The 137747-nt window shown below is 54.2% G+C and overlaps 7 protein-coding genes across 10 annotated transcripts; 5 read left to right on the top strand and 2 right to left on the bottom strand.

Annotated features, from left to right (window-relative positions):
- The first annotated feature begins 18177 nt into the window (after positions 1-18177).
- Positions 18178-25733, top strand: HOMER3 (homer scaffold protein 3). 2 transcript variants are annotated; one of them, XM_032867736.1, is made up of 10 exons: positions 18178-18345; positions 20085-20166; positions 20247-20403; positions 20652-20783; positions 21923-22030; positions 22845-22966; positions 23442-23598; positions 23928-24035; positions 24129-24215; positions 25248-25733. In XM_032867736.1, exons 2-10 carry the CDS (start codon positions 20153-20155, stop codon positions 25437-25439), a joined length of 1077 nt encoding a protein of 358 aa, XP_032723627.1. In that variant the 5' UTR covers positions 18178-18345; positions 20085-20152; the 3' UTR covers positions 25440-25733. The 2 variants fall into 2 exon arrangements, with proteins under 2 accessions (XP_032723627.1, XP_032723629.1); XM_032867738.1 differs by lacking the exon at positions 18178-18345 and adding an exon at positions 18479-19023.
- A 624-nt stretch (positions 25734-26357) lies between these two features.
- Positions 26358-33923, bottom strand: DDX49 (DEAD-box helicase 49). Of its 2 annotated transcripts, none has more exons than XM_032867734.1 (13): positions 33784-33923; positions 32386-32509; positions 31334-31419; positions 31124-31245; positions 30616-30803; positions 30314-30454; positions 29307-29382; positions 28961-29037; positions 28684-28781; positions 27919-27993; positions 27111-27217; positions 26958-27029; positions 26358-26869 (listed from the first exon to the last, which is right to left on the bottom strand). In XM_032867734.1, exons 1-13 carry the CDS (start codon positions 33896-33898, stop codon positions 26681-26683), a joined length of 1470 nt encoding a protein of 489 aa, XP_032723625.1. In that variant the 5' UTR covers positions 33899-33923; the 3' UTR covers positions 26358-26680. The 2 variants fall into 2 exon arrangements, with proteins under 2 accessions (XP_032723625.1, XP_032723626.1); XM_032867735.1 differs by having other exon boundaries at positions 27111-27199.
- Positions 33924-34217: 294 nt separating this feature from the next.
- Positions 34218-48568, top strand: COPE (COPI coat complex subunit epsilon). The gene is made up of 10 exons (XM_032867733.1): positions 34218-34395; positions 38128-38190; positions 39410-39510; positions 42089-42241; positions 43482-43535; positions 43998-44079; positions 45030-45185; positions 47031-47099; positions 48165-48239; positions 48364-48568. Exons 1-10 carry the CDS (start codon positions 34270-34272, stop codon positions 48409-48411), a joined length of 927 nt encoding a protein of 308 aa, XP_032723624.1. The 5' UTR covers positions 34218-34269; the 3' UTR covers positions 48412-48568.
- A 3263-nt stretch (positions 48569-51831) lies between these two features.
- CERS1 (ceramide synthase 1) lies at positions 51832-68805 on the top strand. The gene is made up of 7 exons (XM_032867732.1): positions 51832-52106; positions 54474-54633; positions 58198-58378; positions 60423-60584; positions 61000-61147; positions 61367-61476; positions 68692-68805. The coding sequence occupies exons 1-7, from the start codon at positions 51858-51860 to the stop codon at positions 68732-68734; spliced, it is 1053 nt and encodes a 350-aa protein (XP_032723623.1). The 5' UTR covers positions 51832-51857; the 3' UTR covers positions 68735-68805.
- A 261-nt stretch (positions 68806-69066) lies between these two features.
- GDF1 (growth differentiation factor 1) lies at positions 69067-70881 on the top strand. Its single transcript, XM_032867731.1, has 2 exons — positions 69067-69412; positions 70048-70881. Exons 1-2 carry the CDS (start codon positions 69088-69090, stop codon positions 70830-70832), a joined length of 1110 nt encoding a protein of 369 aa, XP_032723622.1. The 5' UTR covers positions 69067-69087; the 3' UTR covers positions 70833-70881.
- A 340-nt stretch (positions 70882-71221) lies between these two features.
- Positions 71222-108132, bottom strand: UPF1 (UPF1 RNA helicase and ATPase). Of its 2 annotated transcripts, XM_032867729.1 has the most exons (24): positions 107902-108132; positions 94181-94323; positions 92465-92554; positions 90090-90257; positions 89588-89768; positions 87755-87916; positions 86986-87103; positions 86736-86834; positions 86180-86288; positions 85874-86033; positions 85636-85754; positions 84999-85163; positions 84771-84885; positions 84147-84290; positions 83286-83499; positions 79119-79236; positions 78562-78718; positions 77779-77921; positions 76440-76614; positions 75924-76005; positions 74396-74557; positions 74046-74263; positions 73647-73769; positions 71222-73089 (listed from the first exon to the last, which is right to left on the bottom strand). In XM_032867729.1, exons 1-23 carry the CDS (start codon positions 108130-108132, stop codon positions 73650-73652), a joined length of 3393 nt encoding a protein of 1130 aa, XP_032723620.1. In that variant the 3' UTR covers positions 71222-73089; positions 73647-73649. The 2 variants fall into 2 exon arrangements, with proteins under 2 accessions (XP_032723620.1, XP_032723621.1); XM_032867730.1 differs by lacking the exon at positions 71222-73089 and having other exon boundaries at positions 73650-73769; positions 87019-87103.
- A 2351-nt stretch (positions 108133-110483) lies between these two features.
- On the top strand, positions 110484-110846 carry LOC116874093 (60S ribosomal protein L37a-like). The gene has a single exon (XM_032868515.1). The coding sequence runs from the start codon at positions 110510-110512 to the stop codon at positions 110786-110788; it is 279 nt and encodes a 92-aa protein (XP_032724406.1). The 5' UTR covers positions 110484-110509; the 3' UTR covers positions 110789-110846.
- Positions 110847-137747: the final 26901 nt, after the last annotated feature.

Here is a 137747-nt window from a genome sequence, read left to right as displayed (position 1 = left end):
AGGACTCGATCCCAGGACCCTGAGTTCATGACCTGAGCCGAAGGCAGAGGTTTAACCCACTGAGCCACTCAGGAGCCCCCCTTCATCCTGTTTCTTAATCTTAAAATGTGAGGATTATTTTTCCATTTCAAATATAAGCAATAAATGATAGCATACTCTGTGTACTTTTCCCTGCTTTGCTCTTTGTACTTTGTAACATACGGAAAGATTACTCTGGTTGCTTCTTACGGTCGTGTGCTCCACTGGGTGGAGGTATGGGTCGTTCACCTCCACCATCCCCTCTAGGCTGCTTACAGTCTCTGTTATTATCAAGCAGTTCACTCACATCTCTTTGGGAAAGATCCCTAGAAGTAAAGTGGCTAGTTCAAAGGGTAAATGAACATGTAGATTTGTTACATATGTTCTCCTTTCCCCTCTTTCATGCCATTATACTATTTTACATTCCTACGAGCAATGAATACCTGTTTCTCTGCAGCCTCACCAAGGAAGTAGGATCACACTTCTATCTCCATGTATTTTTTTTCCCCAAACAAAATGGAAATTTAATTTCTTTCTTGTAAGAGTTCAAAGGTAGATGGTCCAGGGCAGGCCTGGTGACTCCTCCACAAAGTCCTCTGAGATTCAGGATCCTTCCATCTTGAACTCCATGCCCATTGCCTCTTGGCTCAAGGTGGCTGCTTCAGCTCCAGCCATCATTTGCATCCCAGGTAGTAGGAAGGAGGAATGGGATAGAGATGATCCAAAGAGATGCCCTCCGTGGAATTTTAATTTGTATTTCTCATTAGAACACGTTTTCAAGGGGCGCCTGGGTGGCTCAGTGGTTAAAGCCTCTGCCTTCGGCTCAGGTCATGATCTCAGGGTCCTGGAATCGAGTCCCGCACCAGGCTCTCTGCTCAGCAGGGAGCCTGCCTCCTCCTCCTGTCTCTCTCTGCCTGCCTCTCTGCCTACTTGTGATCTGTCTGTCAAAAAACAAAACAAAACAAAACAAAAAACTTAAAAAAAAAAAAAGAACATGTTTTCAAGGCAATCGCATTTATTTACTGTCATTTCTTGCCCCCCCTCACCTTTTTTGGACATAGGATAGTTGATTTTTTTTTTTAAGGTTTTATTTATTTATTTGACAGAGATCACAAGTAGGCAGAGAGGCAGGCAGAGAGAGAGAGGGAGAGGGAAGCAGGCTCCCTGCTGAGCTGAGAGCCTGATGTGGGACTTGATCCCTGGACCCTGAGATCATGACCTGAGCCGAAGGCAGCGGCTTAACCCACTGAGCCACCCAGGCGCCCCAGGATAGTTGATTTTCTTATTTGTTTTTGGAAACTATGTATTAGGTATATTAACTCTTCTCAATATAACTTGCAATATAACTTTTTCCTACTTCATCATCTACCATATTACGTTGATAATGATGTGTGGTGACATACAAAACTTTGTTCTGTTTTACATATTTACAGACTTACATCCTTTCCCTTCTTCTGGGCTCTGAATTACCATTAGGAAAGCTCTCTTCCTTCCCAAACAGTAAAGGAGTGTGCACACATTGTCTTTTAGGGTTTGTAGGTGTCTGTTTACAAACACATCTCTGATCCATTAGGGATTATCCTACTATACCTGGTGAGGTATAGACCCAATTTTATATATGTGTTTGTATTACTCTCCAGTTGTCCCAACAACATTTTTCCTCTCATAAATTTGAAACCGAGGAGAGGGAGCTACTTTGGCCAGATGGCAGCACTTGAGCTGAGTGACCTGAAGGAACAGCCAATCAGGAGGAAGAGCTGAGGGAAGGAGCTGCAGGCCGAGGGACCAGCATGTGCAAAGGTCCTGAGGTGGGAATGTTGTTGCCCTGAGTGAGGACCAAGAGGAATGCTTGTGGCTGGAGTGAGCAAATGAGGGAGAGTGGAGGGAAGAGAAGGTGGAGAGGAGAGCAGTCTGACTTTATTCTGAAGCCTCCGGCGTGCAGAGAATTTTCCAGCCCTGGTGTACAAAAGGTCCTGTCTGGCTCACGTAAGGCCTGGCCTGCCATTTGTCAGATGTGGAAACAGACATAGGGCGGCCCGGTGGAACCGAGCGCAGACAGTGGGTGAGGATCGCGACTTCATTTCCCTGAAGAGGACCTTAGGCCAGCGGCCTCCTCTTCTCGCCTAGTGCGTGGACCAGATGGACCGGCAGCCTCATTTACACCCGCTCCCTGGAGTTGCCAGAGGGGACACCTCAATCTCCAAAAACCCTGCTTGCCTCATCTGGCGGACAGTTACTTCTCAACCCAGTAAACTTTCTCAGCCCCGCCCAGGCCCCGCCCACCAGGTACTACTCCACCTAGTCCGCCCCAAGGGGGTAACCCCGCCCCCAGCCCTGTGGCTCCGCCCACTATAGCCAAGTAGCCCTGCACCCACAGGTGCAACCTTGCCACTCGTCCCCTGGAAATCCAGACTCCAAGCTGCACACGGCCTCAGCATAGAGGTGCCGCGTCCATCCCCACCAGAACCCGCCAGGCGCGTCTGGGTTCAAGTCCACTCCTCGCTGCCCACAGCTGTGCGGCCTCCGGCACCCTGCTGATCCCTGTGCCTCCCCTCTCCTCTATGCAGTGAACACGGGACTAACCTTGCCCCCAATATCTGCCTCTGCACGTTCTTGCTTGTGACCTCAGGGGTGTCACTTCACCTCTCCGAACCTCAGCTTACCATTCTGTACAATGGGTGTGCGTGGCCCTCCCTCTTGAAAACCCTGCCCCTTGTTCCCCAGCCGTGTTCGCTTTGGCAAGCACTTAACTGCGTTTTGCCTCAGTTTACTCACATTCAGTGGGGCCGCCGGGGAGGGCGAACTTTGGGCCTGCAGGTTGGTCGCTCCGTGTAAAACACATAATAAATATTTAAGGTTGTTAGCTCAGTTGGTCCAGGAGAGGAGATGCGGAAACAGACTTGGTTGGAGGGGGCTGGCTGAGGGAGAAGCCTGCAGACCAAGGTCCCAGGGCAGCAATGAACCTCAGTTTCTTTATCTGCAAAATGGGCCTGTGAGGTTGTGGTGAGGTCAAAGGGAATTCCCCCGTGGGAGCTTGGTGACAGCACAGAACAGGTGCTTTAGACATGAGGGGTTGCCCTCTGGTCGTGTCAGGAACAGCCATCCCCAGGTGGTCCACCCTTATTCTAGAAATATTTCTCGTCGACCCCTGCCTCAAGCAGACTTCAGGTGCTCCAAGGGCCTGGAGGCTGGCATGTGCTTGGCACTTTTAAGGACAAGATTTCTGAGTCTGGCTGGAGTGGGGAGGAGCAGAGAGGGGCAGGCACTGGGCATCTGAGACCAAGGAGGGTCCCTCCCCTGGGGCTCGAGCTGAGTGGGAGGGGAGAGTGTGACTGGCCTGTGGTTCTGTGGGGCCTGTGGCAGAAGGAGGGGCCGAGAAGCCAACTCCAGTACTGAGTCCTGGCCTGGAGTCGGCCTGGGTCTGGTCACGTCTGCCCCTGCAAAGACACCTCACCCCCCAACTCACATTCCAAGCCCCACATAACCTGGGGCTTTGGGAGGAGTTGGGAGGACACAGAGAGTCCAGAGTCAGGCCTGTGTCCACCCCCGGTGCTGCCCCTGCTCCTCCTGCCCCATAGGCCCCAGGGCCTGTGGCCATGGCTGTGGCCATCACAGTCCTTGGGCTCAGTTTCTGCATCTGTGACATGGGGATGAACATGTGAGCCTGGGAGGTTGAAATGCCCTGGAGATGTGGGCGGGGAAGGGTCTGGCCAGGAGCATGTGTATATGTGTGTGTGTGGGGTGGGGGGACTGGGGAGGGGTCCTCTTTAAAGGGTTGCAGAGAAAACGAGCAAACCCAGAGCATATGACATTCAATTTGGTCACTGTTGCCTTAGTTGGGACCTGCAGAAGCTGACCCTCAGAAGCTGTGGTCCAGGGTGGGGACATAAGATGGGGAGGGAGGGAGGGAGCCTTGCAGGTGACACTGGGCAACAGGGGCACAGTCCCACTGAGGACCTGGGGGACGTGGCAGAAGGGTCCCACTCCAGGGACGACTTGGCACTTCTGGCCAGCCCCACAGGTGGGCAAAGTGGGCTGACACCAGAGCAACGGCATTAAGAACCGGGCAGGTCCTAGGGGGACAGAAGAAACCGCTCCAGCGCTCGCTCTTCGCTCCTCATCCCAGTGAATCCTCCCCCGCCCCTCGAGCCTGGCGTCAGTGCCCTCTTGAGTAGCTAAAGTAACTGAGGCCCAGAGAGGGTGCGCACACGCCCCAGTCACACAGCCAAGACAGGGCAGACCCAAGATGCCCCCAGGGTCTGTGTGGGACAGGCAAAGCCTGGAGCTCTAGTCCTACCCCCAGACAACGGGTACCTGCCCAAGACCCATGGTGACTGCTGTGATGGTCAGCAGGGAAGAGGCCCCAGGATTCCCAGGCCGTGGGTTTCATGGAGCCAGCTTTCCAGAAGGGATGACCACCACCTCCTTGGTCATCAGCCTGACCCATGAAGAGTCTGTCCCTCCATACAGCTTATCCCTTCAGCCTCGAAGACATCCTGAGTCTAACTACTTTCACCTGGTGCTGGCCCAGTCTCCTCCCAGAAGCCCTCAGCCCTGCTTCCAACTCTCTCATGCCTCCCTAATTCTGCCAAAGAGGGCTTCTCCAAATCCTTCTATGATCTTCCAGCCTGGTGGGAATAGAACTCAAACCCCCACCAAGGCCTTGCCCCATCTGGACCCTCCCACTACCTCCACCTGCAAGTGAGCACAAGCTACTTTTTTTTTTTTTAAAGATTTTATTTATTTATTTGACAGAGAGATCACAAGCAGGCAGAGAGGCAGGCAGAGAGAGAGGAGGAAGCAGGCTCCCTGCTGAGCAGAGATCCCGATGCGGGGCTCGATCCCAGGACTCCGAGATCATGACCTGAGCCGAAGGCAGCAGCTTAACCCACTGAGCCACCCAGGCGCCCCCTCAAGCTACTTTTTGTCTCCCCCTGTCACGTACATCATTCCCACTGCTGGGCGTTTGCACATGCAATGCTCTCTACAGGAACTCCTTCTCCTGTATCTGCCCCTTTCACTGAGTTCCTCTGTCCCTTAGGTCTAGCTACCCCTGTCCCTGGAGAGCCTTATCCCACTCCCCCAGTCCAGGTTTGGCTCCTTGATATAATCTCTCATTGAACAAATTCTTTTCTTTCCAAATAGCTCTGTACATACTTAGACATTCATTTCTCTGACTATATCTTCTGCACTGGGTCATTGCTCAATGGGGACAGGCCCAGGTCTCTGCTTGTTCCCAGTAACATCCCAGGCTCAGCCCAGGACCTGCACACAGTAGGACTCAATGAGTGCCCAATAAACCTCTTCCATCACCTCATCCTCCCCACCCAGGCTAGGACCTCCCTTTGCCATTCTTTCCTCCAGCAAACAGTTATTGACTGTGTGCCCCCATGTGATCCCTCAAGATTGCAGGTGGGGAAAGGACCCAGCCTCTCAGCCCTGAAGTTCCCTCTATGTCCCTCTTTCAGTGCCACATGTCCCCAAATTATCCCTGGTCTCCTTCATCCTCCTCACTTACTCCGGGCCCCTGAGCCTAAAACCATGGGAGCCCCTGAAGCCTCTCATGCCCAAACCTACATGCACTAGGGTCCCTGGTCCTCAGCTGTTCGGCTGACCGTTTGCTATCCCCATGGCTCTTAGGTTCCCACCCAGACCCCACCTGGACTCCTCCCTAGACCCCATGTATGGCTCACCCCAGAGAGTCATGCCTGGCCCACCTCCCTTGTTCATACACCTTCATGGCTCCCCAGCACTCTCAGGTGCTAGAGGGAGGGCCCCGTTGCTGCCCTGGTGGCCTGGAGGCCCTGCCCTTGTGTGCAGGGCCCACTGGAGGCCAGGAAGCCTGGGAGGAAGCCAGAGAAGAGGCTTCAGATCCTGGTACTTAGCCCTTGCCCACTCCATCCAAAGGCTGCTGGGCCATAGGGAGAGCCTGTTTTTGAAGGTCAGAGGCAGCCTGCCACTCACTAGCGCCTCACCCCAGCAGGGCCCACAACACCTCTTACTTGTAGCCTCCCAGAAAAGTGCAGCTTCTGCTAATGGGCTGAGGCCACCACCAGCTCTGCTTTGACCAAACCCCGCCCTACTGTTCCTGAGTCCCACCCCTCACCTGCTGCCTCCCCCAGGCCCAGCCCCCTGGCCTGGCCCCTGGGGGACACACAGCCCCACTGAAGCAGTTGTCAGCCCACAGAGGCCCAGACTGAGGCCATCTCTCACTGCCATTTCACAGGAGGGAACCACTCTCTTAGAAATCCACGATGGTAATGATAATTGATGTGTCGAGTAGCCTCAAAGCAGGGAACCTCCTGTCTGTTTCAGGAGCAGGTACCGAGTCACCTCAAAGACTGAGTAGTTTTGGGGCACCTGGGTGGCTCAATGGGTTAAAGCCTCTGCCTTCAGCTCAGGTCGTAATCCCAGGGTCCTGGGATCAAGCCCCACATTGGGCTCTCTGCTCCACAGGGAGCCTGCTTCCTCCTCTTTCTCTCTCTCTGGCTGCCTCTCTGCCTGCTTGTGATCTCTGTCTGTGAAATAAACAAATAAAATCTTAAAAAAAAAAAAAAGACTGAGTAGTTTTGCAAGAGGGGAAGGAGAAAGGGCATTCCAAGTGGTGGCACTGCTCGGACAAAGGTGTGGTGGCCGAAGGGGTGGGAGGGGAATTGGAGGTCTGCGCTTGACCTGGTGTCACTGCACTGTGGGGAACAGTGGGAGAGAAGGCTGAGCTGGATCACAGGGGGCTTGGACACCTATAAGAACCATAACCGGTCCCAGCATTTATTTATTTTTTTTTTAAAGATTTTATTTATTTATTTGACAGACAGAGATCACAAGTAGGCAGAGAGGCAGGCAGAGAGAGAGAGGTGGAAGCAGGTTCCCTGCTGAGCAGGGAGCCTGATGCGGGGCTCGATCCCAGGTCCCTGGGATCATGACCCGAGCTGAAGGCAGAGGCTTCAACCCACTGAGCCACCCAGGCGCCCCGGTCCCAGCATTTATTGAGCACCTACTGTATGCAAGCTGTCCGGCACTAAGTCCTGTTTATTTACGATGACTCCTCACACTGCTATTGGAAGACCAAGCTCTTGAGGGTAGGATGGTGACAGAACTAGGCCCTCAGGGGGTTTCCTCCTTGTCTGGGGGCAATTAACTCAGAGCGTCCAACAGAGAAGCATGTTGACTGTTCCCCAGCTGTTTAGTAGACACAGAACTGGGAGGCCCCTCTGTTACCGCCATACAGGTTCCCCCAGGCACTTAGGTTGGGCTGTTTTGTTTTTTTTTTCAAAGATTTTATTTATTCATTTGACAGATAGAGATCACTAGTAGGCAGAGAGGCCGAGAGAGAGGAGGAAACAGGCTCCCCGCTGAGCAGAGAGCCCGATGCGGGGCTCCATCCCAGCACCCTGGGATCATGAAGGGAGCCGAAGGCAGAGGCTTTAACCCACCGAGCCACCCAGGCACCCCAGGTTGGGCTGTTTTGTTTTCTATTTTTTTACTCTGTCCAGAGAGTGCTCATGCTGACCAGGAGCCAGGAACTGCAACCAATGGGGCCCCAGGGCTCGTGTTTTATGTTTGGAGACAATTATAGGTGTCAGCTCAACCCGGGAGAGGGCAACCCTTCTCTCCTCCACCCCCCACCCCCTAGGTCCAACTCCGCAGCCACTCAAGGCCCGGAGGCCCCTCCCTAGGGCCAGAGCCCCCAGCCTGTCACCTCCTGGGACACCTTCTTACCGTTACCTTGGGGAGTCACTCTTTGGAAAAGTTTCTGTTCACCTCCCACGCTCTGTGTGGTTAAAGGCACACTATTCATTTGCCCTCTGGCTGTTTATAAAACTAGACATCGAGGGAAATGCTCTTAAGCCAAGAGAGGCCAGGAACTGTGTGACCCGCCTCTGCCCCCCACCTCACCTTGTCAGAACGCCTTTTTCCGGGGGGTGGATTTTGTTTTTTCTTGCTGGGCCCTGATCCCACTCTCTGTGATATATCGTGCCTAGCCTTTTTGCGAGACATGACAGCGATCCCTGGATTCTGATCGTTGTTTCAGGAACATTCATGTTCAACAAATTTTTACTGAGGACCTACTGTGTGCCCGGCAAGGTTAGTGGATGAGTGAACCAATACATGAATGAAACAATGTCAGGGAGAGATGGGAGTTATGAAGACAGTTAGAGGACCCATGGAAAGTGCTAGAAGATGTATGGGGGAGGTGGTTGGGTGTGGCAAGGGGAAGCTTCTGGAAGAGGTGGCATTTGAGCAGAGTTTTCGGGACTTTCTGGAAACCAGAGATGTCAGGTTGCAGGTCTCTGATTTTAATCCACATCACATCTTGCAAATCAATCGTCTCTAATATTTATTTGCAAATGTCAGATGTCCAAGGAAATGGACACACTCAGCCACTGCTGCTGGCAACAAATTGAGACATGGGGTACCAATATGGAAGGCAGGGTGGCCCTAGGTACCCATCAAAAGCCTTGAAAATATAATTCCACTTTAAAAAAATTTTTTTAAAGATTTTATTCATTTATTCAACAGAGAGAGAAATCACAAGTAGGCAGAGAGGCAGGCAGAGAGAAAGGGAGAAGCAGGTTCCCTGCTGAGCAGAGAGCCCGATGCAGGACTTGATCCCAGGACCCTGAGACCATGACCTGAGCTGAACGCAGAGGTTCAACCAACTGAGCCACCCAAGTACCCCTCCACTTTTTTTTTTTTAAGATTTTATTTATTTATTTGACAGAGAGAGATCACAAGTAGGCAGAGAAGCAAGCAGAGAGAGGGGGGAAGCAGGCTCCCCGCTGAGCAGAGAGGCCAATGCAAGGCTCTATCCCAGGACCCCGGGACCATGACCCAAGCGGAAGGCAGAGGCTTAACCCACTGAGTCACCCAGGCGCACCCCCCTTTTTTAAAGGATTTTATTTATTTATTTGAGGGGGAGTGTGTGTGTGCACACACCAGTGAGCAGGAAAAGAGGAAGAGGGGAAGGAAGAGGGAGAAATTCCAAAGCAGATGTCCCTCTGAGAGCGGAGCCCTACGCGGGGGCTCGATCTCACGACCCCAAGATCCATCATAACCTGAGCTGAAACCCAGAGTTGGGTGCTTCACCGGCGGTGCCACCTAGATGCCCCTGATTCCACTTTTAAGGCTGTCCTTAAAAGGCATCCCTGCAGGAAATGACCTAGATGCTCAACAATAGGGGATCCATTTAAGAAATCACAAAGAGCCCCAGATGGACCACAGTAAAGTCCGTCAACACAAGAGGGTAGGTGGGTGTCCCTCCATGCAGAACGTGGTCCTCGACTGGTAAATCATGTGTACACGGGACGCCTGGGTGGCTCAATCCATTAAGCGTCTACCTTAGGCTCAGGTCATGATCCCAGGGTTCTGGGATTGAGTCCCGCATGGAGCTGCCTGCTCGATGGGGAGTCTGCTTCTTCCTCTCCCTCCACCCTGCCCTCTGCTTGTGCTCTTTCTCTCTCTCTGACAAATAAATCAATCAAATCTTTAAAAATCAATCAATCAATCAATCATGTATATCAGGAGACAGTTGTGGCTGGAAAATGTAAAAAAGAAAAAAATCTAGAATGAAATTAGCCATCATGTTCATAACAAGGATTTCTGGGTGTTGATTTTATTGTAAAAATTTCACGTACTCAACGGATATTTTGGGAGCATGTGGCGCGTGCCAGCCCATGCCCAGGGCAGAGACCACATCTGGGTTGAGTTTCTTTTGCCAGTGGTTTGCAAACTTACCAGTGAGCACCAAGTACGTCATCAAGTGCATAATAAAGATTCATTGAGGAAATTAAATGCTATGACAAGGGAGCTATTTCGGTTATTTACATTACATTTCGTTTTCTGAAGCTGTTTTTACACTAAGTCCATATTACTTTGGCAATCAGAAAAGAAAACATGTAAAGATGCTTCTGTTAGAAGACGTACATGTGTTAGAAGAGGGACGTGTTAGAAGATGTACGAGTCCCATGCCCTCCCTGCCCCCCCCCGACAGCCCTCTGCCTTCACAGCCACCCCTCCTTTCCTCTAGCCTGGCTCCTCCTGGCTTCTCATCAAGAGTGGGGGCCTGGGGCAGGTCTGGGCTCCTGGAACATGGGCAGTTAAGATGAGACGGAGAGATTTCCAGATGGAGGAACTGAGGCTCAGAGAGGTAAAGTAAGCTCTCCAATGTCACACAGTGCAGAATTGTCAGGGGAAGCTGTCTCCTCCCAGAGCTCCTTACTGTTCCTTAAATTGGACACAGGTCAGGCCCAGATTCCTTTCTTCCCTGTGGCCTTTTTACTGGGCTTCTATGACAGTGGCTTTATTGCTGAGGGGTGAGATGGCATTCCCCCCTCCATGGAGGCCTGGCTATTTCTTCCATGAACTTTGGGCAGAGATCACTGGTCTTCTCCTCAGTACCCACCTCCCACTGGGGTTGCTGGGCCCCGAGGAGCCTCAGCCTCAGGACCTCAAAGAGCCCCCAGTCTGGGGAGGCCAAGTCAGACACATTCATTCTCAGCTCCCTTGGGTCAGGCTTGAACCAGGTGCTCTGTCTGAAGAGCCTGGAGGGCTGCATGGAGGAGGGGACACAGAACTGGGACTTGAAGAAGGAGAGTGTTAGACTGAGAAGAGCTGCACAGATGCATGGATAGGGAATCATGGATGACGCCTGCATCTGTGGGAAGGTGGGCAGATGGGGGGGTGGCAGGGTGAATGGGTGGGTGGGTGGGTGGGCAGGTGGACAAAGAGGTATGGGAGTGGAGAAGAGGCACTTGGCCTTGGGCCTCTACACCCTGTAAGCACCGCCCCCACCCACCTCCCAGCAACCCCAATGTAGAATGTCACAGTGGTGGCGCCCCACAGCGCAGCCTGCCTTGTGGCCCCTCCTCCCACCTGCCCCCGACAGGGGGTTCTTGAAGGGCCAGCTCCTTCACTCATCTGACTCCTGAACACCTGACCTTGAACCTGCCTGATGTTGTCCAACACCACGGAGACCCAGGCTGGGCGCTATGACTGCCAGCTGGTGGAGAGCGCTGGCTGGTGTCCCCTGCAGGTCCCTTGGCCAGATGCACCCTGTCTTGGACGCAGGCCCCACTATGCAGTTTCTAGCTGGGCTCAGAAGTGCCCCCAGGAGACCCGTCAGCCTGCTGGGGAAATCCCTGGGGGTGGCCATTCTCCCAGGTCTGTAGTGCACGTTTGCCTTCATGTCCCTCACCCTCCTCACCTGGACCCTCATGGCAGTGGTGGTGGTAGTGGTGGGGTGTCATGTGCACCCAGGCACCCCAGGCCCTTGTGGGAGGGGTGCCTGGGAAGGTCCCCGATTGCAGCCTGGACATAGGGTCTCCCCCGTGTATGTAGTTGGTTCCCAGTGTGTGATCTTTTCTCTTCCCCACAGTGGCCTCCCTCCCCCAGCCCAGGGGACAGCAGGCTCCTCTGGGACCTCCTTTGGGGCTGCTTCCGTCCAGTCGGAGGCCTGGAACCTCCGCGATAAGTCCAGGGCCAAGATCAGGGCTAATGTGTGGGAGAGAAAGGAAGGCTGGACAAGGCAGAAAGAGGGTTGCTGAGATGGACTTCCTCCCTGAGGCCCTGGGAGGGATATAAACTCAGAGCCTGTGGACATCCCCAAAGAAATAATGATAGTGCTCACAACAATGTCATTTGTTTGTCAAGCACAGCCCCAGGATACCTTCTGCATCGTGACAATGGAGGAGGAAAGTATTAAAATCAGCCCATCTGTCAAAAGCCTCCCATGGCTCTCCAGTGCTCAGAGTATAAAGCCCATACTCTTTGCTGGGGACTATGGGGCCCCTTGTGACCCAACCTATGGGTCTGCCCGCCCCTAGTCCTTCCCCACAACTGACCCTGTTCTGGCCAAACCCACCTCCTTGATGCTGCTGCTCCAAGGAGCTGAGCACATTCCCACCCCAGGACCTTTGCACATACTGTTCCACTGAATCACAACCTCATCAGAGCAGCCTTCACTGACCGCCCATCTTTGCTTATTGCTTTGCCTGGTTTTCTTTCCTTGGTAAATTGCTGTTAGAATCATCCTACCTCGTGGTCCATTTGTCTTGCTCCACCAGGTAGCTGAAGTGCCCTGAGGTCAGAGCCTTCTGCAGTGCTGACACATAGTAGGTGTTCAATAAACATGCATTAACGGATTAACCCCCACCTTACAGAGAAGGAAGCCCCCTGAAAGGCCCCCACTGCATCCATGGAGATAGGCTGTCAGACCCCTGGAAGCTGAGCCTGGATTGTACCTAATCCACCCACAGGAACGTGAATACTCCCTTCTCCCTCCTATGGGTAAATAAGACTCCAAAAGCTGCAGAGAACAGGGTCTGGTCTCTCAGACCTGGGTTTAAGGCCAAGCTTTTCCACTTAGCCAGCTTTTAATTTGGGAAATTGGCTTGAGCCTCCTGAGCCTCAGTTTTCTTTTCTATAAAAATGGAGTTGGGGGTGCCTGGGTGGCTCAGTTGGTTAAGTGTCTGTCTCTTATTTTGGCTCAGGTCGATCTCAGGGTCCTAAGATTGAGTCCCGCCTCAGGCGCTGCGCTGGGCGTGGAGCCCTATTAAGATTCTCCGTCTTGCTCGCCCTCTGCCCCTCCCCCATTCTCTCTCTCTTTAAAAAAGAAAGGAATTAAAGATAGGGCCAAGGTTGGGCGCCTGGGTGGCTCAGTGGGTTAAAGCCACTGCCTTCAGCTCAGGTCATGATCCCAGGGTCCTGGGATAGAGTCCCGCATCGGGCTCTCCCCGATGAAGCGGGGAGCCTGCTTCCTTCTCTTTCTCTCTGCCTGCTGCTCTGCCTGCTTGTGATCGCTATCTGTCAAATAAATAAATAAAATAAAATCTTAAAAAAAAAAAAAAGATAGGGCCAAGGAGATTCCTCCTCCTCTAGGGTCCCTTTGCTCCTACCCATGCTGGGCAACGGCAATAATAGGACCCCTGAGAGGCCTTTCCCTGAGCTGAGACTCCAAGGAGCGCCCTCCTACCCCCTTATACCCCATCTGCAGGGGTTGCGGTGGTGGAGGGAGTCTGAGAAGGCTTCCTGGAGGAGACCGGTGGTGTCAGAGCTGGCATTTCAGGCCATTGGTGGGGCTGAGTACAAAGGCTCAGTGGTGGGGCTAAGGGGAAGCATTCAGAGCTGGGCTTCAGCTGCTAGGACAATAGCAACAAGGAGCCAGATTCTCCCTCTGAAGTCTCCAGCAGAGCCATGGAAGCTACCAGAGCAGGAAAGTGAGCAATGCATCCAGTTATGGGGATCCACGGAGCTGGTTTGGGGGCCACGCAGAGGGGCACATGCTGATTCTCGCCTGTGCCTCGGGACCGGGATTGGCCTCCCCTGGCAGACCGAGGGAGGAGGCTGCAGCATCTGAGTCACCCGGTTCCTGTAAGAACATTCGGCACCCAGCGGCCCCATGTGGGCTGTCACCAAGCGGGAACACGGCCCCCGGAGCCCCTCCGTGTTGCTTTCCCCACGGCTTCCCGCTCTCTGTTCCCACAGCTGTTCCTCAAGGCCACAGAAGGAGAGTAGGAGGAGAGGGCAGGCAGAGAGGAGGCCATGTAGGAATTTGGGAGCGTGGGGGGAAGGGAGCTTCCCTGGCTCAGGGTCCAGTGTGTCCTGGGGCTGGCTGCCTGGGCCTCAGGATCTGTCTCAGATGGGAAAATGGAGGCTCAAAGAGAGGGAGGGTCTGCCCAAATTCTGCACATGTACAGATAACCTGATTCTCTCTCAAGAGCTGCCCTGGAACTTGCGATGTAAATCTGATGATGTCCCTCCCTCTCTGTCTACAAACTCTCTCATGGCTCCCCAGTACCCTTGGGACAAAACTCATACATTACACCACCACTTATCTCACAGAGATCTCACCTGTGACCTTCTTAGCCCTCAGTGATCCCTACTCTCTTCCCATTCACTCCTTTCCGGCTATCCTAGGCCCCCACTGTTCCTCCAACACACTCAGTCCATCCCACCTCAGGGCCTTTGCATATGCAGTGCCCTCTGCCCAGAGTACTCTTTGTGAATTGTTATCCCCATCTGATCCCTCAGGAAAGGTGCAAAGAGAGGAGCTCACATGTTCAGTAACATTCATCAAACCGGTGGGAGTCAGGATTTGCACCCAGGCCCATCCAACTAGCCTCCCCAGCCTTCTCCCCACAGTGGTGCCACATTTAAAACAGGCCTCCAGAGCCACACACCTTAGAGCTGGATGATTCTCATTCCCTCCAGATCTTGCAACCTCCAGCTGGGTACCAAAGACCCTGAGGCCTGGGGCCCAAACCACCCCCCCTGCTCAGGGAACTTCTGGGCCAACCTGACCCCTAAATTTCCCACTGTCCCTCCTGATGTGGCCGCAATTATCCCGCCCCACTTTCTGCCCTTCATGCAGAAGGATGGCGGAGCCTTCAAGGACGATACAGCCAAAAATAATCGGGCCCCGACCTACCTCCCAAAAGTGGGGCAGCCCCGCCCAGCCACCTGGCACCGCAGAGGTAATTAGTGCATGTGGCAAATGAGGGTAATTAGGTCTGTGGGAATCAAGCCACAGATCCAGGTTCGGAGTTCGGAGGGGGCTCAAGTGCTACTTACCCCCACCCCTCACCCAACACTGCTCTTGGGAGCTTAAGTCCATAACCCAGTGTCAGATGTCGTCCCCCACCCCAACCCCTTCATGCCTTCCTGGGGGCTAGTTGTTTAATGAATTAACCTTGGCCTTGTGCAGAAGTTGAGTTGGATTTGAATTTAAGGTGGGGTCTCTTTCTAGTGATGAAGAATCATCAATATCAAGTCATCAAATTCACCTGTGCTAGGACCCCCATTCATCCACTCCATGCTGGGAGATATCAAGCCCAAGAGTGGCCTCAGCTCAGCCCTGAGAGGCCTTCGGGCTCAGGGAGTGACAGCAAGACACAGATGCCCCTAGTACCTAGGATCAGGGTTGGGTTGGAAGGAGGGAGGATGTTGGGGAAGGTCTAGAGGGAGACAGGAGGGCTTCTCAGAGAAGAGGTCATTGGAGGTGGGACTTTGAGGGATGAATAGGAGCTTCTCAGGATGCTAAGGTCTGGTGACTGGCCCTATTGCCCATGTTCAGGGGAACGTGGAGAAAGAGGAGGAGTGTGGCTAGAGGAGCACATAAGGGCTCCCTAGCTAAAGATTTAGAGGTTATCATGCCAAGTTGGACCCATTTCTGCCCTTGAAAACTCATGCCTCGTTGGGATCCTTCAACCCGTAAAAGAAAATCTGAAGAATTTGGCTCAGGATCAAAACTATATGTCCAGACAGCCAAGAATAAGTGTAATGTTACGACAACCAGCATTTATTAAGCTCTCAGGGTCATGCCCTTTTCACACAAGGACTTGTTGGATCCTTAAAAGAAACTTCAGAAATGGGCACCATTTTTATGTCCATTTTATAGATGGGGTAACTAAGGCACAGAAAGGGAAAATGACTTCTTTAAGGTCACACTGCTAGTAAGAGGCAGGGCTGGAAGTCAGTCCCTGGGCATGTGATTCTGGAGACCACCAAGGACCAAGACCAGGGATTAGAGATCCTCTTCTTCTTGAAGCATTTAAAGAGTTCCTGCTGCAAGTCAGGCTTGTTCTAGGTGCAGACCCATGGAAGAGGTGGACAGTAACCAAATCATGTCATAAACAGATCTAAGTGGCCACTGTCATCCACACCTGGGCATGTGGCTTTGAGAAAAGGTGACAAACTCCCTTTGATCTGGTGTGATAGGAACCTTCTAGGGAAGAGAGACAATTTAGCTCAGTCCACTGGTGGGTCAGCTTTAACTAGGCGGAGGCCGGAGTCTAACCCACAAGAGACACTCTGCAATGCAGCCTCCCTAGAGCCAGATAAACTGTTCAAGTCTCTGCTTGCTCCCTTCTGTGACAGGAAGTTCATTTTCTTATATCTTCTCTCAGGCCCAAAGGAAAGCTATCACTTCTTATCAGCCACCCTGGGGTGGTGGCCTCTGCCCAGTCTGTAAGGACAACCCCAGGCAGAAGAGGACTCAGGCTGGGGTGGAGGTGGTAGCTTAGGGCAGCCCCCTCCCTACCAGTCTACCCAGAGGCAGCTGAGGAGCTGCTTGTGTTACCTGGATTCTCCTGCCTTCTCCCTGTACCCCCAGCCCTGTAAGCATCAGCCCATTCTCCAGGTGAAAAAAGTGAGGTCCACACTGACAAACCACTCCCTCAATTTGTACTTGAGTAACACAACTTCAGGTCAGGACTGCTCAAGGCGAGCCCCATCCTAACTCCTCCCAGAGGCCTTTGAGTGGGGCCCAGGGAAAGATTTCAACTCCCCACTCTCCCTCATGTTGTTGCCTTCTGCCCACACAAGGAGTAAAGTCTGCCGGGGCCCCTCTCTTGGCTGCCCCCACGGAATGGCCACCTGGCCCTGAGTCTGCTGCCGGCCAGCACTCAGCACACCCTGAGTGGCTTCCAGAAGCCTAAGCCCTGTCGGCACCTTTCCCAGTTACTTTTTTTTTTTTAATCATTTTTTTGGTAATAAGGAAAAGTCACTCTTTGCACAGAACAGACGGTATTTTCTTTGTTCCCCACAATGTTCAAAGCGTTTTGTGGCTTCAGGCCTGAAAGCCAAGCCAAAACCTTTCCTTGTGCAGATGCCTGGTGCAGTTGAAAGCAGTTGGGGAAACAGCCTGAGCCTCAGTTTCCCTAGCAGGGGTGAGCAGTTCCTCTCATACTGGGTAAGGCTGGGGCTCCAGGATGGGCTAGCCCTCCAAAGAGTGCCCAGACCTGTACGCAACGGAAGTGATCACAGATAATACAGATCAGGGATCCCAGAGAAAGTGATGGGGGCCCAGTGCAAAACACGGCGGGATCCCTTCCAAGCCCCAGAGAGTCAGAAAAGCTTCCAGGAGGAGAGGGGCCAGTGGAGCTGAGCCTGGAAGGATAAGTCAGAATATACACCTGCAGAAAAGGCTTTCCAGGTGGAGGGAAGAGCTTGGGCAAAGGTAACTCCATCGTGGCCCCGACATAAGGCTCCAGAAACCACGTGACCTAGAATTCACCTAAAGGTATCTTGAAGATAGCTACCAGCCCAGATGTATGATTCTTGTCAGCGGGGGAAGCGGAAAGAAAAGAACAGGGAAAGGAGACGGGACAGAGAAGACAAAAAGCAAAATCTCTGAGATCATCAGAAAGTTCAAACATGAGGTTTGGGGGATCTGTGGGCCTTGGTTCGGGGGAACTGCAGCCCCTCTATCCATGACTCCGATGGCCCTGCATGACTTTGGAAGAGCCCAGAGAAAGGGCAGCCGCAGGATAGACAAGTGGGTCCCACAGGAAGACTCAGGTCTGGGGAAGATGATCCTGGCGGCTCATCTTGAGAAGGACCCCCTCTTGGCAACTGTACAAAAGGCTCCCTCTGATCAGAGATGGCAAACCCAGACCTGACGACCTTCAGGGAATTCACTCATTTGGTGGGAACGGGGTCCCAACATTCCATCTGCCCTAGGTTCTTGGGGCCCTGCAACAGAGCAATACTGATAATTCCACCATGGTTGGTATCCATTCCTTCCTCTCCTGGGAGACAAGGTGGGCAGAAGCCCCTCCCCAACCGGGGATCAGAGCTAGGTAGAAGTCAGGCAGGAAGGACTCTGATGGGACATCCCTGATCAAACCTCATGAAGTGCCTACTGTTTGCCTCTCTCAGCCTCTCTACCTCTCTTCCAGCCTGTCTCTTTCATTTCCTAGTAACACCCACAGAGCACCTACTGAGTGCAGACACCGCCCTCTGTGCTGTAGAGGTGCCCTGTCCCAAATCCCTGTCCGGTGGAGAGGGATTCCCGTAAAAAGCAGAAGGTGACCACCTCAGACAGCTAGAGAATGGGCAGCAGTGACCTGGAGGGTCAGGGCCACCCCTGACAGGACGATGAAGTCACGTTCTCCACCCGTCTGTCTCCCGTGTCTCTCTCTGATATCTCTGCTTCTGGGTCTGGGTCTCTGTCCCCATCCTCACCCCCGGTCCCTCTTCCCTGGGACTCCCTCCCAAGGCTGGTCCTGTCCCGCCTTCCTCCCGGCTTCCGCCCCTCCCTCTCCCCCTCCCCCCCACCGCGGAGGGCCGGCAGGGGGCGCTGCGGGGCGGCCTCGGCAGCCCGGGGAGGCGGGGCGGGCGGCGGCCGCGTCGGGACCGGCCGCGATGGGACCGGAGGCGGCGCGGGCGGCGGCGGAGGCGCAGACAAAGGCGCGGGCGGTGCGGAGGGCGGCGCGGAGGGCGCGGGCCCCGGAGCCAGCAAGCGAGCGGGGCGCCGGGCTGCGGGGAGTCGGCGGCGCGGGGCAGCACCCGACTCGCGCCCGGACACTCGCGGGGCGCCGAGCCCGCAGGGTGAGCCCGGCTGTCCGAGCCTGCGCCGGGGACGCGGGGGGCCCGAGGTTCCAGGACCATGGGGAGGGCGCGGCGGGTCCCCGAAGTTCCGGACAGGGAGGCTGGGGGCGGCTCGGGGATCTCCGAAATTCCGGGGCTTAAGGGGGCGCGGGGGCCTCGAAGTTCCGGAGTCGGGGTCGGAGAGGGCACAGGGCGAGGGGTTCCCAAAGTTCCGGACCCGGCGTTGGAAGAGGCTGCGGTGTCCCCGACGTTCCCGGCCTGGGGTAGGGAGGCGGCGCGAGGAGATCCCGAAATTCCGGACCCGGGGTTGGAGAGGTGGCAGGGAGTCCCCGAAATTTAGGAGTAGGAGGTGGCGCGAGGGATCCCCGAAGTTCTGGACCTGGAGGAGGCGGAGAATGTGTCCCCGAAGTTCTGGGCCCGGAGTTGGGGGGCGTCGCGCGGATCTCGGAAGTTCCCGGGTCGAGGGTGGCACTTCCCGAAGTCGGGGAGCGTATTGGGCGCCCCGCTTCTGACGCGGATGGGAACTCCTTCCTTACTGAATATCAGGCCCCCCGGACTGGGGCGCATGGGGTGGGGCTTCGCCCCCACACGCAATTGGGGATCCTGGGCACCGGGCGGGGTCGGGGCCTCCTCCGGGAGCCCCGCGGGCCGGCGGCGTCCGAGGCACATGACTAGTTGGTGAGTAACTTTCCCCAAAGCTGCAAGTCGCGGCAGGACCTTCAGGGCCGGAAGGGCCTGTGTTTCTGGGACCCCTGCACCCTGGAACCCTGCTTAGCTCCAGGACCTGCTCCCAACCCAGGCCAGAGCTGCCGCCCCTCCCCCACACAGGGACTCCGGTTTCAGACCCTGTGACCGGGGCAGCAGCTGCCCAGGACAGGGTGGGGGGGTATCCTCTGACCTGAGGAGGCCGCTCCGTGGGGGGCCTCCCTTCCCCCACTTTGCCACCTCCCTTCCCCAGGTCCCTGCTGGTCCTCTACAGATGCCCCGGGTGCAGGTTTTGGGGGCACAGAGGTGAGGGTCAGGAATTCTCTAGGGCAGCCATTCCTGGTTTCTGTGGGGTTGTGACTAAAGGCACCAAGAGGAGCTGGGGGGCCCCCTCTCCCAATCCTTGATGCCACCCAGCCCAGCCCTATTGGGATTGAGTGGGTATGGGTGACCAGGAACTGGGCACCGAGATAAACTTGTTGGGCTACATCTTACCTTTTAACTAGGCTGGGAGCTCCCTGGGGATTGGGACTCTGACTCCAAGATGTGCTTCTGCCCTACAGTGGAAGTTGAGGGGTTCCCCTGTGGATTCTGGGGGTGGGGGACTAGTCTCCCAGTAGGCGCCTGGTCCTGCCCCACATTTGGATGGAGATCCCGGTTTGGGGAGTGATGAGTGAATGTGGCAGAAAATACCAAGCAGGAGTTCACCTTGGCCTTCTCTACCTACCCCAAGATTGAGGGGGTGTCACTGGGGGTTCGGTAAACAGCATGCTGAGAAGTTTATGCTGGGATATCAAGGGCCACCTGTCTCCTCTCAGAGAGCCATCTCCTGCTCGGCTATGTGGGGGCTTCCTCAATGGAGAGGGACAGGGTCTTTTTGCTCTGAATGATCTGCTGATGCCCTTAACCTTTTTGACTGACGTTCTATGAATGGTGTACCTTGGCAGTGGGTCCTGAGGTTGGACCTGCTTGGTTTCCTTAAGCCTGTCCTGGAGAGACACTCACAAGCCCCCTCCCCTCCCACCCCCCCCCAGAGACTGAGCCCGCAGCTCCTGCCATCCCTCTGGCTGCTTCTTGGAGCCCACCCAGCCCAGCCTGACCAATGTCCACAGCCAGGTGAGCCCCCGCCTCCCCAGCTTGGCCCTGAGTCCCCTGAGTGCTGCTTAGCCCCTCTGAGAATGCTCTCCCCCCTGCAGGGAGCAGCCTATCTTCAGCACACGGGCGCACGTGTTCCAGATTGACCCAGCCACCAAGCGGAACTGGATCCCTGCGGGCAAGCACGCACTCACTGTCTCCTACTTCTACGATGCCACCCGCAATGTCTACCGAATCATCAGCATTGGGGGTGCCAAGGTCCTGGCAGGGCCTGGGTGGGGTGGCAGGCTCCTGGAGTCTCAGAGACAGGCCTGGGTCTGGTCATTGCCTTGCTGTGTGCCTGGGGGATTGGGGTTGGGAGGAGCCCAGAATCAGTCTCCCTCCTGCAATGGCTCACACCAAGGACCTCCCAGGAGCTAATTAATATAAAATGACACCCTGGAGGTTTCATGTTCATTATTATCAGTCTCATCAACCTTGAATTTTGTGTCCCCCCCCCTCCCCAGGCCATCATCAACAGCACTGTCACCCCCAACATGACCTTTACCAAAACCTCCCAGAAGTTCGGGCAGTGGGCAGACAGTCGCGCCAACACTGTTTATGGCCTTGGCTTTGCTTCTGAGCAGCATCTGACCCAGGTGGGCTTGCAGGGTTCCGTGGTGGGAGGGACAGGGCTGGGCCTGGGTCTTCTCCCAGGTACACTGGGGCCCCTGGGCAGGTGTTGCAGGATGGCCCTCCGAGTTAGATAACCCTTCCTGGTTCCCTGGATCATGTCTCAGCTCGGCGGGCCACCTACTCCAATTTTGGACACACCCTGACCTTCTCTGGGTGCCTGGGACGGGCTGGGAGTTCCCTCACACACCCTAGCACTCACTACCTTCTTCATCGCCTCCCTCCACCCTCTGCTGTCTCCAGACTTCAATATTGTCTCATCCCATTTTTTCCCCGGATGGATAGTGCTTTCTGATTCCTAATGAGATCGTGAGGATTCTCTTGCTTCTAGAAGCTTTCATTTTCCTTTCAAATTTAGGTCTTGAATTAATTTCTGTGGGTGGTATAAGGCAGGAGTATTTTTTTCCCACTGAGTATTCAGTTGCTGTTGGACTGTTTTTGGAAATGACTTCCTCCCTCCCCCCACCTGCCCCACCAGTGAATGGCACTGGCCCCTTTGTCCCAGTCAAGTGACTGTTTTTCTTTAAAATTTTCTTTAAAATTTCTTTGAAAATTTTTCTTTAAAAAATTATTATTCAATGAAAGAAATTTATTTTAAAATGAAAAACAGCGTATCCTACCCACCCTAATTGGAAAACTGGTAGCATGGTAAAGGTAATATAGTAGGAGAACAGGGCAATTTACATTCTCCCTGGGCACAGGTGCCCTCTCAGAGGCTCTGAGCCCAAGACTTGCTTTTTCTTTGTTATAAAACGATATATTCACAAGTGTTCCAGGCACTAAAGAGAGCACCCACCTGAGGCTCTCCTTGCTGAAATAAGCCAGACTGAGAGGAAAAGGGGAGCCCTTTCTCAAGGTGGCTCGGTGTAATCCACTTCCGTGAACATCCCACCCACGCCATGATACTCAGTCTGCTCGCTGGGACATTTTCCAAGCCTTCTTCCAGTTCATGAGATGAGAGGATATGCGCGGCTCCTAAAGTCCCTTCCAGAGTGACAGGGCTGGCACTGGGTGGGGGTGACCAAGTGGGGCCCTGGGAGAGGGGGCTGGGTTTTCTTTGATTGTTTGTTCTGCTTCTCCGCCCCCCCCCCCCGCCCCGCCCCAGTTTGCTGAGAAGTTCCAGGAAGTAAAGGAAGCAGCAAGGCTGGCCAGGGAGAAATCTCAGGATGGGGGGGAGCTCACCAGTCCAGCCCTGGGGCTCGCTGCCCACCAGGTCAGTACTCCCTGTCCCATGCCTCCTAGTCACTCAGCTGCTACTGAGCGCCCAGGTGCTGTGCAGGTGCCTGAGACCAGTGCTCACAGATCGGGTCAAACTAGACCTACAGTAGGAGCCTTGGAGGGAAAGTGTCAGGAGCACGACCTGGGGGTCTGGCTAGGCTTGGATCCCTGAAGGCCTGGAAACCAGCTTAGATGGGAGAGTAGAAACCTGGAGGTTAAAATAGCTAAGTAGCAGCAAGGCGGCAGAGTGAAAAACTGTCCTGGGAGCCTTCCGCCATTGATTTATTCAGCAGAATTTACCGACCACCTACTGTGTGCCAGGCCCAGGGCTGGGAAAGAGGGTTACAGAGATGAAAAAGCAGGCTCCTGGTCCAGGCAGTGAATTCAGCATGGAAGAGAGCTTCTGGTCTGAATCTTAAACTCATGTTGAAATTTGGCCCCAGGGAAGGGTAGTGCCATGAGAGGATAGCACAGAGGTTTTACATCACTTCCCCGACCTTTGCAGATTTTGAATATCTCAGTGGGTTTATTTAGACTAGCCTGCCTCAGGTGTGCTCCTGGGGACTTGGTGAGAGCCCAGGCAGGCAAGGTGGGGGTACAGTTCCCAGAGCTCTAGCCCAGGGGTCCTGGGGAGCCATAGAGGGTGGATGAGGAGAGGAAGGGCGTGCTCGCATCCTAGCGCTAGAAAGGACTCCTGTCTTCCGTCACAACGCCAGTAACATCAGCCCTGATCCCAACCATGACCTAACCAACCTGTCCTTTACCGAAGCTGGACCACAGTGTGACCTCGCTTCTGCCCACACCCTTAGGTGCCCCCAAGTCCCCTCGTCAGCGCTAACGGCCCAGGCGATGAGAAACTGTTCCGTAGCCAGAGCGCGGACGTCCCCGGCCCCGCGGAGCGCGAGCGGCTCAAGAAGATGCTGTCGGAGGGGTGAGGCGGGTGGGGCGGGCATAGTACGTGGCGGGACGGAAGGCGCGGAGAGGAGCTTCCTTGAAGCCGGGGGGCGCGACCGGCCGCGGGATCTGACTGTGTACCCAAGGCCCGGGGAGGGGAGGGGGCTGACTCGGGTCCTGCGGCTTCTGGAGCGGACCGCGCCCCTCGAACGCGCTTCTCCTTTGACCACGCCTTTTCGGGGCTGACCCTACCCCTACCTCGTCCGCCCCTGGGAACTAACCCTGCCTCAGCCACGCCTCCCCGACCCTCACCCGGTTCTGAGCACGCCCAGGTGGACTGACCCCGCCCCCGACTAGACGGCGCTCCCCCGGGATGTCCCCACCTATGGCCCCGCCCCCAGCTCCGCCCCATCCCTCGCACCGCCCCGCCCTGTCACCCCCTTCCCCAGCCCGCCCCTGCCCCCTACCTGTTCGGCCTGTCCTCGCCCTCGCCAACCCTTGCGTCCCTGCAGCTCGGTGGGTGAGGTGCAGTGGGAGGCCGAGTTCTTCGCGCTGCAGGACAGCAACAACAAGTTGGCGGGCGCCCTGCGAGAAGCCAACGCCGCGGCCGCACAGTGGAGGCAGCAGCTGGAGGCCCAGCGCGCGGAGGCCGAGAGGCTGCGGCAGCGGGTGAGGGGACCCCTTCGAGAGACTCCAGGTGGCCCAGGCAATTGGGGAGCCTCTGCCTCCGCATGTCCTATCCGTCCTGGGTTCACTGCCTGGCTGTGTGATCTCTGAAGGTCCTTTCCCTGAGCCTCAGTTTCTTGTTCTGTATTATGGGTTTGAGAGAATGCCAACCTTTGTCAAACCCCCTAAAGTCTTCCCTGCTTGGAGGTGGTACCCCCAATCAGAGGAAGCTGAGTGCCTCGTCCGGGGTGTGACTGAGCAAAGGACAGTTTCCCCAGGTGTCAGGAGAGTGCAGGCTGGGGTGTCAGGGCCTGACTTTCCTGTCCACGTAGGTAGCTGAGCTGGAGGCCCAGGCAGCCGCCGAGCAACCCTCAGCCAACGAGAAGGAAGGGAGCCAGGCACTGGAGCAGCTGGAGGCATTAGTGCAGACAAAGGACCAGGTGAGCAGAGTGCATATCCCTGGGCTTCATCTTCCCTGACCTCCTACAGGGGAGCCAGGACCCCCAGAATAGACCCTGGGAACTCTTCTCTAGGAGATCCAGACGCTGAAGAACCAGACTGGTGGACCACGTGAGGCCGTGGATGCCACCGAGCGGGAGGAGACGCAGCAGAAAGTGCAGGTGTGTGTTGCTATCACGGGACAGGGTGTCCCAGCCTGCCCCCTCTGTGGGACAGATCTGGGGTCTTTCCTTCCTGATGGGTCCTGGGCAGCTGTATGCCTCTCCGAGCCTCAGTTTCTTCACCTGTAAGTGGGGTCAGGAAGAGATTTACCCAAGGTTGTGAAGGATTGGCAGGCCCTGCGTTGCAGCCAGTGTTTTGTGAGAGACAGTTATTAGTACAACGTTTCATTCTTTGACTAGGCAAGAAATTTTTAAAGAGTTTATTCATTTTTTTGACATAGAGTATGGCAGTGGGGGGAGGAGGGCAGAGGGGGTTGGGAGAAGCATGCTCCCTGCTGAGCAGGGAGCCCAACATGGGGCTCGATCCCAGGACCCTGAGATCATGACCCAAGCCGAAGGCACATGCTTAACCAATTGAGCTACCCAGGCACCCCTCAACAAGCAATTTTTGAGTCCCTGCTGAATTGCCATGCTTGACCCCATCAAACCCTCAGGGTCAGGAGCCTGCATTTGAACCCAGGTCTGACTGGTCTGGCTTTCACTGAAGACTTTTTCTGAGAAATGTTCATGGGGAATGCCCCGAGTCCAGCAGGTGAAGATTTTAAAGGATCAGGGGACCCAGAAGAGAGAAGTTGGGGAAATGCTCCCTCTTGTCTTCTGGGCAGAGTGCTCAGCCTGTGCAAAGGCCCTGAGGTGGGGAGAAACTCAACATGTTCAAGGAACCACAAGGAAGCCAGCAAGTCTGAGCTGGAATGAGCAAGGAGGGAGGGATGTGGATTTTGTTCCTAGCCTGATGGGTCACAGAAGGGTCTTGAGCAGAAGAGGGATGTGATCAGTTCTATGAACTTTATATTGGCCAAGGGCTCAGGGAGTGTCTTGGGAGAAGCTGCAGGGAGGGTAAGAGACGGATGGGGCATGGCATGGTCCAAAGTGGGGTCTGATGGTATGGCACTCAGATGCTGGATGCCCCAAGCAGGACTGGTGACCCTAGACTTGTTGGGGCCCCAAATCTTGTCTACCCTCTCCCTGCAGGACCTGGAGACCCGCAATGCTGAGCTGGAACACCAGCTGCGGGCAACGGAGCGCAGCCTGGAGGAGGCGCGGGCCGAGCGGGAACGAGCACGGGCTGAGGTGGGCCGGGCCGCACAGCTGCTGGACGTCAGGCTGTTTGAGCTGAGCGAGCTTCGAGAGGGCCTTGCCCGCCTGGCTGAGGGCACCCCCTGAGCCTGGCTGCAGGGTCTGCGTGGGAGCCGTGGGAGCCGTGGGCCTGCGGGAGCTGGTTTCAGACGCATGATTTCCGCCTGGAGCACGAGGCGGGCCGCGGGCGGCACAGTGGGCCATTCACCCTGGCAGGGACCAGGGGGCCCAACTCGGCCTGGGAAGGGCCTGGCCACAGTGCCCCCAGCTGGCCCTGGCCACTCACAGCTCAGGGGCTGTTTAGGGAGCTTTTCATTGTGTAGAATTTCTAGAATCCCCAGGGCGTGCGCTGGCGCCCAGATTACATTTCTAAGAGCGGCAGTGCGTGTCTGTGTGTTGTGTGGACACCCGGGCATCTAACCGCCGTCCCTGCACCCTCTACCTGCTTCCTCTTGGAGGCACCTCAGCTGCTCTGTTGGGCTTAGCAACCCACTTGCCCGCGAGAAGAGTAAGTTTCAGAGTCCGAGGAGCACATCATGCCACAGAGCCAGGAGTCCAGCTCTGCCCAGCACAGCTGTCCCCACTCCCTTGGGCTCAAATCCTCTTGTCTGGACCAGTTTGCCTTTAGGTGTCCCCTGGTTAAGTACCCCTCCCTTTATTCTGGCTACAAACCCCAGATTCCGGTGGGCAGGTGGGGAAGCTTCTAGAACATGTTAGTGTTCACTACACACAGGCGTCACGTCACTGAACCTGACAGCCACATTTGGAGAATGGTGTCCTTGCAGTGCCCATTTTCTAGATGAGGAAACTGAGGCCCACAGGGGGCTTCTCAAACCCAAGGTCACCTGGCCAGAATGGCCAGCACTGTAGTTGAAACCTTTGGCTTGGCCTGATGGGAATGGAGGACTGGGGTGGGGTGGGGGGTGACATGATGTTCTGGGGGCCTTGGGAAGCACCAGCAGCTGAACCCTCCTCCCCTGCCCCCACTCCTGCAGAATCCGATGGGAAAGTCAAGAGACCCATTTATTAGGTGACTCCTGCAAGCAACACACCTTTGCTCTGGGGCCCTGCAGCATCCACCCCCCAGGGCCACTGTGTGTGGAGCTGGGCCCAACCTCGTAGCCAATGTTCCTTCCTCATCTGCAGGCAGGGGCTCCAAGAAGGGGCCAGCCGGGGGCTACAAGGTGGAAAGCTGTGTGGAGCACAACATGGGTGTCCCTTGGTCCCACTGACAGGGACTGAGCAGGTCCAGGGGGAGGGGAGGAGCCCTCTGACCGTCAGTTCCAGGAAGGAATCCCAGGCGGGGCCGGTGGGGGCCACAGTGGTGCTCAGGACGGGCCCTGGCTGGGTGCCGGGGCCGAGCGCCCTCCAGTCGGGGCCCTGGGTGGACGCCCCCTGCGGCCAGCCCCCCTGGCCTTCTGCCGCTGGAGCACCTGCTCCACCTTGTCCTTGAAGCGCCGGTTCTTCTGCTTGATCTTGGCCAGCTCAGCCTTGCGCTTGGCCTCCAGGTCGGGATCCTGGCATGGGAGGACCCGCAGGTGACCGAGCTGCCAGTCTGCCTCCTGTAAGCCCTCCCTGCCATCCACCTGCCAGCTCAGCCCTCACCTTCCCCTCCAGGATCAGCTGCTTCCGCTTATTGATCTCCTTCTTTTCGTCAAAGTTGGCCGCCTCCAGTTTCTGGGGAGGGAAGGAGAGGCCGTCACGGGGGCCCTCATCTCCAAGGGGGCACCCGGGGGCCTCACGGCTTCTAACACTCACAATTTCACACTCCCTCCGCACCACGTTGACCTGCGTGAGGATCTGCAGCACACTGGCCTCCTCCACAGAGAACTCCTCCAGCTTCTTCTCTGCAGGGGCAGGGGTCCCATGGGGTGGGAGAGAGCAGACAAGGGAGAGTTTCTGGCTTAGGAGTGAGCTTCCCATGCAGTGGGGCATGCAAGACTGGCGTCATAGCAGATTAGGGTCAGGTAAGCAAGATCTGGGATTGCAGACCTGAAGAGGATAGGCTGTCCTTTTATTTGTCGCTGTTAGCAACACTATGAACTTGACGGGAAGTATTTTTTTTAAACATCGTCCTTTAGGGGCGCCTGGCTGGCTCCGTCAGAACAGTGTGCGACTCTTGATCTTGGGGTCATGAGTTTGAGCTTCACGTTGGGTGTAAGGATTACTCAAACACAGCCTTTTGCAGTCCAGAGGTTTCTGAATTTTAGGGCAGTCTGTGCAGTGATTATAGATTTTCCAGTGCTGGTTGGTCTGGGCTGCACATTAAAATACCCAAGGGGGTTGTTAAACACACCCAGACCCTGGCCCTGGGGGCTCTGACTCATCCACGGGGACCACCGATACATCCCAGGCTGAGAAACTGAAGTCCCTTACCACCGGATGTGGCTTTTGGCGGCTGAGGGCCACTGTGGGAAGCTGGTTTTGATAACCGGGCTAAAAGCCATCACTTGGGGTTGCACAGGGCGGGAAGTGCAGTCCAAGCTCTGCTCGGTGAGCAGCCCAGCAGGTGTCTCACCCAGATGCACCCGCCTCCCCCCGGCTCCTCTCCTGTCCCTCCACTCACTGATCTGCTCCTCAATGGCATGGACAAGGTGGATGTCGTACTGCGTCACCAGTGTGATGGCCTGTCCTTGCCGCCCTGCGAGGACATGCCACAGTTACCTGCTATGAGCTGGGGGCCAACAGAGATAGGCTGCGACCACCAGGCAGCTCTCTTGGTGGGAACGGAGTGAGGGCAGGTCCCTCACAGAGGAGACACAGGGTCCCAGGAGAGGCGGCTCTCCTGCTGGGCCAGCCGTCCACAGGGGCTGGTGACGTGGCTGATTTCCCTCCAGGGCATGGCTGTCGGGGAGTTTTGTCAGCGAGAAGCCTTGACATGCCTCAATGCAGAGCTGCGCCCACTAGTCTCTGTCTCCCATGTCTGTGAGGGTGACGGTGTCTCCCTCAGCACTCATAGCTGGTGAGGCTCACGACCCTTGGAGCAGCACAAACACGCGTCATTCCTGCTACCTGTCCTCTGATGACGAGACGGACCTAGAGAGCTGATGTGCCCTGCCCCAGGGCCACAGGACAGGGGAGAAGCGCCAGGCCTCAGCTGGCCACCCCAGAAACCCTGTCTCTGCCCACTCCAGGTGTGAGAATCTCAAACGAAAACATTCCCTGCCTTTGCTTTCAAAAGGATGATTCCCCCAACTTTTGACCCTGCTTCTCACCTGCGGGCTCCACCCCCTCCCCCGTCTTCTCCCACCGGCTCCTGACTTGGGCTCCTCGAGGGGTGGGCAGGGCGGAGGGACACGGGTCCGAAGGCCACCTGGCCCTGTCCGCTTACCTGCCCGAGCTGTCCGGCCGACTCGGTGTATGTAGATCTTGGGGAGCCCGGGGGTGTTGTGGTTGATGACCACCTGCACTGTGGGAATGTCCAGGCCCCTGGAGGCAGAAGCAAATCAATGCTGCCATCCACATGCAGAAACCAAGGCGAGGACCCACCCCACGTCACTCAGCCAGAAGTCGGGGCAGCCCCACCCCTTGCCAGGGTGAGCCCTCTGGTCCCTCTGTGGGGGTGCCACTGGCCAGCCCACAGGAGGGAGTACCGTGGGGCTGCTCACCGGGAGGCTACATCTGTGGCAATCAGGATCCTGTAGATGCTGGACTTGAATTTGGCCAGGGCAGCAAAGCGTTCTTTCTGTTGCCAGGTCAGGGAGAGAATTGGGAAGACTGGGGGTCAGGGTTAGCAAACATTTGAGCATTTACCGTGTGAGGCCTGGGAACATGGGATTCCAGGCTTCCCACCCTCACGGGCGCCCCCATGAGGACAGACCAAGGTTAACACATGGCAGGAAGTGTTTCAGGCAGAGGGAAAAGGTGTGGGCAAAGGCCCTGAGGCTAGGAGAGCAGAGAGGCCAAGGCTAGGGATTGGGAGGGGTGTGTCTCTGGGGCAGCCTGATCCCACACCTGTTTCATCATGGAATGCAGAGCCACAGTGGGGAAGTTGAATTTCCGCAGCATCATGCACAGAATCTGGCAGGTCCTGGGGGGAAGGACACGCTGGCAACCTCTCCAGAGCCCCGGTCAGGGGAAGGCACTCCCGCCCCAGCACACCCCAAGACGGCAAGTAGGGGGCCCTGCACAGCTGGTGAAGGAGAAGCAGGGGTGCAGGGTATCCTGCCTGGCGACCCTGGCCCAAGCCAATGAGAGTCAGCCCTAAACCCAGACTTTCCTCTTCTGGTAGCTGATAAATTCTTAGGGGGCAGCAGCCACTCAGGAGGTCTCCTCCATGTGATGTAGGCTGCGTTTCCACTCCGGCTCATGCTACAGCGTCCTAAGGACCTCCCCAAGAGCTTCAAAGGATTCTGAAGGCCTCCGGGACTGCAGAGAGGAGGGCCTGGCTGTTGGAGCCGATGTGCTGGGCCTTAGCAACAGCCCAAGACACAGTAAAGAGCTGCTGCTTCGAGGCCTTCCTGGCTGCGGCAGGGCGTTTCTGGGGGACAGCCAGAGGCCCCCATGCCTTCTGGTTAAGAGCGGGTCTTGGAGAGCCTGGGTGGTTGAGTCGGTTAAGTGTCTGTCTGCCTTCGGCTCAGATCATGGGAGCAGGGTCCTGGGATCAAGCCCCACATCAGGCTCCCTGCTCAGTGAGAAGCCTGCTTCTCCCTCTGCCTGCTGCCTCCCCACCCCCGGCTTGTATGCACGCACATGAGCCACGTGCTCTCTCTGACAAATAAAGAAAAATCTTAAAAGAAAAATAAAATGGCGAGTCTGAGGAACCCCAAGTCTTGGCTCCCTCTTCAGGAGGCGTGACCTCAGCAAACTGCTTGATCTGAGCTTCCCTGAATGAATCCTCTGAAATCTCTGGTCTCAGCAGAGGCCCCAGAGTGCCAACACTAGCCGTGTGCCTCGCGCCTCAGGCCTCATAAAGGGCTACGGGAGGGGGTCTGAGGAGAAGAGAGGCAGCTCGTGCTCACTTGCACGTGTTGGTAAAGATGATGATGGACCAGTCCTCGTGCTCGTCCTGAAAGTTCTGAATCAGATGGACCAGATAGGCATCCTTGACCTTCTCAGGCACCAACAGGTAGCGCTGGTCCAGCTGTTCCACTGTACGTACCCTGGGATGGGGGGTTGGGGGGGCCGGGCTCAGTTTCCCCTTCTGCTGAAGGGAGCCAATGCCTTGCACAGTCCATAGGCAAGAACCTCTGTTGGGTGTGGCCCCCCCACCCAACCCCTTGCCTGCCCTGCCCTGCCCCTCGGGACCTGGCTGTGGACTCACGGGGCCTGAGCCTCCCAGAAGAAGGGCTGGTTGGTGGCTAGGCCCTGAAGCTCTCTGAGTGTGTCAGTCAGTGTGGCGCTGAAGAGGAGGGTCTGCCGGCGAGCGGGCACGGCCGCCAGGATGGCCTCCAGGTCCACAGTGAAGTCGGTGCAGCCCTGCTCCAACAGCCGGTCTGCCTCGTCCATTACCTGAGAACCAGTAGCCAGGGGTAGGGGATCTGGAGTGACAGCGCTGTCCGGGGCCCGATCACGTGCCAAGCCTGCTGCCCCCCCATGCCTCCTTCCCAGCCCTGGAGACGGGCCCTGGAGTGTTCTCCCTCTAGGTCTCAGACATCTGCTCCCTCAACCATCTCAGCGCCTCAGAGAGGCCCTGCCCCCGACCACCCTGGCTAGTCTGGGCTACCTCATGTTGCTTCTCTGCTGTCTTTGTCACCCCTCCTATGGCTCTACTGGATGGCCTATGGGACACATGTCCCAAATGGATGAATCCGGGCCCTGGGCCGACTCACCAGGAAACGGATCTTCTTTATGCTAAAAGTGTTGGAGCTACGTAGGTGGTCAGCCAGGCGCCCTGGTGTGGCGATGACCACGTGCGGTTTCCGGGAGAGCTCCAGGGCCTGGGCCACCATATCTGCAGGTGGAGTACGAGAGGTGGGTCGGGGTGGGTGGCCTGAGGCCGTGGGGGTTCCCTACCTGGAGCCTCCCCGGGCCCCCTGTACCCATGCCGCCGACAATGATGCAGTCTTTCAGGCCCAGAGGCTTCCCCAGCACCCAGAATTGCTCTGCAATCTGGTAGGCCAGCTCCCTGTGGGTGTAAAGGGGTCAGGCTGGGTTAGACAGGGGTTCTGTGCCTGCCTCCCATTCCCATATCCAACCCTCAGAACTCCTGACTGTCCCTCTCCTGCTTACACACCCATCACAGCTCCCAGTTCCCTCTGGATAAAGGCTCTGATATGGAGCACTGGAGCCCCTCTGACCCAGACATCCCATGGCCGCTCTCCCACCAGTTCCACCCAACCTGGCCTCTCTTCCTCGGCAGTGGCCTCGACACCAGTCACCAAAGCCCAAAACCTAAGCATCAGTCCCCTCTCCCCTGAGGCTGGTCAGTGTCCAAGTCCCTTCTTTCCTACTCCTCAGCCCCAGCTCTGCCCAGGCCTGCCCTTGGCTCATGTGCCCACTTCCTGTCCTCCTGTCTTGCCCTCTCCTGCTCACATGCCCACAGAATTGGTTCTAATTCTCTTCCTGGCATTCTAGGCTTTTCTCAAGTTGGCTCTAACCTGCCCGGCCCCAAGTACCTATTCTGTTCCCTGCATTTCTCCCACCTCTGCTCGAATGCACTAGCAGCTTCCTCTGCCTGGCGTATCCTTCCCCAAATTTGTCCCTTTGAGAGATACCTGTCACCCTTTAAGGCATCTCTGGAATGACGTGTTCCTCGACTTCCCCTCCCCAGGCCACACTCTTACAACATACAGCGCCTACCTCTCCTACTGCTGTTAGAGGACTTACCGTGTCAACTGCCATATTTATCTGCCCAAGAACAAGTAATGTGTCTCTGTCTCGGGCTACAAGAGAACTGACAGCTTACCATGAGACAAGACCTATACTCAGCACTTCTCACGCACTATCCCAGTAAATTTGTGCCTCCCTTAAGAGGCAGGAATGATTTCCGTCCCCATTTTAAACATAGGGAAAGGGCACTCAGAGAGGTAAAGATGCTTGCCCAAGAAAACACAGATGGTTAACTCACCCAGAAGGTCTATGGGGGGCTCACCTGGTGGGTGTCAGGACGAGGCAGAAGATGCCATAGGGATCCTCAGACAGCTTCTGCAAGATGGGCAGGACAAATGCTGCTGTCTTGCCACTGCCTGTCTTGGCACAGCCCAAGCAGTCCCGACCTGGGCAAAAGGCAAAGAGGCATCAACACACACCAGGTGCAGACAAGGTTCTACTGGGCAGTTCACAATAGCTAATGTTTAATGAGCGGTTACCATGTGTCCAATGTGTCCTATGTCATTTGCGTTCTGGGCATATGAACAAATTCTAGGAGAGTGTGACCATTATTATCTCCATTGAACAGAAAGGGAAACAGAGTCTCAGAGATGTGCCCAGAACACACAGCCAGTGAGTAGCAGGCTGGAGTGGAACCCACATACATCTGACCCAAGATGCCACTGCTATCTTTTTTTTTTTTCCCAAGACTTTATTCATTTGACAGAGAAAGAGAGCGAGTGTGTACGCGAGAGGGCACAAGCAGGTCGAGTGGCAGAGGGAGAGGAGGGAGAAGCAGGCTCCCCGCTGAGCAGGGAGCCAGACACGGGGCTCGATCCCAGGACCCTGGAGTCATGACCTAAGCTGAAGGCAGACACTTAACCAACTGAGCTACCCAGGTTCCCCGCTACTACTCACTATCTCATTTGACTCCCTCACAGAGCATCCCAGCTTGGTGAAACCTGAAAACCTTCCCCCAATCTTATATCCTAGGCTGCCTATCAATTTCTCCATCTTTGTCTATTTAATACCTCAACTCTCAGCTTATTATATCCTAGGCTAGCTTTCTTTCTCTCTTTCTACAGAGAAGAGAGAGAGAAAGCTCGGGGAAGGGAGAGAAGCGCGGGAGAGAGGGGGAGAGGGAGAATCCCAAGCAGACTCTACGTCCAGCATGGAGTCCAACGCCCCCTTGATTTCCACCCTGAAATCATGACCTGAGTGGAAATCAAGAGTGGGACGCTCAATCAACTAAGCCACCCAGGTGCCCCTAACAGCATCTCTTTAATGGCAAACAGGGTTGGACTACCAGAGTGGGGAGTGGGGAGTATTCACCGGACCAGAGTCCTGCATTTACTAGTAATCTCGACAACCTCAGTTTCCGTTTGTAAAATAAGATGGTAGTGCAAACGACCAAAGTTTCTCAGTAGTGGCCATTAGTCATTCATCCCTGTGCTCTGAGGTCACAAGTTTCTGGGATTAAGTCACTTGTGTGCGGACCAAGAAATCAACTGTGCGTTACAAACGCCAACACCGCCCAGTCTACCTCTGGGACCCAGGCTCGCCAATAACGCCCAAGCATGTTCCCTCGCCTCGCAGAAGTGGCGTGGGCAAAGGCTGCGGATGGAAAGGGAGCCGATAAGACGGGGTAGGCTTCCTGGGGAAGAGGCCGAGACACACTTACCCTCTAGGATGGCGGGGATGCAGCCGAGCTGTACAGGCGTAGGCTGTTTCAAACCCAGCTGCCGACATTGTTCCACTAGCCACGATGACAGTCCGAGCTCCGCGAAACCAGCCATCCCCCTCGCCAGCTTCGTGTGAACACCCGTGGGAGCCGTGCTTTCCGGCGCGTACCGATGACGTCAAGAACCGCTCCCGTTTACTGGATCGCTAGCTGCGTGGTCCCACCCACCTCGAGCTCACTCGACCATTCCCAGCCTCTACCACATGCTTACCATGTTTTCCCGATTTCCATTGGCTCGCGCGATAAAATCAAACTACAATTCCCGAATGCCCTGCGAGTCGTCCTTGCGACTCCCGTCCTTTAACTCCCTTCGGTTCATCATCAGGTAGAAACGAGTAAACTACAATTCCCAGCGCGCCTTGCGGTGACACTCTGCTTCCGGTCGACGTGTCCCTCCGGAAGAGGAGCGACTGGGACCAAAGCGGTATGGCGCCTCCGGCTCCCGGCCCGGCCACCGGCGGCTCTGGAGAAGTGGACGAGCTGTTCGACGTGAAGAATGCCTTCTACATTGGCAGCTACCAGCAGTGCATTAACGAGGCGCAGCGGGTGAAGGTGCGGCCATTCGGGGGCGAGGGGATGATGGTGGCGAAAGACGCTTCCAGGTGGCCACTGGTCGCTCTCTTATTTTTATAAAATCTTCCTTCTTCTCGTGGCGTCTGCCCACCAGTGTATCTCTTCAGAGCACTGTGGGGAGTTAGTTACCCTGACCTTTGACAAAACTCAAAGCTGTGACAGATTTTGATACTTCTCACTCAGAGCTCGTTCTGCGCCGTGGAAGGTATTTGAGTAAGGAAGGTGTTTATGCCTCTGTAGTAATAATAGTAGTATTTGTCACTTGGGGAGAGTCCGCTTATGCCACCATACCCTCAATCCCCGTGAAGTAGGAACTGTTGTTTGTTCTCATTTTACGATGCTGACACTGCTGTTCGGGAGAGAAATGGCTTCCTCGACATTACCCTGCTCCACGAGCTGGGTTGTTTCTCCTCAAATTTGCCCATTCGTTTCTTTCTTTCTTTCTTTCCTTCCTTCATTTGTTCATTGAGCTTCTCTGTGGACCAGGCAGTGTATTCGTGCTGGGTCAAAGCAGTGATAAAATAGATAAAACTCCGAGGTCTCTTGGAAACCTTAAGCTCCTCAGGGAGACAGTAAACAAGTACATAAACAAGAAGTCAGGGGGGTGGTGTGATGGACAGTGATGGGAATGAGGTTGGTTATTTGAGAGCTAGAAAATAGCTCTGCTAGGCAGGGCCCAGCTAGTGGATGACAAGAGGGGGCAGCAGGTCCTTCTGCAGGAACTTTTAGGGAGGGACATGGACGTTACTGACACTTTGAGAGTGAACTACTGGCGGTTCTTTAGGAGTCGTGAAATTGACAGGGTCTTGCTCCCCTCCTTGTTAACCTTAAAAAGAAAAGTCAGTTATTTTATTAGGAAAATGGGTTCATTGGGGATTAACGGATAATTGCATCTTGGGATGTGTAACCTAGGCAAAACCATGGGCAAGTCCAGAGAACAGAGAGGACTCCTCTTTCACAGGGGAAAGGGAATCGAGAGGGGTTGTTATAGACAAAAACCCATTGGAGTAAACTGGCAGCTCAGAGTCCAGTGGCTTCTCATTGCCTGAGTTGTGACAGTCTCCTTGGCTAGCCAGTTGCCAGGCAAGGAGATCTTTCATCCTCCTGTGGGGAATTCATGGTACCTCTCTTCTGTTGGGGTCTGTCACGGACCTGGAGTGTCCTGGCTTGAGAGCTCCCCCTTTTGGCCGCCTGATTCTATTTTCAAGTTTTGTTTTTATTAATTTTCACATAGCCTGATATCCTGGGGATATCAGATGAGTAAAGAACGGAGTGAATGTGTAATAGCTTGAGTGCTTAAGGGGGCAAATCTTCTCCTGTCGTATTGTTCAGACTTTCCGTCACTGCTGAAAGGGAGAACCAGCGTGCCCTGCTGTACTCAGGGACTGGAAGCAGTCACAGAAACCAGATTGGCAGTTGCCGCGGGTGGAGGCACACTGCAACCCAGCCTCTGAGCTGGGGAACTGCTCCCTCTTTGGTGAAGTGGGAAACATGCACTGGCGCAAAACCATGTCATTGACCCTGTTGCATCCAGAATGAGCATACTGTCCCCACTGAGCCATTCAGTGCGATTTAATTTTGGTCTATGAGCTACCTGAACCCTCTTGGGCAGCCTGTACTGGGTTTAACGGTGTCCCCTGAAAGATATGTTCACCCAGAACCTGGGAACATGACTTATTTGGCAAGAGGATCATTGCAGATAGAATTCAGTAAAGACTATCTGGATGTGGTCAGCCAGGATTTCAGATAGGCCCTAAATCCAATGAGAAATGCCTTCTAAGAGGGGCGTCTGGCTGGCTCAATGGGTTAAGCCTCAGGTCATGATCCCAGGGTCCTGGGATTGAGCCCTGCAACGTGCTCTCTGCTCAGCGGGGAGCCTGCTTCCCCCCTCTCTCTGCCTGCTGCTCTGCCTACTTGTGATCTCTCACTCTCTCTGTCAAATAAATCTTTTAAAAAAAAATGCCTTCTAAGAGAAAGGCAAAGAGAGGTTTGAGGCAGACAGAGAAGATGGAGGTAGAGATCGGGGGGAGGGGACTACAACCCAATGAATAGTTGGAGCCCGCAGAAGCTGGAAGAGGCCGGGAAAGATCCTCCCATGGAGACTTTGGTGGGAGTGTGGTCCTGCTGACACCTTGATTCGAGCTGCTAGCTTCCGGGACTGTGAGAGGATAATTTTCTGTTCTTTCCCACCACCCAGTTTATGGTAGTTGATTACGGTGGCCCCAGCAATCTCTGACAGACCCGAGCTGAGGTGACCCCACGTGGGACACATGGGGAGTCATTGCCCTTGATCGGATGAAGTGCTGTGTCACCATCGTGACAATATCCTCATTTGTCAGACATTTCTAAGTGCCCACAAGATGGTAGGTGTTGCCTGGCGTTGGGGACGAAGGAGTGCAGGAAGCCTCAAGGAGCTGCAGGTCTCGTGGGGCCATCCTGACGGCGGCCCTCATCCCATCACTACCCAACCCCGCCATGGTACTTACTGTCCTCAGGACTGGCTGCACCTTGGAGCTGTCTGAGGTCAGTCGGGGGCCACTCAGGGGTCTGCCAGCGTTGGTGGGTGTGGGCCTCTTGGCTTTGTTCTCAGGTAATTCTGCTGAGCTCTCCCCAAGCCACAAATGGCAGGGAAGTATTTGCTCAGAAAGATGCCATCCCTGTTTTCTCGGATCTGGAGATCCTCGGCCCAGCACTCATCACGCAGCTTCTGCCCGAGTCCTTACGAGACTTCCCCTTTTCCTGGCTCTGGTCCATGTCCCCCATAGCCTCATGGCCTGGCCAGGGCTCAGGGGGCTTCCCACAGGCCCCGAATGAGCATGTGAAATCCCCTCCGCAGGGCTCCCCGGCTCCAAGGCACCGGGGCCGAGCAGCGTGTCCCAGGCTGGATACAGATAAAGTCACTGTTCCCTGGGCAGCCCCACTGAGCTCTCCTCTGAGTGAGGCAGACCTTTGTCTCTTCCGTTTTCCATGATTAAAACGTGTTTTGGAACAAAAACAGGACAATAACAGGTTGCATGGAAGTATTTGTTACCACAAGTAAAGTCCCTTTTGCACGTCTCCTGGGTCCCATCGGTTCTTCAGAATCAACCATTGGCCTCTGGATGGGAATCCTCCCAGGCCTCTTTCTTCTACCTTTTTTTTTTTTTTTTTTTTAAGATTTTATTCATTTCGGTTGCGGGGAGCATGAGCCAGGGGAGGGGCAGAGGGAGATGCGGGCTCCCCACTGAGCAGGGACTGCCGATTCAGGGCTCAATCCCAGGACCCTGGGATCACAGCCTGAGCTGAAGGCAGACACTTAACCAACTGAGCGGCCCAGGCGCCCCTGTTTTCTCTACTTTTACAAACCCAGGCGCTGGGGCATTTCCCCACCGACATCCTGGACCACCCTCATCATTAAGCAGCTTCTGTTTTGACCCATCGCACTCTGGGGGCACCTGTCAGTACTAGTGGCCGCATGTCCAGTGGTTAAAGGCATGGGCTCCAGCCTGGCCCCTTGCCATGCAGCTGGAGTGGGTGCCCCACTTTCTTCACTTGGGTGGATGCGGGTAAGGATCGAACCCCCTTCCTGGGGTGGTGATGGTCTGGGACAAGATCAGGGCTGGGATGTTGGCCCTGCAGCCACTGGGGAAGCTGCCTGCTCCTGGCCTCCCCTGAGGACAGGTCTGAGATACAGCTCTAGGCATCCTGACCGGTCTCCCTATCTCTCTGCAGCCCTCCAGCCCAGAGAGAGATGTAGAAAGGGACGTCTTCCTCTACAGAGCATACCTTGCACAGGTGAGTGGGCCTGTGACCTCCAAGGCCCCGGGGACAGGAGAGTAAAGGAACAGAGTGCTGGGCAGCGACTGGGGTGGGGACGACAGACAAAGGAGGACAGAGTCCAGGACCCTGAGCAGGGAGTGTGGCCTCCACAAGTAGGTGGCTGTGTTCCCGAGGTTGTGGACTCACCAGGCCCAACGACCATTAGAGGGATTTCTCCCCCTTTTTTTCTTTATTTATGTAATCAATAGGTTCTGTTTGCTTAGTACAGCTTTAGATTTTTGGAATAAGCAAGTAGATAGTAAAGAGAATCCTGTGTAACCCCCTGCAGTCCACAGGCAGCTTTTCTTCTTGCACTGGCCATGCAGGCAGTCCAGATGATGTAGACAGACCGAGCTGTGCCCTGCCCTGGCCTCCCCCGCCAAGGCCCACTGGCAGCTGGCCTCCCACCTGCCTCTCCTCCCCATCTTCAGCCTTGGACCGTGATCTGTCCTGGGCACATGGCTCCGCGGCTGCCTCCACCTCACGTCAGGCCCTGGGTGGCTTCCTAGTTTCTGTTCACATCTTTCCCTCTGTGGAGTGTTCTGGAGCCTGATGGGACCCCAGCCCTCCCATTGACCAACCCTCCCCACCCTGCCCCCGTGCCCTGCCCTTACCATGAACAGTATATGTGGCCCCCAGCAGAGGGGCTGCTCTGGTGTACCTCGGGATCTCCTTGTGATGTATGCGTGTGAATGTATACATACAAAAGGACACCTGTAGGTGGCAGCAAAAACATCAAAACCACCTGGGAAGGAATGTGAAAATGGGCCCTGGACTCCAGTTCGCCTCCCAGCAGTGAGCACCACCACTGGTTCTGAGCATCAGCAGGGAGGGAGTGTGTGTCCTGATGCCTAGACCCCCAGCCCCTGGGCGATGCCTTCCACCCGGAGCTGGCAGGGCCCCACACTTCACTTCATTCTTGGGGTCTCCAGCTAGAGTGGTGGGCATTGTGGCCTGACAGGTGGCAGGTGACGCCATGCTGGCTCGCAGCAGGTCCTGTGGCAGGGCTGGCCCTGGCAGGCTGAGGGGCCCCTGCGGGCAGTGGGTTCTGGGGGAAGCCACTGGTTCCAGGTGTCCAGGCTCTGCCAGAGTGCCCCTAGAGCCCTAAAAAGCTCTCGTGTGTTCCTGGGGGCTGAGGTCTGAGCCCCACAGGGGAGAGCAGGCCAAACTGACAACATGCTTATCTTGACTGCAGAGGAAGTATGGTGTGGTCCTGGATGAGATCAAGCCCTCCTCTGCCCCTGAGCTCCAGGCGGTGCGTATGTTTGCTGAGTACCTGGCCAACGACAGCCAGAGGTGAGGATGGGAGGGCCGGGTGGACATCTCTCCCCACCTTCTCAGGTCCCTGAGTCTCAGGGCATTCCTACCCTGCTGGGGCATTTGTGTGAGCCATTCATTGTATGGCTGGCTGGGATACTTGCCCCGGTGCTTATGGGCTCTGCCTCTGCCTAGGCCTGGAGCACCAGCATGACCCGGCAGGCTCCATGGTCCTCTGTGCTGTCTCCCCAGCCCAGGAATGGCTGGTCCTGAGGCCCCCTGGGGTTAGGAAGTTTTACATTCAAATATCCTCCCCACAGGGTGCCTGGGGTAGGGCAACAGCCTAGCCCAGGACAGGGAAACGCTCCACTCTGTGGGTCTTCCCCTGCCCACCTGCCCTCCCCCACCCGCCCCCCTGCCCACCTCCCCACCTGCCCAGCCCTGAGACCCCACCACCACCCTGGAGCATCCCTCTTAGTAGCAAGGAGCCTCACAGAAAGGCCTAGTGGAACTTCTTAGATACCAGGACTCAATCATGACCTTGTTGATACTATGCTACTTTCATGGGCCACCGAGGCTGTCTTTGGTTCCCAGGTGTGGGTGAGACCGCCTGCTGTGACCCCTGGCTGCAGCCCTGACGAAGGGCAGCATTCTGTCCCTGTCTCCTGATTGGGGTCCTTGGCCCTTGAAGCTTGAGGCTGGGGGGAATTTACTTGTCAGCAGTGACAGCTGAATGGGGGCCCCCAGATTCTGATCCCCAGAACCCATAAATGCAGCATCATTGGAGATGAGGTCTTTGCAAATGTAATTAGGTAAGGATCTTGAGATCATCTTGGATGTAGGGTGGACCCTGAATCCGGGACTGGTGTCCTCATTAGAGACAGATGAGAAGACAGAGAAGGTAGAGAGGGGAGGCATGCGTGAAGATGGAGGCAGAATCGGGATGACACAGAAGCCAATGCGTGCCAAGGACTGTGGGCAGCTAGTTGAAGCCAGGAGAGAGGCTTGGGATGGATTCATCTTCGGGGGCCTCAGAAGGAACCTTCCCTGCCCACACTTGGATATTGGACTTCTCTGCCTTATAGAATTCTCTGTGAGAGAGTCTGTTCCCGTTGTTTGCATCTTCTGGGTCTGCAGGGCTTTGTGACAGCAGCCCCAGGACGCCAAGGCAGGCAGGCTCCTGAGGCTGTCCTTTCTCCCTCCCCACACTTCATGAGCCAAGGTGACAAGCCCTGTTCTCCTTTTGGAAGAGGAGGGGACCCAGGGACCTTGTAGGAGCAGGGACTGCCGTGGGGCAGGAGCTCAGGAAGGCGGAGGGGTTCAGGGTGTGTCCGTCCTGGCATCCCCACAGCCAGCGCGGCAAGCAGGCCGTGGAGAAAGTCCCAGAACCTGCAGGTGACTGGTGTTGTGTTAAAGTAACACCGTGTGATGCTCCCATCACATCAACAACAGCAGGCGGTGTGTCTAGTCCTGGTGCCACAAACCAGGCAGGGAACGTCGTGGGGTGGCTGCAAGGGCTCCTGTGCCAACCCTGTGTCACGCCCTGCACACACTCGGGGTGTGCGGAGTGGGAGATAGTCTCGGGTTTGAAGTCATTTGTCCTTCAGGCACCTTGGTGGTCACAAGGACAGTGACAGGCGTGTCTCCATCCTCCAGGGCCTTAGATGCAGATTCTGGCCAGTGGCCCCCGAGCAGCCCAAGTGACATGCACACATTTCTGGGGATCCTGTGGACCCTGAACAGCAGTTTTGGTCCAGCGGTGACTCGGGGCCCGGCTCTTCTTCCCTTCTATCAACTGCTCAGCAGCCTTTTGAAACAAGGGGTTTGGGCTCTGTGTTCTGGTTAAACAGATCATGGTTTGGGTGTCCTGTGGTCTGTGGAGGACCTAGCTGTTGGCGGAGCTCTGGCTCCAGCCCGGCCACCAGCCCACACGCTGCCCGCCTGCCCAGAGCAGCTGGCCACCACAGCTGCCCATTGCAGCAGAAGGCAGCGATGTCACCAGAGTGAGAGTTATCTGTGTGGCTTCCTGTCCCCAGAGAGGCGACCCTGGCAAGTCAGTCTGTCTCTCCACATCTAGGGTGGTATGGACACTACAGCCCCCTGTCTCTGAGGGCCAGGAGGTCTGTAGGCCTAGCAGTCGTCTGTGCTGCTCTGTGGACATGGCCCCTCCTGCCCCCCACCTCCTCATGGGGACTGAAAGCACCCAGACTCAGTCTTTCTTTGTAAGGGCAAGAAGTACCATGTGGAAAGGCAGTGAAGCTGGTGCCCAGTGGGGCTCGATGGCAACAGCTGGGCCTGTTTTTTTTGTTTTGTTTTGTTTTTTAAGATTTTATTTATTTATTTGAGAGAGAGAACACAAGCAGGGGGAGAAGCAGACTCCTGCTGAGCTGGGAGCCCAACATGGGGCTCAATCCCAGGACCTGGAGATCATGATCTGAGCTGAAGGCATATACTTAACCAACTCAGCCACCCAGGCATCCCACAAGGGGCCCATTCTGCCTGCAGCTGCTGTGTTCCCCTGGGGGCCTGACCCCCCCTCTCTGGACCCGTCTGCTCCCACAGGGGGGAGGCTGCCGCCCACCCCTGGCTGCAGACCTTCAGCAGCCGTGTCTCGCAGGGACTCCGTTGTGGCCGAGCTGGACCGAGAGATGAGTCGGAGTGTGGACGTGACCAACACCACCTTCCTGCTGATGGCTGCCTCCATCTACTTCCACGACCAGAACCCAGATGCAGCCCTGCGTGCCCTGCACCAGGGGGACAGCCTGGAGTGGTGAGTGTCCTCCCTGTTCCAGTGGGAAGGCCTGGAGGCCTGAGCGGCCCCTCTGGTCTCCAGGCTGCTCAAGGCCTCATTGGCCGTTGTCATGGGAACAGTGGGGGTCTGTTGGGAGAGACCGGTGGGGCCCAGGCTTCCCATTCAGGCTGCAGCTCCCGTTCTTGGTCCAGGAGACACTCCTTTCTGCACGGCTGGGCTGCTGTTCCCAAGGACACGGCTCCCATGGCTAGAAACCCTCTGTTCCCGAAGGCAGAGGAGAAAGCACCTTTGTTCTGCCCATGGTTTCTGTACCCCCACCCCCACCACGGAGCCTTGTGTTCCTGGGCCCTGGCCTTTCTGTGTCCTCCCCGCGTCCCCCCAGGCCCTCCCCTGATGCTGGCCCCCATTCAGGGACTCCAGAGCTGGCAGCGTGCCACGGGTGCCACCCCCGCCCTAGGAGGTGACTCTGGGCCAGTGCTTCATCTAGGGCGCCGTGTCCAGGCTCCGGCCTGGAGGGTGCGACTGCCCTCCCCTGTGAACTCTCTGGGTGCCTGTTGTTCCTTGGTTGGTTGGTCCCCACAGGTTCATTTTTGTATCTGTTTCTGGCCTCCCCTCTATCCAGGAAGGGATTTGTGGCGGCTTAGAAATAGGTCTAGCGCACAGCTTACAAAGCAGCAGACTCTGTAACTGTTTCTCAGACTCCTACACCGTTGCTCTGGGCGGGGAGACGAGGGAGCGAGTGACTCATACATTAGCAGTGGCCACAGCTCTCAGGCAGAGAGGGAAGCCATAGGTGTGGGACCCGGAGCACGTGAGCACCTGCCCCTCGCAGCCCCGCTGTGACTGGACCCACAGCATTCCCTGGGGGCTGACCTTGGGTCTGGCTGCTCAGCTCGCTTCCTGGGCTCCTGCCACTGGGTGGTGGCCAGTGTCCCCCTCGCACCAGGATTGGGGCACAGATATGTTGCCCAGTCTCAGGGTAGTCAGAGTGGGACGACTTGGGACTTGATGAAAACTCCAGCCCCACGTGTGCTCAGTGGTGAAATGGGGAAGCAAGGGCCCCGGGAAACTGTGGGAGGCTTGGCCCAGCGCGTAGAGCCTGGGTCAGTCCAGTGTGGCTCAGCATCGCCCCCGGCCAGGCAGGGCTGGCGGCCGAGGGACTCCTAGGAATGTTCCCGGAGGTGGCGCCCACACAGAGTGAGCCCCAATGAGCAGCACAGTGGTGAGGGTGCTGGCTGACTCCCTGTCTGTCCCACAGCATGGCCATGACCGTGCAGATCCTGCTGAAGTTGGACCGCCTGGACCTCGCCCGGTACGTCTCTCCCACGAGTCCCCAGCTGTGGCTCCCAGGCTGGGGCCACAGCGTCAAGACTGTCAGAGCAGCGGCTGTCAGAGCAGCAGGACGCCATGCTCTCCAGACGCCAGGCCTCTTCCTGCTAGGGGGCACTCAGCTTGGGGACCCTCCCTGGGCCCTTTCTGAAGGCCCAGAGCATCAGGATTACAATTGCTTCACCAGTCACTTCATTCTAGCCCATGGGGGTGACACACTGTTGGTTTGCCTGCCCCTCCCTGCAGGGTGTTGCCTGGGATGAGGGATGGTGCTGTCCTTGTCTCAGTTTCCTTCTGTGACGTGAAGGGTGGGGCCTGCAGAGTTGGGGTGGGCTTCCCAAGTGTGCAGTGGGGGCAGCTGGGTCAGGGCCGTGAGCCGGCACCAGTATGTGTCCCATGAGCAGAATGCGGGGGGCTCCCTCCTACCCTTCTCCTCTGTCTCCAGGAAGGAGCTTAAGAAAATGCAGGACCAGGACGAGGACGCTACCCTCACCCAGCTGGCCACCGCGTGGGTCAATCTGGCTGTGGTGAGCCCCTGGGCCTTGCTGGGGGAATGAGGGAACATCAAAGACCCGGGAGGTGGGAGGCGCGCCCTGGATCCACCGCTGGCCGCTCCCTGGGGGATAGTGCTGATACAGGCTTCTGTGGACGCACTGGACCTGCTCCTTCGTTTGGGTTCAGGGCCTGTCCCCTAGGGGAACCCCCAACGCAGTGCGCCCTGGCACATTTCGCACCTTGCTCAGCTGCAGCCCCATTCCCGGCTCCTCACAACCCAGCATCTTGGCCAGAGCCAGAGCAAATGAGCTGGGGGCTCTGGGACCAGACTGGATGGACCTAGTGGGCCTGCCTGGCGGTGCAGCCTCCCAGGGCTGACCCTGGCCTTGGCTCCCACTCAGCTTGTTGCCTGGGCTCCTGGCACTGGGTAGTGGCCAGTGTCTCCCGTGCACCTTCCCTTGCGCCCAGCCCCTATCTCCCCCATGCCTTGCCCCTCCTGCGTGCCGGCAGTGGCCCCTTTTCTGGCTTCTGGCACTGGGTTTCCTCTGAGCTTTTCTTTTTCTTGTCTTTTTTTTTTTTTTTTTTTTTTTTGTATGGCTGCTTAAAATGTGTTCCCCATCCGCATGCGCCTGTACTGGCCTTGGGGGCTGAGGCCTCACCTTAACTGTTTTCCAGTCCCTGCAGCTTAGCGGGGGGAGCCTTGCCCGCTGTTCACCCGCTCGGCGTGTTTTCACAAGCCCATCTTGGTCTCAGGCTCCCCTGTAAGTGATGCCGCGTCTCTAGCACGCAGACAGAACCTTTCATTCTGAACCCGGACTGACGGTGACAGAGAGGGGTCCAGGGACGGCCTGCTGCGCGCTGGCCATGACGGCATCACTTCTGCGAAGTGCCAGCTGGCGTCACCCTGCTGTGTGCGGGAGCAGGTGGTGGCAGGGCTGGGGAGCAGGGTGACAAACCGGTGATGTTGAAACTATCCCCGCAGGGTGGCGAGAAGCTGCAGGACGCCTACTACATCTTTCAGGAGATGGCTGACAAGTGCTCGTCCACCCTGCTGCTGCTCAATGGGCAGGCGGCCTGCCACATGGCCCAGGGCCGATGGGAGGCTGCTGAAGGCGTGCTCCAGGAGGCTCTGGACAAGGTACAGCAGGCCCAGCCCACACGGCGGCTCCCTGCGGGGGTGGCAGGGGACGCAGGGCTTGCTGCAGAGGCATACCGGGCAGAGGGAGACCCCACGGGCCTGGCACGTGATGTGGGAATTTATTTTAATAGCAAATCAGCTAAGATTTCGGATTGTAAATAGAAATGTTGATTGTGGCCTTTCTCGGAAATGGGAGGCTCCCATCGGCTTGGACTTCATCAGGGCTGAGCTGAGCAGAAAGGTCTTGGCTGCCTGGTCTGGGGGCCTCTTGATGTGACTTCTCCCCTGAGCGGGTACTTGGAAGAGATGCCCGCTGTTCATTGCCAAGGGGAGAGCGGGCTGCCGATGGGAGGCGTTGCCTGGGCCTTTTGGGTCTAGGAGAGGGACCGCTAGTGAGGCCCTGGCAGGGCAGCCCCTGTTGCCTTCTCCCAACTGACGCATGAGGTCTTGTGTGTTATTTTTATAATCAGAGGAAATGTCAAAGTTTTTTTCCATTTTTGGAAAACGTTTTTTGATGTAACGAGAAAAGGACACCAATAGGAAGCTTTCTCCCCCATACCTGTGCAAGGGGTTGAGTTACCATCAGGAGGTTGTTTGCAGATCACGAACAGGCCAGGGGCCATCGGTTGGGTGCTCCTTGGGCTGCCCACGTGGAGCTTCCTTGGCCTGCCAGGGCGCCTGTGTCTGTGCTGGCCGCTGTGCCTCCCTGACAGGCTTGGACCTTAGCTGGACTGCTGGGTACAGTCAGGAATGTCTGGCCTGGTGGGAGGTTTCTGCCCCGGAAGGAGAAGGCAGCAGGGTCCCCAGTGAAATGACACCCATCTGTCCTCATTCTCTGAAATCCCGCCTGGGGCAGGTTGCTACCTGTGGCCCTGACCCCCTCCTCTCCCTGCCGTGCCACGGCCTCCCTTGTCCCGGTGCCTTGGGCCACCCCATGCTTTCCACTGTCCTTCCCATTCCTCTGGCGTTCCCCTCATTTTGCTTCCATGGGCACGTGCCATTGTCCCTCTTGACAACCTCCGCGAGGAGACTAAGGTGGGGGGTAGTTGAGTCGCCCTGGAGAGGGGCAGCAGTGGAGCAGAGCCGGGTCCATGCAGGAGGCTGGGGTCTATGCAATCCCTCGAACCTACGACACCTCGCGTCCAGGTTGCTGTGTCTCTGTTCCGAGTGCGTGGTCAGGGCTCCCTGCAGCGGTCTTGCCTTCCTGCCCCAGGGGGTCTGGGGCCAGTTCCCTGCATTCCCTGTGCCTCAACGCCCCATGTGGGTGGGCGGGGCAAAGTCACCCGATTGGATGTTCTGGTAGTTTCCCGGCAGCTTCTTGCCAAGGCCCCTAGAGAGCCAGAGGGGCGGGTGGGGTCTGCCCTGTGGTCTCAGATCTCATTTTTGCAGTGAGAGGGACAGCTTGCCTGTGATGGTGTTCGGGCCACCTGGGGCTGGGCTCTGCTCCTTTGCCATTGGTGTGATAAATTACTCCTCAAAGACTGCCACCAACAAGGGGGCTTGGTCTCATCCCGGCCCACAGATGAGACATCGGGCTGAGGGGAAGCTGCTGCTACGGGGAGGCGGGAAGACGGGTGAGGGCCGGGGCTCCCCCCCTTGCCACCACACTGCCTCCCAGGCAGAAAGGGGGCCCTGAGGTCATGGCCTTGCGAAGTGGCCAGTGGACATGCTTTGGGTCCCCCGGCCCTGCCCCCTGCCCCAGCTCTGAGGGTGTGACCTTGCGTGGGTCCTGTCTTTACCCTGGGTCAACAGGAGCTGGTTTCCCACCAGAGATGGGGGTGGACAGGCCGAGTTGGGGGCCTGGGGGAGCTGACCCCGCTCACCTGGCGTCTCCTGTGTTTCCAGGACAGTGGCCACCCAGAGACACTGATCAACCTCGTCGTCCTGTCGCAGCACCTGGGCAAGCCCCCCGAGGTAGGGCCCCCTGGCTCAGGGAGGTTTTCTGGCCTCCACGGCAGCAGCTTGCAGTGGGCAGGTCTCTGCGGTGTGGCCCTAGCCCTGGACGAAGCTCAGGGTCTCCGGCAGAAAGCCACTTCTTTGGCGGGGCGGGGTGGGGCAGGTGCGGTTGCCATCAGCACGAGGGTCGCTACGAAGTTGGTGTTGCGGGTGCTGAGGCTGTAGGTCGGCTGCTCCCGTGGGCTGTGTGAACTAGTGGTCCGTGTCTCAGAGCGTGCCTAAGCCAGGGCCAGCTGAGCCGGGCCCCCAATCTGTACCACCTCCGGGAGGTCGCTGGGCAAAAGAACAGAGAAGAGGGGCCCAGGGGAGCCATCCCTGTGAGCCCGTGTTGTCTGAGGGCCGGAGGGAGGGAGAACTCTAGGGGCCAGCTGTTTAGGTGGCTGACTGGCCCACTTGGCCAGGGACCCACCCCAGGGCTTCCTGGCCGTCTGGCACCCATCCCCGTAGCAGGGCCCCCGGGTGGCCTCGGGGCTAGCGTAGTATAGCAGATAGAGCAACTCTCCCACTCACTCCGGAGATGGCACTGGACCCTTAGGCTTGGGGAGACAGCTGCCCCTGCCCCATATAGTCAGTGTGGGCCTGAGGAGGAGGGGAGAGGCTGGCAGCAAGGGCTCTGTCTGGGGTCCAGGTTCCAGCGCCAAGATCTCTGGGGATTCTCTGCACAGTGTGCCCTGAATAAACCTACCTCCCCTCCCAGCCCTGTTCCCCTTGACCTGCTGTCCGCCTCCTCCTTGGGCCTGGGTCCCTCCCACCCCACTCACTGAGCCCCGCGGCACATCCTTCCACCGTGTGCTGAGCAGAGGCTCCGTGCCACCTGTCTCCTCTTTCTGCCCCAACCCTGAGGGTCCCATCATCAGCCAGATTTCCGGGTGGAGTGATGGAGGTGATGGGAGATGGAAGATCTTGCTTGGGGTCAGCTGGGAAGCTCCCCTACCCTCCCACCCCTCCCCTTGCCCTGTATGTGAGCAGCACCTGGCTCCCCCCAGCCCCCGTTCAGCTTACCTGGCCTCCTGTCCCCTGCAGGTGACAAACCGCTACCTGTCCCAGCTGAAGGACGCACACCGGTCCCACCCTTTCATCAAGGAGTACCAGGCCAAGGTGAGCCCAGGCAGACTGTCTGTCCCAGGTCCCCCAGACACCCGGGCAGGGCCAGGGAAGGCAGGTGACTGGGGTCCTGACTCATGTTCTCTCTGTTTCTCCCCCTTCCCCCATCATGTTGAAGGAGAACGACTTTGACCGGCTGGTGCTACAGTACGCTCCCAGTGCATGAGACTGTTCCCGAGGCAGGGGACAGCAACGTGTGCCGCCCTCCCTGCTGGGCGCCCCTCCTCAAGCTCTCACCTGTTCTGGCCAGAAGCAGAGGCTGGAAGCCCAGCCCAGCCCCCTCTTGTCAATAAATGTATCCACCATGGGACACCCCCCCCCCCCGGTCTGTGTCTGCTGTGGCCACTTTGGGAAGGACATGTGGGAACCAAGGCTCAGAAGGGAGGGTTCTGGGCACTGTCCTCCCAGGGCTTTTGCTGGGAGGGGCTCCCCTGGAGACCAGGGCCTGTGAGCAGCAGATGTGCAGACTCCCACCCCTCAGACAACCACCGTATGGTGGTCTGGGTGGCACAGCCGTGTCTCCCAAGCCCCCATGGCGCCCAGGGAAACTGAGGTGACAACCATCACCAGGGGCATCAGAGCTCAAAGGCAGTATCCCAGGGAGGCCTGTAGGTGGCCAGGGAGGTAGGAAGTACTCAGGCCTCAGTTCAGTCACATGCGCAGTGTATGTGCTCTGGGTGCAAATTCTCTCCATCCCCCGCCCCTCCAGATTGTCCCCTGCTCCTCGCTGCTGCCCTGTGGGCGGTCCTTGGCCCAGATGGAGACCTGCTGTCGGGCTGTGGGCGCAGGAGGGCCACAGTGCTGCGCTGTCTACCTGGAGAAACCCATGGCAAGCACCCTTCCATAAGAGAAAGCCAGGGTTGGGGCGCCTGGGTGGCTCAGTGGGTTAAGCCTCTGCCTTCAGCTCGGGTCATGATCTCAGGGTCCCGGGATCGAGCCCCCTATTGGGCTTTCTGCTCAGCAGGGAGCCTGCTTCCCCCTCTCTCTCTGTCTGATTCTCTGCCTACTTGTGATATCTCTCGCTCTGTGTCAAATAAATAAATAAAATCTTAAAAAAGAGAGAGAGAAAGAGAAAGCCAGGGCACCAGCTGGCGTCTCTTGTCAAGAGACGGTGGTAGGCCAGCAAGGGAGAGCTGTTGGCTGGGCCTCTTAGATGAGGGTAGGCCAGCAAGGGAGAGCTGTTGGCTGGGCCTCTTAGATGAGGTCACCATCCAAACAACTAGAAGGATCTGCAAGGCCAGGTTCGAGGGATGGGCGTGACCAGCATTCATTCAAGGCAGCATGAACAGTGCAAAGCCCCTGCGGCTGTGCTGGGTTCGCTGAGCTGGATAGGGCTTTGTGCCCTGTGACCCTAGGTCAGTGTTTGGGCCTTTCCCAGGAAGGAGGGAAGACCTGTGTTGCAGGAGTCTGGCCTCATCCACTTCAGAGGTGGCTGCCTGCGACCTGGTGCTTGGTGGCCAGGACAGGATGCAGAGCTCAGGATTCCCAGGGGCAGGACCCACCCCATCCCCTCCCTGCCTGTTGAGGGGCTCAGCGGAGAGAGTGACAGAGGCATCCGGCAGGGGTGGGGATGGGGGGCCTGGAGATGAGCTCTTCGGAGAGAGGAGGCCTGCCCTCGGGTGGAACAGGGAAGGGGCGCCAGCCTTGGGACCTTAGCCCCTTGTCAGGTCCCAGCTGCCAGCACGGGGAGCCACATTCCATTTCTGCTCTGTACCCACGGGCTGGTGGCCTCCCAGCTGGCTGCCCCAAGATGAAACTCAAGGCGCTGGGGCTGGGCTGGTGGGCGGGGGCTCCTCTCGAATTACTGATGGCTACCATGGTGACCAGATAGGGACAGATAGTGCTGGGTGGGAGGGCGGAGGAGGTGGGGGAGCTGGAAGGCCCAGGTCTGCACCACAGGCCCAGTCAGACTTCTGGGGGTGCAGATAGTTAGCTAGTTGAAGATCCCCGAGGCCCCTTCTGCCTGCTGGGCAAGCTGCAGCTTTAGTGAGGTCTCTGGCCTTGGCTGAGCCTTAATGCTTGACCAGGTCAGGCAGGCCTCATACCCCAATCTGCTGGGCTTCTCACTTCTTGGTCTGTTGGGCCAGATGGACCCCAGCCCACACAGAGTGCATGTTCAAGAGTGAGGGGGAGGTACCATGCGCAGATGGTGACAACGGCCAAGAAGACTGATGGGAAGGTCAGGGGTGCACTGAGCAGCTGACATTTGTAGGTAAAGTGTGAAGCAAGTGAGGGAGGGTCCCTGCTCGTACCTGGGGGAACTGCATTCCAGGCAGAGGGAACAGCCAGTGCAAAGGCCCTGAGGCAGGACTGTGCCAGAGGAACAGTGAGGCGGCCAGTGTGGCATATGGGGAGCAAGGTAGAGAGAAAAGCATCACAGTAGGTTATGAGTTAGTGAGGAGTTGGCCTTTTACTCTGCACAATGGGAGCCGTGGGTGCTGTGAGCAGCGGAAGGGTTGCAAGCAGTCTCCTTCCAGCCTCTGTCCAGGCTGAGGAGGAAGCCAGGATACCAGGCAAGAGGCACTGGGGGGCCCAGAGCCACAGGAGGCTGTGCAGGTGCAGAGAAGTGGAGGAATTCGTGAACATTCGAAGTAGGGCCAACACTGTGTTGCCAGACTGGATGAAGGTTGAGGGGAAGGAGGAGAGATGTTGCCTCCTCCGTCCTCCTGCCTGTTTTCCCCCATGCACCTGAAGGTTAGGTCAGGACTCCTGCGGGGCCCACACTGATTTTTACTCTGCATCTTAAAGGCTTTGGGATGAGGACCTTGTTGGGAGGGGAGGAGGAACACAGGAATGTGGGAGTCCTGGGGGGCTGTCTGTGAGGGAAGGTGATATTCCCAACAGGTGACTGGTGTCCTTGGTTATGGCCGTGGAGGGCTTCAGGCACAGGGCCTGGTCGCTGGATAGTAGAGTATCACCAGGGGTGGTCCCAATGGAGCCAGGGGTCTTGATCCAGCCTCTGAGTCCCAGCGGGTGGGTGTCCACTCCCTCTGCCTCTCCCGCAGGCCTGTGTTAACCTGCTGCCGGGGAGGGAGGCCTCCCAGGTCCTCAGGGTCACCGAGAGCAGCAGGTGGCCCTGAGGGCAGGGAAGGTTGGAGGGCCAGAGACGGAGTTACCGCTGGAGGGCACTGCCTGTTGGTGCTCACCGTGTCCCAGAGTGGTGGCGTGGGGGAGCCCCGGGTGGGCAAGGGAGCTACGGAGCGGGAACGGGGGCTGTGGACACGGTGTCCAGGCCAGGCGGGCACCTGGCAGACCCCCTCCCCCGCTGCTCCGCGCCTTGGTTTTCTCCTGGAAAATGGGCAGGAGCGCGGGCCCGTCTCCAGGACACGTCGCGACAGCGCCGGCTCTTAATCGCCCGTGCTCGCCGCCGCTGCCTCCAGGAGACCGAGCGCCGGCGCGCCCTCAGGGTCTCGGACGTCGCGCCCAGGCCCCAAGTCCCCGCCGCCCGCGCCCCCAGAGGGGCGGAGCTTGTGCCGGCCCCGCCCCTCCCCGTCCCCAGCTCTGGCCGGCGCGCCCCCGGCCCAGCCGCGGCGCGTGACGCGGGGCGCACGGCTCCAGCTGCCACCTCAGGCGGGCGCAAGCGGCGGCGGCGGCAGCCAGCGAGCGGGAGGCATGGCGGCGGCGGGGCCAGCGGCGGGGCCGGCGGGGCCCGAGCCCATGCCGAGCTACGCGCAGCTGGTGCAGCGCAGCTGGGGCAGCGCGCTGGCGGCGGCGCGGGGCTGCGCGGACTGCGGCTGGGGGCTGGCGCGCCGCGGCCTGGCCGAGCACGCGCACCTGGCGCCGCCCGAGCTGCTGCTGCTGGCGCTCGGCGCGCTCGGCTGGACGGCGCTGCGCTCCGCAGCCACCGCGCGCCTCTTTCGGGTCAGTGCCGCCGGGGTCCGGGCCGTTATGGGGGGCGTGGGACGCGGACCCCGGGCCCTCGCGGACCCCTTTCTGCCTCTCCAGGGGGGGTCACTGGAACGCGGGGGGCCTCGGGCTGGAGCTTTCGGGCTGAGGGCGGTGGGGGTGGGGTGGATGCGGGGGTGTGGCCGAGCTGGAGGAAGGCCGGAACGTGGGGACCCCTGCACGAATGGGGCCGACTTACGCCGGGCGGTGCGGGACAAGGGGGCCCCGGCCGGTGGGAGGGCCCGGGCCGCCGCGCACCCTTTCGGGCAGGGCCGAACCGAGGGCGGAGGAGCGGAGGACGCGGGGCGGGGTGGTCTCGGGGCACAGAAGCCGCCGGCGCCTTGCGCCTTGGGGCCATGCGGGGCGCTCCCGGAACCGGAGCGGGGCCCGAGGTCCACGCGGCCGCAGAGCGGACTTGTCCGCTGCTCCCGGGAAGAGGCAGGAGCTACCCGGTTGCTGTCTCGCGCATGTCTGGAGTCAGCGCCACCCTCCGACCTGGTGAGGCAAAGGCCTGGACTCCCCCGCCACGCCGGTGGTCGAAATCTTAGGAGGTGGTGCGGCCCGGGCCTTCCGAGCTGGACCGAGCTGCCTTTAAGGGGCTGCGTCCTAATTGCCCAGTTTCTAGCAAGTCTGGGGAGGCTACGGCCCCAACTCGAGAGTGACCCTGTGGGTGACATTGGCGCCTGGCCTCCCTCCCATCCTTAGGGAGGGGTCGCTGCTATGGGAGCTGGTGGGAAGGCGTTTGGGCCCCTAGCTTGGCTGCGACTCCCTCCTGGACTGACTGGGGTCACCCCGCCCCAATCTGGCTGGAGGTGGCAGGGGCTGCGGGGACAGAGAGCCCGGCGCCAACAAAGGGGCCTTTCTCTGCTGGCTGGGAAGAGGCTAGCCCTTGTTAAGTCAAGGATAGGGTGTTGTCCGGCCGCCACTGTCCCCACCATCATCCCCTATCACCCGCATGGGGAAGGGACCCCAGCCACCACCCTTCTTCAGGGAGGAGGAGGCAGGCACGAGGGCCCCTGCACAGGTCAGCCTTCGTTCCCACCTGGCGTTGTTGGTCCCCTTGCTTTCCCAGTTTCCAGCTGGTAAGTGGGAGGTCCAGGAGGTTGAGGGTCAGGGCCTCAAGGAGGGGATGTGGTCGCTCTGGGACAACCAGAGTGGAGTGGGCTCTTTCCCTGAGGAGGAGGCTTCACAATGAGGGAGCCTGGTGGAGGGTGTGGGGGACAGCAAGAGCGTGTGCACCCTCCCTTTTGGAATCCCCACAGCTGTGGCCAGTCCCGCCAGTCCGGGTGGGGCAGAGCAGTTCGAGGCTCGCCCTTCCCAAGAAAGGGGTGGAGGGGCTGCCCTTTCCTCCAAAGCTCATCTTCTTGGCAGCCGCCTGGTTGCCAGGGGTGACTGGAACTGGCTCTGCCTGTCTCCATGGCAACTGTTGGTGCTCCGGCCCCCTCGAGCCTCTCCTCCAGGGAAGGGGGCGGGGAAGGGGGCGGGCTTGACCCAGCAGCTCTGGAGCCCCGCCGCCAGGGAACGGTGGGGGGAGGGGGGGGCTCCTGGACTCGGTGGAGGGGGGCAGTTGCGCCCCTCAGACTCCTCCATATCTCACTGCTGCATGACCTTGCTTCCTTCCAGGCTTCCCTGGTTGTCCTTAGGTGGCTCAGTTCATGTCCCCTGTCTCATTGTACATCCTTTCCCTGCCCTGCCCTCTCTTTCTCTGCCCCATTCTCTCCTCCTTTGTCCCCCCACATTTTCATGCTCTCCCCCAACTACCCACCCCATCTTCCCCAACTTCTTTTTTTTTCTCTAGCCTACCCCCAGATTCTCCCTCCGAGGTACCCCTTCCCTCAGGTTTCTCTCCCATGGGAATCCCTTGGGGTTCCATCCTCCCCACTTTCTCCCAGATGCCCCCATACTCACCTCCATGCTCTCTTCACAGCTTCACCCCTACAGGTCCCTCCATATCTTCTCTTTAATCTCCCCTCCTCCCTGGCGTAGCTCCAGCTCCCTCTGGGAACCCCAGGTCCCCCAACTCCCCTGGGCTGACCCCATTGGTCTTCCTTGCACCATACTCACATGTTCCCCTTCTCCCCGCCACAGCCTTCCCTTACGTTTCCTCAGGTCTCCCCCCACTCCCCTCCCCACACTGCGTCGGACAGCTGGGCACTAAGTTTAGCCTCTGGCTGGCACACGTGGGCTCTGGTTACGCTCCAGGTGGCAGTGGGTACTGGGGCCTGGCCCTCCCCAACACTGCCCAGCCTGGAGAGCCCCTGAACCTGGCTTTCTCCATCCTGGAGGAGTGGTCCCTGGCCCTTGGCCCCCAGCACTGACGGCCACCCACCTTCTCACCCATAGCCCCTGGCCAAGCGGTGTCACCTCCAGCCTAGAGATGCCGCCAAGATGCCTGAGAGCGCCTGGAAGTTTCTCTTCTATCTGGGCGCCTGGAGCTACAGCGCCTACCTGCTCTTCGGCACCGACTACCCCTTCTTTCACGACCCACCCTCTGTCTTCTACGGTAGGGGCCCTGCCGGACAGAGCAGGGTGGGGGAAGGTTCTCTACATGGGGGAGCTGGACACTCATCACACGTCTCATGCTGGATATCTGCCTCAAGACAGCCCCCCCTCCTGCCGCAAGGTAGCTCCAAGACAAGGGTGCCTGAAAGGTTCTGGGGACAGGAAAGGGTCCTATTTAGGACCTGGTACTGTTAGGGCTCAGGGAGGTGTCCTGAATGAGGTGACCCCTTGTATGGACCCAGGTAGGCATTCCAGGTGTCTGGAACCATGTGTGCAAAGGCCCTGGGTCCAGCACAAGCTTGGTGTGTGAGGATGATAGGAGGAGTTTGAGTTTCATTCTAAATGGGATGGGTTTGTGGCTCATAAAAAGCTTCCCCTGGCTGCCATGTGGAGGCAGGAGAGTCTTGGATAAGGAAGAAAGTGGCCCAGTGGGGAGGTGAGGGACTAATGTGGCTTGGACCAGCTTGGTGAAGAGATAAAGATGACGAGAAATGGCCGCATCCAACGATTGGATTAGATGTGGGGGTGGTCAAGGCCTGAGCTTGGTGGGATAGGCAGGAAGGTGACTGCAGTGTCCTTTATTGCCGGCAGGCAGGCTGTTCTAGAAAACCCGATCTGTGATGGGGGCATCCAGATTTCTCTATCCCTATGCTGACCACGTGTATGTGTTTCCTGCCATGGGACGTAAACAGTTTCTGAAGCCTCCTGGTGGCACCAAGCCCCACGCCCCCATCTGAGGGCTTGGCACACAACTTTGGTGTTCCAGTATCCCAGTGACAAGCACCGCATTTGCTGGGCACCTGTCTCTCAGTGGGACTGCATCGCCCACATGGCCACTGTCCCACGTGTATTGCCCTTGTTATAAATCCCTGGAGACAGGTTTTAGTTGTCATTCGATTTCCCTTTGTGTGAATGAACCATCGTGGGTCCTTGTCAGTTTCAGGCATGGCGTTGCCTCTGGCTTTTTCTTTTAAATTATGCTGTGATAACATGCTTGCAGGTGAGCTGCTGCTTTGCATGTGCACCAGGCACTATGCAGACACAGCTTTGAGTGCTCCAGAGAAAGCCCCCCACCTTGATGGCTTGTGGTGACAGTGAAGTACGAAATCTGTTAACAGCTGATGAGAAAATCCCAGGCAAGGCCCGGGAATATTCTAGAGATGGGGATGGCCCCACCAAAAATGACCTTTCCGTGGGGGACCTGGAGGGGCCTGAAGCAGAGAGGAAATGCAAAGGCCACTGTGGGACAGGCCCACTCCTGGCAGATGCTCAGAGGCAGAGAGCAGCCCCCCAGGACGGGGTGTCTCCCGGAGGACTGTGAGGAGGGGGGCAGATACTGACAGGCCCAGTTGAATAGGATGCTGAGGGCACAAGGGGGCTCTGCCCAGCATGGGGCCCAGAATGGGAGAGAAGTGGTTGGTTTGAGAAATGTTTTGAAGGCAAGCTGGGGTTCCGTGGCCCACGAGTGCAGGGAGGTGCAGACGGAGTCTAGATTGGGGATCCCATGGGGGCCACACTCTCCCTACCCCACCCCACATCCGGGGCTCGAGGCTGGAAGGGGGCGCTCGCCCAGTGGTAAAAGTCTTGCCACTGCGATGGGTGGAAAATTCGGTGTCCTGTTTCCATAGCAGGCTGGCTCTGTACGCTGAGGCACCTCTGTGTCCCTTCCTTCTCGAGGGGGACAGAAGTGCACGGCAGGTGTGTGTGTAGGAGTCTCCGCCGCCGGCCGCGGCCAGTCCTGCAGAGCTCAGAGGGAGGGTCCTCCCGGAAGTGTGCATTTTGTTGTCAAACTTGGAGGAGCCCCTGGACCTGATAAAGTGGTGGGAGGAGAGCTAATCCATCGGTCGGGTGGTGGGGGGAGGGGAGTTGCATTTTTTAAAATTAGGTGAAATATACATGCCGTAAAGTCAACCATAATTTGCCAGTTGTCGGTTCTGCCTGCTTGTCTGAGGTCCCTGGAGTAGCCAGATGCGTGGATCTGGGAGACAGGTCCGGGGGAGGGCCCGGGTAGCCGGTGTTTCATGGGCACAGAGGTTCGAGTGTGCACCTCGAGGAGTGTTCTGGAGATCGCCGTGCCACGGGGCAAGCACAGTGGTGCCACCAGATGTAAACATGGCCAGGGGTCAGAGTATCATAGTTTTTAAATACTCGCCATGTTCAAGTGGATGGTTCAGGGGCATGTAGCCCATTCCCCGTGTTGTGCCTCCATCCTCCCAGAAGGAGACCCTGTCTCCCTCCCCCTGGCCGGATCTGCTTTCTGTCTCTGGATTTGCCAGTTCTGGACATTTCCTAGACATGGGATCAGGCAGCATGTGACCTTTTGTGTCTGGCTTCTCTCACTTGGCATCTGGTTTTTGAGGTTCATAGTGGGAGTCGGTGCCTCGCCACTTTGCACGGCCTTCCATTTTGTGGGGGCCCGCGTTCTGCTCACCCACTCACACATTGGCGGGTGCTTGGGTTGCTGCCACCATTTGGTGGCGTCCAGCAGTGCTGCTGTGCACACATGTGTGCAAGGAGCCCTGGCTTCAGCTCCCTCGGGCACCTCGCTAAGAGTGGACTTGCCAGAGCTTGGGGCTCGTGTGTTCATGGCAGCCATGGGGAGGGTGGACAGTCGGGGACAGGCTCTGGAAGGCTGGCAGGGCAGGGGGAGCTGGGGCCGAGCTGAGTAGGAGACAGTGGTGTCGGGAACAGGGGCAGGGTGGCAAGGGCAGGGGAAGCAAGCAGAGGCCTGGACCCACACGGGGTCAAGGCATGAGGTCAAGGCACAGATGAAGAACTGTTGCTGAGGTAAGGCACTGGTGGGCGGGGCGCGTGGTTTAGGGGATGGCCAGCCTCCAGGGGGCTCCGGGTCTCTCAGGCTGGAGGCGGGAGGCCCCAGAGGGAGCCCAGGGTGGCCGTTTTTGGGGAGTGGCCAGGGAAGTCTGGGTCGATATAGCCAGAGCCCTCTTGGTAATGGTCCTGAGACAGGAAATGGGGAGAGCTGGAAGTCAGGGTCACCAGAAGGAGGTGAAGCCTGAGTAGGTGGGCACAGGTACCAGGAAAAGCCAGGGGCAGGAGCGGCGGCGGGGGCAGGGAGCCAGCCACACCCCACGAGGTGGGCCAGCCCATCCCGAACGGCACTGGCCGGGGTAACCAAGCCAGAGTTGGAAATCCTGCAAAGGACAGATTTTAGGGGTAGGAGCACCTTTTCCTATAAATCTAGAACCGTTCCCCCCCCAAAGAACACCCATTTGTAAAAAAATCATGGGTAGAGGGGCGCCTGGGTGGCTCAGTGGGTTAAAGCCTCTGCCTTCGGCTCAGGTCGTGATCCCAGGGTCCTGGGATCAAGGCCCACATCGGGCTCTCTGCTCAGTGGGGAGCCTGCTCTCTCCTCTCTCTCTGCCTGCTTCTCTGCCTCCTTGTGATCTCTGTCTGTCAAATAAATAAATAAAATCTTTAAAAAAAAAATCATGGGTAGAGACTGGGAGCAGAAAAGCAGTAGCCAGGGCGCCTGCGGAAGGGGGTGGCACACCCCAGCTGGAGGGGTTCCTGGAGGCCCCTAACCACACGCGCCTGCTCTCCCCAGACTGGACGCCAGGCGTGGCGGTGCCCCGGGACATCGCAGCTGCCTACCTGCTGCAAGGAAGCTTTTACGGCCACTCCATCTATGCCACACTGTACATGGACGCCTGGCGCAAGGACTCGGTGGTCATGCTTATCCACCACGTGGTCACCCTGGTCCTCATCGTCTCCTCCTATGCCTTCCGGTGAGTCTGGCAGCGGGCAGGAGGGGAAAGGGCCCAGCATGAGCAGAGAGGGGAGGCTGGTGGGGGCCACAGTGGGTATCCACGGGGCTGGGTTCTGGAAAGAGACTGCTAGAGGGACGGTGCGGGGGGGTGGGGTATCAGGTGCAGAGAAACCCCAGCCCGTTCGTACACTGCCCATCTCCCTCCAGCCCCTCCAACCTGTGGCAGCCTCGGGCGGGACACTTAGAAGTGTTTCCTGGGGGGGCGCCTGGGTGGCTCAGTGCGTTAAAGCCTCTGCTTTTGGCTCAGGTCATGATCCCAGGGTCCTGGGATCGAGCCCCGAATCGGACTCTCTGCTCTGCAGGGAGCCTGCTTCCTCTTCTCTTTCTACCTGCCTCTCTGCCTACTTGTGATTTCTGTCTGTCAAATGAATAAATAAAATCTTAAAACAAAAACAAAAATGAAGTGTTTCCTGGGCCACCCGCTGTGCCTGGCTGCCGCAGGGGGTGTGGCTAGGAGTGCAGCAGACCCACCTTGGCATTCTGGAGCCCACTGCAGCCACCACACATGGCCCCTGAGGGCCTCCGGCGCAGCCCATCCGCACCTCAACCTGTCCTACCTGTAAGATCTCCCCTTTGTTTCAAAGGCAGTGGAGAGTGAATCTCTCTTGCCAATCCTTTAGTTGTATCAGTTGCACGTGAAGATGACAATGTTTCAGACTTACTGAGTTAGTTAGAATGTAGCGTTAGAATTAATTGTACCTCTTCTTTACCTCTTGTTTTAAATGTGGCTAATAGGGGCGCCTGGGTGGCTCAGTGGGTTAAAGCCTCTGCTTTCGGCTTGGGTAGTGGTCTCAGGGTCCTGGAATCGAGCCCCACATCAGGCTCTCCATTCAGCGGGGAGCCTGCTTCCCCCTCTCTTTCTGCCTGCCTCTCTGTCTACTTGTGATCTCTGTCAAATAAATAAATAAAATCTTAAAAAAAAAATGTGGCTGATAGGGAATCTGAAATAACATTCATGGTTCATGTGCTGTCCCTCTTGGATGGGCTGCCCCATGAGTCTAGTGCGGCAGCTGCTGGCCACCCGTGCCCATGTCAGCTGGAATTAAACTGAAATAAAGTTGCATATTCCATTCTGTAGCCACACTAGCCACATGGCAGCTGCTCAATGGACTCATGTGGCTGCTGGCTCTCATACAGGATAATGCAGGTTTAGAACATTCCTATCATTCTAGAAAGTTCTATGAGATAGCATTGCTCTAGAGTAGAATCAGGTGATAAAACCCAAACAAACAAACAAACAAGAAAAGAACTACTGTTTGAAGGTGGTAACTATGGAGAAAAGTCGGAAGATAAGGACCTGGGGGTGGTGAGGTGTGAGTGGTTGGGTGACAGGTGAGCAAAGTCTGAAAGGTGAAGAAAGACTGCATGAACACTGGGAGGTGCGTGTTAGGTGTTGAGAGCAGCATGTGCAAAGGGTCTGTGGCACATGAGCTGTCAGAAGGGTGGAGTGAGATAGACGCCCAGCCATGTCCAGGCTGAATTCAGGTCCAGTGGCCCAAGCAGCTGTCAGGTGGAATGCTGAGGTGGGATGGGGGGACGGCCTTCAGGCTTCTTTAGAGCCTGCTGGGGACTCGGTCTTCCCTAGACAGGTCTGCAGATCGCAGCAATGTTCAGGTTAAATGAACAGACCTAGGAGGGTCAGTGTGGCAATGATGTTGGAGATGAGGGACAAACTTGCGGAGGATCTGGATGCAAAATGGCCCTGGCCACCAAGGGTCAGGGGTCACAGAGGCGAGATGGGGCAGACAAGGAGCCTCCAGGGAGGCTCCTGGGTCACCTGGGGACAGTGAGGCAGCGAGGGTGAGGGTGCGGGTGGGGCCACCAAGGGGCAGGCACAGCTTGGGTGCTGCCCCTGATCTGGCCCTGTGGGGAAATAGGTCACGTGGGCAAGGAACCACAGCTTTGAAGGGCCCTGCAGGAGGCTTGGGGTGCAGACTTGGTGCAGGGTAACGGTCCCTAGTGTGACCTACCCTCTCTCCTCTCCTATCCCACCTCCTCCCCAGGTACCACAACGTGGGCATCCTCGTGCTCTTCCTGCATGACATTAGTGACGTGCAGCTGGAATTCACCAAGCTCAATGTCTATTTCAAGTCCCGCGGAGGCTCCCACCACCGGCTCCACGCCCTGGCGGCTGATCTGGGCTGCCTCAGCTTCAGCCTCAGCTGGTGAGTGGGCTGGTGAGAAGTGGTGGGACCAAGCAGGAAGTGGGTGGGGCCTGGTGAAGTGGGCAGGGTAGGAGGTGGGGCTGGTGTGAAGGGGTGGAGCATTCAGGGAGGGAGGGAGGGCTTGAGGGAATGGGTGGGGCCAGGCAGGAAGGGGGTGGGGCCTGGTGAAGTGGGCAGGGCCTGGCAGGCTAGCCAGAGGTGGGGCAGAAGCCAGGCAGAAGCAGGGTTGGGCAGGAAAGGACAGAGCTGGGATGGAGACAGATGGGCAGGGGTGGGCAAGGAGGGGACAGAGGGACCGGGATGGGTGGGGCTATGCAGGGACAGATGGATGAGTCCAGATGGAATAGCATAGGGCCTGGGTGGGGCAAGCCACCCCGCCCCCAACAGCTTCCCCAAGCCCCCCTCCCCGCTGCAGGTTCTGGTTCCGCCTCTACTGGTTCCCGCTCAAGGTTCTGTACGCCACCTGCCACAGCAGCCTGCGCTCGGTGCCTGACATCCCCTTCTACTTCTTCTTCAACGCACTCCTTCTGTTGCTCACTCTCATGAACCTCTACTGGTTCCTGGTGAGTCGGCAGCCCGCAGCTCCTTGCCCACCCAGCAGGCAGTCCCCAGGCAGTGGTCTAGGCGCAGGGCCTTCTCAGGCACGCCCAGGGAGGGGCATATTCAGCCCTCAGGACAGCACGTGCAAAGGGCCGGTGGCAGAAGCACAAGGCCGGCCATTGGGAGGGTAGCAGAGGGAGGGAAGTGCCTTTTTCTCACCCGTGCTCCCTCCCCCCACCCAGTACATCGTGGCCTTTGCTGCCAAGGTGCTGACGGGCCAGGTACGTGAACTGAAGGACGTGCGGGAATACGACGCGGCAGAGGCCCAGAGCCCCAAGCCCAGCAAAGCTGAGTGAGTGTGGAGGGGCTGCCGCCCCGGTTCATTCCTTTAGCCACGTCTGTCCAGCCGCGTGTGCTCTGGGGGCCTGCCCTGGAGACGAGGCAGTGAATGATGCCACCATGGACGCTGCCCCCGGAGCCTACATCCCACAGAGACTGCAATAAAGGCACGGAAGCTTAGCGACAGAGTTAGACGCCGTCAGGCCAGACAGGAAGTGGGTAGAGCAGCCTGGGGCTGGGGCAGGTTGACAGGAGCAGAGAATTGGGTGTTGGTGGTAGGAGCATGAGGGCCAGACTGGGTCGCTGGCCCAGTGGGTGAGCAGCCGTGATCCAGGCCACAGGGGAGCCTCTAAGCAGGTGGCAGTGGAGGTGGGGAGGAAGGGGGGCTATGGTGGCCCGGAGACCCCATGCTCGGTCCATGCTGACACTCCCTGGCCTTGAGGTCCAGCAGGGCAGCCTGCTGGTCAGTCAGGCAGGAGAGGGGGCTTGGGGCTCAGACCCAGTCCGGCCCAGGCAGGAGTCCTAGGGAAGGAGGGGAAACAGGCCTCATCGAGCATCACGGAGGTAGAACCCCCAGGACTCGCCGGCCCCGGGGTGAAAGCCAGATAGTGTCCAATGCTCTCAGCCTAGAGGGGGCCCCAGGAGTGAATGGAGGCAGGTTTGGGTGACCAGCAGGGTCTAGGGAGTATGACACCCCAGAGGGAACACGGGGAGCAAGCCGCAGCAAGGTGGGAGGGCTGCTTACTGCTCGCAAGGTACTGAGTCAGTCGACCCTGTGATTTGACTTCTGGGGGTGCTCATCAATGACCAGCTGGGAGAGGGGATTTCAGGGAAGCAGGTGGGTCAGAATGGGCCATGAGGAGGATGAGAGAAGCAGAGATCTTAAAAATCTTATTGGGATACATAAGAAGGGGAGGAGAGAACTGGGGGTTCCAGAGTGGAGAGCTCTGTGGCCAATTCACATATATGAAAGCACTTTGCACCCCCCAAGCATGGCACTAGAGGTGGGGGGTGCTAAGGCCAAGAAGCCAGCGCCCAAGCCAGAGAGGGACCAGACAAGTGAGCAGGGATCACGGACACGAGAGGGCTGGGCAGCAGGTGAGGTCTCCCCAGGGGGCTGATGTGCAGGGCCTTGTCAGCCCACGTGACTGATCACCACGAGGCCATCTCTGTCATCGGGGCATGAGGGCACAGGGGCCGTAGCCAGGACGAGTGTGGTCAGATCCCAACTCTGCTGTAGAACCCACCAGACTTGTTTCAGGTGAAAGAGAAATAAAAGAAACGAGGACAATCCATGACTTCCTGCTCGAGCTGCCATTTCCCGAGATGGAAGTTGGGGCTGAGCCGGGGTAGGGCTGTGTGCACCAGGCTGAGAGGGGGGGAAGGGGGAGGGCTGTGTGCACCTGCCGGGAGTGGGGAGGGGCCATCAGGCATCTAGTCTGGGGGCTGTTCGATCGTCCGATGTCCAGTGAGCGTGAGTTGAGAATTCCACGAAGACATTGGTGAGGTGTCACCAAGGGGTCTGACCAGCCCTCAGAGGTTTCCAGAAAGAGCAACGGCTAAAGCAGCGGGTGGGAGAAGGGTGCACCTGCTTGTCCCAAACTGAACACTGGAAAGATGTCTCTGTTGGAGACCCGTGAACTCCAGGTGGAGATGTCCAGACCAACCAATCCCGCCGGGTGTGGCTCCCTAATCTCTCTGCCCTGAGAAGGCCCGTCCAGAATGTGGGGTGGGGGCTGGGGTGGGGGGACTGGCACCTGGCCAGCATGTCCAGTAGAGTGACAGCGTGAGCTCCGCCCAGAAAGGACAGGGCAGACCAAGGAATGCACTGCCGTGGTCCCCCCAACCCCAGCGGTCACCTGCAGAACTCCGTTCCCTGAGGCTGGCCAGGGTTCGCACAGTCAGGTGTAACGTGGGGTAAGAAGCAAGGAGAGTGTGGAGCGTGCTGCCAGAGTGGTCAGGATCGCCCCCCCAGACCCTCAGGTCATGGAAAGCAAGGCCGCTGAGGCACTCTCCCCAATCAGAGGAGACGAGGACACAGTGACTAAATGCGGCATGGGCTGACGGGCCAAAACAAAAAAGGACGTCCACAGAAAAACTCGTGAAATCAAATAAGGTCTACGTTTCGTTCGTAGCTGGCCTCGGTGTCCTAGTTGTGACAGATACACAGTGGAGGTGTGAGACGGTGACATTAAGGGAAACCGGGCGAGGGCTATGCCATGGCTACCCGGCCTGCCTTCACAACGTCTCTGCCCACTGACGATTGCCCTAGAATAAAAGTTTTATTAAACAAACAAACAAACAAAAGCACGAAAGACCGTCGGAGATGACATCAGGTGTCATAGTGCGTTGCTGGTTCTGTCCTAACAAAGTACCAGGAGTTGGAGGGGGTCTTAGAACACCAGAAATGTGGTCTCTCACAGTCCCGGAGACCAGAAGTCTAACATTGTCAGCGGGGCCGGGCATGCTCTGACATCTCCAGCAGAGAGCACGTCCTCGTCTCTTCCAGCATCCAGGGGCCCCACGTGTCCCTTAGCTTCTGGCCGTGACGCTCCAGTGCCCATTCTCTGTCTTCACATGACCTTCTCTCAGAGCTCTTCTCTCTTACAAGGACTCTTGTCTTCTGATTTAGGGCCCGCCCTAAGTCCAGTCTGATCCCAGTCCACATTCCTACACTTAATCACAACTGCAGAGAGCCTTTTTTCCTCATCAAGTCACCTGCCCAGGTTCCAGAGATGAGGATGTGGATAGACCATTTTGGGGACCTCCCTTCAACCCACTGCGGATGTTAAGGCTCATACAATTATATGCTGCTAGAGAGAGAATCAGGAAGTTGAAAGCTGCAAAGTGACCCAGATTGCAGTGGCTGTAGTGGAAGCGATGATGGCTGGAATTGTTGAGAATAACCTGGCCTCACTGAGTTCTGATAGGAAGCGGAGACAACACGAGAAGATGCAGTGCTGAGAATTTTCCAACGTAAAAGATGTAAATCAGAAAGAGGATGAATAAAAAGGCATCTGTGCCCCAAACATGTCGCAGCGAGAAATGCAAAACAGCCACAGGAAAGGGGCTACATGACAATGACACAGCAGCGAGGGACGCTGGACAAGTGTAGAGGGAACTATCCTGTCCAATGCCAAAAAGAAGGAACCAGCAACTGGGAATTCATACAGAATTTTGAAAACATTTACCTGAGGGCTCCTGGCTGTCTCTGTCAGTGGAGCACAGGCCTCTCAAGCTTGGGGTCCTATGTTCGAGCCCCACGTTGGGTGTAGAGTTTACTTAAAAAAACAAAATCTTTAAAAATAAAAACAATGAAGAGACAGGACACCCATAGGAACAAAAACTAGGAAAGTTTACCGCCCGGAGATCTCATTGGGTATGTTTCAGAACACAGGAAAGCTATCCCAAGAGGGAGACCACCAGGAGAAATGACACATGTCTGGGTAAAAAGAATTTAAATGCCTGATTGGAGCTTTTAAAAAATGAGAACTGAAGTAGTAAATGCTGAAATGGGATTGGGGCCTTTGCCCTTTGCAAGAGGGTGGGGATTACCTTTAGGCTATTTTAAGGACTTCCGGGAATGCTAGTAGGGTGTAGAGAGGAACCCAGGACAGGCCCCCCCCAAAAAATAAATAAATAAATGCAAAAAGGGAAGGTTAGTAAACGTAGGATAAGGAATGCAAAACAAAGAGGGTAGACTCTCGGAATATTACACATCCAAACAAAGAGACATGGAGTAATCGTGACAGTTACAAGATTGCTTTTTTTTTTTTTTTTGAGATTTTTATTTATTCACTTGACAGAGATCACAAGTAGGCAGAGAGGCAGGCAGAGAGAGAGGAGGAAGCAGGCTCCCTGCCAAGCAGAGAGCCCAACGTGGGGCTCGATCCCAGGACCCTGAAATCATGACCTCAGCCGAAGGCAGAGGCTTAACCCACTGAACCACCCAGGCGCCCAAAATTGTGTTTTTATTTATTTTGTTTTAAAGAAATTTTTATTTATTTATTTATTTATTTATTGAGCATGCAAGGGGGAGGGGCAGAGGGAGAGAAACTCATGTAGACTCCCTGCTGTGGACCCCCCCCCACACACACACACGGGGCTTGATCCCACAACCCTGAGATCATGACCTGAGCCAAAACCAAGAGTCAGATGCTCAACCCACTGAGCCACCAGGCACCCCACAAGATTTTTTTTTTTTTTTTTTTTTTAATTCACCTCTCCCTCTCCACTGGTTAAAAGACTTCAAGTCCAGGGTACGTGAACATTGCAAGTAAAAGGACAGGACAAGAAATTCAGATGCAATCCTTGATCTGGAACATTCCACGGGATACAGTCCTAAATCTCCGTGTGACAGGACCACGGGAGGTAGTCCTCGCTTGTCATCGAGCAGCTCAGAAGCGGGGCGAACAGACGTTCCTTTCAAGCACAGGCTGTCTCAGACTTGACCACACCCAGCCACAGGGGACATCTCCCGGACCTAGAACCAGGTTCCTGCAGGCTGCGTAGACGAAAATTCAACAAGGTTTGAGAACAGTAAGGAGATGACAAGGGAGAGCGCAGTGGAGTAACTCAGGACCTGGCCAGTGAGTAGCACCGCCCCCTTCCTCAGGGCACCCGGCTCCATTCATTCCAGCTGCTTCTCTCTTCTCACTCCCTCTGCCTCCCAGAGCCCCTGCTCCTCTGGCCGACCACCCCCCCACCCCCCCCTACGCCCACCTCTGCCATCAGCCCCCTGGAGGGGCCTCTGTGCCCAGCTCCTGACCCAGGTACTGACCCAGCTCCTCGGTCTGAAGTCTGCACTGTCGCCTCAGGGGCTGCTGGTCTCCGCAGCCATCAAGGGCCATCACCCGGCTCTGCCTGCCAACCTGCCCCGAGGCCTCCACCACTTCCCCGTGGCCTCCCCCTCCTGCAGCCCCTTCATTTAATTCACCTGACTTCCAGGGTGCTCCCGCAGCTCTCGGTGCTCCTCTACGCGCCATTCTCTATCTCCTTCCTGGTCTGCTTGACGTTCCCAGCATCTGTGGAACTATCCGGAATCAGCACCCCCCTTCCCTCCCCAAACCACCCGTCCGGAACACTGGCCCATCGCAGTGGAGGGAAATCATGCCAAACCCTGGGGAGTCCCCTCACTCCCTGTCCTCCTTAGTTCTGAGGAAATAGCCAGAGTCCTCCCAAGATGCTGCCTGCCTTCATCTCCGTCTGGTCTCCGCCCTTGTTCTGATTTTCTTTTCCCCACAATGGTGCGATGAAACCGAAAAGCGCAAATCTGACATCATAGAGAAGCCACACACCCCCCATCCCCTGCCAAATGCTAACAGAACACTGGTTTTGAGCAGGGAGGGGTGCTTGGAAGCTTGTACAGGAAAATAAACCAGCATCATCGAGAAAGTTCTGATAAAACGTCACATGGTGTGGTGCGGATCCTTGAATGTATTAAACCTACTATGAAAGTACAGGAACGAAAACAGTGTGGAACAGAGCTGAGTCCATGAATAGAAATAGGCTCCAGTCCTAAATATCACTGGGAGGGAAGAGCCGTCAGAATAACCGACTGGAGAAAAGCGCAGACTCGTGTATCTCAAATCAGCCGGAGGCAGGAGCAGAAGCTGCAAAATGAAACCAGAGCTGAAAAGGGAGATTGTGGCATCTAGCAATGGAGCTAGGAGACGAGCCCCCACCTCTGCTCCGTCTGGAGAACCAGCAAGCAGAAACACAACAAAGGACAGACCTGAGGGCTTATCTCTAGGGGCTTATCTCTAACCTCACAGATCAACGGCTCCTGCCAGTGGCAGCAGCAAGAGAAAGGGCAGCAAGGCCCTGGGAAAGTGGGCAGAGGATGGGACGTGTGCTCCCAGGAAGGGACACCCAGTGGCTCCAGACCAAGGGAAGAATGAATTAAAGTGACTGAGGTCATCTAGGTTCCTATACGGAAGGGTCTCTGAGTTAGAGTGCTCCTCAAGACGAGGGGATGCAGGGGACAGTAACAACCCGGTGTGTTAGGATCGGTGTGAGATACCAGCAAGATGTGTGTGAAATGCTACACAGAGCCAGGAAACCCAGTTGATTTCCAGAAGCGGTCCAGGCAAACTGTGAGTTCTCTGTGCTTTCTGATGTCTAGATCGTTAGAATATAGTACCAGCTCAAAAAACTTAATACATGTGTACGTTGTAAACCGGACCGTAGAACCCACTTCTGCAAAGACACAGACCAATGTGCAAAGGCATGAGGGGCTCCCCGAAGTGGGAACAGCAGTAGCCAGTGCCATGACCAGTAAGCGGCAGCAAGATGCTGTTTCAGCAGCAGCAGATGCTGACAAAGGCACCAAGGAGCAGGGGCGGAAACCCTTGTTGAATCTGGTAAGGTGGTCCTGGGCAGACCCCGAGTCGGAACCCAGACCTGCCACTAATTCAGGTAGGGAAAATGGATTTGATGGAGAACAGTGGTATGCACAGCAGCAATCTCAGTGTCGACTTTTTGGAACATTGGGGTGCAGAAGACTTTTTTTTTTTTTTTTTTTTAAGATTTTATTTGAGAGGGATGGGGGAGGGAGAAGCAGACTCCCTGCTGAGCAGGGAGCCCGACGTGGGGCTAGATCCCAGGACCCTCAGATCATGACCGGCGCGGAAGGCAGACGCTTAACCCACTGGGCTACCCAGGCACCCCCAGAAGACATCTTTCTGGTTTGAAATATGCAAGCCATATGTGATTTAGAAATTAGGGCCCTTTCTCTGGTGGACACTTACCATATTGATTGAGTTTTAAAACGCTGCATAATCTGTTTTCAGAACGTGGAAGGAAAGTAGGGGCTGTGGCAGATGTAGACAGAGGCCAGTGGATGGAGAATCATAGGGGCTGTGAAGACTTTCTTTTGTCCTACTCTGGGTGGAGTGTCAGGGAGCTCTGGCCAATTTTGCCCACTCTCTGGAAGGGGAGGAGTATAAAGTGTAGGGTTTATACAAGTGGTGGAGTTAAATTGGGGCAAAAGCCGTCCAGCGGTCGTGGGTAGCTCAGGAGGGAGGAGAGAGGAGGGTTTAATTGGGAGGATCTGGGACGCCCTGGCCACTAGGCGGAAGGGGCCATGTGGGCAGGGAGGAGGGACCCCGGTGGGCTGCAGCCTGGCCGGAAGAAGGGATATGGAGGGCGATGCTGGCGAGACAGGGCAGTATGCGGGGCATGGGGTCCCGGGGCTAACCTGGGCCCGGTTCTGCCCCCTCCGCCCCAGGAAGCCGCTGAGGAACGGCCTGGTGAAAGACAAGCGCTTCTGAATTCCTTGATCACCGTCCCTCCCCTTAGGACCCAGCCCCGCCCGACCACGCTCCGCAGGGACCGACCACGCCCCTCCCCGGGACTCTGGCTCGGGCCAGCTCCGCCCCACCTGGGCCCTGGCCACTCCGGGTCACCTCCCTCTGGACCCCTGCCCCGCACCCCCCGAGACCCCGCCCCCGGGGTCTACCCCCGTCCGGCTTCAGGACCGCGGCCACTTCCCTCGGGACCCTGACCCTGCCCAGTCCCAGACCTCCGTCCGGCCCCTCCGGGGATCTCGGCCCCGCCCCCAGTCTGCAAGTCGAGGGTGCCCGGCGGCTCCTGAGCACTCGTGCGTCTGCCGCCAGCGAGGAAAATGTCACCGCCGCGCTACCGTCCTGGCCACTGCGTCCTTTTCCTCCTCCTGACCGTGCTGCTGCCCTCACTGACCCCAACCCGCGCCCCAGCGCCCCCGGGCCCCGCCACCGCCCTGCTCCAGGCTCTCGGGCTGCCCGACGTGCATCGGGGCGCCCCCACGCCTCGGCCCGTACCCCCCGTCATGTGGCGCCTCTTCCGCCACCGGGACCCCCAGGAGGCCAGGGTGGGCCCGCGGCGGATGCCCCAGGAGACCACCCTGAGACCGTGCCACGTGGAGGAGCTGGGGGTCGCCGGAAACATCGTGCGCCACATCCCGGACCGCGGTGAGTAGGGCCCTTGCTGGGGTGCGTGTGCCGGGGAGGCTGAGACCCCGCTGTGCGCCCCGCCACGAACCTCCAGCGCCGCGTGGGGGAAGCCAGAGCACCTCCGAATGTCCGCACCCGCCCTGTCCAGCCCATGAGAAACCTGGACCCGCCCGCACTCCATGGCCTCTTCCCCGTGGGCATCTGCGGGGACCGGTTGGAATGGTCCCAAGGCCAGGCTCCCTTGCACTGGGCAAGGCTCCTAGCTTTCAGCTGAAGCCCTGCCCCCACTCTCCCCTCCTCCCCCCGCCCCCGCTGTTTCACACCATTTGATGCCTTTCCTGCAAATACCACCTCTCCAGCATCGCTTCCCCAGGGGCCCCAGGCATCCGTTCATCTCTCGCCCTGCCTGGGTCCCGCGGGCAGGCCGCCCTGCACCCGGGCCGGGCCTCCTCTTACTTGCAATTGATGCCCTGCCCCCCACTCCCCGCCCCCGCCTCCCGCGGCCACTTCACACCATTTCACGCCTTCTAACAGTTGGCGCCCCCAGCCCCGGGGACTCACCTTTCCCGGTCCGCAGCAGAAACCCCCTCGCAGGCAGGCCAGGCAGGGCGCGGGGGCTCAGCGCGAGCCCAGCCCTCTCCCTGCCTCCCCAGGTGCGCCCACTCGGCTCCCGGAGCCCGCCTGGGCCGCGGGGCAGTGCCCTGAATGGACCGTCGTCTTCGATCTGTCCGCGGTGGAACCTTCAGAGCGCCCGAGCCGAGCCCGCCTGGAGTTGCGCTTTGCGGCGGTTGAGGCGCCGGCCGGCTGGGAGCTGAGCATAAGGCAGGCGGCCGAAGGCCAGGGCGCGGGCGCCGGGCGGGTGCTGCTCAGTCAGGCGGTGCACACCCTGGGAACGCCGGTGCGCGCCGAGCTGCTGGGGGCCGCCTGGCCCCGCAACACGTCGGCGCCGCGCAGCGTTCGCCTGGCACTGGCGCTGCGTCCCCGGGCCCCCGCCGCCTGCGCGCACCTGGCCGAGGCCTCGCTGCTGCTGGTGACCCTCGACCCGCGCCTGTGCCACCCACTGGCCCGGCCGCGGCGCGAAGCTGAGCCCGCAGTGGGCGGCAGCCCCGGGGGCGCATGTCGCACGAGGCGGCTCTACGTGAGCTTCCGCGAGGTGGGCTGGCACCGCTGGGTCATTGCGCCGCGCGGCTTCCTGGCCAACTACTGCCAGGGCCAGTGCGCACTGCCCGCCACGCTGTCGGGCCCCGGCGGGTCACCCCCGCTCAACCACGCCGTGCTGCGCGCACTCATGCACGCGGCTGCCCCCGGCGCCGGCGGCCTGCCCTGCTGCGTGCCTGCCCGCCTGTCGCCCATCTCCGTGCTCTTCTTCGACAACAGCGACAACGTGGTACTGCGGCACTACGAGGACATGGTGGTGGACGAGTGTGGCTGCCGCTGACGGAGCCAGAGGGGGGCCCAAATAATAAATACTGCGTGGTCCGCTCCCCGTCTCGTCTGGTCACGTGGGGGTGGGAGAGGAAGCAGCCACCTCCACCATCACCCATCGCCAGGGTGGTGGGACAGTGACCCACACTGACCCCACCTGCCCAGCTCTGCCAGGGCTGGGGTCCCAGATCCCCATCCCCAGGTAGCCCATCAACTAACCCGCCCAAGAGCCCACGTGCTGCCAGTTGCAGGGGCCAAGGTCCCCCCCCCCCCCAAGGGCCCTGCCACACAGATGTAGTCATTCTCAGCTTTGCCGTCCAGGCTCCCAACCAGCCAGGTCCCCAGGCTAAGTGCTCTGCTATCTCCCTGCAGTTCATCTGCCCCGGTGTGAACACAAAAGTCGTTTATTAAGATTTTATTGGTGACAATAGAGCTTAAAACAAATCGACCAGAAATCAAAAGTTACATTGCCTTGGTACAGATGCTCCTCAATCTGGAAAACGGAACTGCTGCTATGAAGGTGGAGAACAAAGCAAACAGCACAAAGCAGAGGCAAAGCATGCCAAGGACAGAACAGGGCAGGTGGGCGGGCGCAGGTGTCGCCCACGGGGTGTGTCGCACAAGGGGTCATAGCGGAAACCTATCCAAACTCTATGCCTCTATGTGGCCTATCAAAAGAAGGGGGAAACCGAAAGCCCTACAGCAATGGTAATAAATAAGAGGCCTTGCCAGAAGGAAAGTGGCCTGTGTGTCCCCGTCTCCCAAGTACAAGCTGGAATCTGGAGGCTTCGATAAGGGCCAGTGTTGGCCTCACAGGGATGGGGAAGCTGGAAGGGGGGGGGCGGTGTAGGGTCACCAGGGCCTAGGTAGGCAGGGGATGGTCCCCAAAGAGGTGGTTGTCAGGGAGACTACTATCCCACCATGGGGTGCAAGGAGCTGGGGGTGGCTCTCCCAGCATCAGCAGCTCCTTGAGTCCTGGCCCAGACCCCACAGAGGCCCCCTCTAACAGCTGAGGTGACAAACTGCTCCAAGCCCCTTCAGCATAGAACCAACTTTTTTCTGAAAGTTATTCCTTTTCCAAAAAAAAGCAGAAATCACCCCACCCCATCACAGCTGTACCCACAGGTAGGTCTCCCAACTTGGAGGGTGGGGTAGAGAACAAGGTAGGTGGGGCGCTCGGCATGTCCGACCAGTCACAGGGACTGTGGGTGCCTCCCGGGGGACGGGTCCTCTTGGCTGCTGTCTTCCACCAAATCCTCAGGAAGGACCCCCGGGGAAGAAGCCACCGGTCAGGGAACGGCCACCTCCCCACCCTCTGGCCTCCTGGCCAGTCCTGCCCAAGGCCCGGCCCAGGGTGGGTGGGGCACGAGTCCGCGGCGCGTGGGAAGCACGTTGCTTCTCAGAGTCCAGCGGAGACTGGGGCTGCCTGGCCCAGGACGAGACTGCTCTCTCACCGCCCTGACATGCAGGGAGAAGCCGCTGGAAGCTAAATCTGAAAACAAAAATTCTCCTCTCGATCCCGTCACAGGTGTTGATCCTAATCTTGAGATGTGTTGCCTTGTTTAAACTTCGTTTCTGGAAGCTTCTCGCATCTCCCAGGTCCACCACTAAGATTTGAGAGACAAACTCAGGAAAGTATATTTTTCAGTACTCCTTTGAAAGAATCTTTAAAAAACAAACAGAAAAACCCAAAACACCGTGTTTTCTTTAAATGAAACCCTCTTAGAACACAGGCAGCGTGACCAGGGCGGTTTCAGAGCTGGCGGGGACAGAACCCACACCTCCGCGGGGATCTCCCGGCACGGCCGCCCCGGCAAGGAGCCTGCTCGGCACAGAAATGCGAAGTTTTTCCTGCTAAAACGTAGTCCCCTTTCAATAAAAGAGAAACAGAAAGAAAAGAACAGAGGAAAGGGCTACTCTGAGATGAGGGTCTTCCTCCCTCCGCCCTGGTCGCAGACCCAGGTGTGGACGCGGCGAGCGCTGGGCCTCCTTGGCGAGCGGGGCTGGCAGGGCTCGCTGGCGGGCGGTCCTCCGCGGCCGCCTGCCTCCCGTTCTCCCTTCTCCTTCTCCTCGCCGCCGCGGGCCAGCAGTGGGCGCTCGCTCGGTCTCGGGCTCCTCTCTCCCTCGGGTGCTCCTCTCCCTCTCCTGTTGCTCACAGTGGTGCTTCAGTTTTAGCAGTGGAAAACAGGTATCCATTTATTTTTATTTTTTATTACCCAGAATAAGATGCTGATGGACTAAGCCACATAGCTTAGCTCTTCCGCTGCCACCTGCAGGGAGGGAGGAGGGCAAGGGGCCATCAGAGCATCTCAGGGTGGGGGGGCCCCTGCAGGTGCAGGGCTCCTCCCCCCACTCCACTGTGTGCCTGTGAAACGGGACCTCAGAGGCTGGCTGGACGCCCAGACTAGTGACTCCCCACCCAAAGAGAAGGAAGCCAACCACACCCCGCTCACCCGGCACACACATGGGTAGAGGACCCAGGCCCGGGTTTACCCAGCTCTGGTCACACCACATTCAGGGGAACCCTATGTCAGGGTCTTAATGGCACCCTGAAGCCCCTCGTGCAGAGGTGCCCCATGTGGCTGCGGCCAGGACTCCCACATCCACCCCTTCCTCACAGAGTTCCAGGACTCAGGAAAGGACCACCATGCAGGGAGCTGGGATGAAGTCCCTATTCCCCGGCCACTACAAGCAGATGCACAGGTGGCCAAAATGACCCGCACAGGACAAGCTGGCCTCCTGGGGACCTGAGACCCCTACCACACGTTTCCCTGATTTCCCATCATGTCCAGATCCCGATAAAGACCTCCTGCAGGGGTCAGCTTGCCTTCTAGTACTGGGACAGCCCTGTCACTCCGCCGTGCTGGTATGCCCGCTCCCCTTGGTACGTGGAGTCTTGCGACAGTGCCACATCAATCTGTGACTTAAACTCATCGCCAAGGTAACTGTCCTGCAAAACAAAATTGGGGAGATAAGCATCCTCTTGGAGGATGTGCTGACATCCTTCCAGCCTCAAGAACCTGCCCCAGAGAAGGATCTGAAAACCCGGTTCTGAAATCTAAGTGGCAGGAGACGCATATGGGTCACCTCACCATCCGACACAGGTCACCCAGCTCCGCTAAGACCCTGCCGTCCCCCTGCCGAGGGCGGCCACACAGAGCGGTGCTCAGGTCTGCAGGGGTGAATGTGTGGGCTCAGTCTCAGCAGCCCTGCCCTCCCTGCTCACCTGGGACAGCTCGGGCTGGGAGAGGCCGGGCTGGCTCATCTGGGAGGGCTGGCTCATGGAGATGTAGCCCTGGGTCAGGGCGCCCTGGGAGAACGGCTGCGACGCCACGTCTTGGCTGGCCTGGCTGTTGGGGAGATTCGTCTGGCTGGGTCCAGGGAGCCCAAAGCGGTTCTTCTGGCGCCCCCCACGACCAGTCTTGCCTTTTGGGGTACCCCGGCCTGAAAGACAGCAGTCCAGGTTCCTTGAAGGAGATCTGCACCCAACCGACAAGCCCAGCTGCCCGAAGCCCAGATGTGAAAAAGTTTTGGCGCCAGCGTGCTTTTCGCGACGAGCAGCCAGCCGGCGCTCACCTGCTGCCGGCCCGTTTGCTTGTCCGAAGTACCCTGGCGGTGGCATGGGGGGCATGACCAGGTTGAAGGGGATGGGAATGTTCATGGCGGCCACGTGGCTGGGGCCCGCGCTGATCATGCCAATCTGGTCGTGGGTCTGGAAGTACATGTTTGAGGGCCGGCCTGCAAGACACAAGGTGAATGGCAGGTGTCAGATCCCACTGCGCCCACACCTGGGCCACGAATGAATGCTGAGGAGCTGGAATGTCACTCTCATCCTGCCGCTGCTGTCAGAGGGTTTCTCGGTGCAGCCTGACAGCAAAGCCACTGCAGTGATACAGAATCTCACGACTCGACCCCCACTCTGGACAGCCTCCCTGGGGTGGCTCCCGGGAACAAGACTTTTCTCCCAGGGGATTGGAGAATCCCTGGCCTGTAAGCATCCAAAAGACTGAAGCTGTGATGCATTTCCAACTGAAAAACAAAAAAAAGTTCTTTCAAGGGAAATTTTAAGCTCACATTACCTGCACCCCCCCCACCACCAATAACCACCAAAAGCAAGAAAACACCTAAGTGGACAGACCAGTGGATCCCACTGAAAATGCAGGCCCCCAGGCACCCCCGGGCTAGGCATATCCCAATCTGCACAGAGATGCCCGAGGGCTGGGTAGTCAAAGGGAGCCAAGGCAGGACAGCATAGCCTTCTGGTCTGCCCTCCGGGGCCGAGAGCCTTAGCTGGGCCCACAGGGAGCTCAGGGATGAAAGACGGGCCCAGAGTTCCCTACGCAGCAACTCACTGGATGTGGCAACATCCGTCACTTGAGCCCAGCAACCAGAATACAAGGGAAGCAGGGAAAGGGGGCTTGCCTACTTCATAAGTGAGAGGAACTGCTGGGCTGCACCTGGCCCCAGGATGGCCACTGAGCCCACAAGACAACAAAGCTCAGTGTAAAATGCAGGCTTGTGGCACCAAGCACCCAGGTGAGCGAGTCCCCCTCTATAGAGGCTGGTGCAAGGAAGGGTCCCAGGAGACAGGGACCTGGGGGATGAATGGGAACCATCTAGACGCTGGCTCAGGCAAGAGGAGGTGCTGCACACAGCAGGGGTAAGGCTCAGCCCCAGGACAGAGACCCCATACAGGAGAGCAAGCGGAAACGGGAAGGCCAGTGAAACGGGAACCGAGTCTGTGGACAGCCTGGAGAGCTACAGGGGTGCCCCCTAACTGAGTGGGTGAACCAAGTGTAGGGTGGGTAGAGAGCACTGCGCCCTGGGGCTCGGGAGCAAACAGACAGAACTACAGCATTTGCTTGCAAACCTCCACAAGCAAAGTTCTGATGTTTAAGAAACAAAAACAAAGAACAAAAAACCACAACGTATGTAGACACTGCCAAAGACCAAGTCTTTGATTTTAGACAAGGGAAGGTGAGAAGGAGCTCCATCAGGCAGGTTTCTTGGGAGGTCACCCCAGGAGGAACAGGGCCAAAAGCTGCAGGCGTGGGAATGATCAACATCCACAGGGCCGGTGTGCTCCCCCGGAGAGCAGACTCACCCTGGCTGCTGCGATCGTAGACTGATCCGGGGATGATGGCCTCCCGAGCATCATACATAGCTGTTGTCATGAAGCGGGCTCCCTGCAAGGGTTCAGACAGGTGAGGAATTTACCACCTTGACACAAGAACTCTCTCAAGCTCTGGGGGCCAGGCCACACCAAGGCCGAGCCCCAGGCCGACCCCAGGCTTGCTGACTGCTGGGCTCTGGGCCTCGCCCACCCCTCCTCCACCGGCTTAGCCTTTGACGCTGAATGGATCTGTCTTTGGGCTTCACCTCAAACAGCACCAGCTTCTAGGTCCCCCAGAGCACCCTGGGTTCACAGGGTTTCCCACTGCCCGGTCCACCTCCTAGCTGCCACCCAGGACTTTACATCCCAAAAGGCCAAGTTGGAAAGCTTGGGAGACACGGGACGGGGGAGATCCATGACAACAGGCCACATGGACACGTGTGACTGCCCTCAGCTCACACTTGCAGGAAGAGCAGCCCGGCCGGGCCCCCGCCCCCGGCCGCTCACCGGGTTGATGGTGTTGACAAGCTTCCTGGGCTTGCTGAACTGCATGAGGCTCTCACGCAGGTTGTTCAGCGGCCCCTCCACCAGCACCTTCTGCTCCTTGTAGTAGTTCAGCAGGTGGTTCCAGAGCGGCTGCTTGGACAGGGCCTTCGGGTTGCCCACGATAATGACCCCGTACCTACAAGGCGTGGCCACAAAAACAAGGTGTTTGAGGCTCTGCATGGTACGCAGAACACCACGTCACACAGTGAAGCAAGAAAGAACAAAAACCCAAAATCCACTCCCAAGGTCACAGGATGCGCTCCTGGCGCCCCATCTGCCTCCCTGCACGGGCGCCCGGCCTGCCTCCGACAGCGCCATGAACACTGGGCACAGACAAGCACACTGCCGTCACAGTGACCTGGTGCTGGAGCCCACCAGGCAAGCTGTCCCCAGCGCACCAGGTGTTATCTGCAGACAACTTCGGAGGCGCCCAGACATCAAAACCCCTCCATGAGCAGAGGAGCTCAGATGAGCCTCCTTGTTCGCAGCCACGGGTCGGCCTCCTGGGAAGTCAGCCGCAGCCCCCAGCAGGCTCCATGGCCTCGGGAAGCCCGACAAGCCAGGGCACAGACCTCAGTGACCAAGCCAGGGACTGGCTTCTCTGGTGGACGCTCACCCCACCCAGCTGTTTCAGGACCCCCATACCCCAGTGCTGGCCACCAAACAAGACAGCAGCCTAGAAGGGGGAGGCGGTGACAAATAACCACCATGTGCCCTGATGGGAAAAGGAACCAATGGGAGAAGCGAGCCTGACTTCCGGCCGGTGTGGGGGTAGCTGTGGTCTGGTTTTACTCAAACGTAACGAAGAGCCACCTTATTCTCTCTAGGTCCCCTCTGCTATCATATCATCATCATTTCAAAAAAATATTACATTCTAGGGCTAAAAACATAGGCAAGACCAGAAGATAAGACTCGGGGATTAACTGTCTTCACAGAGATACAAACTGCACTAGTGGGTTTTGAGCTTAGGTCAAAAGAGCCTAGATGACCCTGCCCACAAAACTGAGGCCACACAAGCCCACCAGGACAGGAAACAAAGGCATCTCATCGGGACGCCTTCTCCCTAAACTACTGCTTGGGAGCACTCTGACCTCTGGCGCTGGTGAAGCCCAGTCTCACCCGCGTGGGGCCCAAAGTTCAGCTGTGGTGGGAGGAAAACTGGAGGAGACGGCGAACCAGGCCGGGAGCAGCCCTTGGGCAGACCTTCCCGGCTTCAGGGAAAAGTCAATCCGAAGAACTCCCGTGGCAGGAGGGAGGCACCTGCCACCAGCAAGGCCCAACGGGACGTAGTCCTCCATACCTCGCTCTGGTCAGGGCCACATTAAGCCGCCTGGGGTCATTTAAAAACCCGATGCCTTGGTGCTCGTTGGCTCGCACACAGGAAAGGATGATGAAGTCCTTCTCTCGCCCCTGGAATGCGTCCACACTGGCGATCTCCACCTCCTACAAGGGACCCATGGTCGCAGTCAGCCAGCTGGCTGCCTTCAAGGACCCTCAGACTGTGGGAACGTTGTTGGGATGAACTGTCCAGTCCCACCAAGGAGCCTGGGACCTGAAGCCTGCAGAGACCCCAACGCCAGCCTCCGGCAGCAAGGAGGGAGCCCCTCTGGCTGGACCCATTCCCCCAGGGCTTTCCCGGTCCCCAGCCCCTCTCTCCTGGCCTTCCTGTGCTCTGGTTGTTTTTTTAACTGTGGCAATTTGTTTCCCAATAATAAAAGCATACATCCTTGCTGCAAAAGCCCTTAGACGGCACCCAAGTTAACAAAACAGAGACCACCTGACATGGTCACTTGGGCGCTACTTCGTGTTTTGGTTCATCTCTGCAGAGAAAGAGAATCCTGTGGTCCCGCACCCTTCCAGCACACACACCCTGTGTGCTTCACCCAGACAATGGTACAAGAGGGAATGGCATTTTCACGACCACATAACATCCACCACAAGGCCAGCAGGTAATCATACCATACAGTTCAACTTGGAAGTATTTTCAGTTTTGCTCTGAAAACCATCCTGAGAAAAATCCGAAGGGAACACACGCCCTCCCAGGACGGCGGCACCAGCCGCAGGCCCAGCTGGGCGTGCGCACCTGGTAGAGCTTGGTGTGCAGGGAGCCGCTGAACTGCATGTACTGCACCAGGTAGGAGCGCTGGCCCTCGTACGGGGTGATGATGCCGATCTGGTCGGGCTTGGCCCCTGCCTTCAGCAGCTTCGTGGTGATCTTCTCCACGTTGGCAGCTTCCGTCCTAGGAAAACCCGCGTTTCAGTTCCTCGGCTGCCCCCGTGGGCCTGGAGACCGAGGATGGAAGCCATGGGAGGTGTGGGGCGGTTCCAGATCCAGAGCAGCCCTGAGAAGGCTTTGCCCGCTGCGCCCAGAGCCAGGCTCCCCACCATGTACCAAGAGAGTCAAAGGGGACGGGGGAGGCTCACACGTGGGCTTAGCAGTATCTGCTCAATAGAAGGACACACACTGAAGACGCAAAGTGGAAACAGCTGCTGGTTTAAGTGTCTACACACAGCGGGGACAAGGAGGGCTAGGAGACGCTTCAGAACCACGGCAGAAAACGAACGCATGCGCGGCGGCTGGCGGCTACTCGCCAAGCTGCCCATGAAGCCGGCAGACACCGAGGGCAAGTCTGCGCTTACCTGTTCAGGTAGGAGGTGCCTGAGCTGGCGATCTCCTCTTGGCCCTGGGTCACGTAGAAGAACATTGGCTTATCAGGTTGGGGCCACTGGAAGTCAAACCCCTTCTTCACTCGGTCAGCTATCACCAGGGAGGGAAAAGAGGCAACACTTCCCATTAGAGAAGAAAGCCACCGCCCATCCTGACCACATACAAAGGGAACAGTGCAAAAACCCGTGCTACAGCAGTCAGCAGCAGGCTTCAGGCAAGAGACCCCGGTCAGTGGGGCCCTGAGAAGGCCACCCAAGTGGGTCCAACCGCCCCGAAACGTCCTGGAGGGAGTGATGCTGTGCATACCAACACCCAGCTGTCCGCTGCACAGAGCCGGCTCACTCACTGAAGTTACCTCCCTGACTGGTGCGTTCTGTGGCCTGTTTAAGAAATCTCCGCCTACCCCAGGGTCACAAATACATTGTTTTCTTCTAGAAGCTTTACTGCAGTGCCTTAAAGGACCCATAAATCCCTCCAACTGGCTTTTGTGGATGACACTGCTGAGTCAATCTCTTCCTGTCACAGACCAAAGTCTTTGAACAGGTGGGTCTGCCCCTGGAGTCTACCTTGGGCACTGTGCCCACACTACCTGAGCAACGGCAGCTCTGTAGTAACTCAGGACATCTGGCCGTGTAAGCCACCACCTCCACGGAGCTCTTCACGTGCACTCTGGCTGTTCTGGGCCCTGTGCATTTCCTTATAATTTCAAAAATTAGCTCGTCCATTCACTTGCCCCACTGACCTCTTTGGGAATTTTGGAGCTGCATCTAATCTATAGATCAGCATGAGAAAAATGGCATTTTTGCATCAAAACAGCCTAACACCAATGATCCACTTTATGTCAAGCTGAGAAAGAGTCCACGTCCATCTCTATCCTTCTAGCAAGGGCAGTAGCCAACCGGCTAGCTCAGTGGCACATTAGCCCAGGGGTTGCTGGAGAATGTTTGACCACTGGGGGTGGTGGGGGCAGGGCTGGTCTATTACAGCCTCCAATTTCTGTAGTGCAAATGTTCCCACCACAGCTGATGTCAGGCTACCCCAAGAAGGGGTCTGGGTGGGTGCCAGCACTGCCTTGGACAGGGGCCACCTTGGACCTCAAGGGTGCTTCTGGGAATTAGGCTGTATTCTGGGTTCAGATTCTAGTTATACAGGTGTGTTCACTTAGGGAAGACTCGCTAAGCTGAACACTTAGGATTTGGGCACTTCTTTACACTTTAATGAAGAATTTAAAAATGTGTGCTCAGGGTGCCTAGGTGGCACAGTCAATTAAGCGTCCAACTCCTGGTGTCTGCTCAGGTTATGATCTCAGGGCCGTGAGATCAAGCCCCGAGTTGGGCTCTGAGCTCAGCATGGGATCTGCTTCAGATTCTCTCTACCTCTCCCTGTCCCTCCTGCTCATGCTCAGTCACTCTAAAATAAAAAAATCTTGTTATTGTTTTTTATTTTTTTAATTTCTTTTCATTTTTTTTAAATTTTATTTATTTATTTGACAGAAAAATAGCATAAGTAAGCAGAGCAGCAGGCAGAGGGAGAAAGAAGTAGGCTCTCTGCTGAGCAGGGAGCCTGATGCGGGACTCAATCCCAGGACCCTGGAATCATGACCTGAACCGAAGGCAGCAGCTTAACCAACTGAGCTACCCAGGTGCCCCTGTTATTGTTTTTTAAAGATTTTATTTATGTATTTGGCAAAAAGAGAGCAAGAGAGGGAACACAAGAAGGGGAAGCAGGAGAGGGAAAGCAGGCTTCCCACCAAGGAGCTTGATCCCAGGACCTTGGGATCATGATCTGAGCTAAGGAAGATGCTTAACAACTGAGCCATCCAGGTACCCCTGAAATAAATAAATCTTAAAAAAAATAAATATATACGTGTATGTACTTAGCAGGCGCTGACCATGTGCTGGGCACGGAGGACACCACAGGGAGAAGCCACCACCACCCCTGCTCCCTGCCCCCCAGATCTGCCACCATGGAGGCAGGCAGAGCAGGGCCAGCAAGGGTTAGAATCAGTGCTGAGCGTGGCTTTCCCAACTTGGGTCAAATTGCAAACAAGTTCCTTGTAGCCTGGCCTTTCCTAGCGCCACCACCCAATGGACCAGCAATGTTGTAAGCATCATGGTGACGGGAACGCTCATAGTGCCATCAGCTCCCGGGACCGCATGGCACCATGGCTGCACAGCTTGGCCAGGCGCACACGCTCAGCCTCCATCTATCTCCTAGATGGTAGGCCGGACAAGGCCAACATGGCAGGCTGCTGGCATTAACCAGACATTAAGAACGCCAGTCTCAGGGAGGCTGGGTGGCTCAGTAGGTTAAAACCTCTGCCTTTGGCTCAGGTCATGATCCCAGGGCCCTGGAATCGAGACCTACATCGGGCTCTCTGCTCGGTGGGAAGCCTGCTTCCTCCTCTACCTCTCTGCCTGCCTCTCTGCCTACTTGTGATCTCTGTCAAATACATACATACATACATACATACATACATAAATAATCAATCTTTTTTAAAAAATGAAGGAAAAAAGCAAGCCAGTCTCAGGGGGCGCCTGGGTGGCTCAGTTAAACGTCTGCCTCCGATTCACGACCCTGTCACGATCTCAGGGTCCTGCGATCAACCCCCTGCATCAGGCTCCCTGCTCGGCAGTGGATCCCTCCCTGCTCCCACTCCTCCTGCTTCTACTCCCTCTCTCTGTCTCTCTGTCAAATAAATAAAAATCTTAAAAAAAAAAAAAAAAAAAAAAAAAAAAGGAATGCCAGTCTCAGGACCCCTTATATGCCCTAAAAAGTTGAGGAATCCAAGCAGCTACCATTTCCATAGTTTACATCTAGTGACATTTACTACGTTTTAAACCCAGAAACATAAAATACTTATGAATTCCTTTAAAAATAAACACATCAACGAAAATTTTTAATGAAAGGTAGTATTTCCCACTAAAATATACATCTCGAGTTTCTACGACTCAGCTGTGACTGACTGCTTCTGTGCTGTCTCCCATCAGCCCTCACAATAGGACAATCGGACCTCACAGATGGACGGAACTGGAAAAGGGAAGAATGTTTTATAACTTTCCCCACAACCATGGGATTCTGCCTGACTCCACACCAAAGCTGCATCGGAGGTCACCCTGCAGGTTGGTGATGATGGCTTTTCTCCTCTGCCTGCCCTTGGGATGGCCTCTGACTTTGTAACATCCTTGTGGGCCATCAGAATGGGACGTACTTGTTCACCAAGTCAGAGCTCCCAAAGACTCACACACTTCACAGACACTTGTCACTACCACAGATCTCATCAGAAAAGCCACTCGACAATGGAGAGACTTGGTCGGTTCAGATCAGGGACATGAGTTTTCCAAAATTCTGCTTTTCATTTTGAGTCCTCAGGTTTTATCACTGGAGATAAATATTGTCAACTGTTTTCTTTGAAGCCACAGGCTGACTCACTTTGATCGTTTCTGGGAAAGAACCTGCTGAACACCCCAGTCTGAATGACCGACCATACTGTGTCCCTGAGTCCTTTTAAAAACACCTACCATACCTGCCAAGTGTCTTAGAAGAGCTCCCGACCTCAACACGCACAGGGTCATATGGATGTACACAAAGTGCGTATGCGTCACTGAGGCATTCAGGGTCTTGCCTGCTGCAAGCATGTGGCGGTGACGACACATGGCAGTCTGGCAGCACTGTCCCCACTCATGCCAAGGCACCAGCCAGCAGCCCTCCAGGGTTGCCTCTGCACCCTCAGCACGAGCGTCCTCATGGCAAAAGGGCACACGATGCCTCAGTATTATCACGAGGGTAGTTCTGACCTCCGTCCTGTGAAGCCCCAGGGCCCGGGTTTCGAGAACAACGGGGTTAAGGAGTGGGAGGAACAGTCAGTTCTGCCACCTCCCGTTCTGTCCGCTGTCTGGTAAGCCCCCGGTCTGAGTTCTCAGGTAGTGACTCTGAATTTTACCAGGTCAAGCTCCCCCTTGGCCACATGCCAAGGATGTCCCACACTCCAGGGTAGACACACCATCCCGCAGACCACCGTACCTGAGGTGCCCCTTACACATGAGTGATCACCACATAAGGCCACTTAGGCAGTGACAACAGGTGTCATCTCGCCAGGCTGAGTTCCCTCCGGCCCCCCACTGCGGGCTGAGCACTACCTGCAGTGACGCCGTTCTGGAGGGAGCCCTCGTAGAAGATGTTGGAAGGGAAGGCACTGAGCGCGGGGTGCATCCGGTACTGGACCTGCAGGCGGATGGGGCGGATGCCCAGCACCACCAGGCGCTCGAAGAGCGACTGAGACAGTCCCGCCTTGGCCGCTTTCTTGCACATCACCACAGGGCCCAGCTGGCAGTGGTCACCCACGAGGATGAGCTGTGGCGAGAGGCCCACACAGGTGAGGAGCTCAAGTATGAAACAGGAGACGTCCGCGTAGGGGGGCACGAAAGGGCCCTGGTGCTCTATGACCACCCAGTCACATGGGACTCAAGCAGTAAGAGCCAACCAGCACGGGAAACCGCCCCCACATCCAGGTATCCAGCTTTCCCAAACAAGCTTGGTCACACCACTTCTCGTTTACGAAAGACCTCCGTTAGCACGGCAACAGCGTTTGTCGTAAAAGCAAAAATCTTATGATTTCTTTTGGTTGTCAGAAACAGATACTACCAGAGGTCTTTTGTAAAAGCAAAGCGGTGTAATACGAATTTTCAGAGAGCAGGGATCTTCTGCGCTTTATCCCATTCTGGCTTGTGAGAGGTTTCAAGGCAGTGCTTTACTGCTGGATAGCAGGGGAAACCGAAACATGGAACAACAGACTTGCACTCAGGACCCACAAGAGGTGGGGGAACCCATCCTTCCAAGAACCCCTCAGTAAGCCCGCTGGGCACCCCTCTGCTCTGCCAAGACATCACAGAGCACTACAGAGCATTACCAAAAACAAACCCCCAGCGCTGAGAATGACACGGAGCTGGAAAGAGAGAACACACGCTGGTTTTCAAACGGGACGACGGTGAATGGCCCACCTGCTTGGCGCCAAGGACCACGGGGACCATGCACTCTGGTTCAGTGGCCTGGGTGCTTTCGTCAATTAAAATGGAGCGGAACTGCATCTTGGCGAGCCTCGGGTCCCCTGCACCCACACACGTGCAGCAGATGACATCTGCGTTCTGAAGACGAGAGCAGGCAAAACATCAGGGAACCTGCATGGTAAATGCTACCACGTCCCCAAGGGCAGGTGGGACAGGGCACTGGTCTGCGCCCTCCCTGACACCTACGGAAACAGGCCGCTGTCCCACCTGGACAGTATCTACACCCAGGCTGTAGCGGCACCACCTTCTGAGACCCTAACTGACCTAGCTCCATTGCGAAAACCTCTCAGCACAGATGTGGTTCTGTGCCTCAAGGCAGCCTCCGAGAGGCAGTGCTGAGCCGGGGAAACCTTGCTTGGTTTGTTATAAAAGAGCAGAGAGTGTTCCAGACCCACCTACAGGCCAAGATGTGCAACCACTGAGAAGGCAAAGGTGGGAGGTATCAACGTTTTCTCAAAAGCAAAACAGACTGCCGCACAGGCGCCACGGTCTGCCCGGCACACCGAAACAGGTCCCAGGGCCACACAGAACCGAGCAGCGCAGTGGTGAAGAGCTCACCATGAGCAGCTCCCTCTCGGCGGTGCGCTTCAGGGCCCGGTACCGCTTCTCGTCAGCAGAGGACAGCTCCCCCGTCTCGTCCTTCAGCTGCTGCAGCTTCTGCAGCTCCGGCATGCTGGAAGCACCGTGACACGTCAGCAGACAGGGGAGCCAGGTGTCGCCAGGGACCACGCCAGGGACCGCGCCCAGGACACGTGCCGCGCTTGAGGCAGGCTACCCCACACCCACCTATCCATGTTCCTGATCTGGTTGTGCAGGGCCAGGAAGGACACTGGGGAGTCAATGGCCTCACGGCTCTTGGCGCAGAGCCGCACGACCTTCAGCCCAGTCTGGTGGATCTTCTCAGTCAGCTGGTCCACAGCTATGTTACTTGGAGCACAGACGAGCACGGGCCTTCAACACAAGGTGGACAAATGTCTCAGAGCTCAGCCAGAGGAAATTCAGGAAATGCTCACGGCTAAGACTGTTTTTCTGACTCCCAGACAGTGGAGTCCCCCAACTCGTGACCTAAGACTAAAGCCAGGAGTGAACAAAGCTGAAGAAGCAAAAAATCCAACCGGTCTGGAGCTTCCAGCTCCCACCTGGCTGACACACTTCTCATGTGCAGCTACGCTACTAACGGAATCCTACATCCCTACCCCCACCGGCACCGTAAAGTCTCTCGAAGCTGCGTGATATGTACAGGCCCAACACCTGCTGTCCCACTACGGCCCTTACTGGAGCAGCAGGCTTGCTTGGGAAGAGCAACCACAGAGGCCAGATCTCATACAATTAACGTTAAAACCCAGCGTGCCAGGTAACAGGGGCCCCCAGACGTCCTGGCAGACAGGTCTCTCTTCCCACCCTGGGCTACCCCGAGTCCTACCCATTGCCCTGCCGAGCGAGGTGGTAGACGATGGTGGCAGAGGTCACGGTCTTCCCTGTGCCTGGTGGTCCCTGGATCAAACTCAGCGGTCTCTGCAGCACAGTCTTGACAGCATAAACCTTCAGATAACAGGCAGTCGTGAGGCGGCAGCCGGACCCGGGGAGTGGTGGGAACGCCCGCCCCAGCAGGCCCTGCCGGCTGGGCCCGCACTGCACCGCGCCCCGGGGCAGGTGGGCACCTGGGAGTGGTTGAGGTCGGGGAGCCCCTGTGCCGTGAAGCGCTTGGGCAGCTGGCACTTGATGATCACGTCCTCCACCTCATGCCCGAGCAGCTTATGGTAGATGTAGCCCGAGACAGACGTCTCATCCACGGCAAACGTTTTCAATGCACTCTGCATCCTGGAAGGAGAACTCGAGGTCGGGGACGCGCACAACACAGTCCTCGCAGACAAGGACGATCACTCAGACGCTGGAGGCAGAAGCCGTGCCCTGGGCCAGGCACGGAAGCAGAGCCAGCAGAGCCTGCAGGGCCAAGGCACACGTACCTATCAAATGAGGTGGACTTCCATACGAAATCCACCTGGAAGTTATGCGTCACCTCCACAGGCGCACCCACACTGCTCCGAAGCTCAATGGCGATCTCATCGCCATAATCTGTGCCACTGAGTTAAGTTTTGTCGTTGTCTAAAGCTGGGTTTACCTTTCTGAGGAGCCTTCACTGGGTTACCAGGGAGAAAGAGCCTCCTCTGTGCCAAACATTAGCAGACACAGCCCACCCGGCCCACCCTCACCAGCAGACGCCGCCATGGGGTCCAGGCCCCCCACTACCAGCTCCTGCGCCCTCCCTATGAGCGCCAGGGCAGCGCCCAGCATGAAGCAGCTGCATCCCAGCCGGGGTTCCAACTGAGCCTCCAGAGCCTTGGGGCGCAGAGCTGGACACATCCCCACAGCACAGCTGAAGCAAGGACTCAGTGGCAAACGCCAGTCAGAGGGGCCCCCCCAGAGCCAAGGCCGCCTATGATGCCCTTTCTCCACCTGCGCGACCCCCATGCAGGCCACCTGTGCTCAGGACAAGCTCACCCATCTGTACGCAAAGGATACTATCAGGGACCTTGATGACGTGGCCGATCCCTTTCCACAGGGGTGCCAGATCCCCTTTGTACCTCAGGCATATCTCATCCCCCTGCATGAGCCGCATGTCTTACAGAGAAAACACAGCAAGAAAGTTAGCGTTTTCAACACGTGCCGAGGCTGCCACCATGAAGAGTTCAAATTAAGGGACACTTTACAAGGGAGAAACTAGGAATTTTATGCTACTTATGGTCACAAATATTTTAAAACTTAAAATCACCTCTTAACCAAATTATGACTAAATCCTCATTACCAGAGTCAGTCTTGGGCAAAGTGAAGTAGGCGATTCTCTTCTTGTTAAGGCCCAGGTCCCACCTGACCGTGATGTTATCTTGAGTCTGAGCACATGAAAAATAAGAGCCCTGTTAGCCTGAGACACAGACACGGGCCTGGACTCCTCGTGTCTGGGTTTCCACAGCTGCGCGCCCTACGGCGCCCTCACGAGCCACGATGTCAGGGTGCTGCGTGCAGCAGCCAACCGCCTGCAACACCAGCAAGGGCGCGTCCGGGACAGAAGCCATGAGGACCCCCAGAACCCGCTCCAGATGACCAGGAGACCCCCACACGACGGCTGCTCTTGGAGGCGGCTTCTCTGTGAATTGCAGAGGGAGAAGAAGCCGGCGGCCGATCCTTGGAGCTCCCACTTCCTACACGTACTCTTCATGAGACCAGTGCCAGGAGTGCCCTCGGCGTGCCACGGGCTCCTCGGCCTGGGCTCTTGCAGCCGTGGGCAAAGGCCGCAACCCTGACTGTGAGGGATTTTGGCTGGATTTTAAATCAGAAAACACTCAGGCCGGTGTTTAGCTCCGAGCAACCAGGCATCAGCCCAAGGGTCGCTCCCTCGCCTGCCCTCAATCCACCGTCCGTCTCCGGGCACTGCGCCTCGGCCCACGTCAGCATCCGCCGTCTGCAGAGGAAACCACCCTCCCCAGACCTTAGGAGAGATGCTGTGTTAAATGACCGAAACCCTCCTGCACACACCACATCACCTGGGACTCTTTCAGTTTCTTATCGTAGTCGGCCTCCAACTTGACCAGAGGCCCAAATATGTTCTGGTACTGGTAGGCATCCTCATACCGCAGAAGCACGTGCTGCGGCTCCTCGTCCACACCTGGCTTCTCCAGGTCCTCCAAGGTGGCAGAAGGATTTTCCTAGAAGACAAGCATGGCGCCTGTTCTTCCCCATTTTCGCCTATATATGAAAGGAACTACAGGCAGGCTCACTAGTCCCTAGAAGAGCAAGGCCTATCCGTCACCTGTCAGAACAAGCTCATGGGGGCATCATACAGAGGGCACCATTGTCCGTGGCATCCACCCCATGAGGAGAGTCCTCATATGGGGAAGTGTACGGGGCACAGGGACACAGACACTGGCCTGGGTCTCTGCACACCCTTCAGTTGTTGCCATTGCCGTTAACCCTCCCCCTGCCCAGGGCTACACCAGTAGGGTAAATACTGGTGATGTCACCCCAGGGACACAGCCTGACACGCCCAGACCATCAAATGGCTACGTTCCCCAACAAACGCCTAGCCCCTGAACCAGGAGAGAGACTACCACTTTTGGGCTGCTGGAAGACCACTAGTTCTCTGTGTAAACAAAAGGGGAGGCCCTTCTTCTTCTCCCAGCCCCCCAGTTTCCTCCTGACCCTGTGCTGCACCAATAGGGGTGACACACTCTTCTCTGGCAGGGACAGAACAGTATCTGGGCTGTGTAGCTATAAACAAGAAAAGTCAAAGAGTTCTGGGGAGCCTGGGTGGCTCAGTCGGTTAAGCGTCTGCCTTCGACTCGGGTCATGATTCTGGGGTCTTGGGATCGAGTCCCACATCAGGCTCGCCGCTTAGCGGGGAGTCTACTTCTCCCTCTTCCCCTCCCCTCTGCTTGTGATCTAATAAATAAAATCTTTTAAAAAAAAGGGAGCGCCTGGGTGGCTCACTGGTTAAAAAACCTCTGCCTTCGGCTTGGGTTGTGATCTCGGGGTCCTGGGATCTCTGCTCAGCAGGGAGCCTGCTTCCTGCCCCCACCGCCTGCCACTTTGCCTACTTGTGATCTCTGTCAAATAAATAAATAAAATCTTAAAGAGAAAAAAAAAAAGTTCTGGCCATCCAAAAATCGAAGCAGAAAGGTACCTTGCTAGAGACACTTGAGAAATATTCTGACTTGCACTCGAAGTGAAAATAAATTCACATTTAAGATTTTGGATTATGGGGCACCTGGGTGGCTCAGTGGGTTAAGATTTTGGATTATACAGGCAATTAAAATTTATAGCCCAATTACGAAAACTTTATCATAAAAGCTGAACAGTCTGAACCAGAGAAGGGCTTCCCTAGAGAACTGGGTCTGTCGGGCAGGGCAGACACCCCACCACCTGACCAGGAGTCCCTCCCCTCTGCTCATCCAGCCGTTGTGGGCCCTGCCTCTCTGACCTCTGTGACCTGGCCCCCTTTCCCCCTGAGCATTCACCCCTGGCCCGGGGTCACCCTGGCTCAGACACGTTACAGGCCCAACAAGGTCTCCCAGCGCCCTCACGGTCCTGTCTCCCCAGGCCCGGCTCCCCCTGACATGTGCACCCACAGCCGCCCGAGGCCAGTTCTGCTCTCCCTCTTCCTCTGCAGTAAGAGAAAAAATTCCAACAACCAGAGCCATCCTTTCCCAGAGGCCCAGCAGAAGGTGCCTGTGGGATTCCACCAAAGGGCCGTTCCAGGTAGAGACCGCAGTCTCTCCCTCAAGTTGCTTCCGGAACCTCCCGTTCCAGAAACACTCCCAGCAGCTCTCCCTGGACAAGAACCATGCTGACGCGGTTTTGCGTTCTCAGCAGGCCCTCACCTTCCAGAGCTCTTCCAGCTTGTTGATCTGCTGGGCGGTGATCTGCCGGGCCCGCAGCTGTTCCTGCTCAGAAGGGATCTTGACCAGCCAAGAGAGGAAGCAGCGGTCCTGGATCAGGGGCTGCCACTGGGAGCTGTCCCAGTTGATGTCCTTGAGGCTGCTCTGACTGGCGCAGGGCTGCCTACAGAAACACCGAGGGCAGGAAGAGCCCAGGTGAGGATGACCTCCACCCACAAGGCTTACCTTTCATCCCAAAGTGACGTTCCCTACATCTTACTATGTGATCATATTACCTTAAATTGTTAGTAATACATTGCCTCTCTCCATGCACTTGAGCTCTGAACTCTCAAAACTCTTAACACTGTTGTTACAGAATTCTTTTTATGATTTAACCAGAACACACCCCAGAAGAGTTACTCAGCATTCCCAGTTCTCTAACTAGCCCCAGCCCCCAAATATCCTCACACCTCTCCGCCCACTGGGGCTGAGCGCCCCCCCTCACCTGCACAGCAGCACCACTACTGAGTCGGCCTTGGCAGGGATGAAGCCGAGGAGGAAGACATTGCGGCAGCCGCAGTTGTAACACTCCAGAACTGTCTCCCCCAGGGGCCCATCCTTGTGCAGAGTCACCTCTTTGCATTTTGCCCTCACGAGGTGATTTACAATGTGGCTGAAACCAGGAAATGATAAATAGTTAACACCCAAAGTTTGGCTTTTCACCACTTCCAATTTTCGAGCCCCCCGTTAAAAGTTCCGGTACCGTTCACAGTCCATTAGCAGGGCGGTCACACCTCATCCATCTGGCGTCCCAGGGGACCAGCCCGCCCCTGAACTGGCTCCCCAGTGAGCGCAAAAATCAATCCGACTTGAACAGCCTTTAAGGAAAACTTTCCTAACGTGTTTCACATAGTTCCTGCTCCTTTTTTTAAGTTCCTGCTTTCTGAAATCCTCCGTACAGGGCCTGAATGAACCTATGGTTGGGGCCAAGGCTGCTGTCCCAGAGAGGCAAGAGGCCTGCCCCTTCCACGGCTCCTCTCGGCTTGCTGAGGCTTCTCCGCTGCTGCTGCTTTCCATTGCTTCTCCGGGTCCCTGTGCCTGCTTCCAGGAGCAACAGCCCCTCCTAACTTGCTGCAGGCCAGGAAACTTGATAACCAAACATATTAGAAACCTGAGGGCAGTAAAAAATATAGAGCAGCGGAGCTCAGTGCTACTCTCAGGAAGCACAGGGCCGGCTCTCAACCGTCTGAAACCACGCTGTCCCGGCTCCTTCCTTGCTGCTGCGTGGCCAGGATTCTGCTGTCCCTCCCATTTCCGGGACACAGCTGACCGACACCCAGGGCTTGTGAAAACTCCACCTAAGACAAGCCGGCCTCGCCTGGGGTCCACGCATGGTGCATGGCTCTGCCTTAGTCTCTCCCAGCTACCTACAGCCTTGCTGCGGGTCTGTCAGATGCCGCCTGGCCACACCTCGGGGAAACCCCTGCTGTTGCAAGCTTCGGCTCAGGCTCCACATTCTAACCCTCTCTGGCCTGTTCTAACCCAGGAAGCCAGTCAGATTATCTAACCAGCTGTCACCACTCTCTGTACCCACAGAGCACCCACTCTTCCGAAGCTGTCACAACTGGGCATTTTACCAGACTGACTTCCTCCTGTCTTTTCTACACCGACCTCACCCCATTATATTGGAAGCTCCCTGAAGGCAAGTGGCTGCCCCATCATTTCTACCATCTGGCCTCATGCAAACACTCAGTGCTGGCTGATGGAGTCTGTTTTCTCTTAGAGGCCTTTCACTAACTTCTCTGATCTTGGCTCTGCTGACCGGAAGATGGGGTTGCCAGCTAAGAAGTTTTATTTAATTACTTTTCCTGAAGGAGAGGAACTAATGCAACCACAGTAATGATGAAATTACCCAGAACATTCTGAAAATGGGACATGAATCTGGTTACCCTGAAGATGCTTTTTCTTTCAAATCTTTAGAATTAAACATCAGCCCATTTTGCCTCACCCAGAATCCCACAGTTTGCATTGCTAACTCTCAGACAACTCGAGATCTGACCACTGTGTCCTCAGGCAGCACAAGATGGTGAGCCCTGGCATGCAGCTGTGGAAGACACAGGAAGGGTGGGGGCTCTGTGCAAATAAACCTGCCTATGGGCTTTTGTCACTGTATGTCTCCAAAACATGAACCCCAGAAGATGCTGCTTTCTTGCTAGTGGCCTGGAGCCCTATAAGACTCTTCTCTGTGACAGTAGTGTGAGCTGTCACACAGCACGGCAGCTCTGGAGGAGCCACCAGGACTGGATTCTGTGCTGGAATCCAAGCACCAGCACAAAACTGGTCTCACCCCAAACACAAAACACAAGAGACCCAGTCACAGCTGCTGCTGATCAACAGCAGGAAGGGAAGCCCAGAGACGATAGTCAAGTGAACTTAATTTAATCCGATGATTCAGGATCTGGCCCGTATTAGCCTCAGGACTGCTCCGATGAGCTAAGACCAGAGGGAGGCTTCTCAGGAAGCGGCTCCCATGGATGCCCATTACTGTCCTGGGAACATCCTCCCCAGGCACCCAGTAATGAAGATGAATGGGTGTGCCAGGAGCTCATCTTGCAGAAAAATATAAATAAAAACTGGGAATGAGAATTAAGCCAACCCTACTTGCATAATAAAAGAACCACAGAGAATAAATCAAGGGTAAATACATTAAGGCATTCACACACCACCATCTGTTTCAAGTTAAACCAGTCACAGAGGAGGGAAAAAACCAGGTTTGTTAGCATGATTTTATATTGTGCTTTTGCTTCAACATTTCCATAATTTACACACAAATCTGAGCACAGCACTGATTAAAGACACATGCGCGGTCTGATTATCTACCTGCCAGAAGTATTTCCACGCCCGTTACAGAACCACTTCTTGCTGGTGTTACAGTAAACCACGCAAGCAGGATCGTGTATTCCGCAGTAACTAAAAAAGTCAAAACATCAACAGTTAAAGCTGGAAGGTCTCTCTCTGGTTTTAATTTGGCAGGATGTAAAATTCTTTCCTCTTAACAACATTTTAAAATTTTTCATTAAACACATACTCAAACCCAACGATCCCACTAGCAAAATCCAATCAGTTAACTGCAGAGGCGTCCTGATCTTGCAAATGCAGGGAAGGGGTACAGGGTGCTGTGGGGGCTTCCCGAGAGAGAGGCCCTAGGAAACAGCAAAGCCTCTGCCAGTGGGGGATGAGAGCTGTAGAAGGTGCCGGGGAACCCAACAGCAGAGTTCTGACGCCCCGAAGCAACCCCTAGCTACCCCACCTTGGACTTAAGTTTCAGGAGCCCTGACTTAGAAGCAGGGAAATCAGCATCCCTGGCTCTGCGCACACAGAGTTAAGCTGGGACCACACTGCATTCACAAGGCGCTCCACTTCCCGGCAGAGGGCGCCATGCTCCTGGGAACACTCAGCTCAGACCCAGCAGCAGAGGGTCGCCGGGTGCGGGTTGCAGCCTGAGCTCAAGCTTGCAAGGAGCACCTCGAGAGAGCCCCCAGCCTCATTCTTCTGAAAACCAAAAAACACATTAAAAAAAAAAAAACAAAAAAAAAACGGCTCACCACAGAATTCTGTATGTGTATGAAGCCAAGCCTCAGTCTCAAACTAGAATGTGCTCCAGCCAAGAACCTTCCCTCCAACCCCCCACACCATGGGGACAGCTGGGTGGGTAAGGGCATATGCAAACTTTAAGCACCTGCAGCTTTACCAGAACCACTTCACCGGCAAATGTGTAGATAACAGGAACACGAAAACATCATTAACACATACGTAAAAACATTTATAAACAAGTAAGAAAAGAGCCAAAATAAAGTTAAAAACAAAAACCCAAAATAAAGTTAAAAAAAAAAAAATGTCTCCCAACAAAGCAAGGGACGGAGCAGCCCTCTGTCCTGTGGTGGGTACAACCTTCCGAGGAGCAGTGGCCTGGGAGGTCAGCAAGACAGTGACATGGCTCAGGCCCAGAGTGGCCCTGACTGGCCAAGTGCCCTGAACAAGATCAATTCATCTCTTTTGGTTTCAATTTCCTTGTGTATGTATAACAAAAAACTGAACACAAGTCTCATCTTATGGGTCCAAATACAAGGGATGGGTCCTGCTCTAGGTGAGAATTCCAAATTTGGTCAACAAGCAGTTCTAGCCACTGGCTATTTAATACCAACTTTTTGGGAATTTTGAACTCATCAGAGAGGCAGATATTTTAAAGTATCCTACAATCATCTATTTGTAAAAGAAATCTTAGCTGCTGTTTTTACTCTCTAAACCCAAGTCCTCACCAAATGTAAGTTCATTTCAAATGAGTGAGTGGGACAGGTACTGGGACCCACCAGGACCTGAGAGAAGGCCTCTGGGTGAATCGGGTATCAGAGAGGGCTGATCCCACCCTCCTGCCCAGTAACAAGGACTATGTATACACTGGCCTGAAGAACCTTCTTATTTTGGACTAACAAATGTCACAATCCATCATCTTACATGGGCTTCCAAAGCCGGCAAACCCACTCAGAATGCAAGAGCTCTGGGACGTGAGTCCGTGCCTCCGCCATCGGCACTTACCTGCAGGCATGTACAGGGAGATCCTTAGTGTAATAGGTATCCTCCTCATCTTCTTCGAAGTTCAACTCAGCCAACAACTGGCTGGTCTTGGCCACGCTGTCATCCACGGCCCCATTCTGCAGAATGCCCTCTGGTCCACCGACCTACAGCAGAACAGCAGCATCACCATGCAAGGCTGCAGCTCTCCACCCCTTAGACCAGGCCCACAGCTTGCCCCCCGAATGAGCAGCCATGACGACCTTCCCATGAAGCGCTGGCCCGCTCTCCACCTTGAGAGAGTTCAGCTTCTTCTGAATGGACTTTTCACACTCTCCCACCTCCCTATTAAACCCACCCGTCCAAAAACAGGGTGCTGGTGGCCTAGGTCATCCACCCTGCCTCCTGCATATCCAGGTCCAACCCCACCTGGTCACAGAGCCATGACCAAACCAGGATGCTGAAGATGACGCTTTGTTCCCATGACGGGGGGCCGCAAGGAGCAAGATGACTTTACACAAAGCAGTTGCAATCCCCTCTGGGGACAGTTACACAAGGTCAGGCCACGAGGCCTGGAATCCCACCAGAGTGAAGGTTCCCGCCAAAGCCTAAGCCAGAAGAAAAGGCTGTGTCCACTGAAGATGTGAGAGAGCAGTTCCCCCGTTAGTCAACACACTTCCTCCGCTGCCAGCTTCCCTTTCCAGAGAGCAGACCGTCTTCATTATGAATTAGAAGTTCAATGTTTAGGATTACCCTCTGAACTCAGGCTATATATCCTTACTACACATACTACCTTTTATATGTTACAATAGCAAAAACGTACGAACAGGCAACTTTAACAAGCAGCCATGAATTTCACAGGCACTTCTGCTGAGCTCACATGTTCATTCAGAGGCACACAGACTCAGTTCGCCAGAGTAAAAGGCATTCATTCCTAAAGCCATCTCCAGGAACCCTGGGCGGTAGTCAACAGTCCTTGTTATCTCCCCACTCCTGTGGGGATGACACATCTCCCACATGAGGCTGGGTCAGGCAGCAAGGGCGTGGAGTGGTGACAAGGACAGGGAGGAATGACAGGAGCCCCAGGGCAGGCGCCAGGTTTCTCTGAACTGGGGGAGAGGATCAGACACCAGCCCCCCTCCCTCCAAGAGCCCCTGCCACCTTGAGCCATGCCGTGTGGGCAGCTCAGGCCAGTGCAGCTCGGTCCAGCAGTGCCCACAGGGCCTTTCCCTCTCCACTGCTCCAGCCAAGTCACCTCTAAGATTCTAAAGACAGCAAGCAGTTCGGGGACACCTAAGGGGCTCAGTCAGCTGAGCCTTGGATTCTTGGTTTTAGCTCAGGTCATGATCTCAAGGTCATGGGATCAAGCCTGTGCTTCTGGGCTGCATGCTGCTGAGTCTTCTTGGGATTCCTTCCCTCTTCCTCTCCCTCCCCCTTTGCCCCCTGCCACTCACAAACTTGCACTCTAATAAATAAGAAAATAAAATCTTAAAAAAAAATAATAAAGACAGCAGTTCATTTGGGGATGGAGAGGGGGCAGGTGGGAATGGAGGGGGTGTTTCCCCCTAGGGGGCATTCTGGAAATTGCAGTGGTGAATTTGGGTTAAGTAGGGGGTCAACATCTTTGTCTAATTATGGTCTCGGCCCAGACCAGAACCCCATTTCACAGCTTCTGCCACTACTTTAACATGCTTTTTGCATGTAGGCAACAACTAGATTAAATGGAAGAAAACTACACTTTGTTTGGAAAAAAAAAAAAAGAAAAATCAAAATCAACTTTTGAATTTTAATGCAAAGATGGTGCTGTAACATAATTACAAGCACTTCTTTGGGAATCCCTGATCTCTTTTTAAAACTGTGTGCAAACCACTGTAACCACCTTTTTTTTTTTTTTAAAGATTTTATTTATTTATTTCTCAGAGTGAGCACAGGCAGAGTGGCAGGCAGAGGCAGAGGGAGAAGCAGGCTCCCCGCTGAGCAAGGAACCTGATGCAGGACTTGATCCCAGGAAGCTGGGATCATGACCTGAGCCGAAGGCAGCCGCTTAACCAACTGAGCCACCCAGGAGTCCCAACTGTAACCACTTTTAAGTGCACAGCTCAGTGGCATTAAGTACATTCATATTATTCTGCAACCATCATCACCATCCATCTCCAGCACTTTCCCATCTGCCCAATTTTCATCTGTTCCCATTAAACACCAGCTCCTCATTCCCCTCCCCTAGCCCCTGGAGCCCACCATTCTAACTTCTGTCTCTGTGAATCTGAATACCCTAGAGACACCATATAAATGTCTCATAGTTTGTCTTTTGTGACTGGCTTGTTTCAAATAGCACAATGTCCTCAACACTCATCCATGTTTTATATAGCAGGTGTCAGAATTTCCTTTTTTAAGGCTGGGGCACCTGGGTGGCTCTGTCAGTTAAGCCTCTGACTCTTGATTTCAGCTCAGGTCATTATCTTAGGGGTGTGAGATCGAGCCCCATGTCAGGCTCCGAGCTGGGTGTGCAGCCTGCTTGAGATTCTCTCTCTCTCTCTCTCTCTCTCCCTTTTCATCTTCTCCCCCCACTGCTGCACATAGGTGCTCTCTCTCAAAAAAAAAAATAAATAATTTTTTTCCCCCTTTTTAAGGCTGAGTAACATTTCACTGAATAGACACATATTTTGTTTATCCATTTATTCTTCAGTGGGCTCTTGGGTTTCTTCCACCTTTTGGCTGCTCTGAACATGGTATACAAAGACCAAGTCCCCACTTTCAATTCTTTTGGGGATATGCCCAGAAGTGGGCTTGCCACATCTTATGGTAATTCTCTGTGTAACTTTTTAAAAGAAACTGCCATAGTATTTTCCACAGAAGCTACATTATTCTCCATTCCCACCCACGGTGCACAAGGATTACAACTTCTCCACAGCCTCTTCGATACCCATTATCATTTTTGTTTGTTCTTAAATAGCCATCCTAATGAATACCAGGTGATGTCTCTTAGAGGTTTTGATGTGCATTTCTCTGATAGCGAAACTGAGCATGTCTTCATCTGCTTGTTGGCCACTTGTGTATCTTCTTTGGAAAAAAGAAGTCCTTTGCCCATTTTTAATCGACTGTTTGATTTTTTGAGTTGTGCTCTGAAATTGATAGTTGGCTATCACTTCAAAAAGTCACCTCTCTGTTTTACAACACTTCTCCTGACACATGCAGTGGCAACGCTAGTGTGAGGCCACCCGCAGGGGCCACTCCTGGTGTGACTGTGCCCAGGCACACTCACTGGTTGGTTTTCCGAAACTCTGTAGCCCAGTTATGGCATCTGGATTTCACCTTAACGGCAGTGAAGGAAGTACACATATCACAATACAGAAGGCAGTAATTAGAAACCGACATTTGTGACCCCTTAAGCCCAATAAACTGGTTTATCAAGTATTTGAGGTAACAGAGTTTTTAAGAATATTATGAAACTTGAACTTCTTTTTACTTGATCTGAAACTATTCTTTCCATAGCTCTGGTAACCTGAGCTTGGATAAATGGGTATTGACACCTTCTATGACTTAACTTTGATCAGCTTTCACCTTTCCAAAGAGAAATGTGCTACTTTTCTAATCTAATCTCAGCAGAAAAACTCCGTAAAAACTAGGATCAACAGAGGGCTAAGGTAGTCCAATAAGGAATCAGCAGGCGGGACCCCCCTCTCAAGCTCAAAATGGTACTTACATTTTTAAATAGTTGGATTAAATAACTAATAATATCCTCAATTTTGCCTCTTGTCCCACAAAGTCTAGAATATTTACTATTTAGTCCTTTAAGAAAATGCTTACAGATTCCTTGTCTAAAACAACTCATAAAATTTTTTACCAGGCTGCATAAGCTTTTACATATAAATAAATGCCCTTGGTGATATCTGAATATTTACTTCCCTGAAACAACAGAATTAGTACCTAGAGTAATATAGAAAAGTACACACCACCAGGTGCCCTCTTTCAATCCACTCCTGCCCCATTTGGGCCTCAGATCCCACAGTTCACCTCCCCTCCTCAGGGGGAGGCTTGAACCAGCAGAGGACACATCCTGACCAGCCACATGGGGAGGCTCCCTGAACCACACCACACCCCTTCCGATTAATAAGGGGCAGGAAATTTAGGTCTGTTCTCAGAACTCTTGGGAGACAACATGATACAGATATAAGGTCAGGCAGACTTTCTATACCTCTCTAAAGCTGGGGAGGCTGGAGAGAAGAATCCAGATTTCCCAAGACCCAGTAGCCCTCTAGCCTCCTGGTTGGGAAATGTGTGCATGCGGGCCCCCCACACACACACCCACTTCCAGCTCCCACTCAGCCCCACTCCTCCCCAGCTATGATCGGGCCACAATACAAACTGACTTCTACAGCTGGCTTGTTAGTTTCTCCCTCTACTCTCTGGAAAGTTTAAAGATAAACATTAACTTCAAAAATACATTTGACCTTAGAAACTATAATTTAATTAGTTAAAACAAAGCACTAGAGTGTGCCCAGCACAGAGAAGGTCCACAACCCATGCCAGGTGACATGATGGGAGGACAGAAGGGACCTTGTCCTCTGAGGTTATCAACCTTGCACTTCCAGCCAGGAGCCTAGCGCCTGCTAGACTGAGGGACAGGACCATCCCCAACCCACCAAATGCAAAGCCTACCTCCAGGCACCACATCACTGGGAAAACGATTCCCTCTTCACCTCTGCTCTGAGTACTATTTGAAGTAAACCTATGAGCTGCTGAGCTGATCAAGGCCTGCAGACACTCTCTGCCAGGGACCGTTTCATACAACTGACTACAGAACTCAGACTGTGCACAGCAGAGTAACAGGAAGAGAGGTCACATCAGACCCACAGAGGAAAAGCATGTAAATTCAAAAATTACTCCTAAATGTGCTGGTAAGAACTTTTAGGCTACAGATTTTTACGCCAAAAGTACTGTACCACTCAGAAAGAAATGGATCTTTCACAGTCCCTCAGTCCAAGTCTGCCAGTGCCACAGGGTCTTTGCACTCACTGTCCCTTGGCTTCTGCACAGCTGGCTCTCGGTTCTTTGGATCTCAGTGCACAGGGCATCTCCTAGGGAGGCCTCCCTTGACCCATCTGTGGGGCCCCATAGCAAGGGTCCCTGCTATCACCCCAGCACCTAGAAAGGAGCCCACACCCCAGGAGGCCCTCATAGTGTAGGCTGTATCTTCACATCCAAAAGCCTAAAGCCTGGAATATAAAATAATTCATCAAGTATTCTTTTATCCCAAGGTTTAAATAAAGAGTGGGAAATCACCTTTCTCTCAGTGTGGCCCAAGGCAGGGGGGCAGTGGCAGAACCCCCGAGCCTCACCTCAGGAAAAGGCTAACAGAAGTTTTGGCCTCCCCCTAGCTTCAGAAAAAGTTTCAAAACTACAGAGAATGAACACCTCACACACCTATCACCTGGATCCACCAGTCACTCGCATTTTGCCATACTTGCTTTGCACACACACGTTTACCTTCCCAATCCATTTCAGAGTCACAGGCCCCAAGACAAGCACTTTCTCCACACAATCACAAGCCTCCCACTCAGGAATAATACTGATAAAACCGACAGAATACTGCTATCTAATAAGCATAGTCACAATTCCCCAATGTCCACAAATTCTAAAGTCTTTTACAGTTTTTTACATTCAAGATGTGTTGATGTCTCTTTAGCCTTCAATTCATTAGTTTTAACCACATGTAATGGCTGAGAGTCAACCATTTCTGACCCACAAAGATGATGTCACATGGTCCCACTTGAGAGAGTGGTCCCCAGGTTCTGGATGAAATCTGGATGAAAAGGATCTTCAGGGACACCTGGGTGGCTCAGTCAGTTAAGCGTTTGCCTTCGGCTCAGGTCATCGCCCAGCATGGGGGGGGGGAGGGTCCCTGCTCAGCGGGGAGCCTGCTTCTCTCTCTCTCTCCCTTTGCCACTCCCCCTGCTTGTGCTCAGTCATTGACAAATAAAATCTTAAGAAAGAAAGAAGGAAGGAAAGAAACAAAAAGGCAAGGAAAGGAAAGGGAAAAGGATCTTCACTGGCCTCTTCCTTTATAGTGGACCCTTTCTCTGGTCAGCATGCTGAGTTCAGCCCTATAGCTTATTTCGATGTTCCAAGTATCCTTGACATGGCCAAAGTATCCCCAGCTCATCCTGGGCTGCCCCTGCCTGCCCAGCCCTGGGGATCACCATTCTCAAAGGAGCCCACTCCACACCTGCAGGCAGCAGCCAGGGTGTGATGGGGGCTCAGTCCAAAAACCAGGATACTTCACAGGACAATGACCCAGACTGAACCCCACCTCAGGGGTGTTAAAGGAAGAGGAAGGGGCTGCCCTGGAGAGCGAGACCAGGAGACAAGACAATCACATTAATACTGGACCTCACAAAGAACAGACCAAGCCAAGCCATTTTCTGACTAGTGAGAATCTGACTGTGGAGATAGGGAAACCCCATGTATTAGATGATCCCAGAAAAACTACTGTCGTGCTGTTCCTCTGACAACAGCAGTGCTGTGTGAAAGATGCCTTTTTTTTTTTAATTTTTAAGATTTTATTTATTTATTTAACATAGACACAGCGAGAGAGGGAACACATGCAGGGGGAGTGGGAGAGGGAGAAGCAGGCTCCCTGCTGAGCAGAGAGCCCAACGGGGTGCTCAATCCCAGGACCCTGGGATCATGACCTGAGCTGAAGGCAGACACTTAACCGACTGAACCACACAGGTGCCCTGAAAGATGCCTTTCGTTTCTAGAATTGCATGCTAAATACGAGAGGTCACAATGACTGGGTATCACTAACTCCTATGGCTCAACCTCAGAAGGAAGGGTGAAATGACAAGATGGATTTGCTTTAGAAGAGAAATGGGGAGAGGAAAATCTTCACAACCGCTGAACTGAGGAAATGGGTATCAGGGTTTGTTTTACTTATAGAGAATTCATAATCAACATTTTTACACAATACGGCTGGACAAGGTGGCCTCCTGGAATCCAGGTTAACTCCATGGAGCCACACACTCAAAAAGAGTAATGGAAAACAAGCACAGCTCTGACCAAACACCTTCCAGTCTAGGATACGGAAAGCCACCTCCCCAGATTCACTGTCATCTCGGCAGCTGAGCTCTGCAAAGAGCTAAGCAGAGGGGAAGATGCCGTCCTCAGTTGTGACAAAGGGCTGCCCACAGAGCTCAACAAGCCTCCAATGTCTAGAAGCCATCCTGGCAACAGTCTGCAGGGATCCTTAGAAGCCTGGCTTGGCTCGGTAGTCCAGCTCACAAGCTGCTACCAGACCAACACATATGAATGGCACAATGACCCTTTCCCAGCCATGGGGTTCCAGGACTTAGGACCCCAATATTTATCAGAGGTAGCAGGGTTCTGTTCTCAACAAAAGCTCCTCTGGCAAGAAGAGTTCAAAGCCCCCCCCCACCAAGACGGGGACCCTGAGACCTGGAAAGGAACACCAAAGACTCAGCCAGACTCGCTGCCCTTCTGCACCTTCTAGGCCACATTCTGTTCTGGGTCCCATTGAGCAGAGCTAGATGTCATGACCCGTCACTGTAGTCAAGACTACCGCGTACCACCGAAAGACCACCCTGCCACGGTGACCACCCCAATTGCCCCCCCCCCCAGCTGAGAGCCACAGCCCAGAATCTGCCCCCTCCAGCCTCTGTGCGTGCTGCCCTGGTGGGGCCTCTTGCCCCTCCTCTCAGGGCAGTGCCTCCAAAGGCTCCGCTAACCAGAAGCACCGCCCCACACCTCCCATCAGAGGAGAACCCTGCCTCACCCTTGGGGGATCCTGGGCCCTGATGAAAACCACACAGGAACTCATGTCTGCTCTAGCCATAATTCCTTCTGAGGACTCAGGGCCAACAGGGTATCCAGTATAGTGAACCCGTCCCAGGAGGAGTGGCCACTCTGGCTACCTGGTACAGTGGTAGCTCATGCACACACACTAGTGCACATGGGCAAACATCTGAGCACCATGCCACTCTGCCTGCACTCCCCTCTGGCCTCACCCACACTTTGGTGGGTCTACCCACCATCTAAGGGCCCTTTCTCCAAGGGAAGTGAGGTCCCAGCACTTCCACAGCTCCATGAGGCCCCAGGATTCAGCCCAAGCATCTTGGCATGGCATCCATGCCTGTGTCTGCACCCACTCTCCCTCTACACCAAGCCAAGTGTAGGGCCCCATGCTCACCCCTCTGCCTAGGAGGCATGCCTTCCTGAACAACTCAAGGACCACTACTTATAAAGGCTTTCCCTGTGCAGTGCAAACCACTCCCTTTTCTGGGTCCTCATGATCCCGAAGGTCAACTGCAGTCTGGCCAGCACCTGTCATCTCTAACCAAACAGCTACAGATGGCAAAGGATTCACTTTGACCTCCAGCCCTCACAGAGCTCAGGAAGGGAAGGAGGTAAGAACTGCTGAGAGTGGCAAGAGCCAACGACCATGCCAAAGAGGCTGGCCTGACAGCCTGTACAGTGGAGACAAGAGTAAACATGAACAGGTATATGAGGGCACCCAGGCTCACCCTGAAACAGTGTGGCCAGGCTCAAGTGGAGGGCCCGGCACACAGGGCGGGGAATCTCCCCAACATGTGGCAGGGAATGGCTGAGCACAGGATCACTCCATTTCCCTACATTAGAGCCACTGAGGACACACTACAAAGATGAACAGGAGCAAAAATGAAGGAGAAGGAAAGAAAAAGACAAGTGAAGGAGAATCAAAGACAATGAACAACTGTGGGATGATCAAACTCCCCAAATTTACTAGGAAACACTGAGTTGCACACATACAGACAAGAGACTCTACAGTATGTGATCATGCCTCAATAAAGCTATTAGAAAGATGTCTCCTTGTTGTTGTTGTTGCTGTGGGAGCCAGTGGGCGGCTCAGTGGGTTAAGCCTCCGCCTTCAATTCATGTCATAATCCCAGGGTCCCAGGACTGAGTCCCATATCAGGCTCTCTGCTCAGCAGGGAGTCTGCTTCCCACCCACCCCCACACCTACTTGTGATCTCTCTGTCATAAACAAATAAAATCTTTTAAAAATATATTGATATTGTACTAGTGTTAATTTTGCCTTCCATCATACTGAATCTGGGTTAAGAAACTGGGGTAAATAAAGTAAGAAGTCATTTCGCTTATGTGACTGACACATAAGCCCTTCCTCTCCCCTAATCGTCCATAGAGTTCTAACCATCTGGAAACAAACCCAAGAAATCCAATAAGGGGAAAGTGCCGGACGAACACTTGCCAGAGCTCCTGCAAAGTTATCAGTCTTTTATCTCCAATTTTCTCAAGGTGTGCTTATATCACAGCTGACCTGAGAGTTCGTGAAACCAGATGGAAAAAGTCAAATTTTTAACTCACCACTTTCAGGAACCCCTGGACTGTATCAAACTCATTCCTCCTCTTCGTAAGCTACATGCCAGTAAGCAGAAGATGATCTGTTTATCTAGCCAGTCATGAATATGTTAGCACAGCACCTTCCACAATGAATTCTGAAGGCAGTCACAACTATGGTTCTGAAGACCAAGTAGCAACTCTTTAGCCAAGTATCTCACTGCTTAAATAGGAAAAAGAAGCTCAAGTGTATGTACTCAAGACTACAATCGATAGGGACTGGCTCAGTTCGTAGAGCGAGCAATGCTTCACCTCAGGGTCATGAGTTCAAGCCCCAAGCTGGGCATGGAGCCTACTTAGAGAAGACTACAAATGATGAGGAGCCTCTGCTGATCTGTTTACCTGCGGATGGCCGCTGGGAACTGTTTCCCATCCGGGCTCTCACGAACCAAGCAGCTATAAACGCTCAGAGCAGCCCCATGTGTGGACAACTGCCTTTGCTTCTCTGCTGGACCACAGAGGTGGGTGTGAACCATTCTACCAGCAAGGTATGAAAGTTCCAAGTGGTTTTCCATCCAGCCTTTTAAAAAATTTGAGCCACTCTTATGAGTGGGTAGTGGTATCTCCGGGTGGTCTTCAAGTTTCACTGGGGTATAACTGACATACAATAAACAGTGCAGGTTTAAAGTGTACATTTTATAAACTGACATACACCAATGTATGTAAACACCCACAATCAAGATAATGAATACATCTACCACCAAGTCCCCTTATGCCCTTTGTCATCCCTTCCTCCTTTTTTTCCTTCCTCCCCCAACCACTGATCTGCTTTCTATTACTACCAGTTAGCTAGCACTATCTAGAGCTTTTTATGAACAGAATCACAGAGTATACACTTTTTTGGTCACAGTACTTTTACTCTGTGTAATTATTCTGAGATGCAGCCACATCACTGTGTGTATCAATAGTTTGTTCGTTCTTTCTTTTTCTCTCTTTTAAAGTCAAGTAGTGTTCCCAACTCAGATTTTTACTGTAATTCCCGTATTTGAAAAAAACATGACAATAGCGACCATCAAAAGGAAATATGACAACTAGACACGGCAGAAGGTTTGTAACACCAGCTATTATGCAAAGCACTTCTGAAATTACCTTTCCTGCCCTTTGAGGGGTAGGGAAATGGCCCAGGAAAGACTTAGATAAGCAAAAGAAAATGGTCCCTTGTATCTTTTTTTTTTTTTTAAAGATTTTATTTATTTATTTGACAGAGAGAGATCACGAGTAGGCAGAGAGGCAGTCAGAGAGAGAGGAGGAAGCAGACTCCCTGCTGAGCAGAGAACCCGATGCGGGGCTCGATCCCAGGACCCTGAGATCATGACCTGAGCCGAAAGCAGAGGCTTAACCCACTGAGCCACTCAGGCGCCCCATGGTCCCTTGTATCTTAAGACACTTGGCAGGATTATGTCAGCACTTTTCATCCCAGGATCTCAAGGGCTTTGAGAAATACCAGTTTTATTTCCTAAACAAGAATACAAATATTCTCTGAAACAAATAATACATTATATGTTAATTAAAAAAAAAAAAAGAAAACAAGTGTTATTTGAATGGACTCAGAGCTCAGCAGGAGTCACCCCTGCCTGCCATTCTCCTACTCTGGCAGGGACACACATTCCGCCTCTAAACAAACTTTCAGGTAAAACCAACTAAGCAAAACTGGTATCAAATGTGGCTGCACGTTGGGAAACAGTCTGGCAGCTGCTGGAAGGGTCACACACAGAGGTACCACACAACCCAGCAAACTCACCTACCGCCGCACAGAAACTTGCACACGAATGTCCACGGCAGCATTACCTATAACTAAAGGCAGAAACAACCCAAACGTTCACCATCAGGTAAGCAGATTAAAAGAATGTGGTCTGTCTGTACTATGAAATATTATTCAGTCCCAGCAAGAAACGGGAGTAGATTCGTGTTACACCATGGATGAACCTTGAAACATGTTCAGTGAAAGAAGCCAGACACAGAAGACCACACATCATCATTTATATCAAACGTCCACAGTAGGTAAACCCGAGACATTAAGATTAGTGCTTGCCTTGCGTTGGAGAAGGCAGGACGAACAGGCTAAGAGGTGTGGGTTTCTTTTCAGGGTGATGAAAATGTCCAAAAATTGATTATGGAGATGGCTGCACACCTGCGAATGTACTAAAAGGTACTGAACTGTACTCTCTAAGTGGGCAAACCCTATGGTCTAAGAATGCTATCTCAAGAAAGCTGTGAAACCAAAGTGGCTGCACAGCCTTTGATAAGTCACAGCCACTCACCCAGTAAGATAAAATCAAAAGGCATTCAGAATGGGTTTTTTTAGTCTTTCTGAAAGCCCCATCATACCATTAGCTACACAGCCAACTCCTGAGGATAAATAAGGAAAATCCCAGATGTTGTAGGCAGCCAATGCCACCAACTGGCATAGGAGATAATCAACTTTTTTCCATTTTCCAATTCTATTCAGACTTTTCTGTCCCCAAATTCAGGGCCTTCTCTTGCGATACAAAGGTAATTACTCCCATTTCCCAAACACAAAAGGTAGGCTACAGGTGAGTGGGTCATCAGTTAACTAAAGGCAAGGAAGGATAAACCCTTGTGATGTCATGAGAACTCAAGTGAGCTCAACTCAACATGTACTTACAGTGGAGAGTTTTAAGGGTCTTATTTTATACAGCTCAGTGTCCAGGTGCAGAAAAACAGATCATTCAACTTAAAGAGAAGGACACACCCTGCAATTAATTGCCCACAGAATGCAAGGAACAAAACTTGAAGTCAGAGCTGCTGTATTACATTAGTTACAGTTTAAAAAGAATTTCCAATAGAACAATTACCTTTCCCATTCCTGAGCTGCCATGAATCATGGCACACTGCTCAACTGTGAGCTCTTTCTCCTCAGCCTTCTAGACAAGTTATAGACAGCGCTATCTGGTCCACCTAAACATGAGTCCAGATTTCATGTATGTTTAAAAACAACAAAAATGAAACTCCTATACCCCCTTTTCACAGCTGTGGAAACAAGAGAGGTCAACAGAGTATGAAACTACAGGTGTTGTTACGAACCTCCAACAGCTCATTGATTTCTCCAGGCAAACTCTCCCGACTCTACCTTCCTCCACCATATGTAAACCAAACTGAAAAAAACATACATACTTGCACACCTGTCTCCCTGATGCTCCGCCCATCAGGCATCTATTTTTAAGGAATCTGGGGTTAGAATGAGTCAAATGTTTTCTGCCTCTATTAGGGGCTAAAAGAAAATCCAAGTGGGTGGTCTACCCACGGGAGTGACTCAATCAACTAGAATGCAAGCCCTCCCAGAGTCTGAGCTCACTGTGGCTGAGATGGGGTGGCTCCCCCAGCTCTGACAGTGGGTCCTCATGCCAAGGGACTCCTGTGACAAGGGATCCCAGCCCAAGACCCCAGCCAGTTCCCTCTGCCTCTTCAGGGCAGGGACCTAGGTTCAAGAAGGCTAAGTGTGATACTTCCCATAACACAAACCCAAACTTAAAATACTGAAGTAGCTTTCCCTAAACATTCACATCACTGAAAACAAACTGTCCAACGTGGCAGTACCATTTATGTAAAACCCACTATCACTGCCCCACTGGAGGAAAAAACTCAAGCCTAACTTTTCCAAGGCAGGGCTGTGGAGTTACATAACAGGTCGGTTTCAGCAACAGGCAATGCAAGGAGGAAAAACAAAACGCAACCTGTCTCTCGAATAATCTCAATAGTTACCGCGTATGAGCATCTCCACTGGAGGAAAAAATTCCGTTTCTGCTCTGGGAGCTTCGACCCTCCCCTCTCCAGCGTCCCCGAGCCCGGGTAAATTTGAACCCGTAGCTCAGCGGGCATGATTAGGGGGGTGGGGGAACCACAGGTGGGGGGTGGGGCAGGGAGGACGAATCCGCCACAAGGGGAACCGGGCAGATCACCACCCCGGGAGCCGGCTTGAGCAGGGCACGGACCCAGCAGGAGGGAAACCTGGAGACAGATCACCCCCGACCTGGCCAGAGACAGACCGAGGGCAGGTCACCTCGGACACGCCCGGAAGGGACTTCGGGCTGGTGACCTAAGACGCGGCCCGAGATAGTCTTGAGCAAATCACCCGGACCGAACCAGAGCCGGACTCTAAACAGATCTACCTGGACCCAGCTGAAGACCGAGAACCTAGGCAGGTTACTCCGGACCCAGCCGGAATGGGGGGACCCGGGGAAGGTCAGCTCGGGCCTGAGTGGAAGACCAGGGACAGGTTACTCCGGACCCGGCCAGAGTGCGGGACCCGGAGAAAGTTCCCAGGCGCCGAGGCCCGGCTCGGGCTTCCGGCGCCGCCATGTGCAGCTCACCTGCGCGTCCAGCTGTCCGGCCGCAGCTCCCGCGCCCGCGCCTACCGGGCCGCCCGCGCCACCTCCTCCGGGGCCGCCGGGGCCACCCGGGGGCGTCTGCGTCTGGCTGGGGAGAGTGAAGTCGGTGAACTCGAACTCCGAGCCCTGTGTGTCGGCGCCGAGCAGCTCGGCTTCCTCGGTGTCCAGGAAGGTGAGCGTCTGAGAACTGGGCCCGTACGCCTCCACGCTCATGGTGCCGCCGAGTAGGGCCCTCAGACCGGCTCCCCGCCGCACTCGAGCCCGCCGCCGCGCTGAGGCCTAGGCCGCAGGCTTCGGGCTGCCGCCGCCGCCGCGCCCACGCTCCTAAACCGGACTGAAACGCCTGCCGCGGCACGAGCCGGGACAAGAGCCACGCGTGCCGAGCCGCCGCTGCCGCCGAGCCCCTCAGAGCCGCTTCTCCCCTCGGAGCCGCCCGCCGCTCGCAGCCCCCGGCAGGAACCGCCGCCGCCGCCGCCGCCGCCGCCGCCGTCGTGCGCGTGCGCGAGCCCGACGCCGGCGCAGGTGCGCGTGCGCGAGCCCGACGCCGGCGCAGGTGCGCGTGCGCGAGCCCGACGCCGGCGCAGGCGCGCGCGCTCCTCGCGGACGCCTCCAACCGCGCCCGGACGCCCGGAGCCGAGCAGGCCGGCGGAACACTTAGTACGCACGCGCGGGGGGCGGGGCTTTTAACCGTCGTCTCGCCGGCCACACGAGGACGTGGTCCCGCCCCAACCGCTGCTCAGTGGCGCCCGGCGGCGTGGCTGCGGTGGTTGCTTCCGTAGGGGCGGCGACTGTGCCTCGGGTTAATTGAGCACTATCTGGTTGATTTACAAAGGTGGTGTCGGAACACCCAGTTGAGGAGGCTTGGCAGGGACGATGTACCTCCATCTCTGAGAGAAGCTCCCTGCCTCAATTTCCCCATCTGTAAAATGGGGTTGCCTGGCACAGAACCAGTGCTCAGTATTTATTGCTTGAATAAAAGGAATGGGGATAGTCCTTAGTACGGAGCCTGGCTCAGGGTAATGGTGATTGCTGCTGCTTCCGACGATAATCATAATAATGTTAACTATTAATATAATAATTATATTAGCTATAATAACATGACATATTATAATAATTAATTATAACTACATAACTTTTAATCTTACTATTCAGAGGCAGTATATAACAAAGTGATTGGGAGCACTTGTGCAGTGAAATTCAGACCTGGACACCTGCCAGCTGTGTGACTTTGTACAAGTGACTTGACCTCTCTGGGCCTAGAATTTCCTTTAGGGAAATACTGTCCATTAAGATGGGATGAAGGGGGCACTTGGGTGGCTCAGTCGGTTAGGCGTATGACTTCCGCCCCAGGTCCTGATCCCTGAGTCCTGGGATCCAGCCCAGCCTCCGGCTCTCTGTTCAGTGAGGAGTCTGCTTCCCCCTCTCCATCTGCCATTCCCCGCTCCTGGTGCTCTTTCCAACTCTCTCGCTCTCTCAAATGGGTAAAATCTTAAAAAAAAAAAAAAAAAAAAAAAAGATGGGATGAAGAGGGGCACCTGACTGGCTCAGTGAGTATAGCTTGTCACTCCATCTCCTGACTGTGAGTTCGAGCCCCATGTTGGGTGTAGAGATTGCTTAAAAATAGAATCTTAAAAAAATAATATTTTAAAAAATGGGATGAAGAATACATGAACTTATTCACTACCTTAAGTATTTATAAATGAAAATTCCACATGGACAGAGGTTGGCTTTGTTCACATCACACAGTCTTCCCCAAGGGGAGAATAATGCCATCACACAGTAAGTGTTCAGTAAAAGTTTGTCCAAGTTCAGCTACTGATTTATGAACTTAAGTTGAGGACTCAACTTCCTTTTTTATATAGCGACTCAGAGAACCTCCCCACCTCTGCTTCCCTTTTTGTAGCAAGATTCTGGGGCCCTCTAAATGGTTGAAGTCAGTTCACAGGGCTCCTGGGTTTGCACAGCTACACTAAAATTTCCTGATCCTATTTGGTTCCTCATTTTCCAATATTCCTGTCACTACATGATAAGAGGTTCCTTTTTCTTTCTTTACATCTTTTTCTGGCCTCTTACCATGCATTAAAATGTGGGAATATAGTAATTGAAGAATTAGGTCCCCAGGAAGTCACAGTTTAAAAAGAAATTCCAACAAACCAATGGATGGTTTCAATAAAACACAAAGCCCTCTTTGGAAAATATTCAATTAGATTGATAGAAGCATTTAAAACCCACCTACTAACACCTATCAGAGTTTTAAATGCCTCATCCTCTCATCCTTTGACCTAGCAATTCCACTTCTAGGGATTTCCTCCTTAATTTCTACATACAGTCACATTTGCAAAATGACATTTTGGATAATACACTGAAACATTATCTATTTAACATTTAAAAAGTTGATAATGGAGAAATTGTTGGAGGGGAAGACATAGACATATAAAAAACAAATAGCAACAGGACAGCAATAAGCCCTTATCAGTAATTACTTAAATGTAAATGGGTTAAACTCTTCACATCAAAGGCAGTGATTGTCAGATGGCTTTAAAAAAAAATGATCCAGTCCTCTCGGGGCTCAGACCTGGTTTGAGGCGACATGGCTAAACGCACCAAGAAGGTCGGAATCGTGGGCAAATATGGGACCTGTTATGGTGCCTCCCTCAGGAAGATGGTGAAGAAGATTGAGATAAGCCAGCACACCAAGTACACTTGCTCCTTCTGTGGCAAAACCAAGATGAAAAGACGAGCTGTGGGGATCTGGCATTGTGGCTCCTGCCTGAAAACCGTCTCTGGTGGCGCTTGGACCTACAACACCACTTCTTCTGTCACAGTAAAGTCTGCCATCAGAAGACTGAAGGAGTTGAAAGACCAGTAGAAGCGCCGCCGTTTGAAACATTGCTAGCCTATAATAAATGGGTTAATTTATGTAACAACAACAACAAAAAATGATCAGGGGTGCCTGGGTGGCTCAGTGGATTTAGCCTCCGCCTTCGGCTCAGGTCATGGTCTCAGGGTCCTGGGATCCAGCCCTGATCGAGCCCCATGTCGGGCTTTCTGCTCTGCAGGGAGCCTGCTTCCCCTTCTCTCTCTGCCTACTTCTGATCTCTCTCTCTCTCCCTCTCTCAAATACATAAATAAAATCTTTAAAAAAAAATGATCCAACCAGGGTTGCCTAGGTAGTTCAGTCAGTTAAGTGTTTGCCTTTGGCTCAGGTCATGATCTCAGGGTCCCTGCTTCTCCCTCTCCCTTTGCCCCTCCCCCTGCTCATGCTCTCTCTCTCTCTCTCTCTCTCTGTCTGTCAGATAAATAAAGTCTTTTTAAAAAATGGTCCAACTAGATGTTGTCTACAAGAGAGTCACTTTAGACTCAAAAACACAAATAGCTTGGGGCACCTGGGTGGCTCAGTGGGTTAAAGCCTCTGCCTTCAGTTCAGGTCATGATCCCGGGGTCCTGGGATCGAGCCCTGCATCGGGCTCTCTGCTCAGCAGGGAACCTGCTTCCCCCTCTCTCTCTGCCTGTCTCTCCACCTACTTGTGATCTCTGTCTGTCAAATAAATAAATAAAATCTTAATATAAAAAAAACAACACAAATAGCTTGGAAGTAGAAGGATAGAAAGAGATAGTCCATGCAAACAAAAACTAAAATGAGCTGAATTGGCTATACTAATATCAGATAAAATAAATGTAAGACGAAAATTGTTAAGACAAAGAACATTATATAACTATAAATGTTTCAATGTATTAGGAAGATACAAACATTATAAACATATATGCACCTAACAACAAAGTCCCAAAATACATGAGGCGAAATGGGATAAAATTGAAAGGAGAAATAAACAATTTAACGTTAACTATGGTTTACAATAGAGAAAAGAAGTAAAAAACGGGAGATTGGAATGTTAGAGTGGATTGCTGTTTAAGACCACCTTCAGAGGTTCCAGAGGACACACTTTTCTCTATGACTGTGAGAGGTGAATTTGTGAGGGCAGGGCTTGGGGAGAGCCCCAGCATCCTTGAGATGAGCTCTCTGACCACTCATCTCTGTAGGCCAGAACTTAGAGTGGCAACTGTGGCCCCTGACTTGGGGAACCTACATGTAATGAGAGTAATTGGACTTTGGGGTGGTAGGGGCCTGGTGGTGGCCCTCAATCACCAAAGACAAGGTAGGTGTGGTTACCATAATGGATAGCAGAGTCAAAGGAGCAATCAGAAAAGTCTGACCCACAGAATAGTGTGTGGTTTGGGCTAGTTGATCATGGTATTCCCACAGGTGAGATAGATGGGAAACTTACTAAATTCTTATTTGTTCTGTATAAGCAGAGAATCTCTAGATCCAGTGAACAAAAGTCTAACTTGAATCATAAAAACAGAGAGTCATAGCCCCTCAATCAACTTCTAGACAGACTTGAGTCAGTTCACAAACCTAAGTCCCTTGAATAAAAGGGAGGCAGGGTCACCTTGAGGAAAGGCCCCAGTATACTACTAAAAATTTATACTATCAATCTTTCTCTCAGCCTCCCCCGTGGGACCTATGGCCGGCCCTTTACCAGGGTGACTGTGCACTGGGGAAAAGGGATTAATCAGACTTCTCAGGGATTACTGGATGCTGGCCCTATTATTTATTTATTTACTTACTTACTTTTTTTTTTTTTAAGATTTTATTTATTCATTTGACAGACAGAGAGCACAAGTAGGCAGAGAGGCAGGCAGAGAGAGAGGAAGGGAAGCAGGCTCCCCTCTGAGCAGGGAGCCCGATGCGGGGCTCTATCCCAGGACCCTGGGATCATGACCTGAGCCGAAGGCAGAGGCTTTAACCCACTGAGCCACCCAGGTGCCCCAACTTACTTACTTATTTTAAGATTTTATTTATTTGTCAGAGAGGGAGAGCACAAGCAGGGGGAATGGCAGGCAGAGCAGGCAGAGGGAGAAGCAGCTCCCCGCTGAGCAAGGAGTTCCATATGGGACTCGATCCCAGGACTCTGGGATCATGACCTGAGCTGAAGGAAGATGTTTAACCGACTCAGCCACCCAGGGATCCCTGGACACTGGTTCTAAACGGACACTAATTCCAGGAGACCCAAAACATCACTGTTGTCTGCCAATCAGAGTAGGGCCTTCTGGAGGTGGGTCCAGGGGTCCCCAAACCCATCCTGTGGTTGTTTCCCCAGTTCTGGAATGCACAGTTGGAATAAGTACACTTGGCAGAATCTATTGGTCCCCCGACCTGTGGAGTAAGGGTTATTATGGGGGGAGGGGGTATAGCAAAGGGAAAGCCACTAGAAATTCTTCCACCTAAGAAAATGGTAAACCGAAGCGACACTCTTGGGATTCCAGAGATCAGGGCTACAACCAAAGACTTAAAAGATGCAGGGGTGGGGATTCTCACTCCATTCCCATTCAAAGCTTCTATGAGGCTTGTGCAGAGGACAGATGGAGCTGGGAGCATGCTGATGGATTACTGCAAGCTCAACCAGGTGGTAACGCTAATTGCAGCTGCTCTACCGATGTGGTTTCACTGATGAAGCAAATGAACACACCCCTTGGTACCTGGTGGGCAGCTCTTGGGCAGGCAAATGTCTTTTTCTCCTATCCTATCCCTAAGGCCCACCAGAAGTAATTTGCTTCCAGCTGGCAAAGCCAGCAGTAAACCTTCCTGGTCCAAACCCAGGGCTGTACCCACTCTCCAGCCTTATGTCACAATTTAGGCATCAGGCATCCCTTCCACGAGATACCACTCGGGGCCATGACATCAGTAGCCTTATGTTGATTGAGCCTAACAAGGAAGGAGAAAATCCTCTAGGCTTATTGGCCAGACATTCACATACGGGAAAATGGGAAGTCAATCTGACAAAATTTCAGGGACCCTCTATCTCAGTGGAATTTCTTTTTTTTTTTTCAAAGATTTTATTTATTCATCTGACAGAGATCACAAGTAGGCAGAGAGGCAGGCAGAGAGAGAGAGGGGGAAGCAGGCTCCCTGTGGAGCAGAGAGCCCGATGCGGGGCTCGATCCCAGGACCCTGGGATCATGACCTGAGATGAAGGCAGAGGCTTCAACCCACTGAGCCACCGAGGCGCCCCTCTCAGTGGAATTTCTAGAGACCCGGCAGTGTGGGGAAATGCCGAGATACCCCTTCTAAGGCGAAGGTTAAGTTGTTGCATCTGTCCCTTACCACAATCGAAAAGGAAGCACAACGCCTAATGGGCCCTTTGATTTTGGAGACAACGGATCCCTCATTGGGGTGTGCTCCTCTGGCTTGTTCCCTGGGTGACTATAAAAACCTAGTTCAAGTTTTGCCACTTGAGCCACGAGACCGAGCAGTTACGATGGCGCTCAAAGTGGCCGTGGCTGGATGGGGGTCTGTAAGACAATCACAGCGCAGGCCCTTAGGATTTCAGTGCAAAGCCTGGCCCTCCTCTGTAGATAAGTACCCTCCTTTCATGAAACAGCTCTAGGCCTGCTACTGGGCCTTAGTGATGACTGAATACTTCACCACGAGCCACGAAGTTACCACGTGACCTGAGCTACCCACCATGAAGATGATATCGTCTGACACGGCAACCCAGAAAGGTGGATAGGCACAGCAGCCCTCTACCATCAAAGGGACGCGGTGTGTATACAAGATCTGGCCCGAGCAGATCCCAGAGGCTCAGGTAAGCCACATGAAGAAGTAAGCCACATGGGGAACCCCATGGTCCCCACGTGTCCTCTGCTGCCTTCTCTCTTCTGTATCTGTATCTGTGGCCTCCTGTGAAGGTCATTATGACGGGCTCACAGAGGAAGCCATCTGAGGCCGGGATTCTATAATAGGCAGTCACCCTCGGAAGGGGACAACTGCAACACTACCATCCCTCTGGGGACATCCCAGAAGGGCAAGGGTGAAGGGAAGTCCTCCCAGCCAGCGGCATTTCAAGCAATGCACTTAGTTGTTCATTTTGCTTGGAAGGAGAAATGGCCAAACAGGGAACTTTATACTGATTTATGGGCTGTTGCGGATGGTTTGTTTGGACAGTCAGAGAATTGGAAGGAAGGCGATTGGAAAATTCATGACAAAGAAATCTGGGAAAGCGGTATGTGCATGGACCTCCCGGAATGGGGGTGTGTGTGTGAAGATATATATGTCCTGAGTGAATGCTTACCAAAGAGTGACCTCAGCAAAGGAGGGTTTTCAGTCAAGCAGATAGGATAACAGGTTCCATGGATTCCAGGCAGCCCCTCTCCCCAGCCACCCCTGCTATTGCCCAGTGGGTTCGTGAACCATGTGGCCATGCGGCAGGAATGGAGGTTACGCATGCGCTCAGCAATACGGACTTCCACTCACCAAGGCTAGTCTGGCTGCAGCCATGGCTGACTGCCGTGTAGCCGAGACCCACATTGAGCCCCCAGTATGGCCCCATTCCCTGACATCATCAGCCAGCCACCTAGTGGTAGGTTGATTATGGTGGTTCCATTATGGGAAGGATCCACCATCACAGTGCTCCCCACAGCGTTCCTTCCGGCCAAGGAACTCGCTTCCCTGCAAAGAAAGTGCAGCAAGGGACCCATGCATATGGAATTCACTGGTTTTCCCATGTTCCCCACCTCCCTGAAGCAGCTGGTACAGTGGAATGGTAGAAGAGCCATAGGAAGACTCAGGTACGAGTGGCACTACACCATGGGACTGGGGCATGATTCTCTGGGAGGCTGCCTGTGCTCGGAATCAGCGTCCAGTATCTGGGGCTGATTTTCCCCCAACCAGGTTCAAGGATCCAGGAATCAAGGATCTAGGAACTATCACCCCTAGTGACCCACTAGTGAAGTTTCTGCTTCCTGTCCCTGTGACTTCATGCTCTCCCAGCCTAGAGGTCTTCATTCCAAAGGCAGGAATGTGTAGACCAGGAGAAACAATGATCCCATTGAACTGGAAGTTAAGAGGGTCACCTGGCCACCCTGGATTCCTCATGCCTTAAAATTAACAGGCAAAGAAGGGAGTTATTGTGCCTGGAAGGGATGACTGATCTTGACCACCAAGGGGAAATGGCCAGCAACTAGCAATGCAGGTAAGAAGGAGCACGTCTGCTCTGGAATATGGGAGGTCCCTGAAGTTATCTCTTTGAATTACTATGCCCTTAGAATGACCATTAAGGTCAACAGAAAATTGCAATGCAATTCAGCCAGGATCGCTCACGGCCCAGACGCTTCAGGAATCAAGATTTGGCTCACGCCATGAAGTGAGAAACTATGACCACTCAGATGCTTGCTGAGGGCAAAGGGAATATGGAATGGGTGGTGGGAGAAGATAGTTAATACAGCTATGCCCATGAGACTGGTCGCAGAGAGGAGGACAAGAATTGGCATGAGTATTTCTTCCTTCTTTGGTTACGAAGGTGTGTGTATAATGTAGATAGCAAATAGCTTTGTTTCCTTCCTTCTTTGCTCCTCTTCTCATGTGAGGTGATGTATTGACTTTATATCATAGCATTTAAGTATGGTCAATTTCACATCATAGTATTTAATCTACAGGATATCAAGGTTAAGAATAAACATCACCCAAGGTCCCTTGCCTTCTTTCTGGAGAAAGGATTAGTGCATTTCTGGTTGTACTCAGAAGATTTGTATCATGTTAGGTGAAATTATGACCTTGTTACTGTCTTTATTTGAAGATTAAATATGATTTAAGGACATGTATGTGATTGCCCAGCTGAGGAGAGGTGGACTTATGATGGTTAATTTTCTGTGTCAACTTCATTAGGCCACAGTACCCATGTGTTTGCTCAAACATTGTTTTAGATGTCTCCATGAAGGTATTTTTTAGATGAGATGAACCTTAAATCAGCAGACTTTGAGAAAAGCAGATTCGTCTCCATAGTATGGGTGGGCCTTATCCAAACAGTTGAAGGAGTTAATAGAAAAAGATTGACCTCAAGAAAAAAGGAATTTTGCCAGGAAACTGCCTTTGGACTCAGTCTCTGAGTCTCTAACCTGGTGGTCTACCCAGAAAATGTTGAATTGGCCAAGTTTCTATAATCATGTGAGCCAGCTGTCTGAAATAAATCCTCAATCTCCCTCCCTTCTCCCTCGTTCCTTCTCCCTCTCCTGCTTTCCCTCTCTCTCACTTTCTGTTCTGTTGGTTCTATTTTCCTGGAGAATCTTGACTTCTGTACCATGATATGGGGGAAAACATTCTTTTCAATAAATGATGCTGGGACGACTGGATATCCACAGGTAAAAGAGAGAGAGAGAAGGAGAGAGAGAGAAAGAGAATTCAGAGCACTACCTCACATCATATACAAAAATTCACTCAGAATAGATCCAAGATCGAAATGGAAGAGCTAAAACCGTTTAACTCTTATAAGAAAACACAGGGGCTAATCTGTGTGATCTTGAAATAGACAAAGGTTTCTTAGACATTGACAATAAAAGCATCAGCAGCCAAAGGAAAACTAGACCACTGGACTTGATGAAAAGTGCCAACTTTTCTGTATCAAAGGACATCATGAAGAAAGGGGAAAGATCATGGACAGCATGGGTTGAACCCTGAAACTCCAATACAATGGTATTGGAGGTGGGGCCTTTGGGAGGTAGTGAGGGGTAGATAAGGTCATGAGGGTGGGGCCCTTATGACAGGATTCGTGCCCTTATAAGAAGAGACACCAGAGCGTGTTGTCCCCTCTCCTGCCAGGCAAGGGCACAGCAAGAAGGTGGCCATCTATAAGCCACAAAGAGCTCTCACCAGGAACCGTATTGTCTGGCACCTTGGACTTGGACATCCAGCCTCCAGAACAGAGAGAAATGGATGTCTGGTGTTTAATCCCACCCCCTCAAAGTCTACAGGATTATAGCAGCTCAAGCAGATCAAGGTTGGGCCCTTCTTAAAAATCAACAGATTGCGAATGTCAGGCTTGACTTCTCGATTCCCAATTCCATTTATCTATGCTCATGCTAGTACCACTCCATCTTAATTACTGTGGTTGGGAGTGATTTCCAAAATCAGGAAGTATGAGTCCTCTGATTTTGTTACCCCCCCCTTTTTTTTAAGGTTGTTTTCTGGAGGAAAACTGTCTGAGTCCTTTGTCACTTTTAAATTATTTGTATTTTTATTATTGCCCATTAGGAGTTCTTTCTATCTTCTGGATACAAGTCCCTATCAGATGTATGATTCGCGAATGTTTTCTCCCAGTCCGTGGGTTGTCTTTTTCAATTTCTGGATGGTGTTATTTGCAGGATCAAAGTTTTAAATTGTGATCAAGTCCACCTTATCTGTTTTTCCTGTTATCACCTGGTGCTTTCAGGGTCATTTCTAAGCAAATGTTGCCTAATCCAAGGTCGCAGAGATTTGTTCCTGTGTACGGTGGGGGTCCAACGTCATTCTTTTGCGTGAGGACGTCCAGATGCCCCAGGACCATTTGTCAAAAAAATTGGTCTGCATTGAATTGCGTTGTCAGTGTTTTTGCCATACAATATTTGGAATATACTTAGGCTAAGAAATTACTCTGTCTATCTGAAATTCAAAGTTACCCCGGGCACCCTGGATTTGTATGTGCTGAATCTGGCAACTCTATATGGGCATCCAGCGGGTAAAGACCATGGATGCTGCTAGAAGTCCTACAACACACAGGGCAGTCTCCTCCCCTCTCCCACCCCAGGGAAATCTGGCCCCAAATGTCGAAAGCACTGAGGTTGAGAGACCCCTTCCATGAAACAAACACGGGGATAGCATCACCTGACAACTGTCGCCATGGGAAGTCTGAGAGTAGGTGGCATTGGCCCATTTTCCAAGAGTGGAGACTGAGGCTCAGAGCAGTGAAACACACTACATTGAATCCAACACTGGGGGAGAGGAGGGTGGGATTCACCTGGATACTCTTTTTTTTTTTTTAAGATTTTTATTCATTTATTTGACAGAGGGAGAGAGAGCGTGCGCACAAGCAAGGGGAGAGACAGGCAGAGGGAGAGGGAGAAGCAGGCTCCCTGCTGAGCACAGAATCCAATTCAGGGCTCAATCCCAGGACCCTGGGATCATGACCTGAGCCAAAGGCAGATGCTTAACAGACTGATCCACCCAGGCACCCCCACAAGAGCTTTTTTAGGATATCACATGGAAAGGATGAGAAAGAAAATAATGCTAGGTCTGGCCAAATTGTCATCACTAGAGGTTCTTTTTTTTTTTTTTTTTTAAGATTTTATTTATTTATTTGAGAGAGAGACAGTGGGAGAGAGCATGAGCGAGGAGAAGGTCAGAGGGAGAAGCAGACTCCCCATGGAGCTGGGAGCCCGATACGGGACTCGATCCCGGGACTCCGGGATCAGGACCCGAGCTGAAGGCAGTCGTCCAACCAACTGAGCCACCCAGGCGTCCCATCACTAGAGGTTCCATGACCACTTTTGTTTAGTTGGTTACTAGTCATTTTTTTAAAACCTAACAAGTCGTAATTAACATTTGCCTCCTATACTAGGTCGATTGGTGGTCCTCCAAAAGATACGACCAAGTCCTGACCCCTAGAACCTCCGGATGTGTCCTCATTTGGGAAAAGGGTCCTTGCAGATGTACTTAAGTGAAGGACCTCAAGAGGAGATCATCCTGGTGGGCCCTGAACCCCACACCAGGTATCCATGTAAGAGACAGAAGAGGAGACACACACACAGGGAGAAGGCCATGTGGACACAGAGGCAGAGTTTGGAGTGATGTGGCCGCAAGTCAGAGAATGTCTGGAGCACCCCCAGGCTGAAAGAGGCCAGTAAGCACCAGGCGGAGCCTTTGCTGGGAACATGGTCCCTCTGATGCTTTATTCCATATATCCAGCCTCCAAAACTGTGAGAGAATAAACTCCTGGTGTGAAAGCCACCCAGTCTGTGGTGACGTGTTTCAGCAGCCCCAGTGAACCAAGACCCCTACCAAGTAGTGCTCACCTCGAACCCCCTGTTCAGCCCTTGTGCTCTATTTTTTTTTTGTACCCCTATTTGATACTAAAGAGGCAAATAGAGGCACCTGAGTGGCTCAACCAGTTAAGCTTCCAACTTTTTTTTTTTTAAGATTTTATGTATTTATTTGTCAGAGAGAGAGAGAGAGCACAAGCAGGGGAGTGGCAGGCAGAGGGAGAAGCAGGCTCCCCGCTGAGCAGGAAGCCGGATGGGAGGCTTGATTCCAGGACCCCGGGATCATGACCTGAGCTGAAGGCAGATGCTTAGCTGACTGAGCCACCAAGGCGTCCCAAGTGTCTGACTCTTGATCTTAGCTCAGGTCTTGATCTGAGTCGTGAGTTCAAGCCCCATATTGGGCTCCACACTGGGCATGAAGCCTGCTTAGAAAAAGAAATACGTATACATTTTTAGTTGGATTGTGTTTCACTTTATAAAGGTGCTCATGCTAGCTTGATCTTAGGGAGCTTTATTCCTTTTCACGTGGTGGTTCTATGTCTGAGCTGTGGCCACTTTGGTGCCTGGCCCTCGGGGAGCACTTCTGGATGGCTTTCTGACCTCCTTTTGGCTAGAGGTATATTTCAGGTTTGCCCGGCTGCGGACACCTCCAACACAGCCAGCAACTCCTCTTGGGCAAATTGCAGGCCGTGTGACTATTCCACTCCAGGGGGAAGAACCAGCTGGCTTCCACACGGCCACCGCCGTAACACACCAGCAACGCGTCCCCGTCCGTCTGTGAGACTCTCCCTGGGGAACCCCATTCCCACCACTCTGGGTGTTGTCTCACTTGTCATTTTTCCCAAACAACTGGAGGCAAAGTGGTATCTCATGGAGGTACTCAGGTTATTCTGATGCACCTTTCTAGAAAAATTGAATTTATTTATTTTTCAAAAAAAATTTTTTAAGATTTTATTTTATTTTATTTGACACAGAGAGGGAGAAATCACAAGCAGGCAGAAAGGCAGGCAGAGAGAGAGGGGGAAGCAGGCTCCCTGCTGAGCAGAGAGCCCGATGCAGGACTCGATCCCAGGACCCTGAGATCATGACCTGAGCCGAAGGCAGAGGCTTAACCCACTGAGCCACCCAGGTGCCCCGAAAAATTGAATTTAAAAAAATTGAATTAAAAAAAATTCACATAACATAAAATGTAAGACGTTGGCTAAAGTTGGGCAATTCAGCGGTATTTAGTACATTCTCAGTGTTGTGCAACCATCAGCTCTCTCTAGTTCCAGAACATTTTCATCACCTTAAAAGGAAACCTTGTACCTTGAATGCGACTTCCGAGCAAAACTAAGCCGCTGTCTTTTTTTTATTTATTTATTTATTTGACACAGAGAGAGAGATCACAAGTAGACAGAGAGGCAGGCAGAGAGAGGAAGGGAAGCAGGCTCCCTGCTGAGCAGAGAGCCTGATGCAGGGCTTGATCCCAGAACCATGGGATCATGACCTGAACCGAAGGCAGAGGCTTTAACCCACTGAGCCACCCAGGTGCCCCCTAAGCCGCTGTCTTATCAGCATTTAATGTTTGTGTGTTTTTCCTATTTGGGAAACACCCAGAAGGTTTGTGTGCAGGAGATGGAGTTGTCCCCAACTGTAAAAGTAACATATTCTTTTTTTTTTTTAAGATTTTATTTATTTATTTGACAGAGATCACAAGTAGGCAGAGAGGCAGGCAGAGAGGGAGAGAGGAGGAAGTAGGTTCACCACCGAGCAGAGAGCCCGATGCCGGGCTCGATCCCAGGACCCCGAGATCATGACCTGAGTCGAAGGCAGAGGCTTTAAACCACTGAGCCACCCAGGCGCCCCAAAGTAACATATGCTTGACGTTGGGAAAGAAAAAAAAAATCGGACAAAACAGAAAAGTAGACTATAAAACTTCACACCCCAGAACACCGTGTCAACCGTGAACTCCTACCTCCAGGCTAACAGGAAAAAGCTGACAAGAGCAAGTGCTGACGAGGACTGGGAGGGACCCGGACTCTCGTCCAGGCTGCTGGAAATGCAGAAGGGCCCAGCCGCTTGGAAGGGCAGCTTGGCAGTTTCTGCCCAGGCTCATGGGGGACCTACCGTAGAGCCAGGCTTTCCTCACCTTGGTGTTTCCTCGAGAGAAATGAAAGCGGGTGCCCCTTGAGGGCCGGGTACAGGACTGCTCACCGCAGCTGTCTGTAATTGTTCCCTGCTGGAACAACCTGACTATCATCAGGATGATGGATGAAGCCATGGATAAAATACTTCTCAACATTGAAAAGGCGGAAGCTGGCAACTCCCTCAGGGACGTACCTCCAGGGCATTATGCCGAGTGAGAGAAGCCAGACCATCACTCAAGATTCCATTCATCTGCGGTGGTAGAAAGTGTATTGTAAGGCAGAGTATTGCAAATGGACAGAAAACAGATCTTAGGTTGTCCCTAGGGGAGGTAAGAGGGAGGGATGAGAAAGGGCAGGAGGGAACATTCTGGAGTGATGGCTGTGCTCACTGTCTTAATCCTGGTGACAGTTTCATAGGTGTAGATGTAAGGCAAATGTATCAAATTATAAACATTAGGGGTGCCTGGGTGGCTCAGTCGGTTAAGCGTGATTTCAGGGTCCCAGGATCGAGCCCAGAATGGAGCTCCCTGCTCAGCGGGGAGTCTGCATCTCCCTCTCCTTCTGCCCCTCTCTCAGCTCCTGCTCACTTGCTCGCTCCTGCTCTCTATGTCAAATAAATAAACAAAATCTTAAAAAAAAAAATTGTACACTTTAGCCACAGAGGAGAGCCTATTGATGAGTTTAGGTTAAGTAGAACAGGCCTGGGTTCACATCCTTGCCCTGCCATTGGCTTGCTGTGTGACCTCTCTCAGATGTCTTGACCTCTCTGTGCCTCAACCGTGAAATGGGATTCGAGTGTCCCCAACGGCCCACAGTGTGTGACTTAGGGCAGTGTCTGGCTCGCAGCCATCAAGCACCGGCTTATACAAATGCTCAGCTCTGCTTTGCTTTGTCTATATTTTAACAATTCATCATTGAAACTAAAAAAAAAAAAAAAAAAAAAAAAAAAAAGATCATTTCAGACCATACCAAAGTCCCACGGGGCTTCCACCACAGGAGTGTGTGTGTGTGTGTGTGTGTGTGTGTGTGTGTGAGCCCAGGCTGGGCCCCGGGTACTTCTTGGCCAATCCCAGGCCCATCCCACTTGGTGACTTTCACCCAGCTCAGGTTGCACTTCGGAATCCACCCACCAGTCCCGAATTCACAGCTTCAGCCCACATCCTGGTCCAGCCCCTCCTGAGTTCCCCTGCCAGCCTCCAAGTCCAGGAAACTGGAATTCTTCTCTTGTACCAAGAGAGGTCCCTCAAGGGTAAGCAGTGGCTGTGGCTGCTGCAGGAAAGTTTCACGACTTTGGAGAAAGGAGATTTAGGATCAGGAAGCTGCTCTTCCCAGACCTGCCACCAGCCTTTTTTGAAACCCCCTCTCTTGGGGTCCTGGCTCCCACAGAGGTGGCCCTCTCCCTGCCCTTGCTGAGATGAAGCTAGTTCCAGCAAACCTAGATCCCATGTAGGGTTCCCCCCAAGAACAGTGGGCTCTTGTAGGTTTTTGTGGGCACCCCACTGTGGCCCCATTCTTGCTTCAAAGGAGCCCTTTGTGGAACATGGCTGTGTGGCCGAGTCCCCGGCGACGCTGGTGGGGATCAGAAAAAGAGGCATGTGTGTATATTTCATAGTCCTTCTCCTCTCTCTGAACGGCCTCTTTGAAGGTGATGATGGGTCACATCAGGTCTTGGGTGGGAGGACAGTGTGTGGCCACCTTAATTCTAATTTGACCGTACGTTGCTTTTTTGGGGGATGCACTGGGGTGTCTGGAGAGGTGCGTTTTGGCTTGGCCTCAAAGCTCTGGTTCCCACAGTGACTCAAGGCTCCTATTGTGGGTGGCAGGGCTCCGAGGAGGAAGGCAGCCCCTGGGGACCCCCTTCTATTCCCACACCGGGCTGCATGCTGGGATGTATTTTGGGTGGAATTCCACCATGGCTATTTTTGAAGGTGCTAGGGTGGGAAAATGAATAACCCCTTCTTAGAGGTCCCAAACCCATGTCACTGTCCCCCATTCACAGATAGTTGTGTGGCCTCTTCCAGCAGTTGGACAGACGACAAGCAAAGTCATCGGAAACCAGTAACCAGCATAGTGTGTCAGGAGGTGAAGAAAAGAATCAAAAGGAAAAACAGACCATGTCGCACCCACTAGGAGGACCGTTGTCCAAAATGGAAAATAACAAGTGTCGTCAAGGACGTGGGGATGCTGGAACCCTCGCGCACCGCCAGCTGGAGTGTAAAATGGGGCCAGCCGCTGTGGAAAGAAGTTTGGCGGTTCCTTAAAAAGTTAAACATAGAATTATTTTACAACCCAGAAGTCCCACTTCTGGGTGTGTACCCAAAATAAGTGAAAATAGGGTCTTAATGAGATTCTTGTACATGTACAATAGCAGCAGCATCTCCCAAAGGTTGCGAGAACCCAAGTGTCCATGAACAAAGGAGTGGATAAAACAATGTGGCCCATGAGCACTCAGAATATTACTCAGCCATGAAAAAGAACAGAGCCCGGATACACGTCACATCGCTGATGAACCTAGAAAACATCCTGTGGAGGGAAAGAAGCCAGACACAAAAGGCCACATCATGTGGGATTCCATGTATATGAAATGTCCAATACAGACAAATCCATGGAGAGAGAAAGGAGATATGGTGGGTCCCAGGGACTGGGGGAGGGGGATGGCAAGTGACAGCTAATGGGGCTGGGGCCTTTGTGTGGGACTGATCAAAATTACTTGAGGTGGCTCCATTGTGGAGTGGTCAACTCTTGATTTTAGCTCAAGTCGTGATCTCAGGGTCATGAGATCGAGCCCCGTGTCAGGCTCCTTGCTCCACACGGAGTCTGCTTGAGATTCTCTCTCTCCCTGTCCCTGTGCCCCTCCCCTGCTTCTGTGCTCTCTTTCTGTCTCTCTAAAGTAAATAAATACGTCTTTTAAAAAATGATTTGAAAGCAGACGATTCAGGGGCATTTAGTACAATTGCAATGATGTGGCAACCATCACCTCTCTGCTTTCAAATGGTGAATTTCAGGTCGTGTAAATGTCACCTTGATGAAAAGAGGACAAACAGTGCTGGGAGAATTGATGAGCCATTACCTGCAGGATATGCCGTCAGTGGGAAAATCAGCACATGCTGGGGCATGGGAAGTGTACCATCAGGACCCTCACATGTACAATGATGGGGAGACTCGGTAGACACGCATCTTTCCAGACGCGGATGATGTCCGTGGAAGGAGCTTACATCCAGGCGCCCCTAGAAGGGAGTAGATGTGCTAAGGGGCTTGGGGGGGCTGCTGATGGAAGCTGGCCAGGCCATCAGACCACGCAGGTGCCACCCCGAGAAGGAGGGGAGGAAGGGGGATGGGGAGAGGCTTGGGAGTGGGAACCATGAGAAGGTCCAGGCCAGGTGGAAGGAGTCCTCCGATTGGGCCCTGCCCGATTTCAGTGTTGCTGTCTGTGGCTGATATGCTGGACACTTCCAGAGCAGTGGTAACTGGATCATCGTTGTAAGTGGGGTGCCTGCTGCTGGCTTATGTGTCGCCCCTTTTCAGCCTCATGACTGCTCTGTTCGTGAGCCTGTCACGTGACAAATGACCAAGGCAGCCAACGTCACCCGGCCAAGTCGTGTGGCCTATGTGGTGCTTCCAAGCCCCTTCATGGCGGGTGCCTTCTGGAGGACGTCGCTGCTGAGATAAGAATCCTCATGCTTTCTATTACAAAGCTGTCATCATCAAGACAGCATGGTACTGGCACAAAAACAGACACATAGATCAATGGAACAGAATAGAGAGCCCAGAAATAGACCCTCAACTCTATGGTCAACTAATCTTCGACAAAGCAGGAAAGAATGTCCAATGGAAAAAAGACAGCCTCTTCAATAAATGGTGTTGGGAAAATTGGACAGCCACATGCAGAAAAATGAAATTGGATCATTTCCTTACACCACACACGAAAATAGACTCAAAATGGATGAAGGACCTCAATGTGAGAAAGGAATCCATCAACATCCTTGAGGAGAACACAGGCAGCAGCCTCTTCGACCTCAGCCGCAGCAACATCTTCCTAGGAACATCGCCAAAGGCAAGGGAAGCAAGGGCAAAAATGAACTATTGGGATTTTATCAAGATCAAAAGCTTTTGCACAGCAAAGGAAACAGTTAACAAAACCAAAAGACAACTGACAGAATGGGAGAAGATATTTGCAAACGACATATCAGATAAAGGGCTAGTGTCCAGAATCTATAAAGAACTTAGCAAACTTAACACCCAAAGAACAAATAATCCCATCAAGAAATGGGCAGAAGACATGAACAGACATTTCTGCAAAGAAGACATCCAGATGGCCAACAGACACATGAAAAAGTGCTCCATATCACTCGGCATCAGGGAAATACAAATCAAAACCACAATGAGATACCACCTCACACCAGTCAGAATGGCTAAAATTAACAAGTCCGGAAATGACAGATGCTGGCGAGGATGCGGAGAGAGGGGAACCCTCCTACATTGTTGGTGGGAATGCAAGCTGGTGCAACCACTCTGGAAAACAGCATGGAGGTTCCTCAAAATGTTGAAAATAGAACTACCCTATGACCCAGCAATTGCACTGCTGGGTATTTACCCTAAAGATACAAACGTAGTGATCCGAAGGGGCACGTGCACCCGAATGTTTATAGCAGCAATGTCTACAATAGCCAAACTATGGAAAGAACCTAGATGTCCATCAACAGACGAATGGATAAAGAAGATGTGGTATATATATACAATGGAATACTATGCAGCCATCAAAAGAAATGAAATCTTGCCATTTGCGACAACATGGATGGAACTAGAGGGTATCATGCTTAGTGAAATAAGTCAATCGGAGAAAGACAACTATCATATGATCTCCCTGATATGAGGGAGAGGAGATGCAACATGGGGGGTTAATGTGGTAGGAGAAGAGTAAATGAAACAAGTTGGGATTGGGAGGGAGACAAACCATAAGTGACTCTTAATCTCACAAAACAAACTGAGGGTTGCTGGGCAGAGGGGGGTTGGGGGGGTTATGGACATTGGGTAGGGTATGTGCTATGGTGAGTGCTGTGAAGTTTGTAAACGTGGAGATTCACAGACCTGTACCTCTGGGGGAAAAAATATATATATATATATGTTTATAAAAAATAAAATTAAAAAAAAAAGAATTATAAGTTTTATTTTTCTATTAACATTTTAACCATTCAAATATTTGTGTAAAATATCTTACTGTCATTTTGATATTGAGCATCTTTTTTCTTAACCGTACATCTTCTTTGTTAAGAATTTATTCAATTTATTTGTAAATTTTTAACTGGACTGTCTTTTCTTATACTTAAGTCTTGAAAGTTCTTTATATATCCTCTGTCAGTCTGTGGCTTGGCTTTTCATGTCTTTAATGGCATTAATCAAAGAGCATTTAAATTTAATGAAATTGAACTTATTACTTTTTTGTTTTTCTTTTGAAGATAGTACTATTGGTACTGGTTCTAAGAAATCTTTTCATAAATAAGAATAAAAAAAATACCTCCTACATTTTCTTCTAAACTATTTATACTTTTAGGCTTAATATCTATTCCTCGGTCCATTTTTAGTTATTTTTTGTGATTTGGGTATGACAAAGATTTCTTATATGCAATACCAAAAACATGATCCATAAAAGAAAAATTGAAAAATTTGACCACACAAAAGTTAAAACATGCTGTTTTTTGATAGACAGTTTAAAAAGAAAAATCAGGGCACCTGGGTGACTCAGTTAAGCGACTATCTTCGGCTCAGGTCATGATCCCGGGGTCCTGGGATGGAGTCCCACATCATGCTCTCCCTGCTCTGCAGGGAACCTGCTTCTCCCTCCCCTCTACCTGCCACCCCCTCTGCTTGTGCACTCTCTTTCTCTCTCTCTGTCAAATAAATAAATAAATATTTTTTTTAAAAATTAAATAAATAAAAAGAAAAATCAAACATTAAAAAAAAAAAAAAAAAAAGAATCCTCATGCTTAGTCCAGCCCCGTTGGCCCACAGGTGCCTCTACCCCTGATCTCCTTGTCCGTGTCCTTTTCCTTGTGGCCTTGGCCCAGGCATTCCTGCGCACTCTCATCTGAGGTCACCTCCCCTCCCGACAAAGTGGGGGGCCACGGTCTCCCTCACAGCTCTTCTCGTGGGGAAGGATGTCCCTCCACTGCCCTTCAGCCCCACTTCCGACGACCCCCCACCGAGCCACGCAGGAGGGACAACGTGCCCTGAGTGTCGGGGTGCCAGATTTATCAGCACAGACAAACACACACCCTGATAACACACCAAGCTTTTTAAAAAGCACACCCAGAATTTGAATTTGAATTTCACAGAAGCAGCAACAAATTTCATTTACAGTTTTTTTAAAAATGTGGTAAAATATACACAACAGAAAGTTTGCCATTTTAACCATTTTTAAAGGTGCATTTAGTAGTGGGGTTTTTTTAAGATTTTTTTTTTTTTAATTTATGAGAGAAAGAGAGAGAGAGAGCGAGCATGAGCTGGGGAAGAGGCAGATGGAGAGGGAGAGGCTGAGTAGGGAGCCCGTCACGGAGCTCGATCCCTGGAGTCGGAGATCATAACCTGAGCCGAAGGCAGACACTTAACCGACTGAGCTACCTGGGTGCCTCTGCCTTTGGTGTTCTTGATGGCAGCCCCTGGATGGGCATGTAGATAGCTCATTATAGTTTGGGTTTGCATTTCCCTAATGATTAGTCCTGTTGAACAACAGACACATTTGGGATATAGTTATCCTTAAAAAAATTCATTGTTGATCTGAATTCAAATTCAGATTGGGCTTCCTATATTTTTGTTTCTTTTTTCATAGCGGTAAAGAACACACAATATAAACTTTGCCATTTTAACTATTTTTAGGCGGACAAATCCATTGGCTTTTAGTACGTTTACAATGTTGTATAAACACCACTGCTATCTAGCTCCAGAACTTTCCCCCACCCCCAAACAGAATAGGCATCTGTATCTTATCTGGCGATCCTAGCCCCGGGGCAAAAACTATAAATGCGTATTCTTGTCTATCTCATGGGAATGTGAACTATTTCTCATCCTTTTTCCTTTCTTTCCTTTCTCCCCCCATCCTTCTTTCTCACAGGAATGAACGAGAAAAGAATGTGTTCACCCAGCCAGCGGCCATGAGCCCCGGGCATGGGCCACGTAACAGGGATGAGCTCTGGCAAGGCTCCCCACAATGGCCCAGCAGCCAGATGCAGGCAGCTACTCGCTCGGGCCTGTGGGGGTTCACGGTCATTCTCAGGGGCCCAGCTAGTGTCTGCAGACGCTGACTGGAGGAGTAACTTAAGAGGTACAGGGAATCACGCCTCCATTCTTTAGGCCTTTGATGGTGGCCTCTTGGCCAGTACCATATCTTTTACTGCTTTGGCAGGAGTGGGGGGCAGTTTCAGAGACCTCCTCCAGCCTTCCCCACTCTCATGCCCCGGGCCAGGAGCTCCATGGTCAGCGGAAGTTCCGCCAGCTCTCATCAGCTCTAATCGCACACTGGGAACCCAGTGAACCAGTCTGCTGTGAGCCCAACCTTCTCCGGGACTCTGTCCACTACCCGGACCCCCAGCTCTCCGTCTGCAGATGGCCATAGGGACTTGTTGGTCTCTGGGGATCCATGTCAACTCAGCCTCTGCATCTGACCGTCCTTGAAATGTCTGGGCACCCCCTTCTGTGGTGAACGGAGACTCAAGTTCAGTACCGCACACAGGTCATCGTGGGGAAGGACCTGGGGATGTCATGACCACCTCTTTTGTCTGGCTCAGGCCTGAGAACCAGGCTCTTTATCGGGGCACCTGGCTTCAACGCCCTACTCCTCTCTTCTTCCTTTCTCAGGTTCCGGATGTCAATTAAGAGACACCTTCAGGGGGCGCCTGGGTGGCTCACTGGGTTAAAGCCTCTGCCTTCGGCTCAGGTCATGATCTCAGGGTCCTGGGATCGAGCCCCGCATCGGGCTCTCTGCTCAGTGGGGAGCCTGCTTCCCTCTCTGCCTGCCTCTCTGCCTACTTGTGATCTCTCTCTGTCAAATAAATAAATAAAATCTTTGGGAAAAAAAAAAAAAAAGAGACACCTTCAGGGGCCGCCTGTCCATCTCATCTGGAGAGACATTTGTTAACACTGTTCACCATCCCCATGACTCAGTGGGGGCTTGACCACCTTGCCTGCATAGCAACCAGGTTCTCCCAGAGAGGGAACCACCAGGATTCGCGTATATCAAGAGACTTAGTGCAAGGAGCTGGCTTATGCAGTCTCGGGGGCTGACCAGTCTGAAATTCATAGGACCGGCAGGTAGCCCGGAGACCCAGGCAGGAGCTGGTGCCGTCATCACAGGCTGGCAGAGACTTTCCAGAACCAAACTCAAGCCCGGCTCCTCTGAACCCACTTTTTGGCTAGGCCTGAACCTTGGCCTCTAAAGACTCGGACAGAAATTAACATGGTGTCTCAAGGCTCAAGGCCACATCCCTAGGATGGCCCTAGCCCCTCTTAGAGTACCTGCCTGAGAAAGCTCAAAGCTGCTCAAAGAACTGCCCGTTTGAGGGCCCTGTTTCCCAGCCTCGGGGGCCAAACTTTAAGAAGCACCTGTTAGCGAACCCAGATGGGATTCACAAGGACCAAGACCTCCCTCCTTCCAGTTTTTTTGGTTCACGTTCCCTGACTCCGAAGTCCCCCTTACCCACCTCCCCATTCCCCCATTCTCCCTGTAAAACGCCCAACTGAGGTGGAGTTCACCCCCCTACCTGGGCCCTTTGCCTAATGCAATAGTCCATTACTGACTCAAGTCTGTCCCGACATCAGCGAGGGTCTGGCTTTATCTTGGACGAGCTGGACCTTGTTCCTCCTGAGGAAAACCTCAGTTTTGCTCTCAAGGCCTTTCAGCTGACTGGAGGAGGCCCCCCCAATTACTGAGGGTCCAATGGCGTGGATGTTAATCACGTCTACAAAAAGATCTCCACGGCAACACCTGGGCTGGTGTTTAATAGTTGACCAGGCGTTAGGGCTCAGCCACGTTGACATATAGAACTCTCCACGGCACTGTCTTAGGACAATCAAGAGCTCTGGCAGGACAGGTCCCCTCTTGTCCCCACTGGGTCCCCAGCGCCCGACAGGGATGGGTGCACAGTTGGGAGAATAGCAGGTGTTTGTTGAGTGAACACACAATGGAAAATTCATTAGCCCCTGGCTTTAGCCCAAGACTCTGGGGACTTCTCCCCGGTCTGGAGGACAGGAGTGAAGGGGATTTTGCTCAGGTAAAGACTCTCTGCAGAGCCCAGACCTCCAAGGAGGGCAGAAGAGGGTGGGTGGGGTCCAAGCCCCTCTGTAGAAGGAAGAGCAGCATGACGAGGCCTTTCCACTCTGCGGTCAGACTCCTGGTCCCGAGAGCCATAAAACAGCCCTGCTTGGACTGGAAACATTTTCCTTTAATATGTTCCTGGAGGCGTTGGCAGGGCCTGTAAGGAAAATTCCAGGGGAATAAGGAGAGAGGTCTTCAGCAACCACTGAGGGCTGGGAGATGCTGGCCAGACCCACAGCTTTGGGGGGACCCAACTGTCTTGAGGGGAGGGTGAGGGAGCCGGGGAGGGCCGGGCAGCTGTCAGGGCGTCATCTGGGTCTGGAAGGATCCTGCGGACTGACAGACCTCCCTGAGCTTTGTGGTGGCGGGGATGGCGGGTGGCCTCACCGGCTGGAGACGGTTCTCCACAAGTGTTAGTATAAAGCTGCCTGGAGACGGTCTCAGCGAGCATGAGCATGTTGAACCCACAGGGTGCTGAGGTCTGGGGAGAGACACAGGGCCTGGCACAGGTCAGGGGGGTACAGGTCTTCTCGGCCTTCTGCCCCCTGACCTCCTATGGCTCCCCATTTCCCTGGGATGGAATCCAGACACTGTCATCCCAGGTGCTGTCATCCCATCCAGCTCTGTCACCTGTCTCCCCTCACCCCATGTGGGGCGGGCACCACCAAACCCAGTTCTGAGAACGCTGCCTTGTTCTCTGCAGGCCTTTGCTCATCTGGGGCCTGCTACCCCAAGCACCCTCTGTGGCCTCTGACCTGGCTTATTCTTATCTCTCCTTCAGCTGGAACTTAGAGGTCCCTTTTCCCAGCCCCCCATGGCTGCCTGTGCACCCCCCATCACAGCTGCAACCATCCTGGCATGTACTGAGAGCAGTTCTTGGTTTTATTTATTTATTTATTTATTTATTTATTTATTTATTTATTTATTTTTAAAGGATAATGTTCTCTTTCTTTCTTTCTTTTTTTAAAGATTTTTTTTTTTTTTTAATTTGACAGACAGAGATCACAAGTAGACAGAGAGGCAGGCAGAGAGAGGAGGAAGCAGGCTCCCCGCTGAGCAGAGAGCTTGATGCGGGGCTTGATCCCAGGACTCTGGGATCATGACCTGAGCAAAAGGCAGGGGCTTTAACCCACTGAGCCACCCAGGTGCTCCTCCTTTTTTTTAAGATTTTATTTATTTATTTGACAGACAGAGATCACAAGCAGGCAGAGAGAAAGGGGGAAGCAGGCTCTCTGTCGAGCAGAGAGCCAGATGTGGGGCTCTATCCCAGGACCCTGAGATCATGACCCGAGCTGAAGACAGGGTCTGAGACCCTGAGCCACTGAGCCACCCAGGCACCCCCTAGCGGTTCTTGGTTTTAAATCCCAGGGTGTTGGCTGGGGAGGTCAGGGAGCCTTGGAAAGATAGATGTTTCTCAAACGTTGTCATTGGGACTGGTATGTCCCTTTATCCCCAAGAAGACACAACCCCACCTATTACATGCCAGGCACCATGGTATGCAAACATAGTTTGTATTTGGATGAACACAAGAAGATGATAATTCCAAAGGTTGGAGAGTATCGGAAGAAAGTGGGAGGTATTTCTGCTCAGGGGTTGGGAGAGGCCCCCTGGGGGGCTAACATTTCAGCTGAGACTTGAAGGAGGATAGGAGGATATCCTGTTGATGTGGAGGATGAGCATTCCAGACAGAAGGGATGACTCGTGGGGCCCTGGGGCAGGAAAGGGCTTGGGTGCTGGAGGGACATGGAGGAGGCTGGCACAGCTGCAGCCAAGAGAGCAAGGGAGGAGGAGACAAGCCAGAGGGATGGGCTGAGGCCAGATCACATGGGGCTCTGTAAGCCACAGAGAGAAAGTGGGTTTTATTCCGAGAGAAATGGGGAGCCATGAAGGGTGTGAGAGGGAGGGGAACATAATCTGATTTATGATTTTGAGACATCCCCTGTGGCTGCCGTGGGGAGGAGGCTGGGGCCCGCGTCCAGGCAGGAGTCGGGAGGGCAGAGACCAGAGCTGGCGGGCAAGAGAGAAGTGGTTGAATTTGGATATTTTGGAAGCTGAGAGGACAAGAGCTATTGATGTACTGGACGGAGGGGGCCAGGGAGGAGTCTCAGACACCACCCAGGTCTCAGGCCGGGCGCTGAGTGAATGGTGGGGTCATTGCCTGAGACAGGAAGACTTGGAGAGATGATGTCAGGGACCAACGGCCCCACCTTGGCCGTGTGCTTGTGGTGTCTGGTTGGACCCATGTGCCTGGGCTGAGATGGCCAGTCTCCAGATGGAGCCATGGGTTTTGTAGGCAAAGAGTGGCCTTTGGTGGCCGGGGCTGGATGGGGTCCACCAGGGAGAGGCAGGCAGGGGGCATGGGCCAAGCCCTTGACGCCCAACTTTCGTGCAAGAGGCAGGGCCCACCCAGGTCCTTTTGTTCCAGCTGGAAACCGGGACCAAATCAAAAAGTCCAGATGTGGAGTTGGACGCGGTCCTGTGACCGTGCGGTTTGAGGAGGCCCAGCGGCCAGGAGTCCAGTGGGTCAGGACTCCGTGTGGCCTCGCTGGCCACCGCCCGGCCGGGTGTGGGGGGCAGGACGGCTTCGGCTTTGAGTCTCTGGCTGCAACAAAGGTTAAAAAAATAATCACCAGCCCTGAGACCTGGCCCCTCCCAGCATCAACCCCAGCGCCGGATGGAAAAACAGGTCCCGGGACCCCCGCCAGCCCACAGGCCTGAGACTTGCCCAGGGGCCCCCATTCAAGAGCAGAGACAGGGGTCAAGAGGGCATAAGACTGGATCCCAGTCTCTCTCTACCTGGGTGACTCAGTTTCCCATCTGGACAATGGGGCATTGCTCTAGAATCACATCACGCTCAAGTTCTCCTGAAGCACATACTGGGCCCCAAGCTCCCCACCCACTACCTACCACCCCACCCCCCAGGTGCCGAGGACTAGAATGTCAGACATGCCAAGGCTGGCTTGGCCCTCACAGCCTCCCAGGCAGGTGTGATGAGAGGCAGGATTCGCTGGACAAGGGCTGTCCCATCCCCGAGCCTTGGTTTTTCCATCTCTGTGATGGGGAGAGAAATAGTTATCTCTGAGAGTCATCATTATCCTGTGTAAGCTGCTTCTTACAGAACCGTTTAATGACCCAGCTTGGAGCACCGGTGGTCCCAAATCCTCCAGGCCACAGGGGCAAGTTGGCTGTTTAAAATCGGGTCTTCTGGGGTGCCTGGGTGGCTCAGTGGGTTAAAGCCTCTGCCTTCGGCTCAGGTCATGATCCCAGGGTCCTGGGATTAAGCCCCGTATTGGGCTCTCTGCTTGGCAGGGAGCCTGCTTCCTCCTTCCTCTCTCTCTGCTTGCCTCTCTGCCTACTTGCAAGCTCTGTCTGTCAAATAAATAAATAAAGTCTTTAAAAAAATAAGATAAAATCGGGTCTTCTGGGTCTTCAGTTAAGTGTCTGCCTTTGGCTCAGGTTATGATCCCAGGGTCCTGCCCCTCCCTCCACGTGTGCTCTCTCTCAAATAAATAAGTAAAATCTTTTTTAAAAAAAAGAAAAAGAGGGGGGGCACCTGGGTGTCTCAGTGGGTTAAAGCCTCTGCCTTTGGCTCAGGTCATGATCTCAGGGTTCTGGGATTGAGCCCCGCATCGGACTTTCTGCTCAGCGGGGAGCCTGCTTCCTCCTCTCTCTCTCTGCCTGCCTCTCTGCCTACTTGTGATCTCTGTCTGTCACATAAATAAATAAAATCTTAAAAAAAAAAAAAAAGAAAAAGGGGGCCGCCTGGGTGGCTTGGTGGGTTGAGCCTCTGCCTTCGGCTCAGGTCTCGGGGTCCTGAGATCGAGCCCCGCGTCGGGCTCTCTGCTCGGCTGGGAGCCTGCTTCTCCCTCTACCTGCCTCTCTGCCTACTTGTGATCTCTCTCTCTCTGTGTCAAATAAGTAAATAAAATCTTTAAAAAAAGAAAAAGAAAGAAAGAAAGAAAAATGGGTGCCTGGGTGGCTCAGTTGGTTAAGCCACTGCCTTTGGCTCGGGTCGTGATCCTGGGTTTCTAGGATGGAGTCTCACATTGGGCTCCCAGAGCCACGGGAAGTCTGCTTCTCCCTCTGACCTTCTCCTCTCTCATGCTCTCTCTCACTCTCTCTCTCTCAAATAAATAAATAAAATCTTAAAAAAAATAGAAAAGAGTTCTGGAAATGACTGCACAACAATGTGAACTTGATGCCATTTAAAAACGATTAAGTTGGTAAATTTTATGTTATGTGTTTTTTACTACAAAAAAAGCTGATTTTTTTTTTTTAAAGGGGGAAAAAGGTTAGAGTTTGGAATCAGATCCCCCCCCCCTTGTTTACTGTGTGGCCTGAGCAAATGTCTTACCCTCTCTGGGCTTCTGTTTATTCCCTGCCTCCCTTCCCCCACCACCATCTGGGTCACCGTCACCACCCTGATCTTACAGATTCCCTTCAATTCTGCCGTTTGTGCCCGCTTCAGCCCTTTGGGGCTTGAAGCAGGGCTGGGAGCAATGGAGCTGAACATCACTTGTGCTACCTTGGAACTGGCGATGGGGTGAGGAGGCCCCTCCTGTGGGCTCCTCCACTACCCGCCAGCCATTTGGAAATAACAGGCGGCGGTAGCAGCCGTTCTGGGCAAAGCCTGTTTCCTGTGATGTTCAAGGTTGCCTGGTACCCAGGAGAGGTCAAGAGGCCACCAGAGTAGGGAAGGGCTTTGGCTGGGCCTGCAGCCGCCCCCAGTGGCACCCTTCCAGGAAAGCCTGGGTCAGAGCCGGGATCACCACGCTTCCCAAGGGCAGAGGGCAGCAAGAAGGGCCTCTCTTAGTGTTTGGAGACCGAGGGGAGGATGGGGGCTTGGCACGCTGCCAGAATCACCCCCATGAAAGCAGGTCGGAAGTAAGAGCCTGTGATCCAGAAAGCCCATTGGAGCCCAAGAGTGAGGGGTGGGGGAATCCAGTCTCTACCATTTGCCTACTCAGAGTGACATCCAGGAGGGGCTCACTACCACCACAGGCCCCACCCGCCCCACCCAGAGAGGCTGGCTCGGGCCAGAGCACGGTGACTGGTCCTGGGAGGGGCGTGGGACCTGAGCTGAACCAATGAGAGCCAGCCCCGAGATCTCGGCTGGGCCTATCAGGGGAAAGGTGCTCAGTTTCCTTTAGACCTTGGCTTGGAGAAATAGGCACCCGGAGAGGCTGGAAGAGAGCTGAGCGGGGTGATGAAAATCAGATTCCACCTCACACCCACTAGGATGGCCGTCATCACAAGCCAAAACGAGTGTTGGCCGGGTGGCGGAGAAGCCGGAACCCTCCGGAAGTGCTGGAGGGAGTGTCTGTGGCGTGGCCACCGTGGAAAACAGGGTGGCTGTTCCTCAGAAAGTCAGACAATCCAGTTAGAGGATTCAGGGATCTCTCGCGCCAGTTACATACTCCAGAGACCTGAAGACAGGTCTTCAAACGACAAATTGGCGCCGACGCGTTCACAGCATTCATTACGCACAATCGCAAAAGGGTGGGAACAACCCAGGTTGTTGAATGAATACGCGAAATGTGGTCCGTATGTCCAGTAAAATGCTAGTTAGGCATGAAAAAGAACGGAACTCCTATCCAAGCGGCAACGGGAATGAACCTTGAGGACACGCTCCGTGAGAGAAGCCAGACGCAAAAGGACACATGTACGACTCTGTTTATATGAAACATTTAGAACAGGGAAATCCATAGAGACAGAAAACAGATTAGTGATTGCCAGGGGGTGGAGGAGGGGATGGGGAGTGCCTGCGAATGGGGACCAGGTTTCCTTTTTGGAAAAGAGGAACATGTTCTGAGACAGAAGGGATTCCTGCAGGGCATCACAAATGCACTAAAAACCGAATTGTACACTTTATAATTGTTGAAATGATAAATTTATGTCATGGGTATTTTATCACAAGGGTTTTTTTTGTGTGTGTGTGTTTTATTTTGGGGTTTTTTTGTTTTTGTTTTTTGGTTTTTAGGAAGAAGAATGGGGCACTGGGTGGCTCAGTTGGTTAGGCATCTGCCTTCAGCTCGGGTCATGATCCTGGGGTCGTTGGATTGAGCCCCACATCAGGCTCACTGATCAGTGGGGAGTCTGCTTCTCCTTCTCCCTCTGCTGCTCTCCCTGCTTGTTCCGTGTGTGTGTGTGTGAAATGAATAAATTTTTTAAAAATCTTTTTTTTAAAAGTAGTTTTAACAAAATTAAAAAATAAAGGAAGAAGAAGACAGCTGATGGAGAGACACATATCCTGGAGGCTTCATTTGAGGATCTGGATCCAGCCATGCCTGAAGGCAGTCCTGCAATTAGGGTAAGGCAGCAAGAAATGGGCTTTCTCTCCCTATAACTTGGCATTTCTGAAATTCAGCTGAAGTTTGTTCTTGCCCATGTCCCCATTGTGTCAGCCTCACTGAAGGTGCTGGGGCCCTCAGGAGGGTCCAAACCTCACTCCTTGGCCCTCTGCTTTCCCATCTGTAAGATGGGGGGGGGGGCAAGGTCCCGCTATGCTAGCAACACCAGGTCCCGGTATGCCCTCACTAGGA

This window comes from Lontra canadensis, unplaced genomic scaffold (assembly GCF_010015895.1).
Source record: "Lontra canadensis isolate GAN:19392208 unplaced genomic scaffold, GSC_riverotter_1.0 scaffold35, whole genome shotgun sequence".
In the NCBI taxonomy this organism is placed as follows: Eukaryota; Metazoa; Chordata; class Mammalia; order Carnivora; family Mustelidae; genus Lontra; species Lontra canadensis.
Note: the sequence above shows the minus strand (reverse complement) of the source record. Positions and strands in the feature narration are given on the sequence as shown.

Excerpts from the sequence above, each read along its gene's own strand:
- GDF1 (XM_032867731.1), top strand. The coding sequence starts at position 69,088 with ATGTCACCGCCGCGCTACCGTCCTGGCCACTGCGTCCTTTTCCTCCTC. Across the intron at positions 69,413-70,047 it reads GCGCCACATCCCGGACCGCG|GTGCGCCCACTCGGCTCCCG; the intron begins GTGAGTAGGGCC and ends CTGCCTCCCCAG.
- CERS1 (XM_032867732.1), top strand. The coding sequence starts at position 51,858 with ATGGCGGCGGCGGGGCCAGCGGCGGGGCCGGCGGGGCCCGAGCCCATG. Across the intron at positions 60,585-60,999 it reads CTCAGCTTCAGCCTCAGCTG|GTTCTGGTTCCGCCTCTACT; the intron begins GTGAGTGGGCTG and ends TCCCCGCTGCAG. Across the intron at positions 61,148-61,366 it reads TGAACCTCTACTGGTTCCTG|TACATCGTGGCCTTTGCTGC; the intron begins GTGAGTCGGCAG and ends CCCCCCACCCAG.
- UPF1 (XM_032867729.1), bottom strand. The coding sequence starts at position 108,132 with ATGAGCGTGGAGGCGTACGGGCCCAGTTCTCAGACGCTCACCTTCCTG. Across the intron at positions 79,237-83,285 it reads CCAGAACGGCGTCACTGCAG|CTGACCGAGTGAAGAAGGGG; the intron begins GTAGTGCTCAGC and ends CCCTGGTGATAG. Across the intron at positions 74,558-75,923 it reads CTACGATCGCAGCAGCCAGG|GCCGGCCCTCAAACATGTAC; the intron begins GTGAGTCTGCTC and ends TGTGTCTTGCAG.
- DDX49 (XM_032867734.1), bottom strand. The coding sequence starts at position 33,898 with ATGGCTGGTTTCGCGGAGCTCGGACTGTCATCGTGGCTAGTGGAACAA. Across the intron at positions 32,510-33,783 it reads CATCCCCGCCATCCTAGAGG|GTCGGGACTGCTTGGGCTGT; the intron begins GTAAGTGTGTCT and ends CCTTTTGCCCAG. Across the intron at positions 26,870-26,957 it reads AGCTGATCCTGGAGGGGAAG|GATCCCGACCTGGAGGCCAA; the intron begins GTGAGGGCTGAG and ends CTCCCATGCCAG.
- COPE (XM_032867733.1), top strand. The coding sequence starts at position 34,270 with ATGGCGCCTCCGGCTCCCGGCCCGGCCACCGGCGGCTCTGGAGAAGTG. Across the intron at positions 38,191-39,409 it reads ACAGAGCATACCTTGCACAG|AGGAAGTATGGTGTGGTCCT; the intron begins GTGAGTGGGCCT and ends TCTTGACTGCAG. Across the intron at positions 42,242-43,481 it reads CAGGGGGACAGCCTGGAGTG|CATGGCCATGACCGTGCAGA; the intron begins GTGAGTGTCCTC and ends TCTGTCCCACAG.
- LOC116874093 (XM_032868515.1), top strand. The coding sequence starts at position 110,510 with ATGGCTAAACGCACCAAGAAGGTCGGAATCGTGGGCAAATATGGGACC.
- HOMER3 (XM_032867736.1), top strand. Across the intron at positions 20,404-20,651 it reads TCAGCATTGGGGGTGCCAAG|GCCATCATCAACAGCACTGT; the intron begins GTCCTGGCAGGG and ends CCCCCTCCCCAG. Across the intron at positions 22,967-23,441 it reads AAGAAGATGCTGTCGGAGGG|CTCGGTGGGTGAGGTGCAGT; the intron begins GTGAGGCGGGTG and ends GCGTCCCTGCAG.